Source organism: Indicator indicator, chromosome 27 (genome assembly GCF_027791375.1).
Source record: "Indicator indicator isolate 239-I01 chromosome 27, UM_Iind_1.1, whole genome shotgun sequence".
In the NCBI taxonomy this organism is placed as follows: Eukaryota; Metazoa; Chordata; class Aves; order Piciformes; family Indicatoridae; genus Indicator; species Indicator indicator.
Genome location: NC_072036.1, coordinates 14,103,622 through 14,245,750, shown reverse-complemented (window position 1 = coordinate 14,245,750; position 142,129 = coordinate 14,103,622). Strand labels below are relative to the sequence as shown.

General features: G+C 46.5%; 3 protein-coding genes across 9 annotated transcripts; 1 reads left to right on the top strand and 2 right to left on the bottom strand.

Annotated features, from left to right (window-relative positions):
- Positions 1 to 5,820: 5,820 nt before the first annotated feature.
- Positions 5,821 to 7,554, bottom strand: NDUFAF4 (NADH:ubiquinone oxidoreductase complex assembly factor 4). Its single transcript, XM_054393153.1, has 3 exons — positions 7,428 to 7,554; positions 6,786 to 6,883; positions 5,821 to 6,118 (listed from the first exon to the last, which is right to left on the bottom strand). The coding sequence occupies exons 1-3, from the start codon at positions 7,552 to 7,554 to the stop codon at positions 5,822 to 5,824; spliced, it is 522 nt and encodes a 173-aa protein (XP_054249128.1). The 3' UTR covers position 5,821.
- A 14,548-nt stretch (positions 7,555 to 22,102) lies between these two features.
- On the top strand, positions 22,103 to 76,192 carry KLHL32 (kelch like family member 32). 7 transcript variants are annotated; one of them, XM_054393059.1, is made up of 10 exons: positions 22,103 to 22,125; positions 23,114 to 23,294; positions 41,681 to 41,788; positions 46,729 to 46,827; positions 56,365 to 56,580; positions 65,237 to 65,963; positions 71,118 to 71,176; positions 74,077 to 74,269; positions 74,990 to 75,084; positions 76,031 to 76,192. In XM_054393059.1, exons 1-10 carry the CDS (start codon positions 22,103 to 22,105, stop codon positions 76,190 to 76,192), a joined length of 1,863 nt encoding a protein of 620 aa, XP_054249034.1. The 7 variants fall into 7 exon arrangements, with proteins under 7 accessions (XP_054249034.1, XP_054249036.1, XP_054249035.1 ...); XM_054393061.1 differs by lacking the exon at positions 41,681 to 41,788; XM_054393060.1 differs by lacking the exon at positions 46,729 to 46,827.
- A 6,839-nt stretch (positions 76,193 to 83,031) lies between these two features.
- On the bottom strand, positions 83,032 to 123,798 carry MMS22L (MMS22 like, DNA repair protein). Its single transcript, XM_054393040.1, has 24 exons — positions 123,620 to 123,798; positions 122,534 to 122,659; positions 120,682 to 120,734; positions 119,922 to 120,009; positions 119,658 to 119,835; positions 119,264 to 119,357; positions 117,798 to 117,928; positions 115,669 to 115,782; positions 114,846 to 115,025; positions 112,301 to 112,363; positions 109,918 to 110,037; positions 109,318 to 109,541; positions 106,846 to 107,355; positions 93,250 to 93,404; positions 91,538 to 91,688; positions 90,420 to 90,562; positions 89,538 to 89,680; positions 89,220 to 89,379; positions 88,675 to 88,844; positions 86,246 to 86,457; positions 85,389 to 85,555; positions 84,855 to 84,951; positions 83,683 to 83,850; positions 83,032 to 83,113 (listed from the first exon to the last, which is right to left on the bottom strand). Exons 1-24 carry the CDS (start codon positions 123,796 to 123,798, stop codon positions 83,032 to 83,034), a joined length of 3,708 nt encoding a protein of 1,235 aa, XP_054249015.1.
- Between the last annotated feature and the right edge of the window lie 18,331 nt (positions 123,799 to 142,129).

Sequence of the window (142,129 nt, the reverse complement as noted above, 5' to 3'; positions counted from 1 at the left end):
GAACATTTCTAATCATTAGAAGAATCAAGCTTTTCAGCAGAAGTCAGAATGGGATGAACTCTTTCCAGGGTAAAAGTGACATCTGTGATTTCCATCTCTGCCAATGTAATCAGAAGGCTGTAAGACAGCCTGGAGTCTTTTTCCCTTGTGCAGAACAACAACAACAACAAAACCCAACAAAACCCAACCCAAACCAAACCAACAACCAAACAAAAAAACCCCCAATCCTGAATTCTACAGCCTAAGTATCCTACTGTCTGTGTAGGGACATAGCCACACCTCTGCCTTGGGGATCAAAAGGAGAAACCACACATTGTGCACTGCTATACCTGGCCTGTGCAGGAAGAGAGCTCTTGCTGAGCTGTGGAGTTGCATTAAGTAACTTGTGTCAACGCATCTGTGGAGGTTTTAGACATGGCTGCTTTTCTGCTGGAGGGCACTGTCACCAGAGCTGAGCTGGCAAAAGGGCTCCACAACTGCTTCTTTGCTTCAGCAAAGGGCAGTCAAGATCAACTCAACATGAAGCAGCTGGTGAACCAATGCCAGCTGTCTTTGTGTGGAAGGAGGTTAGGAGCCGCTCCACAAGCCGAACTCCACCAGCACAGGAGCTTCAATGCCACCAGTTCTTTCTGTTGCAGCCTCTGCACAGTGAGGACCTCTGAAATGTTAAGCCTGCAACATTTCTGGGCCCTTAGGGTGAAAGCCCTTTGATTCCAAAGGTTTGCATTCTCAGAGAATTTCCTGGGGCACTCTGGGCAGTGCCTGATGGATGCACTGGCAAAACTTGATGCAGGGCCGCTGCGTCACAGAGCTCAGCCCGACCACTCCAGGTCTCAACGCCCACCTTAGCTTTTTGATACAACTTCTAATCCTCTAAGTGACTGATTTGTGTACCTTTCTACCTGAAGCTGGCCTTCCATACTGCATGTGCATGTAACCCCTGTCCCAGACACTTGGAGACCAGAGCACAGGCTGATGCCAGCAGCTCCATAGCTATTTGTTAGCTGTGGGCAGCATATGGATGCCCAGTGACCCACTTTTGGAGGTCTGTTCAAAGCTGCTGTGCCCCATCCACACTGACGATGTAAATGTCATTGTTCGGAATGCTCTAACTGCTTTATTCTCCCATTTTAAGGTTTTTTGGATACTCAACACTGATTTTCAGTGTAACTTTGTGGTGTTTGTGCACTGCAGAAGGTTTTTCTTTCTAAGTACATGTTCTGCTACAGTAATTATCCTCCTGCACTCTAATTTAAGCTTGAAAGTTGATTTATTCTCCATGTGTTCTTTGTAGCATTAAATGTGTTGCTGTTGTAACTGACTTATTTCTGACAAAACTGATCTAAACAGTTGCAGAAATGTCTCATTGCCTTCACACTTATGAGCCCAATTAAATTGTCACCATTTTCCAGCAGTTATTTACTACAGATTTACTGCAGCTCTAATCAGATGGGGGAAAGGACAGTTAGGGTAGGGAGTGGCTTTCCCTGCAGTTTCTGAGTGAACTGAAGCCTCGTTTCACAGGTATTTTAGACTCTGTAGGAGGTCAGAAATGGCAGTGGGTTTATTTCCAAACCTCTCTGGGAGTACAGGAGATGCTCTCAGGCCCTGGACAGTCAGCACCTGTTCAAGAACCAAACCAGGATGCTCTGTTCATAGATCACCTGAGCTGCAGTTCTAGTTTTAAGGAATATGTGTAATGAATCTAAACCTAAATTTATTTTCTGAGATGGCACTGTGGCTGAATGGAAACCATGGTAACTAGGATGGCATATGCTGGTACCTTGTTCCTCAGTGATAAAAATGCACAGAGTAGGCTTTGTGCTTAGCAACAAAACCTAATCAAGCAAGTTTTTCAGCTAGCCCTCCCTCCAGCCCTCCATTACAGCTGCCATCCTTGTCCAATGCAGTCTGCCTGCCCAGTCTTTGTACTAATCCCCCCTTCAGCCATGCAAAAAACAGCACAGAATGCATTTCACACAAAAGAAATAATTTATTCTTGTTGGCCATTGCTTTAGAAGAAAACCCAACTGAGATCTCCTTCCATGTAGAGCTGTTATGAAGCATGACTCATCCTTGGCCAACATGTTGGATGTTCACTTTAATTAGAATATGTGCACCTAAAGCTTGTTGTAAACACTTGCTGTTAATAGCAAATTGCTCCCTGGTATACAATGGGAAGTAGAAGCAATTTTAATACATTAAACTGTACGTTTTAAGTCATGTTAGGGCAGCACACTGACAAAAATTAATTAAGGAAATTTGCTAATTAGCATACATTGGCTGTCATACAAATCATATTGGCATGGAAAATGGGAATAATGCAAATTGTACTGCACAGTGATGATTAAACATTTTCTAAACACTAAAAATTGTAATACGAATCTTTGCTATCTACCCTGTATGGCAAATCAGGATGCACAGTGTCAGAGATAAGGTACCATGATGCTGTATCACTGTGTTGGAAGGAAATCTCTAGGGTGTTAAATTAATTGACTTTATGAAGATCATCCACACTGTAAGAGTGTTCTCACATGGTCAGATCAATAGTACTTTATTAGAGCACTTTCACCACTCAGAACTCTTCACAGGGTGCCACTTCACACTTTCACAGAGAGAATATTTCAGGGCTTCTCATCTCTCGGGAAAAAAAGTGCACAACAAAATCTTAACTGAAGGAGCCTTCTTTCGGAGAAAGTGGCAGATGCCTCAGAGCTGATGTCAGGACCTAATTGTGCACAGTTTTGATCACAGGCATCTTTCTCTTGGTGGAGCCCTGGACTTTTTCACCTATCTAAGATGCAGGATCAGACTTGAGCATCTGTCCCATCCCACTCCCTTGACAAGGACAGTGGTGGCCCTGCCTTGCCACAGGCTGAAGTTTGCCAGTTCTTCTGCAGTCCTCATGTGACAGGTCAGAGTTTTTCAGCTTTCCTCACTGCCCTGAACCTCAGATGAATACCTATGAGAAAGACAGACCTGTGTGTTGCATGAGCCACCAGAGAGGCTTCCTGGCATGATGTAAGAGACATAATTGGTGTGTGCTGCTAAGGCAACAGTCAGAAAACCAGAGATGTCAGTCACTGCACCCAGACCTGAGGCATCACGAAACTGCAGTTTTCTGTGTGGTATCTTTGTGACAATGTGGGAGACTTGAAAGTGAAATGTGGGAGACTTGAAAGTGAGAGGTCAATTCTCCCATGCCTGTGTATCGGTGCCAGAGATGCTGCTAATGATCTGCAATGTTCTCAGTAACATCAACAAGTGGCATAGAAATATTGTTACATGGCAGAAAAAGTGACAATCAGCTTCTCACACCCACGCATTTTTCACTCCTGCTGTCCTGCTAGCAGACCTCAGGCTTCAACCAGATAATCTTGCTCCTAGTGGAAGAAAGGCATCACAGAACATGGAGGAATACTTTGTGAGGACTTCTCCAAGTCCTGAAGTGAAATGTCCTTGCAGAACATGGCCAAACAGTGTTCTTGCTTTCATAGTTTACATTTAGGTGCATGCTGGTAAGTCACCTGCCCAGATGATGCAATCAGGTCCCCTGCATAAATCTCCTGATATTCTTGTGTATCTCTGGGAGCAGTTAAAAGCTTTGCTACCTAACAACATCAAGCAAAACAATAAACTAAATAGGCCACCTGCAGCATGTGTGGACTTGGCAGGACTTTTGGGAGAACTTTTCCTGAGGGAAAGGGTTTGAAGGGTTATCTGCAAAGATTCAGCAGCAAATCCATCTGCCTGTGGCTCCTCCACAGCCTGGAACTCCATCTTTGGGTGCTCTGTCTAGGAAGGGATGCAGCAGATCTGGTTTTCCTATCCTTAAGCCATTTTTTTTCAGCTGAATCTTTAGGCAATGCTCTGCAACCATGGAAACAGTTTGACCAATTGGAATGCACACTGGATTTCTACGTCTCAAGTAATCAGTTTTCCTTAGCATAGAAATAACTTGGAAGCAGCAGCAAGAGGAATTACTTCAGTTTCAAGCTGTCATCCACTTGAAGCTAATGTGCTTTGATCAGGACAGCACAAGGGCAAGGTGCTGTGCCTGGTGGGAAGAACAGAGCATCTGAGAATCCTTGGTTGAAGGATCAGCACTAAACTACAGCCCCAAGTGCCAGGTCCACATGCTGCATAAATGGTGACTCCAGCACTGCCCCAGGCAGACCATTCCCATGTTTGAGAGCCCTGTCAGTGAAATATTTCCTAATATCGAGCCCAAAACCTCCCCCGGTGTAGCTTGGAACAATTTTCTCTGTCATCAAGGAGAAGAGCCTGGCCCCTCCTTGCTCCAAAAATGGTTTTTATTTCAAGTGCATAAAATAGTAAATTTCTCTGAAAGGGATTAAGAAACCGTGATTAAATGTGACCTCATTGAGTCACAAGAGAAATAGTTTCATTTCTCAAATTGCTGCATTAATGAGAGCTTTACAGCACAGCAAAGTGTGACATTGGAGTATTGCATGTGCAGAGGTGAGCTGCTGGAAGTCATCTCTGAGTGATGACAGCTGTGGATTCTTTGCCACACAGGAAATCCTGAACCAGTGACAGCTGACTGTGAGGGGCAGAGCACAGGCTGGAATTTATTCCCACTTTGGAATCGAGGAGCTAAGCCCACAGAGTGGCATTATTTCTTCCTAATGACATCTTCAGCAGCCTGCTTGGCTTTGATTCATTGCCATTTCGTGCACTTACTTGGTGTTTATTCCAGTTTCACTGTAGCTTTAGGCAGGCAGTAAATCAGCCTCGCTCACTGCACACAGTTAATAGCTCATCTGTGGAGCAGGACCAGAAACCTGGCAGATGATGCTCATCAACAAAGTAGTGGGGGAAGCGGGAGGACTGGATTGTGGTAAGAGTGAGAGTGGTAGTAACTAGGATGGGATGAAGTTTTGTTTAACAAGTCTTTGCATTTATTTTTGAGATTCATCAATGGGGGAGAAAAAAATCTGGCAAAGCAAGAGAGATCTTTGGTCCTTGGTGGCTGAACAAAGTATTTTGCATTCAGCTTGAACTAGAAATAACTGGATAATTGAGATAGCTAAAGGTACAGATTTCATACCATCTGCACTGCCTTCACAATGCTGGTGACATAGCCCAGCACGTGGGGCAGGTGACCAGCAGAAGAAACTGTGTGCCCACAGCAAACTGCATGTCACAGATACCCAGTAACTGTAACATCAACAATCGTTTCCCATGCTACAGCTGCCAGATCATCAGTCCTTACAAACCCACTGATGGATCGTACCTGGGGCTGTAGATATTTCAGCCAAATCAGAACAGAGTGCAGGAGGAGCCACACATCAGCCAGTACTGTTCCAGCACCAGAAAGAGGCCTTTTGCTTTTCACCTCTGCTTTAATTTTACATTTGACACAACTGAATTTCTGGAATGACCTTGTGACTGACCATCTTTACAAAGCATGAACACTATCCCATCTAACACACAGGAATGCAGCACCTTGTACGCACACCTTGACAGACTGTACATGGAATTACACACACAGGGCACTGGGCCAGCTAAAGTCTCTGCTAAGGTCAAGGTGTCACTAGACCTTGTGTGTTTTAACTGAACTCGTGACATCAGTACCATGTGACAGGCTCTGATGCAACTTAGTTACATTCTGGTTTGCAAACTGTACCTGTATATGCTGCACGTAACTGAAGCCATCCCATATGAAATGGAATTGCTTGAATGCAGCTTACTGGTGTGAGGAAGCAGCCGTTTGGGATATGTCACCAACTCTTTTCAGACACTGAATACACTGAAGAGTAAAATTAAGACACACGTGAGATATGAGTGGTAATTATTTTTATGTTGGCTTTATAGCTTTTTTTGTTTCTTTAGGAAATTCTTGCACAGTAAAAGGAATGAAGTATTCCAGAAGAGAGTGGACATCCTTCAGTTCCAGACTGTATTCCACTGCTATTTTCTCTGCAGTCCATGTTTGAGGATGAAGTTTATGATTGTTCAGAAGCGTCAGAGCCTCCACAATGGAAATTCTGCCTTTGGAAACCTTCTTAACATCCAGATCTCCCAGGTGGCCTAGTTTTGTAAGTCTCTTTTCCTCCAGTTTAGATGGAAGATGTTCACCACCTCCATCTTTTACCTAATTGTGGGAAGGAAAACAGAAGAGAGGTTAACCTATCACCAGTTGTCTTCATTAGGTACACTGCAGCAGCCAAGGCTGGTTTCCTAAGTATAGCATTTCATGTTAGCTTTCCACGTTTTCACAGCGTTAAAAAACGTACAGAGGCTCAACCAGCTTTGCTTCTCGGCATCAGGAGAACTGTCAATTCTTCCACAACCATCCTACACACAATGTCAAACCCCAGTTCTGAGGAGCAAGCAGCTGCTGAGCTCTGTGTGCTGTGAACTCAAGAGCCCTTCATGTGTGGCCAGCTGCACATTTTGTGGCCAACCCTACATGCAGATAACCCATTGCTGGTGCTGACTCATGGGGGGAGAGAGAAGCATACTGAGTTGGTATGCTGCTTCTGAAACCACCGAGAGCTGCTTCACACAGCCTTTCTCCCCTTCTGTGCACTTTCAGGCTTTATGTTTGCAACTAAAGGCTGTCCCTTCTCTGGCTTTGTCTGGACAACAAACTCTGTCGGTGTATAAAAGAGTGATAACCACATCACTTGGATCTGTGAAAAGGTAGCTTTTGGGCACTAACGGAGCATTCTTCTTTACAGAGAATTTGTGCGGAGCTTCATACCCCCAGGGCTGCCGGTGCTGCACCTCCTGCAGCGCCGGCCCCATGGGGGACTCACCCGCGCAGGGGGGTCCCTGGACTCCACATAAACGTCTTTCAGCAAGCTCAGCAGCCTGGCGTCCTTCCTGCGGACTTCTGCTTCTATTTCGGGGTGCGCTGGGGGCAGCGCGTGGAGGAGGGAAAAAGAAAAAGGCCAGATGTGAGTCAGAGCGATTCGTTTCCATCACTACTGCGGCTCCACCGCTTCCCCGGGGCCGGTTCGGCTCCACCGCACGGTGCTCCTCAGAAAGGTCTCCTTCACCCAGCCTCTACAGCGGCAGCAGCGCTGCTCCGCGGGGCCCGTCAAAGCGGCACGGTGCAAACTGCCCGCCGAGCACAGGGGCACGGGCACCGCTGCCGCCGCCGTGCCCACCGCGGGCCCCCGGAACTGCCACCGCGGGAACCTGGCCCCAGCCCCGGCCGCGGCCTCCCAGCAACGGCGCCGCCGCTCCCGGCGTGCCCCTCGCGCCCCGCTCTCAATGTCACCGGCCCCACGCCAGCCCGGAGGATGCTGAGGCCCCGCAACACCCCGTGGCCCGGCCCCGGCCCCACGCAGTCCGCCCCCGGCACCCCTTTTCCTCCCTCCCGTGGCTTGGCCCCGCGCCGGGCCCAAGCACACCACCCCGCTCTGGGCCCGCGGCCCGTCCGGGCCGGCACCCACCCGGCAGCTCGTTGCTACGGGACGTGGGGTGTCGCGGCGCAGGCGTGAGCTTCTCCTTGCTGATCTCGCGGCGGGCCCGGCTCTCCACGTTGAAGGTCCGGAACACGCGTGTCACCCGCCCGCCCATCGCCGCCCCTGCGCGCACCCTGCGCCTGCGCCAAGGCCTGGCTGCGGCCGGAAACTTGACAGCAAAAGCGGCAGCAGCCGGGAGCGGCGGAACGGGCGGGTCCGCTGCCGCCTCCCTGCTGCTAGCCTGCTGCACTAGCACTCGTGGGTGAGGGGAGCCCCGCGGAGGCTTCACCGCGCCGGCAGGAGCCGTGGCAGGGGCGGGCAGTCCTGTCGGGAAACACTCTCGAGGCCGGAACTAACCCTCGGTCTCGCAGCTGCCGTCGACTGTGCTCGTCAGCCGGGCTGCGGCCGGGAGCACGGGGGAGCAGAGCCCGGGAGCAGGGTCCGGGAGCAGGGTCCGGGCCCAGGCGGGTGCCCACCACCAGCGACGCGGGCCGGGCTCTGACCTCCCGGGGCCGTGGTAGGACCCGCGAGGTTCTCGCTGAATTATGAGTTAGGCGAAGTGACTGAGCGGCAGCTTTGTGAAGAGATTGGGGAAAGGTGGACGTTTAGATCGCTGTGCCCTTGCAGTGACTTCTGGCTGTGCTGTTACCTCATTCCGTTTGCTTTGCTGGCTCTAGCTGAGCTGTCTCTTACTGGCTCCTAAGGTATCTACAAATACATGGGAGGCCTTTGCTCAGTTGCAGGCTGTGAGCAGTGTTCCTGAACACTTGCATCCTTCCGGGGCTAGGTGGCTGCAGTGCTTTGTTTAAAATCCTTGGAGGGCTGAAGTTCATGAAGAATGCAGCAAGCTCACATTTACAGGCTCACACACCAACCTAGGCAGAGACCTTTTCTTTCCAGGGTGGCAAAAAATGGATGCAAATGGCAGTCTTTGCTTTCTACGGTCTCTACTTGCATTCTGCTTTGGCAAATAAAAGTGCATATTCTGATGGATGAAGTGCAGCATGAATGACAGCACTCTTTGAGTGTAGCTTGGGAAGGTGCACTCTTGGTCTGATTTGTTTGAAGCATGCTGACAGCGTTGCTTAAATTGTATCTCTCCAATATCTTTTATCACAAAAGGAATGAATGATCCCGAAGTCTGATGTAGACACCATGTGTATTGAAAGCACACAAAGGGAAAGAGCAGCTTTTATTTTTAACCTGTGATTATCCCAGGAAACTGGACAAACTACAGACCAAAGCAGGCAGTGAAATAATTTAGTTGTTTGACTTGGATCTGACCAAATCTTGCTGATTTAACCCCAAACTTAGATTTGTGATTGCCTTAATTTCTCCCCCCATACTTTAAAGAGTAACTTTAGGGGCTGACCTTAAAGCATATAAAACACGTAAAGTCCCATTGTCTTCGGTAATATTTATACAGAACAGGATAAATAGGGATGAAAATAATAAGAAAGAATCCAAGGCTTTAGAGAAAAATTTGTGTTTGAACTGGATCAAAAATTCTCAGGCTTGGGATGTGATCATGTGAGGGTCAGGAAGGAGATTCCTGAGGGAAGATTTTCATAACTGCTGTTACTTCCTGCATGGGGTTGATTGGTTTGCTCCACATCTTACTCGGATATCTCTTGTGGAAGCCATTATTAGAGACACTTGCAGACAACACATATTCCTACTGTTGGTATGGGGGTGATAGGTTTATTCTCTGCTTGCTCCACTTACTGTGAGTGGTGATGTTTTGATTTAGGAATAAATTGGTATGGATTATTGTAGCATATTGCAGGAAATGCACATGTAACAGGAGATGTTCATTGCAGGGAGCTTGGTCGACACTTAATGCAGCTATTAATGATGTAAAGAACATCCAGGGTTCAGAGAATACATCTGGGAGCAGTGATGCTGTACTGCTTGAGTTAACTTTGCACTGTTCCCAGCTAGCACACTTTGTGTGCGGTGGTACAGAAAATAAGCTGCGCTCCTCACATGGGGTTCTAAGGCTTTTCATCTGTGTGCGTTATCAGCCTTTGCCTGAGAGCTCGCACAAATTGCGTGGGCAGAGAATGCATCAGAGAAACGAAGGTTTCAGTGATACCAGCACATGATGACCACTGTTAGAGTTCAACTGGAAGTCATTACTGAAATTACAGCGCCCTCTTGGGTGCCTCTTCTTTCCACAGCATCAAACATCTGGGGTCAGCAAGTGGAACACAGATGGGGTTGAACAGTCATGTTTACTAATTATATATAGAGAGAAACAGTGTCTAAAGAGATAAGTGGAGGTTGCTCTGGAGGGCTACTGACATAGACCATTAAAGAGGTCCCAAAATAGTTAAAGAAGTAATATCTCTGTGTAGTAAAAGTTCATTTTAGATTGTATAATAAGGACACAATTAAGCTTCAAAGCCCCAGCGTTACAACACAGATTTTGAAGGCAAAGAAGGTAAAGTGAAGGACACCTTTGGGATCAAGATGAAGCTGCCACATTTACCTCACGTTTACCACACAATACCATGTGGTGTCCAGTGACAGGACAAGGGCCAATGGACACAAACTGTAACACAGGAAGTTCCATGTAAACACAAGGAAAAAATTCTTCACTTTTGAGGATGGCTGAAGCCTGGAAGAGGCTGCCTAGAGAGGTTGTGGAGTTTCCTTCTCTGGAGACTTTCCAAACCCACCTGGACATTGGGATCCTGGGCAACCTGCTCTAGGTGATCCCACTCTAGCAGGGAGGTTGGAGTGGATGATTGTCAGAGGTCACTTCCAACTCTTGCCATGCTGGGATTCTGTGATTCCTTTTGTCTGGTCATAGGAACTTCTCATGCATTGAAGCTCCAGCCCCTCTTGCAGCAGCCATATGCTAAATGGAGCAACTATGTTTCCAGAGTACTGGCAGTAAAATGTACTTGCTTGACGTCAGGAATACACCTCCTGCTTCACAGAAAGAAAAGCTGTGGCATGTCACAGCTAACGTGTCAGACTGCTTTGATTTTTAACAGTTCAGATGTGGAGAATGATTTAGTTTAAAGCAGCCTCAGGCTGAGCCATGCTCCACTTCTTTGGGAGTAGGGGGATCTAGAAAAGGAGATGGAGGAATGAAAAAATTGTTGCCTTCCAGTGGCCAGCAATTTACCTGCCAACAGGGCTACTGATTAGAGAACTGCTTTGGTAGTTTCTCACCTAATGTCCCCTTTCTTTCCTCCTTTCTGTAAAGAGCTGTATTTAGAATGCCTGCAGAGTAGAGGAAGCACTGCAAGGTTCAAAACAGGATCTCACATACCCCTCAGGAAGCTTCCTCCTCTCCTAGGCAATGTCACCTCATCTCACTCAACCTGTTCCAAACAAAGGATCCAGGTCAAAGCAGTAACCTAGACAGTTCCAACATCACAGCTGACACCACTATTTATATATCTGTTTCTGAGAAGGGAGTAGTTACTTCCTCACCCATTTTAATTTTCTTTTACCCACTGGGCTTCTTTTAACCAGGTGTTGCCATGCAGTTGGTGCTTGTAAGCTCCACCAATAAGCAGAAAACCCGAGGCACCTGTGGGCTTTCACCTAGCTCCAGCTGCAATGCTAGAGAATGGGATTGCAGATATAATTTTTTCTTCCTTTTTAAAATGTTTGACCTTTATTCTGTGTGGTTTGGATGCTCGTGGTTCTGCCCTGTAACTTGGGAAATGCTCATTTGAGCAAACTGCCCAGAGCTTAGTGTAGTATTTGAAATAGTTATGGTTTTAATCAAAATAGTGATGCTTGGTGTACTTTCAAATGTAAATAGGATTTCGCTGTGCTTATCTTGGGAATTTCCAGGCTGTTAAGATAACATGCAGCAGTACAGCAGGTCTGCATTCAACTTTGCAAACCGGGAAGAGACTGGAAGAGGAACCAAGGCTCCCACCACTTCCTAGTGTGACTGGATACTCTAGGTACTGTAGTGTTCAGAGAAGTTCCAGTGACAGGAGTTTTCAATTCACTCTATGGTGTCAGGAGGAGTAACATAAAATTCTGTGTGTGCAAACAGTCTCAGTTTTCCGCTCAGCCCAGCCGAAGCCTGAGGCTGAAACATGGCCATGTTTTGGCAGCAGGAAGACTGCCATATGTTGCAGTGATAAAGAAATTACATTGATGTCAATCTCTAAAGTCAGACACAAAAAATAGCTAAGGGAGTATATTTGAAGCATTATGTGCTTTTATATAGAGTAAAAGAGCCTGACAAGTCTCCATTTAAGGATGATTTTTCTGTCTCTGTAGCAGTCAGCTGTGTAAAACATGTTGTTCTTGAGAGAAGCAGCATGTAATACAGAAATCCATTGCATTTCCCTGCGACACAGTAGCTGTCTAGCTCCCGGCTTCTGACAGCCAGAGGACCACTCCATTCTTTAAGTTCTTACTGACTGTCTCGCAGTGAGCACATACTGGAAATCAATCAGAAGGCAGTCATTCTCATTCATAAATGAGAGCACAGATGTGGAGACCTCGACCGTGGTTGGCAGCACTATGACACACTCTTGTTAGGGTCAGCGTAGCTGCTGGTTTCTGGTGCAGGTGTTGGCACAGCCACATCGGAATCTGTAACAGGGCACTGCCGCGCCGATGCTCGGCTGCCCCTGACCGCAGCGGGGCTGCCTTCTGCAGCTCTCCCTTCCCAGCCCCGTTTCGTGTCCTGCAGCCCTGTCCCACCGCCCGCTCGGCTGCTCTGTCTGCTAGCTCAGGGCCGCTCGGCCGAGCCCTCTGCCCTCCTGCAGCCGGTGCCGCTCCAGGCGCTACCGTCTCCCGGGGGCTCGCGGACGGCGACTGCCCTGCAGCACTCCGGGAGCGGCTAGGGCGCGGCTCACCCGGCGGCAGGTGAGGCCTCTCCGGGCCGGGCAGCAGCTGCGCGCTGGGCGGGGCGGGGAAGCTCCTCCTGCTCGGGCCGCGGAGTCGCGCAGCCAGGGTGTGGGGCTGCGGCGTCTGGGTCGGTGCTTGGCCGTCGCTGCCGTCGGAGCGGGGCAGAGGAGCGGCTCCGGCACTCTGCCGCGAGGTGAGTGAACGGCCGGGCCTGGGCTGCTGCTTCCCGTTACCGAACTGGGACCGGTGGGGTGGGGGCGACCGCCTCCGTTGCTGCGAGACGGTCGAGGGGGAGACTGTCCTGGTTGCCATGGGAACAGCGCAAGCGGAGGCTTTGCCGCTGGGACGTCCCTGGGTACCGGCCGGCGCAGCCCCAGCGGTCCATCGGTCCCCCGTTCGGTGCAGCTCCGGCTTAGGAGACGGTGGGAGTGGGAGGGATGGAGCGGAGCCCCGGGGATGAGTCGGAGACGCGGCGAGCTCAGCTCGTGCTCAGCAGGTGCTCGGCAGTGTCCTGTAGGATGGCTCTGCCGCCTCGAAAGGGGCTGAGAGCGGCTCCTGCCGTGCTCCGAGCCGTTCTCCCCGTGCGGCAGGCGGAATGCCGCTCGCTGGGGTGACGGAGCCGAGCCTGGCTCCTACAGCGCCTAACTATGCGGAAGGTGGCAGCAGGGTAGCAGCGAGGCACCTCTCTGGCCGCAGGCTTGGATCTACAGCCCCAGGAATTCAAATAGTACTGCTCTAGGGGGCTGATTGCCTGCCTCGGGGTGGGGAGATGGTCGGTTCTCGGCACTCAATTTCCTATAAACCTGGAGCAGTTCTGCCCAAACATTTTGGATCCGTGCGATCCTCAGGTGCAGGTTGCTGTGAAGCTCGCAGGACAGCAGCCCGCAGAGCTTGTCCGGATCTGGCTGGCAGGTGATGGATGGAACCGTCACGGAACCGTCACACACAAGTAGCGTTTGCCACTGTGCACCGCAGAGTGTGAGGACACGGTTTTAAAAAGCTTGTTATAAATTTGCCCAGTTTGGTAGGGGTAGGAGAGTATCTTGGAAATGTTTCAAAGTCAGGCTGGGGTTGTTCTTCAGGTGCTGAGGAGATCGGTAGTTCCCGAGGTAATAAAGTGTGTCAGTGTGAGCTGAAATTCCCCCTCCCACCGACAATAACCAGGCTAGTCCAGTCTGGAAGCAAATGAAAGCTGTATTTACAAAGCAGAATCTACAATCTACGATGAAATGCAATGAATATATACAAATATACAAAATTCACAACATTTACAAATATATATATACAATCAACAGAAAATCACAACCAATCTCCCTTTGCTTCCCCCCAAAGAGGACCCTTCCCAAAGGGGCCTCCCTCTCCCAGGAGCTTCCCCCCCAGACCCCCCTCGGACAGAAGGCAGAGTTAGTTAGAGCAGAAAGTTGTTAACTTAGCTGCCGAGGTCAGTGTGTGTTATCTTCAGCCATAAGAGAAGAAGAAGAAAACAGCAGCCAGACAGCCCAGCAACTGCCCTGACTGCAGAACGCAGAATGTGCAGTGCCCCACTTTGTTTTGGGTAATAGTTCTTAAACATTTCTATCTATCCAATAGAAGTGTTTAGAACAATCAGTATTTTGCTTTCTTATACCCAGTAGTGACTTATTTACACTCTTTCACTTTCTCTGTTCTGAACTTTGCAAGGAAAAATTAAAAAGACAGTTTCAAACCATCACACGAGGCACAGCCCTGCTGATTGCAGTGGGCAGTGAAAGGTACTGCTGTAGCCTTGCCAGGGTCTGTGATTCTGGGATCTACCTGTCTGAAGCAGTTGGCAGGTCCGTGGCCTCTGAGGGATGCTCAACAATTGTATAGAGTTTTCATCACATAACCAAGTTGAACTAGCTCCTGCAGAAATCAGTGCTGTGCTGAACAGAGGTAGAGCTACCACAGATGCTTAATGATGTACCAATGTACAGCTCCTCAGCCCCAACTCTTTGTTTTGTTCCAGTTTAGAAGTGATTAGAGAGAATTTTTTACTTAACTTTGAAAGTATTCCTGAGAAACTCCTTTCATTTTTTGGTCTGCCTTTCAGATTGTGAATAATTTGACAGTGAAGCACTTTGCAGTCATTCTGGGTGGAACACTAAGCTAGGTGTGTGTGCTCTGAGAGGCTGCTAGGCAGTAATGAGCTCCTGCAGTTAGTGTGGCACTAAAAATAATGCAGCCACAGCAATTAGCGCCTCTTAAATACCTGCTCTTTTTTGGGTGCTCACCGTGTTTGTAACAGATACTGCTGTGGTTTGTTGTGCATGCCAGCGGCAGAAATGTCTGCTCCGTCCTGCACAGGCACACACGGGAGAGTGCGTTTGGGCACCTGGTGGGCTGGCAGCTGTGGGGAAACCACTGCTTCCGCTATGGAAAGGGGGCCTCAGGCTCTGCGGATATGTCCAGCTGGATGCCAGATACCTCTGGCGCTGGGTGCCGAGCGGAGCAAGTGCGACAGAATTTAAGGTGGAAATTGACACGTGGTGTGTTTAACACTTGCCGGTGTTGTGTGAACCGGGCAGGTGAGGCTGAGCATTATCTTTACCCTTGAAAACCATCTTGCATTCTAGCAGCAGAGATGACTCTGCAGACAGGAATTTTATAGAGATGTTGTTTTTGAAAGAAAGCCTGGAAGTGGCCCTGAACAGATAGTGTTGCCTTGGACCACGAACACAAGATTGCCTGGGATCTTCTAGCTGAGCTGTAGTCTTGTTTGGATCTCTCTTCCCTGCAGGAAGGACAGAAGAGTGTGGCTAAATGCAAGGCGAATTTGGTTCAGGATTCCAATTTCAACACACAAATTCCAGTAATTTCAGGAAGGTGGTTTTAGTTTGGATTTGTTTCCTCTCTGATCATTCTCTTTGTATTAAGGGGAGCAATAAATTTGTAGTTTACAGTGAGGATGAGTATTGGTAGCAGATGGAAGTTCAGGCTGATGTGGGCCTTTGCTCCAGTGGGTGCTTGCAAAGGAAAGTGAGTGTGATTTGACCAGAGAAAATGCAGTGTTCGTTAAAAAAAAATGTTTTTTATTATCTCCATTTCTGGAGCAGATTGTATTGCTTTGGCTGGAAAACTGACAATTGATACCATGTGGCTTCTGACACTGCTGATCAGTTTCTCCAATGTGGAAAAAAAGGAATCTTTTGAAAATGAAACTCATGGCACTGCTGTGGTGTTTTCCAGTGCTCTGCTGACTGGAACATGATTGACTTAATGGCCAAGAATTACAGTAATTTAATGCCACGCTGGGGTGGGGAAGTGACGATTATAAATTGGACTGGAAATGGAAATTGGATTAAGTGAAAAATGAAATTAATTTAAACTCCCAGGTGAGAACAGTTGACAGCATTATCAGGAGCAGCTAGCCACACATAAATATCCTCCTCCACTCTAATTATGCTCACCTACAGTAACTACATAGTTGTTTCATTTAAATTATTTTTAGCTTAAAGAAATTATCCTTCATATTTGTCATCTATCTAGGATTTTGCATGGCACTTGCTGGTGTGTTCTGTGCTCTGAGGACTTTGAGTACTTGGGAGCTGACTGTGGAGTGAGGTGGAGGAAATCTCTTGAATTTTTGTATCTCAGCTCTTTGGAAATAGAGGAACAGTTCCAGAAGGCTGAAAGTTACAGAGGGTTTCTTAACAGAGTATTCCAGTTTTAGAAACCTGCTTTGAATTGTTTAATGTATGCTCTACAAAAACTTGTGGTAGTTTGCCCCAGCTCCCTGAATTACCTGGCAGTTATACTTAGTAATGAAAGAAATAAGATCTTCCATATATCGATTTCTAAATCTTCATTTAATTGTGTTCTTGGATGGCATTTTGACCACTGATGAGAGATGGGGTCTGATGTTCTGCTACTCCATATGTTCACCCATCTTCAAGAGCTTGTGCTTGGAGATGGGATGCTTTCATTTTCAGAGGAATTGCTGAACTCTTGCTATCAAATTCTGGTTACTGGAAATGAGTAAAGAGCAGATGTTTGGGGTTTTTTAAAATGTTGTCTCACAGGTGGGCTTTGCCTCTTATGGTGGTTTGGGCTTTAAGCAGTTAGAACCTTCAATTTGAGATGAAACATACTCATGTCTGAAGAAATTCTGAGGACTGGATACAGTTCTGGGAAGTAGCTTCAAGAGAAGAAAATGAATCAACGGTGTATGAGTTTGGTAATTTAAAGTGAGAGACCAGGAGAGCCTTGAAACTTCTGCTTCTGAGTGTTCCCACCTGGACCAACCACCCTGATTCTGAACCTGCCTGCCACTTCCAGAGAAGGGCAGAAAGGAGCTGTGGCATTTTCTAGGCAGGTGCTGGTCTGTGTCCTAGGCCACAGTCTCTGTGCTTTCCAGCATGCCTGCAGGAGCTTTGCACTGTTGGCTGTTTGGTAATGTCTCCGGGAGTGGGGCTGCAGAAGTATTCTGTCAGGATTTTATCAGGCTGGTATTTCACTTGCACCATTAGCTATGGAAAATCTTGGATGTAGCTAGGGTTTGTCACTCTACTCCCTTACCAGACTTTCTGTGGACCAGCAGCATTTGGCTTCCTTTCTTGAGAAGAAGTTTTGCACCCATGAGGTGGCCGAGATGGAATCCTTCTTGTGCTCCATGCTGTCAGTGGACAGCCAAATCAATGGGAGCTCCTTTCTGGTACCTGGGGTAGTGCTGATGAGTCTTCACACATCTGCACGCACTGCTGCCTCTTCAGAGTACATCTCTCTGGTGGCTTGAGGAGCAGGAGATGCCATTTCTTGTTCTGACACTCCAGCAGTGGATGCTGTGCAGTTCCTGATGTCAGCTGTTGGAGATTTCTCTCTGGTAAGAAAGCAGCAAAATATGTTAACAGCTGTGAGGAGAGGCAGCAGGAGGCTCCAGAACATCTACTCCTTGGGAGTCTGGAGCTGCTTTGCAGGGTGGCTGCTCTCAACAATAATGTAAATTGAGAATGTCTTCTGCCAAAATTTCTGGAGCAATATGCTGCAGCAATTGAGAAGAACTTTAATTGTAGAGAAAGAGCTTTAAGGGGGGGATAAATATTGTAAATATTTTGATTCAGCGGTATTTAAAGGTTGTGGTGGTTCTGAAGAGTCTTTTTTGCAGCCCATCTGTCTTTATTTCCCATGACAGCCATGGTGGGCTTTGCAGTATCAAAGTTGTGGTGTTCCAGCCCAGCTTACTGTGGTACGTTCCTGAATGCTGTGATTACTTAGGAAGTGTCTTTAAAATCTGTGTGTGGATTTTTACCCTGTAACAGCCTCCAGCTTTTAACCCCTTGTGCTCCCAGCATAGCCTTTCATTCAACTCTGCAGTAAGAATATGCTTGGAAAAAAATTCTCAGTACCACTAGTTTCGGTAAGAGGGGGCTTTGGTTCTGAAGGTGTCATGCTGCAGAGGGATCAAGGTCTACTTCTGCAATGTTGATAAGGCTTGATTACTGTCCTGTGTGGTTTTGGGTGGTTTGCGGTGGTGTTTGGTTTGGGGTTTGTTTTATTGTTTAAAATGATGGCTTGAGTGAAAACAGCATTGCTTAGATTAGTAATAGATTTTTAAGTGGACACGAGCAAGCTTATGGCCTTATATCTGAAACATTTTCCATGAGGTTTCATTTCAGGTTAAATAAAGTAAAAGGGCTTCTGTCCTTCATGAGCTGAACTGGGACCCAGCTTATCAAGACAGAATAGATAAACCTGGGACTGAAGAAATGTCACCAGGATACGTGGAATGTGTCCTTTCCAGGTTTATTTTTGAAATTTACTACAGTTGCTGTGAATGTTTTTTCCCAACAGCTACATGTGAAAGAAGAGTTTTCCTCTGCTAATTTTAACATCTGTGTTATTATAACATAATTTTATGTTATAATAACATATTTTATGTTTATGTTATTATAACATAATTTTATGTTATAATAGATCATCAAAAGGTTTTCCCTTTGAGGGGCTTCATCTGTTGTTTTTTTTATCTTTTCTGTGTTTCAGTTCTGAAAGCTTCCATTCAGTCCCTGAGCTTTATTTTAGTTGCATAAACCAGAAAAATAGTTGAGGTGATGTTTTCAGAACTTAACTGGGACTCTGACTTCAGTGAACTGTGGAGATCAAAACAGAGACATCAAAAGCTAGAAGTTGAAGTGTAGAACATCTGTAGTATGAGTAACAGCCTGTGTTTTATGGGTTTGGTGTGTTCCTTTGCTGAACTTCCTTTTTATTCCCTCTTTTTCTCCCCCTTAAAATTAGTTTTTCTCCTTTTGTGGGAAACTAAACCAAAAGTCTGTTCTCAGTTAAGATGATTTTCCATCTGTTTATCTTCATGATGCACATTTTCAAAAGCTTTGGGAAGAGACAGACTTTATCAGAACCTTCATCCTAATGGATTTGTGATCCCTTAAGCACCTTGTCTGGGTGGATGGATGACAACTGAGCAGAAGCTGTGCATCAGTCTTCCCTTGCCCTGCTCTCAGGGTTTGACGTGAGATGTTCTGCAGCAGTACTGGCCTGAGGTGCTCAGCACCCCTCTGCCCTCCCAGCTGCAACTTGTTGCTCTTGTGTTTTGCTTGCACCACTCCTTGTGGAAGTGGTGCTGTGGGCTGCATCACCAGCTTTCCTCTTAAAGCTTTAAGAAAAAAACCCTCCAAAATACAATGAAACCTCCAAAAAGTTAAAAATCCCCTCCACAGAAATCTCTGCACTCTCAGGCCAGGTCACTGCTGCTGCACTCTATCTTCAAAGCAGAGCAGCCCCTTGCTTTTCCTGGTAGTGAGCCTTAGTGTGTGCAGGCTAGGGAAAGACACAGACTCGAAGTGCTTAATTTTCTTTCCTATACTAGAGGGTAAAAGGTGTTCTTTTGATGTACCAGATTCTTGCACTGATTTGAAGTAAGCAAATGTTTGTAACTGCAGCTTGCCATGAATGAACAGAAGGGCTTGGAAATCCTGACCATCTTTTGTGTAGGAGATAGCAATCACAACAAACTGCTTCTGTGAGAAACTGCAAACAAATAAAAGATGAGCTGCTATTCGTGCCTCACAAAAGCAGGGGAGATTATGCACCAAAGAAACAAGGGATTTCCAAATGCTGGGAACCCTTGTTTACAAACCTGGGGCAAACTGCAGTAACATTTCACATTCTCCTGCTTTCAGCCTTTAGATCTCTGGAAACCAAAGGCAATGAGTTTAACCAACTCCAGCCTTCCAGAAGGATGAAATTCTTCTCCAGCTGCTGCACCCCATACTGCTGAAGTCTTTTGAATCTTCCCCAAGGTGTTTCCAAGAACACTTCCTACCTGCTGGAGTGTTGCAATGTTGCAGCCCTTTAGGGTCCTGCAGTAAGCTGAGTCCTTTTCCCTAACAGAACTTTTTGTAGAAGGAGAGCTGCTCTTTCAGTCCTTCGTGAGGTTGTTACCCACTACACTGAAGCTGCTTTCAGTATTTTGAGTTCCTGGTGTTTTCAGTCTGACAGTACTGTACAAAGGGATGGGTAGGCGACACAGATGAGCAGAGTAGCTCTCAGTTCTAGTTTGTAGTTGGTGTTCTTTCTCTCCTGGAAATGAGTGGGAGGGGCCTTTTTTGGTTACCTCAGAATCTGTATAAATACAGAGCTAAAAGCTTACATTCGTTTTAAAAATATAACTGAGAGTTGCATGTGAGCATGCTGCAGAGCTCCTGGTGGTGCTGCAGCTCCTGCGTGCTCACCGATGGCAGTGCTGTCAGAGCTAAGAGCCCAAGTGCTCAAGCAGAGAGCTTCCCAACCTACTTCTGCATTATTTAGTGGAGAGCAGATGTAGAGCTCCCCATGGTATTGAATCTGGCCAAAGCTAAGTCAGCCCTTTGGTCACGGTGACTCAGGTCATCTGGATGCAGGCCTGCACTTTTTGGCTGGACTCAGTGTGTTGGTGTCCAAGGATGGAGGAGAAGCAGAGACTGGGCTCATTTTGAAATGAAAGCTGCATCTGTAGTTTGATTTCAAGAGATACATTTGATGACAGAGAAGGAAACCACTGTGCCTGCTCTGTTTTGGCTTTTCTTTAGCTTAAAAAGCATTGATTTTCTGATCATTGCTTACTTTGATTGCCACAAAATATTTCTCTAGTGGTAGAGTTGGTGTTTTCCTTCCTGAATCAGCCTGGCCAGGTTTTGATTTAGAAGGTCAGTTGCTTTAAGGTTGATGCTGACCTATTGATTCTCCTAGAGGTGTGCTGGCACTGATCTGTTTAAACTTCATCATGTGCTGTGGACCAGATGTAGAGGCAGCATCATTAGCTTCCATGTGGGTTAGAGGCTGGGAATCTAAACTAATGGAAAAAGTAACTGGAGTAAAAGAAAACCTTCACTTGTTGTGATACAGTGTAGAAGTCAGGATAATATGGTGAAATGCAGTCGTTCAGATTTCTCCCAAGCAAGTTAACTTTATTAAAGCTTCTGAAGTACCTCACACAAAGTGATATTCTGTTGTTGAGCATGTGCAGTTTGATTTGGTCATCACTCCTTTGAAAGTGGATTGTCCCTGTCAGCAAACGTTGATTTGCTTGTTTAAAACCTCATAGCAGCTGGAATCAAAAGCTTTACACTTAAACCAAAATTATTATTAAGAAGGTAATCTCTGATCATGCTGCTACCAGCAATATTTAATGTATGTTAAATAATTAAAAGTACTAATGTGAGACCTTGAAGTGCATGGTGAATGCAATTAGCTGCATTAGGTCTAGTTAGAGGAGTCCTTTGATGTCTACCAAAAAACCCCAGCAAACCAGCTAGGATTTAAATGAGAACCCCTCTGTGTAATGCAGTGATTTTGCTTCTCCTGTCCAGCTACAGCTCTGTACAGCCCAACTGGGTGTTGGTTTTGGCTACAAGGGGCACAAACAGCGGCCCCCCTCCCTACCCCCCCCCATTTTTCCACACTGCTTTCCCCATTCCAGACCAGGCTTGTCTCTGCTCTTGTCCCACTTAGCTGGTTAAGGTGACACAGGTGGCAGTGGCTCTGTGAATGTGTCACAGGGAGCAAATGTAAGAAATAAAGTGGTCTGCAGTAATAAAATGGAGCACCTAACACCTAATGGAAATGCTGATTTTTCTTCACAGTAGATGGTTTTCTGGTCTGCAGAAGGCAAGATGAAGGGCTGGAAGAAGTTATCCGTTGTGGGATAGCAATTGAGGGGTTATGGCTAGGGAAACCAGTGTCCCTCCAGAATGACACAGGCTTGTTCCTTGGCTTCAGTTGTGTAACAAATGCCTGGCTGGTATAGAGGTGCAATGGTGCTGGATATTAGTTCTGTGTTGGTGGTTGTGGCAGAGGGCTTGGGCTGTGTTACAATTTTTGTGTCTGCCAGTCAAGCTGACTGTTGAGTCTCTCCTCTTGGTATTGCAGAATACAATGTTTGGCCTTGGAAGCCTGCTACAGCCACTAGTAGGATGCAGAGGTGATGGGGAGGTATGCAGCATGCCCTGATCAGGGAACCTGTGCACCACTAACTCATCAAGCTCTGTTCTCCTGCAGGAGGAGACGTGGCTTCAAGGCAGGGCATGCAGAAAGCTCAGGTGGGAGGGTGAGAATTGCTAGAAAAGACTGGAGGAAAGGCCACTTGCAGGCCACACTCAATGCAGTACATAAAACGCCACATTCACTTAGCTGCATGGTATGCCTTTCTGCAGCAGAGTTGAAGAATGTTGCTTTTGAGTTGCACATCCTGAAAGTATCGATCTTCAAGGCTGGAGCTGTGCACGCTCTGAATGTCAATGTCTCTCTTTCCAGCTGCAATGCATGCTGCTTTCTCTCCAGGACTGTGAGCTTTGATACTCAGAAGAGAAAACAGAAAGATGCCATCTGAGAGGTGCCTGAGGTACAGTACTTGAGAGCATGTGTGTGAAGTCATTCACGCTTAGGATGATGTTTGCTAAAACATCAGTCAACAGATACTAGAAAAGTGAAATTAGTATCTTTGTTCATCAGTAATTGACATTATTTAATGTACACTCACGTTATAGTCTGCAAAATATTGCTCTCTTGTTGTCACTTAGCTCTAGCAAAGTGAAGCATGCCCAGGATTGATGTAGGTCCCACAATCTCTTCTGTTCTCTTCTTTATACCTTTGTTTACACTTGGAAGTTGTGATTGTGGAAGCCTTCTCTAGAGACTTAGATTCTCATCAGTATAAATTGGAGTAGTTTCACAGATTCCAAAGTGGTGTTTTGTTCCAGAGGATTTGCAGACTTCATTTGTTTCTGTTTGCTTGAACAGTTTTGTTGTCTCTCCCTTCTGCGCTAGAAAAGGGAGCTGTAAACATCCTGCCCCTCACAACAAACAAAAACCCTGCAGCACTTCATAGATGTGGATGACCTGAAATGGTCTGAAAGCATTTGGTAACACAGTGTGAGACTGAAACAGGCTGCCTAAGACCATGCTCTTTGTTCTTGTAGTAGGACTAGTTCCATCCATCTATGCTCCTTTCCACTAACACATTAGTCTGAGCTGCTAAAAAGTATTCTGCTGCCCCATTAACCTAGGCCCTTTGTTCTTCTGGCTTCACTCTGAAATTACCCTGATTTAATCCTGTGGGTTCAGCTGGCTTCCAGTGCAGCAAATGAAAATCAGAGCAACTGAGGGTTTCAAAGCCAGGTATGCAATCAGGTTTCATAACTTTGTCCTGCTGAGGATTCCTTGTGATGTCTATACCAGAGAAAGGTTTCTGCCTGACAGGGCTTGTGACTACTTTTTGCTTGTCAAGAACTATCGAATAATCTCGTTTTAGACATAGCTGTTGTGTGTTTCTGGCAATCTGCTTTTCTCCTTCATTTTGTGGATGAAATCTTTCCCCTATCTCCTCTCAGTGTTCATGAAATGCTGACAGGTCAGAGGCTGTGTCAATCCAGCTCCCACAACGATGCTGTCCTGGCTGCCCTGAACCAGCAGAGGAGCGATGGCACTCTGTGTGATGTCACCCTGATTGCTGAGGAGCAGAAGTTCCATGCTCACAAGGCAGTCCTGGCAGCCTGCAGTGACTACTTCCGAGTAAGCACAAAGGTTTTACTTTCTCTTTTCTTATTATAAAGATTCAAAATGACCCTATGTGGAGGGGACAGGTATGTCTATAGCTATCATACTGAACAAGCTGCACATGGGAGCCTGTAGAATACTCAGGATTATTGCCCAGGCAGTGAACAGAAATGGGTGTTTCCAGAGGGTGATGAAGGAGGAGAGAAGATTTATGTAGAATGAGATGAACGACCATCTAGAGGTGCCAGATCTTTCTCTGCTGGTCATAAAGACTACACCCACATGCTTCAAAGGTAGCTGTTAATAGTATGTAGGTTTATTTCTGACCTTAGTTTTCCCTGGATTTTCTTGGGAGGAATTGTTGGATGAACCTTGCAAATTTTCTAATCCCGAAGTCTTTGTCATAGGAAACAAACTTCTCAGTAGTTTGTGTGGGATGTAAGCACAGGACTGCAGTCAGGGGACTCTGGGAACATCAGATGTTGGAGTTGCCTAAAACTGAGATGACAACACTGAACATCAGTGTGACACAAAGAACTTACCTACTGCAGCTTCTGGTTTCTATGACTCAGATGTGATTAATGCACCCATCTGCCTTCAGCTCTGTCTGGAGGTCTGTGAAGCAGTTCTTGTGATCTCCTAGACTACTCCAGAAACATGGTGTTCTGCGCAGGCTCTGTCAGGAGCAGCCAGCTTTGTTTGCTCTCTCTCTTTTGTCACTGAAAAGCAGCTTGTAAAGGCACTGAATATTTGCTTTCTGCAGAGACCTTTCATGGTTTTCTCTGTGTTCTGTGTCTACTTTAATTTAGATGGAGCTACTTCTAACATTGTTATGTTTGCTTGATTAGATCAGTTGGGCAGCATTCTTATTTTTTTCCAAAATGACTGTTCTTTCTTTCTCTTCCTGCAAAGGGAAGTTTGCTCAAGCTTTAGAAGGGTAACTGACTGTGTCTGGGCCATTATACGTGGAAGACTTAACAAGGTCAGACAGAAGCTGTCTTACCAGGTTTTGAGGTTATAGTCTGGAGTAAAATCTTAATTTGCTTTTCCAAGACAAGCTAGACATCTGAGCTGCAGCAAGATCTGAAGGGCCAGCATGCTGGGCTGCCTGCCTTTCCTTTTCCTAGTGGATATAGGTAGTCTTGCAACTCCAGTTGTGCCCAAACCTTGGAATTAAATCCTGAACGTGACACCTGATTTAGGAGTTTGCTGTACCTGTACACCAGCACGTGGTGGTGTTTTCTTTAAGAACAAAATCCCTTAGGGAATTGTACAGAATAACTGGATTTTTAATGCAGTCTAACTGCAAGATTAGACTCTTGAAAAGTAGAGGGTTTTGGTTTGCTTTGTGTTCAGGATCTCCTGAAGGACCTCTTCTTCCCAAAAAAGCTAAGGAATTCAGTAGTTTGCTCTGTACTCCAGAAGACTCATGTAAAGAGCAGTAACCACAGATATTTTTATGACCTCTATTTTAAACCACAAGCAGCTTTTCAGACAAGCTTCTCCATGTGGCATGCTGGGCTTGGTGTTGGTGTGGGTCTGATGCAGTGAGAGCAGGCAGCTGGGCTGGTGAGTTTGTGCAGTGTGGCAGTTCTGGCAAGCTCAGTCATTTTCAGTTAGAAGATTCTTTCTCTTTTTTCTTTTTTCCCTCTGGGAGCAAGATGAAATGTTACTGCATGACTTCATTAGGAGGCATTTACAGTGCTGGCAGGTGATTACGTAACCCCAAGATTTCCTGGTACAAAATGCACTGGTTTTCCATCTCCTTTCTTCTGCCTTATTTTTCCTTTGAGTGGGTTCATAGTCATAGGACTTTGCTCTTCCTCAAACAGATGCAGATTCTCCTTGCGATCTGGATGAACAAAATAGTATCAACTAACTAGAATCAGTTTTAGAATGTCAGTCACATTCTAATTTATTTCCACAATGAGCATGTTCAGTTCTTAGAAGACCCTTTCTTCTCTGAAAGGAGCCAGACAGCTACTTACTCTGCATACAGACTTTGTACTTAACACTGTCCCAATTGATTCTTGCACAGTTCCTTCTCAGGATGTTTGTGTGCTGCCTTTCCTCCTTGTCAGCAGAGCTGTTTTCCATGCACACAGCATTGCAGAGTGCTTGCTTGTTTCAGCCTTTTGAGCAGCTTGTGTTGTCAGAGCAAATGTCTTTCTGTTGCAGTTCTTATCATGTGTAAAGGAATTGGTTGCAATTCTGCCACTGCTGGATGAGGGACAATGCAGTGTCTTGTTCTGAGTTATCCCCTTGAGTAGGTTTAATTGCTTTTGTAGGCTCTATCAGCAAAAGGATGTGGAAAACCAAAATAAAATGGTCAATGAACTGGTTTTATTCTTTGGCCTTTGTGTAACTAATGCCTATGAACAGTTTGTGCAGAGTGATGGATACATCAATAAAGGTTGTTGTGGCACTTCAGGGCACTTCTGCAGTCAAACTAGGCTGTAAGCTTACTGGAGAGCAGGATTTACAGTCGTGGTGGGAGATAGGGGTGGTTTAAAAGAAGAGGAGGGTGTCTGGTTCCAGCCCTCATAAAATGGGCCAGATATGCCATGTATCCAGTGCAGAGCTTCATAAAATGGGCTGCTTCCAGGGTCAGCATTAGGCTGCTGATGTAACAAGGGTGGTTTGGCAGTTATTCTGCAGAACAGAAGAAAGTTGTTGTAGTTTACTATTGGTTGGGATATTTGGCTGCCACTGCCTAATGGCATTTACATTATATAGGGCTTTTTAAGAAGCTAATTATCACGTCTAAGGTTGTTACTCCAGTTCTGTTTGGAGCCTTGCTGTAAAACTGGTCATCTGTGTGTGTGCGCTGAGATGGGGAACTTGTCCTCATGGCCCTCTAGGAAGCTACTTTGAAAAAATCCGCCCCTTAGAGGTGTCAACATTTTGATTGTGGTTCTTTCTGCAAAAAGAAATCACAAGAAGCTATGCCTCCCTGAAAGAAACATGTGGTAGTTAAAGTGCTAGTTCAGGAGCTGGCTGACATTTATGCCAGTTTTATTTTGGGCTTGCTTTTGATATCATTTGCTAAAATCATCGAAGGCTATGAACAATGGGCTGATGCCTTCACTGGGAAGCATTAAACCAATTTAAGCCAAAATTTGCAAGTGTGACTCCTACTGTTCTGTGCTTGACTGGAGGTGCTGGAAAAAAATACAACTTTAGTTCTGGTGCTTGCTTTGTACTTGGAAAGGCAGGGTGAACTCGGGGTGCCTGTTGTGAGCAGGGGCGTCCGGCAGGCTTTGCATGCTGCTGGCCTGACAGGGCACAGGGAAACAATCATTTGGGTGTGCAGGACCACCTGTGGTGACTCAGTCATTTTGAAATATTGAAACTAATGAGGTTACTGTAGCTGTAGCATTCACTGTTAATTTATTTTATTCTGGTGTAGGCTTGCACATGAAAATTGTGAATGATGTTTGTCTACAGTGCAGCTTAGCCTGCTTTTGACTTGTGATGGTTTGAAACTGTCTTTTTAATTTTTCCTTGCAAAGTTCAGTACAGAGAAAGTGAAAGAATGTAAATAAGTCACTATTGGGTGTAAGAAAGCAAAATAACGATTGTTCTAAACACTTCCATTGGATAGATAGAAATGTTTAAGAACTATTACCCAAAACAAAGTAGGCACTCTGCACATTCTGCGTTCGGCAGTGGGGGCAGTTGCTGGGCTGTCTGGCTGCTGTTTCTTCTTCTCTTCTGGCTGAAGATAACACACTGACCTTGGCAGCTAAGTTAACAACTTTCTGCTTAACTAACTCTGCTTCTCTGTCCAGGGGGGTCTGGGGGGGAAGCTCCTGGGAGAGGGAGGCCCCTTTGGGAGGGTCCCCTTGGGGGGAAGCAAAGGGAGATCGATTGTGCTTTTTCTGTTGATTATATATATTTATGAATGTTGTGAATTTTGTATATTTGTACATATTCATTGCATTTCATTGTAGATTTTAGACTTTGCTTGTAAATACAGCTTTTCGTTTGCTTCCAGACTGGGCTAGCCTGGTTATTGTTGGTGGGGGGGGAATTTCGGCTCACACCGACACACTTTTTATTTTTGGCGCTCCAACTCGGGGCTCGATTGCTTGTGATTTATTTCTGCTCAGATTAGGAAGCAAAATGAAGCTGTTTTGGATTTTGAGTAATTTTATTTCCTCTGTTATCAGTGTGATTGTTTACAGATGGGCTGTTTCCTGCATGATAGACAAGATTGTGAGATATGTGGCATATAAGTCGTTTCTTTGGGTTAAGAATAAGTTACTGAATGTTGGTGAATTCTGTTATGGTCTTATTGGGCTAAGAAGCTATGATAACTCAACTATGGATCTGCTAGCAGACACATATGAGTTTGTTACTCCTCTTACAACTACAGAGGGTCTTTGGAAACAGTGGTACCTTAGATATCTTGTACTAGCCTTAATCTTAATTTTGTTGCTTCTTGGAATAATCATATGGCTACTGATAGCACTGTATCAAGAAAGACATAAGGCTACTTGCTCTTCCAACTCTGCTGTGAATGTGAAAACCAAGCCAGTAAATTTGGTTGCCACTATCACCAGAAAGCGCAAAGGAGCTGCAGGAGGAGATGCAGATGCTGCAGGAGATGGTGCAGATGGAGATGAGGGTCCTTCTACTCAGGGTCCCTCTCTTAAGAAAGATCCTTCTGATGAGGAAGAGAGGGTTAGCCTTAAAACTCTGGTAGACCTCTTGAGACCCCACATGGATGATGGAGATGTAGGTCAGGATGTAGACCCTAGTAGATTAGCAACTGCTGGTAGTGCCTCTGAACTCAAAGAAATTCAACGGAGGATTAAAATAGGATTATGGGGACAGCGACCTCAGGATGATGATGATGATGATGATGATGAGGATGACATACAGTCAGCTAATGCACCCAGACAGGAAATTAGACATGTGAGGAAGGATTACATCAGAGGAGATAATGAGCCAGTCCTGTCTTGGCTAGCCAGGTGTTTTGATATGGGAGCCCCAGCATTGGTGGTAGGTGACAAGTCGGCCTCTCAGTTGGGGATGCTCTCAAAGGATACAGGCATAGACAGGCACCTAGGCAAGTGCATTGGTAAAGTTTCTCTGTGGGCACGCCTCCTACTGGCAGTCTCGCTGAGGTACCCCAGCAGAGATGATTTACCATGGAACCCTAAGCCTTGGACCACAATAGCTGAGGGAATCAAGCGTCTGAGAGAGTTTGCTGTGAGAGAAGTAATGTATGGAGATCATAAGACTCTGAATCCTGATGAAATTCCTGTTGGAACAGGCCTTGCCAAAAAGCTCATTAAGCTTGCTCCTCCTAATTATGCTACTATTCTGGCAAGCAGGATTGTGGCAAGAAATTATGGTGGAGTGCCTCCTACTGTTGGCCATTTCACTGACCAAATGAGGCAGTTGGAGGATAGTCTTGCACGTACTTCTTTGGTTTCAGCCATTGAAACTTTGTCTGGAGAAATGAAGAATTGCATGAAAGAGCTGAAGGAGGAACTTAAAACCTCCATATCCAACTTGATGAAGGGGGATGATTCTAATTCCTCTTCCTCCAGATGGATACAAGTTTCAGCTGTTAGGAACAGACGTGCTCCAAGGAGGCCATTCCAAAATAGGTCAAACCAAAACAGACAGCAGAGGCAATCACGTGGCAGTATCTGGATAACTCTGCGTGATCAGTTTGGTGAGAACATGAACAGATGGGATGGTCAACCAACTTCTGATCTTTTCAAGAGGTTACGGGAGCTGCAGAGGGGCAGATCCCGAGGTAGCAATACCAGGAGGGTAGCTGTCACTTCCTCAGTTTCCCAGAACAACTCTGATAGCTCCAACAGTGATCCTAATTCTGGTGCTGGACGTTGTGCCAGCTGTACATGTGGATGTAATCCCCACCATTAGGGGTGCCCTGCCTTCCGCCAGGGGGAGGTAAGGGATAATGGAGATAACAGAATCTATTGGGATGTATACATCCAGTGGCCTGGCACTTCAAAATTTCAGAAGTACAGGGCCTTGGTTGACACAGGAGCTCAGTATACCATCAAATTATCAAGGGGGAGAATCTATAACTATTCAGGGAGTCACTGGTGCATCTCAAGAGTTTTTTAAGATAGAGGTTGATATAAGTTTAACTGGGAAGCAGTGGAAGAAACATACTATTGTAACAGGTCCTAATGCACCTTGTATTTTGGGAATTGACTTTCTGAGAGAAGGGCGTTTTAAAGACCCTAAGGGTTACAAATGGGCTTTTGGAATAGCGACTGTAGAAATTGATGGAGGAAAATTGAAGTTGTCCATTAGACCTGAGCTTTCAGATGAATCTGCAGTTGTGGGACAACATGAGATAGAGGATGTAAAGCTGCCGGTTGCTTCTCAAACTGTGCATCACAGACAATACAGAACCAACCGTGACTCTTTGGTGCCCATTCAAAACTTGATTCGTCAGTTGGAGAGTCAGAAAGTCATCAGCAAAACTCATTCACCTTTCAACAGTCCAATCTGGCCTGTGAGAAAGCAGAATGGAGAGTGGCGTCTGACAGTTGATTTCCGTGCCTTGAATGAAGTAACTCCACCCATGAGTGCAGCTGTACCAGACATGATGGAACTCCAATATGAGCTGGAATCCAAGCAGGCCAAATGGTATGCTACCATAGACATTGCTAATGCTTTCTTCTCTATTCCCATAGCAGAGGAATGCAGGCCTCAGTTTGCTTTCACCTGGAGAGGCATTCAGTACACATTCAATCGTTTGCCCCAGGGGTGGATTCACAGTTCAACCATCTGCTATGCAGTGATCCATGATGCTTTGGAGAAAGGTGGAGCTCCAGAACACATTCAGTTCATCGATGACATCATCGTCTGGGGTGAGACTGCTGAAGAAGTCTTCGAGAAAGGTAACAAAATCCTTGACATTCTCTTGCAAGCTGGTTTCGCTATCAAGCGAGACAAGGTGAAAGGACCTGCCAGAGAAATCCAGTTTCTGGGAGTGCGGTGGCAAGATGGTCGCCGTCACATCCCAATGGATGTGATAAACAGAGTCTCCACCATGGCAAATCCCATCAACAAGAAAGAAACTCTGCGTTTCTTAGGCATAGTGGGATTTTGGAGACTGCACATTCCTGGATACAGTCAGATTGTGAAACCTCTATATGATGTGACTCGAAAGAGAAACAGTTTCCAATGGGGTCCTGAGCAACAAGCAGCCTTTGACCAGATCAAGCGAGAAGTAGTCCAAGCGATGGGTCTGGGACCTGTCCGAACTGGTCCAGACATTAAGAACATTCTGTACACGGCCGCGAGTGACAATGGTCCAACCTGGTGCTTATGGCAAAGAGCTCCAGGGGAGACACGAGGACGTCCTCTTGGTTTCTGGGGTCGTGGCTACAGAGGCTCAGAGGCAAACTACACTCCAACAGAGAAAGAGATTTTAGCTGCTTATGAAGGAGTGAAAGCTGCTTCTGAAGTGATCGGAACTGAGTCACAACTTCTTCTAGCTCCTAGATTGCCAGTTCTGAGTTGGATGTTCAAAGGCAAAGGTTCTTCACCACATCATGCAACAGATGCTACCTGGTCTAAGTGGATGGCTCTGATAACACAGCGAGCTCGAATGGGAAATCTCGAAAGGCCTGGTTTGGTGGAGGTGATCACAAACTGGCCAGAAGGCACAAGCTGTGCTAAACCTCCAGAGGAGAGAGTAACTCGTGCTGAGGAAGCTCCTCCTTACAGTGATCTGTCTGATGATGAAAAGAGATATGCTTTGTTCACAGACGGTTCCTGTCGTCTTGTTGGGAACAAGCGGAGATGGAAATCTGCAGTGTGGAGTCCAACGCGCAGAGTTGCAGAAGCGAGAGATGGAGAAGGAGAATCCAGTCAATTTGCAGAGGTAAAAGCTGTCCAGCTAGCTCTTAACATAGCTGAACGTGAGAGATGGCCAAAGCTTTATCTCTACACCGACTCGTGGATGGTAGCCAATGCCTTGTGGGGTTGGCTGAAAGACTGGAAGAAGAATGGCTGGCAGAGGAAAGGAAAGCCAATCTGGGCTGCAGATCTGTGGCAAGACATTGCTGCTCGCATTGAGAGAATCCCAGTGAAAGTGAGACACATCGATGCTCACATTCCTAAGAGCAAAGCTACTGAGGAACAACAACACAACCATCAGGCAGATCTAGCTGCAAGAGTTTCCCAGGTGGACACAAACTCTGATCCTGATCCTGATCTTGACTGGAAACACCGAGGTGAGCTGTTCTTAGCTCGGTGGGCCCATGACTCGTCAGGACATCAAGGCAGAGATGCAACCTACCGATGGGCTCGTGACAGATCCATTGACATTTCCATGGATGCTATCACACAAGTCATCCATGACTGTGACATTTGTGCTGCTATTAAGCAGGCAAAGCGGATCAAGCCCTTATGGTATGGTGACCGATGGTCCAAGTACAAGTATGGTGAAGCCTGGCAGATTGACTACATCACTCTACCTCGTTCTCGATCTGGTAAGCAGTATGTGCTGACTATGGTAGAGGCAAGCACTGGATGGCTGGAAACTTATCCAGTTCCTCATGCAACTGCACGTAACACCATTCTTGGACTGGAGAGACAAATCCTGTGGAGACACGGAACTCCAGAGAGGATTGAGTCAGACAATGGAACTCATTTCAAGAACAATCTTGTAAAAAACTGGGCCAAAGAGCACGGCATCGAGTGGATATTCCACATTCCCTACTATGCACCAGCTGCAGGGAAGATCGAACGCTACAATGGTTTGCTGAAAACCACTCTCAAAGCCATGGGGGGTGGATCTTTGAAAAACTGGGAGAAACATTTAGCACAAGCAACCTGGTTGGTGAATAGTAGAGGTTCAGTGAATCGAGGTGGACCTGCCCAATCAGATTTGCTGCGAAAGGAAGAAGGTGATAGAGTTCCTGTTATCAGAGAAAAGAATCTGTTAGGCAAAACTGTTTGGGTATTTTCTCCTTCAGGAGAGGCCAAACCTGTCCGAGGGGTGGTTTCTGCTGAAGGTCCTGGTCACACCTATTGGGTGATGCAAGAAAATGGTGAAATTCAGTGTATTCCACAAAGAAATCTAACTTTGGCTGAGAGAGGTTAAATTCAGAGTGTTGCGCAGATACAGCATCGCGCCCAAGAGGAGAGTTCATGAGATCTACGGTGCACGAACCCTGAGAGCCCTGAGTCACCTGAGAGTCCCTGTTCCTTCCTTCGCTCCATCTGCGAGGAAACAAGCTGTTTGCTGTTTTTCCTGTGATTTGACTCTTTTGAATCATCTACATCTGAAATAGCCGGAATGGACTATGGTCTTTATTCACCTATTGTTGTAGATATTATTTTAGATTAGATAAATGATAGTAGCAGCCAATGGAATTGTTTAGAAGGGGTGGACTGTGATGGTTTGAAACTGTCTTTTTAATTTTTCCTTGCAAAGTTCAGAACAGAGAAAGTGAAAGAATGTAAATAAGTCACTATTGGGTGTAAGAAAGCAAAATAACGATTGTTCTAAACACTTCCATTGGATAGATAGAAATGTTTAAGAACTATTACCCAAAACAAAGTAGGCACTCTGCACATTCTGCGTTCGGCAGTGGGGGCAGTTGCTGGGCTGTCTGGCTGCTGTTTCTTCTTCTCTTCTGGCTGAAGATAACACACTGACCTTGGCAGCTAAGTTAACAACTTTCTGCTTAACTAACTCTGCTTCTCTGTCCAGGGGGGTCTGGGGGGGAAGCTCCTGGGAGAGGGAGGCCCCTTTGGGAGGGTCCCCTTGGGGGGAAGCAAAGGGAGATCGATTGTGCTTTTTCTGTTGATTGTATATATTTATGAATGTTGTGAATTTTGTATATTTGTACATATTCATTGCATTTCATTGTAGATTTTAGACTCTGCTTGTAAATACAGCTTTTCATTTGCTTCCAGACTGGGCTAGCCTGGTTATTGTTGGTGGGGGGGAATTTCGGCTCACACCGACACACTTTTTATTTTTGGCGCTCCAACTCGGGGCTCGATTGCTTGTGATTTATTTCTGCTCAGATTAGGAAGCAAAATGAAGCTGTTTTGGATTTTGAGTAATTTTATTTCCTCTGTTATCAGTGTGATTGTTTACAGATGGGCTGTTTCCTGCATGATAGACAAGATTGTGAGATATGTGGCATATAAGTCGTTTCTTTGGGTTAAGAATAAGTTACTGAATGTTGGTGAATTCTGTTATGGTCTTATTGGGCTAAGAAGCTATGATAACTCAACTATGGATCTGCTAGCAGACACATATGAGTTTGTTACTCCTCTTACAACTACAGAGGGTCTTTGGAAACAGTGGTACCTTAGATATCTTGTACTAGCCTTAATCTTAATTTTGTTGCTTCTTGGAATAATCATATGGCTACTGATAGCACTGTATCAAGAAAGACATAAGGCTACTTGCTCTTCCAACTCTGCTGTGAATGTGAAAACCAAGCCAGTAAATTTGGTTGCCACTATCACCAGAAAGCGCAAAGGAGCTGCAGGAGGAGATGCAGATGCTGCAGGAGATGGTGCAGATGGAGATGAGGGTCCTTCTACTCAGGGTCCCTCTCTTAAGAAAGATCCTTCTGATGAGGAAGAGAGGGTTAGCCTTAAAACTCTGGTAGACCTCTTGAGACCCCACATGGATGATGGAGATGTAGGTCAGGATGTAGACCCTAGTAGATTAGCAACTGCTGGTAGTGCCTCTGAACTCAAAGAAATTCAACGGAGGATTAAAATAGGATTATGGGGACAGCGACCTCAGGATGATGATGATGATGATGATGATGAGGATGACATACAGTCAGCTAATGCACCCAGACAGGAAATTAGACATGTGAGGAAGGATTACATCAGAGGAGATAATGAGCCAGTCCTGTCTTGGCTAGCCAGGTGTTTTGATATGGGAGCCCCAGCATTGGTGGTAGGTGACAAGTCGGCCTCTCAGTTGGGGATGCTCTCAAAGGATACAGGCATAGACAGGCACCTAGGCAAGTGCATTGGTAAAGTTTCTCTGTGGGCACGCCTCCTACTGGCAGTCTCGCTGAGGTACCCCAGCAGAGATGATTTACCATGGAACCCTAAGCCTTGGACCACAATAGCTGAGGGAATCAAGCGTCTGAGAGAGTTTGCTGTGAGAGAAGTAATGTATGGAGATCATAAGACTCTGAATCCTGATGAAATTCCTGTTGGAACAGGCCTTGCCAAAAAGCTCATTAAGCTTGCTCCTCCTAATTATGCTACTATTCTGGCAAGCAGGATTGTGGCAAGAAATTATGGTGGAGTGCCTCCTACTGTTGGCCATTTCACTGACCAAATGAGGCAGTTGGAGGATAGTCTTGCACGTACTTCTTTGGTTTCAGCCATTGAAACTTTGTCTGGAGAAATGAAGAATTGCATGAAAGAGCTGAAGGAGGAACTTAAAACCTCCATATCCAACTTGATGAAGGGGGATGATTCTAATTCCTCTTCCTCCAGATGGATACAAGTTTCAGCTGTTAGGAACAGACGTGCTCCAAGGAGGCCATTCCAAAATAGGTCAAACCAAAACAGACAGCAGAGGCAATCACGTGGCAGTATCTGGATAACTCTGCGTGATCAGTTTGGTGAGAACATGAACAGATGGGATGGTCAACCAACTTCTGATCTTTTCAAGAGGTTACGGGAGCTGCAGAGGGGCAGATCCCGAGGTAGCAATACCAGGAGGGCAGCTGTCACTTCCTCAGTTTCCCAGAACAACTCTGATAGCTCCAACAGTGATCCTAATTCTGGTGCTGGACGTTGTGCCAGCTGTACATGTGGATGTAATCCCCACCATTAGGGGTGCCCTGCCTTCCGCCAGGGGGAGGTAAGGGATAATGGAGATAACAGAATCTATTGGGATGTATACATCCAGTGGCCTGGCACTTCAAAATTTCAGAAGTACAGGGCCTTGGTTGACACAGGAGCTCAGTATACCATCAAATTATCAAGGGGGAGAATCTATAACTATTCAGGGAGTCACTGGTGCATCTCAAGAGTTTTTTAAGATAGAGGTTGATATAAGTTTAACTGGGAAGCAGTGGAAGAAACATACTATTGTAACAGGTCCTAATGCACCTTGTATTTTGGGAATTGACTTTCTGAGAGAAGGGCGTTTTAAAGACCCTAAGGGTTACAAATGGGCTTTTGGAATAGCGACTGTAGAAATTGATGGAGGAAAATTGAAGTTGTCCATTAGACCTGAGCTTTCAGATGAATCTGCAGTTGTGGGACAACATGAGATAGAGGATGTAAAGCTGCCGGTTGCTTCTCAAACTGTGCATCACAGACAATACAGAACCAACCGTGACTCTTTGGTGCCCATTCAAAACTTGATTCGTCAGTTGGAGAGTCAGAAAGTCATCAGCAAAACTCATTCACCTTTCAACAGTCCAATCTGGCCTGTGAGAAAGCAGAATGGAGAGTGGCGTCTGACAGTTGATTTCCGTGCCTTGAATGAAGTAACTCCACCCATGAGTGCAGCTGTACCAGACATGATGGAACTCCAATATGAGCTGGAATCCAAGCAGGCCAAATGGTATGCTACCATAGACATTGCTAATGCTTTCTTCTCTATTCCCATAGCAGAGGAATGCAGGCCTCAGTTTGCTTTCACCTGGAGAGGCATTCAGTACACATTCAATCGTTTGCCCCAGGGGTGGATTCACAGTTCAACCATCTGCCATGCAGTGATCCATGATGCTTTGGAGAAAGGTGGAGCTCCAGAACACATTCAGTTCATCGATGACATCATCGTCTGGGGTGAGACTGCTGAAGAAGTCTTCGAGAAAGGTAACAAAATCCTTGACATTCTCTTGCAAGCTGGTTTCGCTATCAAGCGAGACAAGGTGAAAGGACCTGCCAGAGAAATCCAGTTTCTGGGAGTGCGGTGGCAAGATGGTCGCCGTCACATCCCAATGGATGTGATAAACAGAGTCTCCACCATGGCAAATCCCATCAACAAGAAAGAAACTCTGCGTTTCTTAGGCATAGTGGGATTTTGGAGACTGCACATTCCTGGATACAGTCAGATTGTGAAACCTCTATATGATGTGACTCGAAAGAGAAACAGTTTCCAATGGGGTCCTGAGCAACAAGCAGCCTTTGACCAGATCAAGCGAGAGGTAGTCCAAGCGATGGGTCTGGGACCTGTCCGAACTGGTCCAGACATTAAGAACATTCTGTACACGGCCGCGAGTGACAATGGTCCAACCTGGTGCTTATGGCAAAGAGCTCCAGGGGAGACACGAGGACGTCCTCTTGGTTTCTGGGGTCGTGGCTACAGAGGCTCAGAGGCAAACTACACTCCAACAGAGAAAGAGATTTTAGCTGCTTATGAAGGAGTGAAAGCTGCTTCTGAAGTGATCGGAACTGAGTCACAACTTCTTCTAGCTCCTAGATTGCCAGTTCTGAATTGGATGTTCAAAGGCAAAGGTTCTTCACCACATCATGCAACAGATGCTACCTGGTCTAAGTGGATGGCTCTGATAACACAGCGAGCTCGAATGGGAAATCTCGAAAGGCCTGGTTTGGTGGAGGTGATCACAAACTGGCCAGAAGGCACAAGCTGTGCTAAACCTCCAGAGGAGAGAGTAACTCGTGCTGAGGAAGCTCCTCCTTACAGTGATCTGTCTGATGATGAAAAGAGATATGCTTTGTTCACAGACGGTTCCTGTCGTCTTGTTGGGAACAAGCGGAGATGGAAATCTGCAGTGTGGAGTCCAACGCGCAGAGTTGCAGAAGCGAGAGATGGAGAAGGAGAATCCAGTCAATTTGCAGAGGTAAAAGCTGTCCAGCTAGCTCTTAACATAGCTGAACGTGAGAGATGGCCAAAGCTTTATCTCTACACCGACTCGTGGATGGTAGCCAATGCCTTGTGGGGTTGGCTGAAAGACTGGAAGAAGAATGGCTGGCAGAGGAAAGGAAAGCCAATCTGGGCTGCAGATCTGTGGCAAGACATTGCTGCTCGCATTGAGAGAATCCCAGTGAAAGTGAGACACATCGATGCTCACATTCCTAAGAGCAAAGCTACTGAGGAACAACAACACAACCATCAGGCAGATCTAGCTGCAAGAGTTTCCCAGGTGGACACAAACTCTGATCCTGATCCTGATCTTGACTGGAAACACCGAGGTGAGCTGTTCTTAGCTCGGTGGGCCCATGACTCGTCAGGACATCAAGGCAGAGATGCAACCTACCGATGGGCTCGTGACAGATCCATTGACATTTCCATGGATGCTATCACACAAGTCATCCATGACTGTGACATTTGTGCTGCTATTAAGCAGGCAAAGCGGATCAAGCCCTTGTGGTACGGTGACCGATGGTCCAAGTACAAGTATGGTGAAGCCTGGCAGATTGACTACATCACTCTACCTCGTTCTCGATCTGGTAAGCAGTATGTGCTGACTATGGTAGAGGCAAGCACTGGATGGCTGGAAACTTATCCAGTTCCTCATGCAACTGCACGTAACACCATTCTTGGACTGGAGAGACAAATCCTGTGGAGACACGGAACTCCAGAGAGGATTGAGTCAGACAATGGAACTCATTTCAAGAACAATCTTGTAAAAAACTGGGCCAAAGAGCACGGCATCGAGTGGATATTCCACATTCCCTACTATGCACCAGCTGCAGGGAAGATCGAACGCTACAATGGTTTGCTGAAAACCACTCTCAAAGCCATGGGGGGTGGATCTTTGAAAAACTGGGAGAAACATTTAGCACAAGCAACCTGGTTGGTGAATAGTAGAGGTTCAGTGAATCGAGCTGGACCTGCCCAATCAGATTTGTTGCGAAAGGAAGAAGGTGATAGAGTTCCTGTTATCAGAGAAAAGAATCTGTTAGGCAAAACTGTTTGGGTATTTTCTCCTTCAGGAGAGGCCAAACCTGTCCGAGGGGTGGTTTCTGCTGAAGGTCCTGGTCACACCTATTGGGTGATGCAAGAAAATGGTGAAATTCAGTGTATTCCACAAAGAAATCTAACTTTGGCTGAGAGAGGTTAAATTCAGAGTGTTGCGCAGATACAGCATCGCGCCCAAGAGGAGAGTTCATGAGATCTACGGTGCACGAACCCTGAGAGCCCTGAGTCACCTGAGAGTCCCTGTTCCTTCCTTCGCTCCATCTGCGAGGAAACAAGCTGTTTGCTGTTTTTCCTGTGATTTGACTCTTTTGAATCATCTACATCTGAAATAGCCGGAATGGACTATGGTCTTTATTCACCTATTGTTGTAGATATTATTTTAGATTAGATAAATGATAGTAGCAGCCAATGGAATTGTTTAGAAGGGGTGGACTGTGATGGTTTGAAACTGTCTTTTTAATTTTTCCTTGCAAAGTTCAGTACAGAGAAAGTGAAAGAATGTAAATAAGTCACTATTGGGTGTAAGAAAGCAAAATAACGATTGTTCTAAACACTTCCATTGGATAGATAGAAATGTTTAAGAACTATTACCCAAAACAAAGTAGGCACTCTGCACATTCTGCGTTCGGCAGTGGGGGCAGTTGCTGGGCTGTCTGGCTGCTGTTTCTTCTTCTCTTCTGGCTGAAGATAACACACTGACCTTGGCAGCTAAGTTAACAACTTTCTGCTTAACTAACTCTGCTTCTCTGTCCAGGGGGGTCTGGGGGGGAAGCTCCTGGGAGAGGGAGGCCCCTTTGGGAGGGTCCCCTTGGGGGGAAGCAAAGGGAGATCGATTGTGCTTTTTCTGTTGATTGTATATATTTATGAATGTTGTGAATTTTGTATATTTGTACATATTCATTGCATTTCATTGTAGATTTTAGACTCTGCTTGTAAATACAGCTTTTCATTTGCTTCCAGACTGGGCTAGCCTGGTTATTGTTGGTGGGGGGGAATTTCGGCTCACACCGACACATGACTGTAGTGGTGATGCAGCAATTCATTGGGAGCAGTATGCTATCTTCTGTCCTTTTCCGTCTTATATTGTGTTTGTGAATCTAAGCAGAAATTTGGGAAGACACATCACACTGACTATCAAATTCTAACTATCAAAAAATGAATTAGGTTTGATGCAGGTTCAGCCAGGAATTTCAGTTGTTAGCAACAAATGCTTTTATTGTTTGTAATTTTGTCTGGGACTGAAGATCCTGGATCTTGTCACAACCAAGAAAATTGCTTTGATCTTGCCAAGTTACTCACAAAAAAACGTGGAGCATACAAACAGGAAAAAATATCACAACCTTAGCTCTTCTAAACAGCAGGGTAGCTCTTCAATTTTAATTGCTCAATTCTAAAGATGCAGGGAAGTGAAATCTTCTTGTATTGGCAGTGCAAGGCAACAAGTGCCTTACATCTCTCACTGGTGTGGAAGCTCCAGGGGCTGTGTCATCGTGTCTGACGCTGATGCATGAAAGGAAACACCAGTGGAATTTGCTCTGCTAACAACAATATGTGAGCCTGTTCTGCTCCTCAGTTTTTCCTTCCTTTCTTCTCATTTCTTTAATTATATATTTCCTTCATCTATGAATTATCATTCCTAGGTGCCTTTCATGACTTTTGCATTTTACAGGATTCATTTTAGCTCTGTGGAAAATGCTTAAACCCCAATATTGAGGCAGATTTCATTGAGCAGATGCATTGCTGCAGGCTGATATTCTCTGGGTATTAAGAACTTTTTCAGAAGAATCAGCTAATGAGCCTCTTAATCACATCTGGTGCAGCTGGTATGGAGGGGCTCAAAGCTGAAGGAATGCAGAACTGACCTGTTCCACACCAGTAAGATTTCTCACGGGCTTCAGTTTACTGCCTTCATAGCTTTCCTGGTTGGGAAGGTGAGCTGTATGATCACTTCCCTGTAAAGAGAGAGTTGTGGAACAGATGAGTGCAGAAGTCAGAGCATACACTGTGGAAGTGAGCTTGAGCGGCACACAGCAGTTAGTAAAGGGACCTGCTTTCTTCAGACATATTTCTGAACTGGATGGAAAAAAGTTAGTTAAATAGTTGGTGTGACTCCCAGACAGGGTGGTTGGTGCATTTGAGTTGATTTCCTCTGGAGCTTGGCCCCAGTCATAAGGGGCTGGGCAGGATGGCATCAGTGGGATTTAATTCATGCTTAGACTGGTGAGGATTTTTTGTCCAGAGTGCTTACAACATGATTGATAATTACAATAATAGAGTTGATAATTACAATATAATTGCTAATTAGTAGGAAAAGTAGGAGTGAGTTTTTAACACACAGCTCTTTGCTGACTTGGAGATGAGAAGTCTTGTGTGCATAAAGCTTAATTTGGTCTTAGCTCATCTGGACGCCCTGGTGTTCATCCTTTCAAGGGTGTGCAATGAGAGGAGCTACAAGAATGACCCTTCACTCCCTGCCCCACAAGAGCAGCTGAAGGTTAAGGCAGGCTCTAGAGAAGCAGCTGCAAAAGCTGCAGTTACTCCAGGATGAGAGGGGCCAGGGTAAGCTGAGTGGGAGGTGGACTAAGAGATGTGTATTATGCTGCGCAGAACAAGCTTGGCCTTGCTGCAACCCCATGAATGTCAATGCAGTGTTCAATGGAGGTAGTTCTAAAGCACCCCAGAACTCCATCATTGTGCTTGCTGCCTGCTGCTAGGTCTTAAACATCCCTGAGATCAGCTGGAATTCCAGAAACGTGAATTTGTGACAGAATGTTGCAACAGGAATTTTGGAGCAGTTGCCACAGAAGAGCAAGTGAATTGTGTTTCCTTTTCTGGAGGAATGACTAAAGCAGCAGGGTTGAAACAGGCTGTGGGCTCAGTGACCAACCTGATGGCAGAACAGGACCTGGACATTTAAAGGCACCAAAAGAACAGAGAGGTGTCCTCACCACTGACTGTTCTTTGTTATAGAAGGGGCAATAACTCGAGTGCTGTATTGCTCACACTCCAATCTGAGATGCTGATTTGGGAAGGATTGCTGACAAAAGACGCTGTGTGACCTGACCCTTCTCACTCATGTGGCTTATAGGCCCTCATTTCTGAGGGTGCTCTACATGAGTATTGTGTCTAGTGGTGCTTGTGTAGATTTGCTTTTCCAGAGTTCAGTTCTTTTATCTTGGTTATTAAGACATCATTGTGTGACTGATCCCATTGGTTCCACCTGAATTAATACTTAGTTCAGAAGTGTTTGTGTGGATCAAAGAGCTGTGTTTCAATTTTTCCAGAATAAGTTTTTCTGCTTCCTTATTGGCAGAAGGACTCAGCTGCAAGGTTGGTTGCTGTGGTGGTAGCATTGAAAGCTTGCTCTAGATCTCATCATAACTCAAGTTTGCTGCTATTCTTGTCCAAGGGAAAATGAAGTTAGTGGTGATGGACAACCCAATCCTTTTCTTCCTGGATTTCACCAGCCATTATTTTTAATGGTGAATAATATTTCTTTCCATAGGCAATGTTCAGTCTCTGCATGGTTGAAAGTGAAGCTGATGAAGTGAATTTGCATGGTGTCACAAGCCTTGGTTTAAAACAAGCCCTGGACTTCGCCTATACTGGACAGGTATTGTACAGATCTTCAAATTAAGTGACCCAAGTGAAAGCAAACTGCAATAAAAACTGAAGAGGGCTTTTGCAGAGGTGCTAGAAATTATTTTTCTTGTGCGCTGCCTAGTAGGTGGCCTTCTGATGTAACAGATCTTACTTTTCATACATTGTTGTGGTTTGGATTTTGGTTGTCGTTGTTCATGGGTTTGGTTTGGGTTTTTCTTTAGAGGAATTGTCTATTAAAAGTACTGTTCATGTGCCTTGTTGCCAGGTAGTGTCCCCTTTTCTGGTGGTCTGGTTGTTGATGCAAGCTCAGTGGCAGCTCATCCTGCATGCTAAATGAATACCTGTGTCATGTTGGTAATGTGAAGCTGTCAGTCACTCTGAAGAGAGAACTAGATGGAAGGATCTTTGGAGAAGATGAGTTGTAACAGATTTCTGTCTGATCCATCCTGTCTGCTGTGAACAGAGGGTCACTCTCCTATATTTCAATCTATAATGCTGTGTAAAATATGTTGAGAACCTGGAAGAGATGGATTTGGCTTCTGTGTAAGCCAAAAATACTCCACATGTTGATTCCAGGATAGTATTCTCCGCTCCCTGGTAAATAATGCGTCCTCTGCCCTGGATCTTACAGACTCTGGAGTCTCTCATTTTTCAGAGATAATCTACTTTGAACAGATGAGTTTGGCCTCTTATGTTAAATGTGGTGCATGGGTGTGCAGTTGCTCACATACAGAGGTGACTGCAAGGCAAAGTTTGCTCTGTGTGTGTCAGGTACATCAAGTACTGCTTTGAAGCCCCGAGACATGAGAAGGGTTCTGTAGCAGTTTTTCAGAAGAGCGTAACCCAGTGGTATGTGGATCTGAGAATGAGCAGTGTCACGTTTTCCTTGCGCCCTTGAAATTCTTCCCTGGCACTGGTTTTGTCTGTTCTGAGCATGGCTTGTGCTGGCTGTGGCTGGCAGGACCTGGGTGAGGGTTTCAAGGAGTGAGGGGGAGAAATCCCCAGTGGCTTGGTGCCTGCTATCACCAAAGCGCTGAGAGCAGAACTGGCCCTAGCCTGGGCCTGCAAAATCTTTCTGAGCTTAAAAACCAACTGCACAAACCATTGCAAAAGTCACTCATTCCGGTTACAACCTTAGATTTCTTTAAAGATGCAGGAGTCTAGACATAATCTGGTGTCCTTAAAAGTGAAAGCCACAAGCTGCAAACTGGTGTGAGCATTTTCTTTCTTTTTTTTTTTTTTAAACTCATTGGTCTGAAATGTTAGCCCAAACAATTGCTGTTTCTTTAGATAACAACATGGAACTGACAGCAGTTTAGGGACAGTCCTAAGACATCCATATCTAAAGACATAAATATTTATTTCCAGCCTTCCTCTCTTTACTGTTTAGCCCAGCTTGCGCTCAATTTGGAGTGAGTGCAGAGGTAAGTTTCTGTCCAGCAATACCTTGGAGACATCTGGTGGAACTCCTGCACACTGCATGGTGGCAGCGCCGCATGCCTGCAGCTTTTGAGAGTTAGCAACATTTAACTTTTAGCACACCAGTACAGTCTGAGACGAACCTTCATCATTCTTGCCTCTTTTCTTTCATTTGCAATATGCCTGTGGACATCAAATACAAACTTCACCTTCCTGCCTCCTTGGGCAGGCAGTGCCTTACTGTAACTCTGGTCGCAGTGCTGTGTGTGCTGCGAGATGCTTCACTGACTTGGATCTCCTTTGTAATGAGCTTCTATCATATCCCTCTGGTCTGTGGTGATAGAATTATTTTGCATTTAGATAGAATTTTATTAGAGGACTTAAACACATTGCAAAAGCAAGCAATTACTGTCCATCCTGTGCTGCATCACAGACAGGGAATTGTTTTGGGACATAATACCTTTACAAAGACTCCACAGCAAACTGGCAGCTGGCTCAGGGCTTGGCACCAAGTTCTCCTCACCAAGTCTCTCTCTTCTTTTTCTAAAGCATAGTATTTTGTTTCTGTGCTAATAGAAATTAAGTTGTTCAGTGATCCTTACAGGTGCTTTCCAGCCTGAGTTTCACACAGATTTTCCTTGTGTTCTCTGGACAATTTTACTACATGCATCAGAGAAATGCTGGTCAGGATTCCCTCTGGCTAATGAGACAACTGATAGAACTTGGTACAAAATCCAGGCTTGGTATGCCAAGGCATGGGGTCATTGCCTGCAGGGAATGGGAAGGTTCTTCCCTGCTCACAGGGTTTTGGAGCAGCACAGAGCTCAGGAGTAAGCAGGGAGACAGCAGAAGTGGTGACTGGCTGAGAGTGAAATGCAGCCTAAGTGGCTCTAAAAGAAAAGTTACGGGGGTTGATTGCTCTGAAGCACGCAGCATGGTCTCCAGAGGGGAAAACCAACTGGTACCTTCATTACAGCCTGTCTCATTTGAAATGCTGATCACTGTAAGTGGCATCTAGAAGGAATTTTCTTTTCCATCAGACTGGCAGAAATCTCAGGATTTTTTTTTCTTCTATATTTTTGTGTTAAATTCTCAATACTTCACTTTCTAGGATTTTCTGAAGTGGCATTACACGTTTCCTTGCTGTTACAGCATAATGTGAATGGTGCCACCACTTAATGCATGGCCCTACAAACAGCTGGGTGGAAATTAGAAGGAAATATAGGGGATATAAATGAGTAGCTGGTGTGAAGGTGGCAGAATTGTCCTCAATCTCTCCATCTTTGTCAGGGCATAAAATAGCTTTAGTTTAGTGTCTTTATATTTCACCCAGGCACTTTTAATAGCCTGCAATATTCAGGGAATAAATGAAATGATCAAAGTTTTCTTTCCAGATACAAACCTCTTGAGACTACACAGAGGTGATAGTTAATTTAGACCTTACCTTCGCTCCCAGGCTGTAAATTTCCGTTTTTGGAAGGACAGTTAAAGGAGTTTCTTCCTCCCTGTCTTTTGTCCATTGCTTCTCTCTTTGCTATGGTGTTGGTTGCAGTGGGGTAGGAGGCATTGAAAGAGTGGGAGGATGCTCTCAATTTGGGAAACACAAAGGTGAGTATGTTCCCTCAGCAGAAGAAATCTTGCATGGAAAGCCGTAAGAAATGGAAAAAACCTGTAAGAAGTCTGTCTGCCACCTCAAAATGAGCTTCTGTTGGTGACTGTGCAGATTGCCCCTACGTAGTAGCTAGCCAGCCTCCCTGCCCTGCCAGCCTCCCTTGCCCCCTGCCCTGTTTCTCATTTCCATGCTGCTGGCACACTCTGTCAGCGGATTGCTGGAGCTTTAAAATACAGCAATATTAGCACAGTTAAATATAGTTTGTGCCTACAAGGTAGTAATCTGCTTAGGGTTCTGGGTCTCGTTGACAATGCTAAGCTAGTGGCTGACACTTAGTGAGTAACATTACAACAGATGACAACTTGCTCGCTGTAACTGGAGTCTGATTAACAAACAGTGCAAGGTCTGAACCAGCTTAGTTTTGCCAGCCTGACCTTGAGCTCTCACTTGAAAATATTCAACAGTGCTGCTCATTTTTTTTTTTTAAGAGAATATACCTCCTGGAAATACTTCTGTGACTGAAAACCTCTCCAGCTTTCCATCTGAAGCAGCTCTTGTCATGCACAGCAGCCTCGTTAGCACCAGCCAAGCCCCTGGATTGTACTGGGCCTGAGTCTGATTTGCATTGAGGTGCTCCCTGTTGTCCTGGCTTTGTAAAGAGCTTGCTCCTGTGTGTAAATCTCACATGTGTTCACTCAAAGCCTGCTACGAGTGCCCGTGGTGGTTTGCACGAGCTTCAAGCACGTCGTACACTGACAGAACTCAAGGAAAATTAGCTCTTGCCTGTACCAAGAACTCATCCCCTCTCCCCTGTTCCTAATGACTCCCTTCTGTTGGCTGTGATGATGTGTTGAAGAAATGCATCCATGTCTTTTTCATTCCCCTCAAACCCAGTTTAACTGCAAGGGGTCCACATGGGTCGTTCCCTCTGTTTGCCATCCTCTTTCTTCTACTGCATTTGAGACATATAAATGATGCTGTGAGATAAAACTAAATTGTGTGGGCAGAAGAAAAAAGATGAGAAAAAAAGCTTTACTTCCCTGTGGAGCAGTGAGAGACTGACCTCATGTGGTGTGAAACCAAAGCTGCCAGGGGAAATACAACAAGGATGAGACTGAACAAGCTGAGTGGCTTTGAAAAATGCATGTTTATCCTGCATTTCTGAGTCCTTGTTGGATGCTGCACCATTTACGTTTCATAATATTCATTTGGATTGATTGGAATGTGATTGCTGATAAGAAGCTGACCAGTGTCTGTCTTCCCAAAGACCTTTTTGTGTCCTGAAAGGGATGTTCTAACAAGCTGACCCCAAGACAGCAGGGCAGGAGCTGAGGCCCAATTATCCTGGCTGCTGCCTGTGCATGATTATAATTGAAGTGAGGAGGAGTTTTGTGTGAGCAAGTGACAGGATAATCAGTCCTGGTTTCTAAGCCCTTTCTGGCACTTCCCCAGCAGCATGCTTGCTCTGTGCCTTCACAGCTTTGCTCTGTAAAATGGAGAAAGCAATTAGAGAAATTCTGAAGCAGTGACATGCAGGATGGGAAAGGTGTTCCTTGCCTGTGTGTTGCTCACAAGCCTGAGGAATAGCAACCCTGGACATTCGAAGCAGCCAGGCTTAGAGATGACATTCTGTTGTTTGGAGAACCCTCCCTTCAAAACAAACAACTTGCATTTTGTTTTAAAGTATTTAGAGGGTCATGCTCATGGGCTCTCACAGGAAAAGCTACTTGAAAATCCCTTGGGCAGTTCAGGTGGACCTTAAAAACTCTGTCCCCATGCTGCCAAAGACTTTTTTGTATGCTTAATTGTACTTCATTGGTTTTGACCTCAACTTAAATATCTGAAATAACAAAGACCCAAAGCATTTGCTACAGGAACTCTGAATCTGCATGACAAACTTTCCCTTTTCTTCTTTACAGATCCTCTTGGAACCAGGGGTGATACAGGATGTCCTGGCAGCTGGGAGCCATTTGCAGCTGCTGGAGCTTCTTAGCTTATGTTCTCACTATCTGATTCAGGTGAGGCTCCTCTGCCTGCTTATCAGCCATTCCTGTTGGCTAAAATCTTGTTTCAAGACTGATTTCAGTAGGAGGGGATCAGCACAACACCTACTGTGATCTAACTGGATTTCAAGAGATGTGAATTTGAGTCTGTTTTGGGTGTCTGTTTGTTATAGGTGCTTTTTCCTCCCATCCATTGTTTTGAGGAATAAGAAATGTGAAATGCCAGATAAACCACAGACTGACTCTCAGTTTTGGGCTGAGTTTCTTCAAAGGAGGCTAACGCAGAAATCTGCAGCCAACAGGTAGACTTTGAACTACAGGGGATGGGTTAGCTGAATGTCTTGTTTTCCTTTTAAAAGTTTCAGCCTTTAGTGTTCTACTGGACCATAACTGTCCTGCTATTGACATTGGAGAAGGCAAGGAAAAGGTAGTTGAAGGTGCTGAATATGATAGAGATTTGAGAATGGACTTCTTGTATGGAATTGTAGAGAATGTGGTGCTAAGTGCCTGGTTTGAACTTCAAAGCTTATAAATGTTTTTTTTTCTGAAGAGTACATGATTACTTTATCCTTATGCAAGAGAATAAACCTTTAAAAAGATTTATTGAGCAGATAGAAATGTTTGTTTCATATGTCTGAGTTATGTAACTGACTGCAGATATTAGTTCTGTCTCTTTCCTGGCCATTTGTCTATCCAGTACCAGAGAGAGATCCACAAGCTGCAGATTGTTTTAACAATCAAAGAGCCTTAATAAGCAGGGACTGCTACTGAGAGTATGGGTTTTACGGAATTTCCTCCTCCTGATCAACATCAATGCAGTATTGCATGGGTATAGCTTTAGCACTTAGTTTTCAAATCAGTGGTTGAGTTCCATTGGCATTCAGGGACCTGGGCTGTAAGACTGTCCAGCTCTGAAATCTTATAGTTGAGTGATTTTTCTGTGTTTCCTAAAGCCCAGTGTTATTTCCACCTTGAGTGTAGCTCAGGAGCTAATGTGATGATGGCTGTGAGTGAGGGCCTTGGAAGCTGCAGAATTGTTCAAAGCACCTTTAATGCCTAGAACTCTGCCACAGCAGTGTCTGCCACTTGCTGCTTGTGTTGGTCAGACTGTCTCTGCAGAGGCCTAATTTAACCTGAAAAGATCATTTTAGGTAAGTGTTTTAAAATGAGCCTGGAAAAATGCAGTACTGTACAGCAGCAGTCAGTTGGAATCTTCTTGGAGCTGCCTTTGTGCTGTCTGCTCTGGATTCTTGTATGCAAAAGCAAGCAGTGAGCAGCACCAGGCATGGTGAAATTAGATGAATGTACTCACAAATGCTAAAAAAAGACCTCCTGGAATAATTCTTGGTAATAACTGAAGCAGGCAAATTGTCTTGGGGAGGGCCTTTTTATTTTCAACCTTCTTACTATAATGGTCACTTTAGGCTTGCAAGCCAACATTCTCTCATGGTGCATGAACACCTAACCATCTGCATCTTTTCCTCATCTTTTAAAATATGTTTATAGATGGAACACATTTAAAGAGGAGGAAGCTACAAATGAGCCTGCCAGTGCAATCAAAGGCAGCGTGCATGGTTTACATCCGTGGTGGGGCCAGAGCTTCAAACCTGTTTTCTTAAACCCAGCTTCTCCATTTGGAATGCTGCCCACAATACAATCCTAACTTTCACCAAGATACACTCCTCCAGAAATGAATTAATTTTTACAGTAGAGATTGAGAGCATCACCTTTGTATTACTAGAAAACCCACCACAGTCAGGATTTTAGTGCCTGGGTTTTTCATACAGAGCAAATTAAACTGCTGGGAAAAAAAAAAAATCTAAAGGTCATCCAGCAGCCAGGACTTGCCTTTTTGAAACTGCTTGTAATATAGGAACAGACATACACTCTCCCCACACCCCCTGGAGTGATGTTTTGCAAAGCCACCACCATCAAACTTGAGTGTATCAACTCTATTCCATGATGGACAGTGACCTTCCCATTCCAGGAATGCAAAGCAGACAGAAATGATGTCCCCATTTCACTGAAAATCTGTGCTCTGCAGCCAGCAGTTGCTGTGCTGGATGGCTCCTTTCTGAAGGAGTATGTTGTGTCAGCTGCTGAGTCACCTAGCTGTTGACAATCTTTAGGAAGGTTCTTGCACAAAGCTCAACAGCAACTGCTGGAATGCTTCATCTCTGTCACAGATACGTCACAGGGATACAGATCTGTATGTGTGAGATATGAATGCACTGGAGAGGATTCCAACTTAGGTACTTGGGAAGAAAATTATGGTGGTTTTCTCTGTTCTTCAGCTGGTGCCAGTGAGGAAAGTGGCAATGGCATAGCCAGTGGCTCTGAGTCCCATTCTTGCTGTAGTCCCCTTGCTGCTGCTGAGCTGTGATATGATGGTAGATGTGCTGTGATTCTGTACAGCTGGGTGCTGGTGCTCTCTGTCAGTTGCAGGAGAGATCACAAGCTGGGAAGAGGCAGATGCTGCTGTGTCTTCCTGCTCTGCAGTTTCTGTCGGGAAAGAAGAGCAGCTTTGGTATATGTCTGCAATAGGAAGGGAGAAGCTGTGCTGCTTCATCATGCCCTCCCTGCCCTTCTCATGCTGTCTTTGCAGCCAGTGTGGGTTCCATGCCTGGGCTAGCCTTCCTGACCTCTGCCCAGAGAAATTCCTGCTCCTGCAATCCCTCTGACACTTGTATAAAGCTGCAAACAGAGGCTGATGAATCGCGAAGTGCTCAGTGTACAAAATTCTCCTTTGGTTTTATTACCATGTGGTCAATACCTCTGCTCTCTGTCCCCACATGGCTCCTACCCCCATGTCTGCAACTTTTGCCTGTCTTTGGGAAGGAGGCGGCTCAGGTGTCAGAGCCCCAGCTGGCAGGGCGGCAACTGCCCTGCTCTGCTGGTGTGTGCCCAGCTGGCAGCCTGGCAGGGCAGTGCCTGACTGCGAGAGGGCATCCCAGAGGCCGCTCTGGAGCCTGCCTGGCCGGGCGTGGGCAGCAGGTGGCGCTGTGAGCACGTCAGGCCGGCCGCGGACACCTCCCGGCCGCCCGCGCACGGCACTGGCAGAAAAATTATTTATTTTCCCTCCGTATTCGTTTTCTGACCTAATCAGTAAAAAAGTCATTATTCACACAACACTGGGCAATGTGCATTGTAATTTTTAACAAATAATAGGAAAGTGTTGATATTTTTGCAGGAAATACAGCTCTGTCTGGGGCAGCAGTGGTCATTTATCACTGCACTTTGTGAAATCACTCATTTGTTCTAATTTGAATGTAAATGACTCTAAGGTTTTACAAATAAGGTGACAGGCTCACATAAATGTAATTGCAGGGTTCATCTCTCTCTTTTTATATATCACTCATTAAGTTATGAATTAAATACATCATATTAAACCGGGGCATGTCCAATGATGATATTGTAATGGCAAATTAGTCTGTGCTATTAGAGGTGTATTTTTTATTCATGGACATTAATTTGTCATTAAGCAGCATTAGTTTAGCACTTTTATGTGAAAGACGTGACCTGAAAGAGGAGTCTTGCAGCTCTGGTGGGAAGGAACAGGAGCACAGGCACCAGGCAGACACAGCTTTGCTTTTGCCTCCCATGCAGAAGCTGAGAGACATTTTATTTACATTTGCTTTGGTCTAAAGCAGTCTGAGGAGTGCACCAAAGATATTTCTGGGATGTGGAAATGCCTTGGCTGTGAAGTATTTACCAACATGGGAAAAGCCAGAATGCTAAGTGCGAAACAGTGACTATAAATCACGTGTAACCTATGAACCTGTAGAGAACACTGGGCCTGGAGTGAGTCACAATCTGATTTTTGTCGCAGAAGTATCCCTGTGGCAGAGAGTTAATTATCCTTTTCTTTGCTCTCTGCTGGCTTAGCCAAAGTAGAACTGACTTTTCCCTTCTTCATTATGAATTAAGTCTATGTATGCCTCTTCTACACTTTAAAACATGTTATTGTTGTTACTTTCACAGGGATTCATTTCAGGTTTGAAATGTTAAGCAGGAACAGAATCTTTTTTAAGAGAACTAATGAAAAAAATGTGTTATTTGACGGCATTTGAGAGGTGACTTGGCACCTGAAACTGAGGAAAACAGTGAATGCCTCAGCCTGCTCCATCTGTAACAGACATGAAAAAGACCTTGTAAAGCTGATTTTCATTTTGCAATGTGGTGCTGGTGAGGAAGCAGGACCTGTAAGGCCACAGTGTACATAAATAGTGACAGAAAGGAGAGTACCCAGACTGTTTCCTAGTCGTCACCACTCTTAAATAGTACTTCAGTAGCTGGTAGAGAAGCATTTGTTGCTGAAGTGTTTGGTTTGCAGGGAAGCACAAAGGAGGAAGCAGGTTCTGTGTAAGGCTGTTGATGTCTTCCAGTCGACTTCAGCACCAGGAGCTGAGAAATCACTTCCTGGCATTTGTAGTGCTTTGTTTGCATGACTGCATCAGAGAAGGCTTTGCCAGGGAACCAGAGCCTGGCTTCAGGATTGTGATGTGGACTAATTCTGTTTAAAACTAAAACTCCTTTTCTGCCCAGAGTGTTGGCTAGGCCTTGAACCCAGAGCGAAAATCAGCATATAGCTGCAGTCCTGCTGAATCCTCAGCCAATGTGATCAGAGCTTGGAAAGTTACAAACCAACCTCATCCATCTCACTAGTTGTAGAAATTAAAAAGGCAAACCTAAACATTAGTGCTCTCTTTATTAACCATCAGTGATATCCTGCAAGTGTCTTGTTCCAAACTGAAAAATGTTTGCAGTTTTATTCCTGACTTTCCTGTGTCATCTCTTCTAAACATCTGTTTATTAATTTGGAAGAAGTTGCTGCTAAACTTCCTGTCTTTCAGGAGAGTCTTAGAGAATCTGTGATTTCTATCTGCATAGGTGGTATTGGATCTTGAATGACTTGAAGCAGGACTTGTGTTTGGTTCAGAGGGAGCTGAGCTGGCAGCAGGTGGAATTGTCTCTACAGGAAGTTTTATGGCAGCTGTGTTTCTTCGTTAGATAGCTGTGATTGCTGCAGTTACCTTGCCAGCAACACCTGGCAGCTTATGAAGCCAGGTGAGGCCAGCAGCTTTTCAAAAACCAATACATTTTAAAAAATGAAATTTCCAGAGCAGCCTCTGCTCAGCAAGGGAAAGCAGCTACTGGAAACTGAGAGCTTGCCTGTGGCTGTTGCCATGAGCTTCCAGCTGCAGCCTCACTGTGTCTCTATTTCTGTGGTGCACAGAGTCACACCTGCAGCACAGAGCTGTGTGCAGGCAGGGTCACTTGAAATATTGACCCGGGCTGCCATTTGGGAAGATTTACACTACTGAGTAACTTAGACTGAGATTCTAGGAAGCGTTTGCATTTTCATTTTCACTTCTGAGTGTCTGTGTGGGGCAGGTTTCCCTTTCTGAAGACCGCATCACACGAGAGCCTCACATCTCTGCTCTGTGCACCCCAGTGCTGGCCAGCAGAGTTGAGCCTGCAAACTAAGCAGGTGCAAGGGAAAGTGAAGTGAGAGGCAAATGCATTCTCATGGCTGAAATATTTTGATATTGTTTCTTGTGAGCTTAGCCCTACACCTACTTAGAAATAGCAGCAAGGATGAAAATAACTTCTCGTGCTTAAAAGGGGAAGCAGAAGCAAGAATTACAGAAAGTGATGAGAAAACAGTGATCTATCAGAAGTAAAGTAATAGAACAAGTCACTAAAGTCATCATTAGCTGCAGCCTGCACTGGCCTCGTGAATGTAAGCACAGTTGTGTACATGGCGAAGCCCTGCCCTAGCTGTTCCTCTGCCACCAGGCTTCAGCAAGGTGCCTCTGCTGGTTCAGCTGCGTGACTGCAGGGTTTAGTGGAGGCAAACTTCAAGTAAGATCTGCAGTCTAGTTTCTGAAGGCTCGTGTTATTGCTGTGTCCTTAGGTGTATGAGCCGATAGCTCTCAGGGCAGTGGGGGAGGGTTTTTTTCTCTTGGACACAGGAAGGAAGGGCTGGAACCGACAGCACGGGATTTCTTTTCTCTGAAGTTGTGCTGATATCTTTTGCTGTCAGCTAAGTTGGTTTTGTCACTAGGCCTTTTCACTTTGGTGCTCTCCAGTATCTAGACTCCGATGCTGCTGTGATGGATAGTGAGGCTCTCCTCTGGATGGTGCAGCTGGTGCTTGGTGTTCCGCATACCAGAGAACCTGGAGGACACAGGGCCATGACCTGTGCTTAAGGTGTCTAAGGATTTTTGGATAGGCACATCCCTGCCCAAGACCTCATGCTTCCTTTTTTGTTTTAGAGATGCTGAAGCCCTGTTTAGGACATGGGGAAATGGTACTGGTGTGCAACTCCTCTGCCAGAGCAGCAAGGCCAGGCCCTTCGTGCTGTGATTTACAGCACCTGTAATCCAAACAGGAAGCAGGTGGAGTTACAACTGGGTAGGATGCTTTGGATATTAATGGCTTGGTTTGGCAGTGGCATTTGAAAGCTGTATATACTTTTTCTGTCTTAATTATGCATTCATTAAAAGCTTTTATACCCAACAGAATAAGGTAAATATTGTTTGATCTCTGTAGTGTGCTCCCAGACTGTAGATTTGCACAGCAGGGTCTTGATAATCTGAATAAATTGTATTTCCCCAAGGAGTTTATCTTTCAAATAAGGTCATAAAGAAATGCATTCTTTTCCCTGAGTTCTCCTTGTGCTTTTCCTGCTATTTATAACAGGGACCTGAGGAGTAGAGGTATATTGTGGTCTGCTGTGTACTTGGTTATGATTAACTCTAATTTATCAATCTGTTACTTACATCCTTTGCTGTGGATTGCGCAAGGCAATTATTCTTTAAAGTACAAACGAATAGAGATGGATTTGGAAGTAATTTAAATACAATATTTATATCTATTCTTCTTGTTTGACAATTTATCATATCTCTATATTAAAACACACCTTAGTATTAAAGCACGGACACTGTCACATCATTTATTGTGAATATTTAATGTTGTCATCTTTCAGATTGTATTTGTTCAGAGAACTGATTTTCTTTTATGAGGGTTTTAAGTGTCAGCTCATTGTTAAATTGGTTTGGCATCTAAAGGTTGCTGCTGCTGAATCAGAAGGCCAGTGGCACAGAACAATAGATCTCTGCCTTTGGAGAGAGGGGAAGCAGTAGTGCGCAGAGTGAGCTGAGTGCATCGCATCAGACCCAGTGTCTTGTTCCAGAGTAGACACTGGTAGATAATTTGGCCAAATTATGAAATTATTTTGAGTTTATGGATGGATTTTAGAACAATTTCAGCTGTTGGTTGGCAGGTCTGTAGATGCTCATATGCAGCTTCTTAGCCTCACTGTTTCAGCAGGGTAGTGCACAGATGAGGAGAGACAGGATTACTATCTTGCCTTAATTTTCCTCAGCTCTTCGTGACACTGCTTGTGTTCTTGTTTCATCCCTCAGTTCAAAAAAGATAAACTTTTAAATATATGCCAATTAAAAAAAAAAGTTTTACTACTTTCTATAAGCCTGCTTTATGTTGCCTGTTTGTAAAGAGCAGCTGCTGTGATACAGCACTGGGAGAAAGCTGCACACAGCTTCCAATCTTGCACGTGCTCTTTCAGTGCAATATAATCAAACCTGAGACTGCCACAAGTCCTATTTATGACCATTTAGCTGGAGCCCACCTGGCTCCAGTCTCCTCTCAGGGATCTGTAGAGAGCAATGAGGTTTCCCCTCAGCCTCCTCTTCTCTATACTAAACACCCCCAGGTCCCTCAGCTGTTCCTCACCAGCCCTGTTCTCCAGACTCTGCCCCAGTTTCATCACCCTTTTCTGGACTTGCTCCAGATCCTAAATGTCCTTGGAGTAAGGCCCCAAAACTCACTAGTGCTGAGTACAGGAGCATGATCCCCTCCCTGTTCCTGCTTGCCACACTGTTCCTGATCCAGACCAGGCTGATGGTGGCCTTCTTGGCCACCTGGGCACATGCTGGCTGAAATAATGGTGTGAGGTACCATCTGTGATCTGCAGGTATTAAATCACTGAACAACTGCACAGGCCAAATACTTCTCATGTAAAATTCATCCCTTTATCTTTCTTTCTGCAACTGGGGAGGATTTATCCTTACCTCCTGTGTGCTCGTGTGAAGAGGAACTGACACTGGAATGTCTGTGGCTTTCGGGGATGATGGCTGTTCTTTACCTTGTCAGAACAAGCACTAACTTTTCTTTGTTCCTCCAAGAAAATGACGTGAAGCTCCTCTGCAGCAGTTTAAGTAGGTAATGAATAGGATTTATCTGTGAGGTACAGCTCTGTCAGGGAAGGTGTGCTGTTCAGACTGGAAGATTACGGATCAAGCAGCAGCCTCCCCAGGAACTTGATTCAGTTTCCTCCAGCACTGAGTCCTCTAAGCAGGAGGAAAAAATCCTTCCTCCAGCCTCCATTGCATATGCATCAACAGCTCCACAGCCAACCAGTTCCCACCTTCACACTGGAGTCCATAAGCCCCCCCCTGTTCGCACTTCCCCAGCTCCCTGAGCTCTGCTCTGCCAGCTGAGAGCTGGTTTGACATTTACAGGATTTCTGTCAGTTCCTTTTGGTGATGCTGTTCCACCCAGTAGAGCAGCCACAGCCAAGCCCACTGCAGGTAGTTTGCCTCTCCTCCTGCTCCAGTCCCGCATGAGCAAGGCCAGGCTGGCAGGACTCTGTGCCACAGTCATGCCTGGAGCTGGCCAGGGAGCAGCAGCTGATAGGGAGCAGTGTGGGAAATGGGAAGAGCTGCGTGGTGTGGAGCAGCAGCAGTTGGCTGTCTGGGCACTAATGCCCAAGCTGGAAACATTACCCAGAGGTACAGGTTAGCTGTTACCATGATGGGAAAACTTCCTACCCTGGGTCACTGCAGCTTTTGTCTCTGCAGGTTCTCTGCTGCTGTAGGGAACAGGAGGCCACATCCATGACAATTTGATATCATGGGGACATCATGGCTGGGGAAAAAGGGCTGTGTGCTCACCAAAGATAAATTTGGGTGTAACAAAATGTAACTCAGACTCTCCTATTTTGCCCTGTTTTGTGAACTGAAAGTTGTGCTGCAGCAGTGCTCTAGCTGGATGAAAGCAGTGAACAGTGAGCCCACCCTTGTTCGCAACAAGCCGTTCTAGTTAGCAAGTGCAGTTTTTTTTGCAAACCACTTCCTAACTCCTGCCAGCTCTTGCCGTGCAGGGTAAATCATGCTGCTTTATTGTGTGCTGTACTAATCCAGGTTTCTTGCGGATACTTCGTACATATTTAACCTGAGCAGCTGCACTGTAAATCAGCACCATCCTGTGTATTTACATCTGCACTGGGCACATTTACACATTTGGAACCAGGCTGTGTTAATTAATTTTGACTTGCCTGCCTTCTCCACAGCTCCAAAAGAATAATCTTGTTCATTATCTGAGACCTGTGGGGTGCTTGTTCTCTACTTTGGATTAGGTCTTGTGTGGGTGGGTGGTTGTTTTGGGGGGGGGGGGGGGGTTGGTTGGTTGGTTGGTTGGTTTTTTTGTTTTCTCCTGAGGCATATTTTGTTTGCTTTACCCTTTTAGGAATTAAATAGCTTTAATTACTTGGACCTGTATAAGCTTGCGGATCTCTTCAATCTCACTTTGTTGGAGAATGCAGTGGTTGACTTCTTAGTGAAACACCTCTCTGAGCTCCTGAAGAGTCATCCTGAGAAAGTTCTGTCACTCCCATATTGTGTTCTCCGAGAGGTTTTCAAGAGTGACAGACTCACTTCCCTCAGTGAGGAGCAGATCTGGCAGGTAAGGAGCTGGCGAGCAGCAGGACATGGGACACTGTGAGCCAGAGCAGTGGGCAGCTCTGAAACCCTGGAGCAGAATCCAGCAGCACTTCAGCACAAACTGAGAGTGACAACTGTGGGAAATTTTAAAGTAACAATGAAAAAATACTGTCTTGTGTTAATGCAGTTAGCTTGTCTGAAAGGAAACTTGGTGCTTCCCTTGTGTTACTCAGACACAGCCAGAAGTCTTCCTGAGGATCCAGCTCTGCTGAAGAGATGGCTGCAACTTGGTGACCTTTGCCTCTGGTGGGGCTGCTGGCAACCCCCTCCACTTCAGCCAAACTCAGGGTGTAACTACAATTGTGATTTAGGCTGCTGTGCTCCAGGCTGAGCAGAGGCTTCGGTGGAAGGTTTGCAGCAAGAAGCTGGAGATGGCAGTCATTGCCCTGACAAAAGCTGGATGTGGAAAGGAGCCAGGTTGCTAGCACAGAGTATTAGCAGGATAAAAGCATTATGTTGTGAACTTTAATATCTGTGTGGGAAATCTAATATGAAAAAAATCATATAGCCTGTACAGGGAAACATGAAACTAACCCCAGATCTGTCCTTGGAAGCATTCCCATAGTTTGAAAATTGCAGCTCACAGTATAGTGAGAGGAAATTTCTGTGATGTTGTCTGGCCAAACACTCTTTCTTGCTGTCATTTTTTTATCCAGGAAAGTACTGCAGGAGCTTTCAAAGAAACCTTTGCTTTCCTTTTAGCAAGAGGGTTATATTGGTCCACCAGAGCAGGGTGAGTCAGGAACATGATTTGTCTTTCAGTCCCTCTTATTTATCTCTTTATCTTTTGTATTATTGTAAGCAATGATTTCATTTCTGTGCCATCATTTTCTCCAAGTGTAAAATGTGTGCTCACCTGTGGGGCACTTCATGTTCTGTGGATGAATCATGTCATGCAGGAACAAAATACTTCTTCAAACACAGAAACATCTTGCTAACTCTTCAAGCCACAGAGGAATTGTGCTGGTGGAACTTAACCTTTCAGCCTGGGAACCAGCGTGTTTGCTGTCAAAACTTGGAGGCTTTAGATGATGGAGTATTTTACAAAGGTGAGATTATCTGCAAATACTGAGAGCAAATTAGACTCTGTCCTGTCCTGGTCCCTGGAGGATGTCATTTACCTGCAGCACACTGCCCATGATGGTGGCCTTGGTTTGGGTTTTCTAGGTGCAGTGCTCCAGAGTTCTATCCCTGTTCCCTTTATCAGAAAAGGTTTTGATGTGTAAGCTCCCCTGTGTGGCCTGGCTGATTGGCCAGCTGGATTTGATCCCAGTTTCTCTGCAGGGTCAGTGAAATCTAGCTGCATGGTTTGCTAGCCTTTTGCTGGAGAAGCTGTTGCAGAAAGCCATATAAGTATAACTTAATGCCAGGTCATAAAGGGCAGCAGACCTTCTGCAACCTGCTGGAGCAAAGTGTGGAAAGTGGACATTTTCAGACCTTGTTTCATTGTCCTGTCCTGCAGGAAGAGCATTTTCTGAATGGTGTCAGTCAGGAACGCTTCCTGAGACAAGGGTGACAAACGTTCTGTTGCAATGTTGTGCTGGGGAGAGGTAATGTGCTGCTTTGGCAGTGCCAGCAGACCCTATGCTGTCCGTGTGAGTGCTCTCATAATTGCCTCTCCAAAGGTTACTAATGCTGTGCTGGACAGTTGTTTAAACTAACTTCCTGCTGCAGGCAACACCTGTGTTTGTGTCCTTTTAATTCAGCCAGTACAGCCAGCAATAAATATGTATTTAGAAATAGTCCATGTCCCCAGAATGAATTAAAAGGCACGCATAAATATTTACCAATTTAGGCATTCAGAAGGCAGTGAGAAACTGGTTTTTTGCTTTCTCTTAGTAAATAAGTAATTCCCTCATAGTCAACTCAATAGAAGAAAATCAAATCAGACCAGCTATATTGCCTCAAGTGTAGTTAAGTTCATCATTTTTGCTAAGGTTATAGTGGTAATGCAATATACCGTGGAAGAATCTAATATTCAGCCCAGGGTGAAGATTGGGTATGCCAGAGGATTACTGTCAGGGTGCTTTATAGAAGTGAAACTTGATGGACAGGTTGGAGACAGATCTACAGAATCTCATTAAATTGCTGAATTGTTCATTACTGAGCACTCTCACTGTAATAAAGTGCTCATTGACTTTGACAAATCCCCATCCTATGTCTTAAGGAAGAACAGCAAAGCAAGAGGTGCTAGGGAAGCTGGCGGAAATTGGCACAAAGTGGGGCAGATAATGGAAAAGCTGATGTGGGGATGCTGGTGTCTGAGTTCCCTCTTACCTGTGGCTGCGTGGCTCCCGTGGCAGCAGGAGTTTGCGTGTCCTGGGTGCGCTGCTCTAGCAGGGCTGCCACAGAGCCTGAGTATGAATTAAAGCTTCCCTCCTGGAACCTCTGGAGAGAGGCAGAGCACAAGAATTGTCACTAGCTTGAAGTCCCAAGGCCCCCTCAGCAGTGTGCTCCCAGCACACCAAGGCAGTTACTTGAATGCACCCAAACTGGGCGCAGAGTGATGCTGGGATGTGATTTGCACTGAGGTGGCAAAATCACATCTGGCACCTCTGGGAGTTCTTGTGAGGCTACCAGTTCACAGTTGCCCAATTTCAGGGAATATGGGGAATCAACCCTGGAAAAATCAAGGCTAAGAATGTTAAGCAGTAACATTAAGGTCAGCCTGCTAGGAAGGTGATTCATGTACCTGCAGTGATTCCTGCTGATTCTTTCAGAAACAGAAACGTGACTTCCAAAGCAGGGTGTAGGGGATAAAGCAAGTAAACTCCTTTCTCTCCCTCTTAAAGTCTTTGAAACGTTTTGGCTTGGTGTAGGTGGAGACAATAGACAAGGAATAGAATGATGTGTTGCTATAAAACAAATAATCAACCAAGATAGCCCACCAGGAAACCACCAGGGGCTGAGACTGGGGCCATTTACTCCACCATTGGGATATGTTTTTAGCCAGGCTAAGCCAGTGACAGCCATTGTTGCTGTATCCAGGATGTATTCTCATATTGTCTTTTTCGCTTAGCACAGGAGATGATGAAATACTGCTCTGTACAGATGAGATGTATTATTTGTCAGCTGCATTAAAATGTGAGTAAACTTTGAACAGTGACAAGGGTGAAAGGATTAAATAAACAAAACTTCAAGATTATACCTTAGAATTCTTTTTAAGAGTTGGAGGCGCAAAAAGCAAATTGTTTGGTATTTTTCCTCCTGGCTGTGTGTGTGCAGCATGCTTGTTCCACAGGGAGCAGTCATGATGAGGATGTGTCGAGTTTATCACGAGGTGAAAAGTGAACCTTGTCCATCACTAAAAGGCTTACTGGCTGCACTTTCAGGAAGCAGGTGAATTCCTTCCCTTGAAACTGAAATGCACTGTTTTATTGCCTTTATGGAGATGTGCTTCTCAGCTGCAAAACTATCTCAAATACTTTTGTCAGACGTTTTTAGGGATCTTTTTTTTTGTTCTTAGTTTCAGCTCCCTGCATCTTGCCAGGCTTTGTTCTGTGGTATGGGGCATAAAAATCTCCACAGGGTTTTGGTAGTGGAGTAAGGTGACTCATTTGTGGACAGCTTGAGGGGACAGAAGATTTGGATTATGTGCCAGCTATGCCAGTGCTGTCTTATGCTACATCACTTAATTTTTCTCTCTTAGTTCCCATGTTGGGAGAATAGTTAAGAAGTACACTGCTCTGGGAAGCTTGACTTTGACTGCTTATAAATTGCTATGGGATACTTGGAAGGCAAGTGCTATATGATTTTGAAGTTCAGATTCCCCAGAAAACGTAAAATGGCAAACTTCCATGAGCTGTGACAATTTACAACAGCTGAGAGTTTACCTTCTGTCCCTACTTCCTTCAGTTTGAGCTTGAGGAGATGAAAAGCTTTGTTCTTCCACTACAACCACTCTCTGCTTTAATGTAATATGATTCATTACCATGCATAATGTAATATGTTGCTGTAGATCAGCTGGCCACCTGTAAAGTTGAGTTTTGATCATAGTTGTTTTATTTCAAGCCTAAAAAGATGAAATATTTTTATTGGGGCTAGTCAGTGTCTCTGTGGTGGGCAGCTGTCTAGTCTCATTTCCAGTAAATACAAGAAATAGTAAAGAAGATGCAGTGGATAAAGTGTGCACAGGAAGTGAACACCAGTTTGAAAAGTGTACCTTCTGTTCTGACCTGGTAGGAACAAGGCTTTTTTTCTTTTTGTTTCATAGGAAAAGCTTGGATAGGAAATGAAACTAACACCGTCTCTCTCACAACCTTTTTGATGGAAAAACATCCCTTTTGGCAGGCCATGGTCATCATGGAGCAGTGTGGCTGGCTGATTGTTTTGACTGTTCTTTGTTTTGGTCTGTTTGTTTGGGTTTGTTTTTTGGGTTTCAGGTTTTTGTTTGTTTGTTTTCTGTTAATTTGTGAGGCACTCTGTGCCAGTGAGTAAGGTAAGAAACCCCTAGTGGGGCTGATCAATTTCTCACCCCTTAGAAAGTGGGAATGAACAACCCAGCCCACCAGGAGACTAACCATTGATGCTGTCAGTGGTGTGATATTTGGTCTCTGCTTTCATCACCAAACAATGCCTTGCTTGGATTCCGTTATTCATTCTAAGAGGAAAAGGGTTATTAATGTGGTGCTCTTCAATATTTTTGTGTTTTGTGAGGGAGAACAGGAGAGCAATAACACAACAATGCACTGGCTAAGGGAAAACATTTGCAAGAGATCCTTGCCCATTTCTTTTTAATCTCTTATTGGGAAGAATGTGAACCATGACAAATGGTTCTGCTAATCAAACAGCACTGAAAGGTTAGGTCATCGGAAGTCTTTAGTCATTTTGTGCTTTTTCAAGAGTGGATTTGTTAAAATTATGCTGAATGCCCACTTAAAGCCTGGGCTGAAAACCCTACCTGTGTTTTATAACTCTGCGCTGTCAGAACTCATAATAAGTCAAACATTCTTTCAGAGGTACTCATAAGGGAGAAAACCCCCTTGTAAATTTAAGAGTAATTTCAGATTGTAAATGAAAAGGAGAGGCACGACTGTTCATTTGCACCAATCATGCCTTCCTTTCATCTGCTCTGATTAGGCCTGGTGTGGTTTCATCAAACTACTCCATCACCGAGCTGTCACTCCAGTCGTCTGTTGATTGAAAACAATCAGGGCTCTGATGGCACAATTATTCTGACCCTTTAACTAGAGGCTGCTGTGATAATGAAAGGTTGATTATGATAGTTTGTGCCTCTTTCAGTTTGCAAAGAAGGTTAATTTGGGCATCAGACGGATGTTTAATGGGCGCTTGCTGGCTACACCGAGGTAAATGAGAACGTGCAGTCTTGGATATTGCACGGATATAGTTTGGCTGTCAATCATTGTCATTTTGAGTTTGTGCCTCACACTCTGGAAATCACATTTTATTTTTTTCCTTGGGATTTAATTTATTCTGTGCCCTGAGGAAGTTCTTTCACTCTGTGACCTTCACAGCAGCTTTCTGTCTTTTTTCCCTCCCCTCAAATGGAGCCCAAAGGCACAATACATCTAGAGGAACGGTTTACTTTCATTTTGCACATTTAAAAAAAAAAAAAAGAAGAAGAAGAAGAATTAAAAAAATCTCTGTTTATCAACTTGCCCTGAACGTAGCAAATGTTTTCACTGTGGTGATAAGACCAGGCTGTGCCACTGGCAGCATGCCTGCTGCTCTGGCAGCGGCGCAGGCAGCTTGGTGATGCTTACACCCAGGGAGCTGTGCGACAGGCAGGGGCGGGGGGGCATAGCTGCATTTCCAGGGCTGCAGCTTCCCTGCCCTGTCAGTGTGGTCGCAGTCACTGTACTACAGCTTCCTGAGCTGGAAAGTTTCTCTTCAGGGTTCAGGGGTAAAAGGCATTTCATTGCTGATTCAGAGATTATTAATATTTACTGTGTTCAGATGGAGAGAATCCTGTGCATAATTTTGTAGTTGTTTGGCTCAAGGTGCAAAAGAAATGCAAATCCCTCCTAATGTTGATTGTTCTCCATGCAGTTCATTACAGTCTTATTTTTGTGCACATTATTAATTCAAAATAAAAAGAAGAAAAAGATTTCCATGTTTAAAGCTCTCCTGCATCCAGGTTTGAGCATGTTGCCCACAAGTGCCTGATGCAGTTGCAAACCTCAGTCTGGAGGCTGAGCTGCATGGGTGCTTACTGACTTGTGAAAATATTCACCTGTTGGCTCAGGGCTTCAAAAATTATATGTTTGGGTGTTTTTCCCAGCAACAATTCTTCACACATATGTTTTTATTCTTAAACAGATGTTACAGACAAATTTAGTTTAGCTTACCTGAACAGAATGCTTAAATGAAAACCCTAAACCTCCTGAGGTTTGTCCTTTGTAGAAAGAGAGGAATGGAGACCCTTTAGAGAGCCAAATTCCATTCCCTTTGGAAATCCTCCTTCGTTTTTAAAAAGGTGGAAGTTCCTCCATGGCCCTAGTGGTCTTTGTGCCAGAGCTTTAGTAAATGCTCCGGTTTACCCCTAGCTTCTGTTCCTGAACTCAGGTTTCGAAGAGCCAGGGTTTTTGCCCACCAGAGAGTGGTTTTGAAGCAACACCTGATGCTTGCTGAATTAGATAAAATCCAAAGGAAAGCTAAATCCTGTGCAAGTTTAGAATAAAAACATAGAACCCTCTTGCTTTCCCCACTACCATTGCTGTTGGGGTTCATGTCTTTGACCAGAGACCTTAGATGGCATAAAGCAGCACAATTCCTTTGCAGTCCAAGGGCTGCAGCAGGAACACATCAGCTGCAGAGCAGACCAAGGTAGAGTTCCCATGGACTGCACCCCTCCTGGCCAGGCTCAGAGCAGCATTTTCTGTCTTGGAGCGCTCTGGACATAAATATTCCCTGACACTATGACTTGAGGCACTTTCCGAGTGATCCTGGGTCTAATGAGTGTCAAGGGTTTTGCACACACAGAGCAGCTTGGTTTTTCTGGTTGGGAAACTTGCCGTGATGTCAGGTGAAGGTCTGGCACCATTCCCAGCAGAGTGGCAGGGGGAGGGTGGCAGAGGGATGCCAGGCCTCTCTGGCTTCTTCCTGGGCAGCTACTTGTTGCAGGGTTCTGTTCACCAGGAGGTAAGCTCTGAGCTGAGCCTCACCTTCCCTACTGCTGTGCTGCTGCCACCCGTGTGCCTGCACCAGCAGGGAGGGCAGGGTATGCTCTGGGCTCTGCCAGTAGGGGCTATGGAAGCAGAAGCAACTGTTGAAGATGCAATGAACTCACATCCCAAGATGCAGGTGTGCTTGAATATGTGCTTCAACTGCCATATGTTATTTTTCCATCTGCTTTTGCTGGTTTGAGCGTGTGCTCCATTGCTAAGTCAAGTAATGTAACCTCTGGCTTCAAAATAAGAGAATTAATCTGGTTTGAAAATCCTGTCCTTCTGAGGGTCTGCTTTTGTCATTTACTTAGTTTGGAAGATGAATATGGCAAAATATATTATTTATTAAAGTTGATATAGGCACTGGTCTGCAGCTTTCTTTTCTCATGCTCAAGCATTAAAATTAATAGAGAAGAAGCTTCTAGCAGTTTAAACAGAAGGTGCCTGCATGGCAGCCAGAGCAGGAGGTGTGCCTTATTTTTGTAAATTATTTATCAGCAAGACAAATATTTTAAACCTCAAAATTGTGGGTAGTCTTTTTTTTTTTTCCCCTTTTGCTTTCTTGTTTGTGTTTTAAACACACTTGCAATACCAAGTGGTATCTCTGTGGAGAGGCCTGCATGTTGTCCCTTGCAGTGTCACCAGTGGGAGTTTCTTTCGCCAGTGCTGGTTGGCATCGCTGACGACTGCTGCCAGAGAGGCTCAGCACAGGCTCTGTAATTAGTGACAGGTGAGGTGAATTTTGGAGGCTCTGTGGAGGCAATGGGTTTCTGAGTCTGGATTAAACAAGCACTGAGTCAAGGTGGTAGAATTTGCATTGGTAAGTAGATGTTTGCTGATTTCCCCAAGCATGGAAGTTTGTGTTTCTGCCATACGTTCATGACATTTGCTCCCTTTGTACTGGAGGAGAGGAGAGCTGCATCACAGCCCACCAGTGGCTGTCCCTTCTACAAGCAAAAGATATGTTTGGGAATGTCACTGTCTGTCTGCTGAGCTTCTCCAGCCTTCCAGTAGCTGCCAGAGCACCTGTGACTGGAGCAGCATTTCAGTCACACAGATAGCTGGATTTTATTCCCTGCCTCCATAGCGTGGGACACCGTGTTGTGTCAGGGAGCACTGTAACCATACAAATGGTTGTCTGCTGCAGAGCAGACGAAGTCTGAGGCTCCCTGAAACCGCAGGACCTCTTTCATAGCCTCATGTCACGGCTTTAGGAGATGGTCCTGTAGCCTGTGAGTGTGCATACAAATATCTGCCCTGGAAGCTAAGTTTCTAGCAGCTGTTTTGAAGCAGTGTTCCTCCCTTCAGGGAAGCAGAGCTTGAGCAGGCTCCTTTTACACTGCCTCACCTTGTGATGCTCTCTGTCCCGGTGGGTGTCAACACTGGGGTGAGCAGCTGCTCTTGGATGCAAGGTGTTTGCCCAAGGTCAGTTTGAGCAGCATTGACACAAATAACTGGTGTCTTGTTTTCCCTTCCTTCCCCCCACTCCAGCTGGCTGTGAGGTGGCTGGAGCACAACTGCTGCTACCAGTACCTGGAGGAGCTGCTCCAGGACATCCGCTTTGGCCTCATGGATGCCGACACGCTGCATGCTGTGGCTCTCACTCACCCTCTTGTCCAAGCCAGCGAGGCTGCCATGGCACTCGTCAGAGAGGCCCTGGCCTACCACCAGAGCACCTTCGCGCAGCCGCTCTGGCAGAGCAGGAGGACGAGGCTGCGCTCCCAGTCGGACACTCTGTACATCGTCGGTGGAAAGAAGCAGGAGGTCTGCAAGGTGAGGGAGCTGCGCTACTTTAACCCTGCGGACCAGGAAAACGCACATGTGGCCGGCGTTGCCAACTGGAGCGAGATGGCACCCATGCCTGTGGCCAGGAGCCACCACTGCGTGGCCATCATGGGGCACTTCCTCTTTGTGGCAGGCGGCGAGGCAGAGCAGTGCAGCAGGCGCAGCTGCGCTGTGCGCACTGCCTGCCGCTACGACCCCCGGCACAACCGATGGGCAGATATCGCGCCCATGAAGAACTGCCGTGAGCACTTTGTGCTGGGCGCCCTGGGTGACTTCCTCTACGCAGTGGGGGGCAGGAATGAGCTGCGCCAGGTGCTGCCCACCGTGGAGCGCTACTGCCCCAGGAAGAACAAGTGGAGCTTTGTGCAGCCCTTCGACCGCTCGCTCTCGTGCCACGCGGGATACGTGCTGGATGGGCTTCTCTGGGTGTCAGGTAGCAAACCTTCCACCAAGCACTGCCTCTAGTGAAAGCCATGAATCTTCTTGGCCTGGAGCCCCAGCTGGGGTACAGAGAGGGGCTTCTCCTCTGGGGGGCTGGCCAGGTGTGCCCAGAGCTGCTCGCTGCATGCCCTCTTCCATCAGTGCAGGGCTGGGTGCCTGTGACCCTGCCAGTCACACGCATGGCTGCTGCTGCTGTGTCCTGACTTTTTACTTGACTTCCCTTGTGGTTTACCTTTTCAGTATTTATGAAACCTGGGGCATTCTAGGAAGCCATGTGAGATATGTTTGTATAAAATCATTTAACAAACACTAGAAGCACCCAGCAGAGTCTGGCCCTTGCTCTAGTACCTGGGGAAAAAAATCCATTTACATTTTTTTTCTCCTTAATTTATTTTTTTTTTCCTGTTAAATAACCCCAACCCCAAGGAGTATTTGATAGAGATTTTTTAAGTCAATGCAGGACTAGTTAAAAATTACTTTCAGTCTTTCCAGATAGGCTGAGAAAGGGCAGATGATGTTGAGGATTAATTAGGGTGCCTGGTTACAGAAGTGAGCTGCCTGCCTATGTGCTTAGACACTGCATTGCTGTCTGGTGCAGTGTGATGGCAAGTCCAGGTTGTGCTCTGGCACAGCTAGAGAGGCAGGGCAGGGGGCAAGTGGAAGCCTCTTGGATGGACACTAAATCTGGGCAAAACAGCAGCAATTATTTCATGAGTATTTTTCCATTTGTGTTTGAAAATGCTGCCAACGTGACTTCTGTTGTGAAGCCATAGCAAGGGGCAAGGTTTTGGCAGCAGAATAAGCCAGAGAGGACTCCTTGGTTGTTTTGTGTGTGGGTTTTGAGCACAGGCTTAGCGGTTTTGAGTTGCTGGATTCTGACAGGTCACTGCAGAGTCTAAGTGCAGCACAGTGTGCAGTACTTCAGCAGAGCACTGATCTGAATTGTGTGCTGAGATTGAAACTGGTTTCTGTGTGTTGAAGAGTTATTTAAAAAATAGAAGTAAATGGAGATGTAATCACTGCAGCTTTCTATTACTAATTAATGGCTTAGGGCTAGGCTGTAGCTGGATGGCTGTGTCTGTTCAGGGGCAGGGGAATAGTACAGCGAGATGTTTTATTGTTCCAAAAATAACAGCAGTCACTGCTGAAAACCCTACTGCTCATCACCAAAGGCAAGCTGTTAGCATGGGAGTCATCAGGAATGCAGGAGAGAACCTGTTTTGATGTGGCCTAAAGCGATAATGAATTGAGTCTGAGGTAGAGATGCGTCCCTGCTGCTTGTTCTGGCCATAGGGCTGACCAGCAGGAGCTCTCAGTCAGTGTTCCACTCTCAGACAATGTGCCCAGCCTGCAGTGAGGGATGATGTGTTTGTGGAGAGAGCCTGCACACAGACCAGTGCCTTGTGCTGTAGCCAAGGCATCAGTGCGTCTGCTGCAGCCTCCTGCCTTCTGAAGGCTTTGCTTATCAAAAGCTGACTCAAGGGATTTTTGTTGTTATTGGGATTAATTTTCAGTTTTATTTTGCTGCCCTTTGGGACAAGTAGGAGAAGGAATCAAAAATCACAGAATATCAAGTCATGGCAAGGAAGTGTGCTAAACAAAACAGTGAGTTAAGCCCACATTGGTGGCAGGAGATGGGTGGTTGGTGTTTCAAGTGACAGAGGGATTTCCAGACTTCTACTACCCCTTTGGGGTTTTTGACCTCCCAGGAGGCTTGGAGTGGAGGCTTCTGCACTCGGGAACTAATCAGACCTCCTGGTCAAAACGGGTGGGTTCAACTCTCAAGTTTTCTGAGCTCCTTGAACTGTGGAACATGTTTCTATGTGTCATCATTTATTTATTTTACAGCCTACATTTTATTTTACGATTTTAAAAAGTAGAGGAGAATTCATTAGAGTAAGTTTTGTGTCTTGACAGTACAGCATCAGGCAGATGGTTTTGAAATTTTATAGGAAGATGAATCTCTGAGCCCCAGTTAACATCTGACACCACGACCCATTTCACAAATTGCATGCACGTGCTCAAAAAGTGAAGTCTTTGAAAGAGAAACAAAATGCACCAAACCCTTTGGAGTTCAGCACTGGCAACAATTATTCCCTTTAAAACCAGGGAAATATTTTCCATGAGGGAGGACTTGACCTGTGCCCATTTCCAGCATCCTGGGTGGTGCAGATGCAGGTCTGGAGCCCTGCTTTCCCCTCCCCATTGCCCTCCTCTCCCTGTGGGTGCAGTGTCCCTGGGGACAGAAGGGAGCAGGGAGAGCCTCTGCCAGGCAGTTCAGCTCTGGGCTGTTCCTGAGCCTGCAGCTGGGGATGAGGAGGCTCCCCCTCCACCTCTCATGGAAATCTCTGAAGCAAAGTGTTTGCTGTTGTGTGCTCCAGGCTGCCTGACCTTAAGCCTGCTGGCTGAAACCACATCTGAACGTGCAGGTGGGAACTCAGCTTGGGGGTGGGGGGAAGCCAGCCAGCCCCACACACTTGCTTCATGCTTAGCAGCTTGTTCTTCAAAATTTAAGACTTTTAAAAATTGTTCTTACTTGTGCCCTCATGGTAGAGCTTTTGACCAAGGAAAGATGGAGGTGGCAAATCTTGGAGAATTATTCTGAGCTGCAAGAGGTTTGGGGTTAAAAGTATTTCCTTGTTATCAGAATGGTGTTTGCTCTGAGGGTTAGACGTTTTTTCCTCGCTATCTTTTATGATAACTAGATCTGGAATAAACTGGAATGTACAGTGTGTGAGTGAAGCAAGCTGCACAGTGCCACTGCTATCACTTGGAGCTTCACACACAAGTGTGTGAAAGTTGCCTCAGTCTCCCACTCCTAGTTTGTGTGTGGAGCAGGGTTTCTTTCTCTCTGATGATGATATGGAGGCAACCCCACAACTCCCCAGAAAACTCAAACCAAACCAAGCAGTGCTTGTGCCCCTCTTGTCTGCAGGGACACTGTTGAGTGAGCTTGAAACCCAGGCTGCACATCCTGCAGTGGCTTTTCCTGCCTGCAAGAGCAAAGGAGACAGGACTGGAAATGAGGTTGCTCCTTGGCTCCCACAAACTGCAGTCCCCAAAGCAAGCTGCTGGCACCAGAGCAGGCAGCCCACTGCTCACAACCCCCCTGTGCCCTGTCACCCAGCCAGACCTGCTTGTCTCTGGCTTTAGCTGATGGGCTGCCACCACATCAGCTGCTACTGCTTGATATCAAATTCAGAGCATGCTTTGTGTTGTTTAAATGCTTCTCTCCAAGGGTCAGTGCCTCCCTGCCTTTTCTCTCCCTTCCTTACAGAAATCACTGCAGAGGAGTTGAAGAAATTAGCTCAGAATTGCCTCATTCTTTTTTTTTCTGAGCCAGTATGTAGTATTTTTAGTACCATTTCAACTTTTCATTTCCTATTTTGTAAGAGATATGTTGCTCTTCTCTTGCCCCTTCCCAGCTGCCTACAGTATTTTTGTTGAAAAAAAACACCACCACCAACAGTTCAAGAGGACATTGCAGCCTTGTTACATTTGAATCTTGGCAGACATTTTTAAACTTTTGCTATAACACTTCAAAGTTAGGAGGAACTTGAGTTAGAAAATTGATGCAGATATAAGATGGCATATTTAATAACAGATGTATCTATAGAACCTGTTAAGATGCAGATTATCCCCCTGGGGAAGGGAGATCAAAACTGCCAATCTATAAAATATACTTGTTAGGGTAAGGCATGGAGTCTGTCTCTGAGAGCACTTTGATTGCAGGGGACAGTGTAGCAGCATGTGGCATTATAACCTAAGAGCAGACAAATCAGCTTGATGACTTTCAAAGCCAAGAATACTGCTGGAGGCAAGGGTACTCCAGTCTAGAAGAAATTAAAACATATAGAGACTGTTATTAATTCCAGATCTATTTTTGTGTAGTCAAATCTGTATGCAAATCCTTAGCATCTCATTTTGGCAGATTAATCTAAAAGTGAAGAGGGGAATGTGAAGGAAATGTAATGATAGCACACCACAGATGAACAGTGTTGCAGGGGAAAGGATGTAAGCTGTGTACTTGGTATGAGAGGCTCTTTGTGGAGAGAGGCAAATGGTTCTGCTTGCTTGATGACTTCATTATTTTATGAGGAAGCGACCCCTTTCTGTCTCCTCTTCCTCCACATCTTTCCCCCCCGAGGTGGCTTTTCTGAATGGAAATATGTGACCCAGCGTTGTGTTTCTGATGCATCACTTGTAGGTTGCCATTCTGGAGGTAATCACCCAAAGAAGTATGATTTTTAGTTTTCAATATCCCAATCGGACATCTCACTCTTAAGCATTGTGCTAGGAGTGAAAACAATGATGTAGAGGGAAATCAAATTCCAGAACAGACACTAGGAAAGATTTTGTGCATGTGACTGAAGGCCACTGGCACTGTGAAGGCTGCAGGAGAGTGAGGAGATAAATAACAGAGCGTGGTGTTAGCCATGGGACAGTCACGGCATTCCGGTGCCTGTTCTTGAGTGAGTACTTCTGGGTGCTGTGATGGGCAGTATGCCATGGTGTGATGGAAACTGCTTGGAAATGCCACAGCAGCGTTTCTGAGCTGCTCTGTGAATAGGGACCTCAGGACAGGGCTCCCTATGGAGGAACTCCCAGCTGAAGCCTGCAGCTAAGCCAGATGTTCTCTAATGCAGGTTTCCTATGTAGGTGAGCACAGCTGTCCATGTTTTCACTCTGCTTTCCATCTGGCAGCAGTGTCCCACACCACACTCCTGCTTAGCACAACTCCTCTGCATCCTCTTCCTTCCCCCTGCTGCCAGCACATTTCCTGCTCCTTCAAACCCTATCCCACTGCACACTGCATGGGCAGAGATGGGCTTTATCTTCATGCTGCTGGCTGAGTGCACAGGCATTCCCAGGCAGATGCATTTCCATCTCCCCTAGACCACAGAACTGGCTTTGCAAAAGAAGTGTGTATGGGGTGTTGCTATGCTGTGTTTCTATGTTTGACAAGTGTGCTGCTTATTACCTTGCAACCAGATGAAGAAGTGCAGTGGAATGGAGGCACAAGTGGTGGTTTGCAAAGTAATTATTGTCAGCAAATGAACCCTAGAATTGGTTATTTTGCTGTACCTGAACTTGGTCCTGGGTTTGCTTATATGAACAAATGTAACCTGTATGAACTCTTTCGCAGGAGGAGTCACAAATACTGCACAGTATCAAAACAGGCTCATGGTCTATGATCCTAAGCAGGTGAGTGTCTGTGTTGGATGTTGCTTTTTCATGTTCTGCTTCAAAGAGGTCTCAGCAAGTACGTAGGAAGACTTTCTAAGGCTGAAAATGCTGACCAGTGGAATGGGTTGTGTTTTAACTTCCTTTGCACCCATGTGTGGATTTCCACCTTGTCTCTTTATGATGTTTTTTAAGCCCATAGGTGTTAGAGACATCTTAGATTAAACACAGAAATGTGCCTCAGATCCCCTTACCAGTATTTGTTTTGCTTGCTCATTTGTTTTTAATCCAGCAGCCCTGGGCAAGGTATGCTCAGAGTCAGTGTCACAAAGCTGCTCCTCGTCACTGGCATTCCTGCTTTGAATTGCATATGGGAGCATTTTGCTTCCTGCTTGCTTTCAGAACCATGCTACCTGGCTGTGACTTCTGCTGCTGACTGCAAGGGTGCCTATCGTTTCATTACCCAAGCACCTAAAATACCTTTTAGGGATTATTTCATGCATTATGTATGTGTTTTGATTAGGTTAGCATGGTTTGGTCACCATTTCAGAAGGTTAGGGCATGGGTATGCCCTCTTGCTTGTATAAGGAATTAAAGTCCTAAGCCTGTAATCAGAGTTGCATAGTCTGATTTACAGCCATGTGGCAGGATATTGACTGCTCTGATTGTAGGATAGGGACGTTGATTGCTGTGTTTGAAATCAGATTGTGCTGGGAGCTGCTTCTGTAGCTCTCACTGACTTGTTAAAACACAGCCTGTGTGTGTCCTGGAGCAGGCAGCCAGCAGTTACACGCCTGCCTCTTCCTTTGAGGTGCACTGTTGTGCACTGCTGCTGCAGGTGCTGATCCTGTCCCAAATCCAAGCACTAATTACAGGCATCATCCTTACTTTGCTTGTGAGGGGCTGTCTCAATCTGCCTTTGTGGAAGGGATGGTGTTTTTATGGATCCCCCGAATGGAACCAAGAAGGAAGCCAGTAGTTGGTTTGGGAAAAGCACCTGGGAAAGGTTAGAAATACAGAAAAGAAGGAAGAAATATGCAAGGCATAGCAAAGCAAAAGATAATTACCACTGTGGATCCAGGTGATGTCTTGCTGATCCTGAAGGTCTTGATGGGTGGGGAAGCTTCAACCTCTTCCTGCTGCCTGTGAAGCTTTATACCTTTTCCAGTCCCATAGGCAGTCACACTGTCCACTCAGCTGAGCAGCTTGGCTGATGTCAGCACCGCTCCCACGGGCGGGTACCTGGGCCAGCTTTGCTCTCACAGTAACACTCCTGAGAGCAGGACTTGTGGCCTTGTCTGGTTGTCAGCTGCTGTTAGCACGCAGCTTGTGGTAATGTTGTGAAAACACCTTGGGAAACTGCTGTGTCAGTCATCTTTTGAGAGTCCTGTCCAGGAGAAGGTCTATGAAACCTTGTCATAGTGAGTCCCAGCATCACAGAGTTTGTGGTCTTGTAAATAAGCAGGGAACCCTTCAGAGACAGTGATGTGAAGGCAGACATGAGGATGTGCTGTTTTGGCTGAGTCCTGTTCACAGTGAGGAGGCACAGTGAGCCTCAGCATCAGCACCCAGTTGAGGCAGGGATCTCTCCAGGACAGTGGTGTGAAACACTTTGGGAAGGCAAGTAGAGGAAGACAAACTTAACTCCTTACGGGGGGATGTGCTTGGAGGCTGTCTCCTGTGTAGCTGTGCTGGGAGCTGTGCTGGGCTCCCAAAGGGGCTGTGCCGCTGTTTGTACACACAGGCTGCACTTAGCAATTCCGCTGGCAGATTGTTTGGGGGTGCTGGGAAGCAGCACATCTGCTCGGCTCTCGCTCGGAATCTCAATGGCTCCATCACTCGCTGCCTGCACAGGGCCCCTGCGGCAGGCCGGTAATGGCTGCCATCTGCCAGCCTGCACACGACTGCCTGCAGCGGGCACAGGGTGGCCTGGAGCCCCCTGCTCATCAGCATGCACCCCCTGAGCTTAGAGCTGACCCCTGCCCACCTGCCCTGCTCTGTGCTCACCTGGCAGTGCCACCTGCAGCAGGCTGGGGAGGGGAGTGCTGTAGGGCTTCAGGCAGGGGAGGGACTGCAGATGGTGTCTGTGGCTGTGAGGACAGTGCACTGCTCATGGCAGTGTTGGTGCCTGGTGCTCAGCCAGCACACCCTGGGGGCCATGGCTGTGCCATGGCAGGCTGACAGGCAGTGCTGGAGTGCACTGGAGTGAGTGCAACACACAGCACTGCCCTGCAGGTTCCTCCACTCAAATGTGCATCTCCTCTGGTGACAGGTTGTTTGACCTGGTGACCTTGGCAGGAGCAGTTGCTTTCCAGGTTTAAATGGTGTGCTTTAACCCCTCCTCTTCGGGGTCCTCTTGCCGGTCCCTGCACAGGAAGCATTCTTGAATAATGCTATCCAGGGAGGAAAACATGCACAAGGGAGTTCCTGTGCCCAAAAATAAAGGGCTAGCATCAAACCAGACACACCAGTCATGTGAGAAGGTTTTTTAGGAAATTGTTTCTCCCTGTTGCTTCATTCCCCAAGGATAAAATTAAATAAGCTTCTGATTAATGAAAGGTAGAAGAGTCTCTTCTCTCCTAACAGAGCTAGTTGGTACCCACACTTTTAGCAGTGTATGCAAAGGAGACATCTGATAGTCCTGCTTAAGGAGGATTTGCTGCTGGATTGTAATGAAGCAAAAAACTTTGAGACCCGATGAGCTAAACAGAAAAAATACAAAGCAAAGAATGCTACTAAATGAATGAATTTAAAGGTGAAGCCATGTGTCTGGGCTAGGCAGTGCTGTACCCCAGGGGCACGCTGAACAGCTGGACACCACCAGTGTGCATTACTGTGGTTTCTGGCCCAGGGCAGGAGAGCACACTGCTGGCCTCAGTATGCCTTTGAGCAGCACTGAGACAAGTCCTCTCCCTGCCCAGAACAAGTGGCTAAGCCGCAGCCCCATGCTGCAGAGGAGAGTTTACCACTCCATGGCTGCTGTGCAGAGGAAGCTCTATGTGCTGGGTGGGAACGACCTGGACTACAACAATGACCGGGTCCTGGTCCGGCACATCGATGCCTACAGCATTGACACTGACCAGTGGACACGCTGCAGATTCAGCATTCTGACAGGTGAGTGCTGCACACCACGGGGACACTCCTGCAGGAGCACTGACCCTGCAGGCTTCCTGGCTCTGGAGCTGACCCTGCACCGTGTGTGGGACAGCAGCCTCTGCTCAGGTACAGCCTACTGGGCTGTTGCCACAACCTGCACCTTACAAAGCCTCCCAAGTCTTTCTTTGTGGCAGATGTGCCTGTTGCACTCTGTGCTGCAGGCTTTTCAAGGCTGTGTTTACCCTTCAAAAGTTCTGAACTTGTCCAGGAGGCCATTACTATGGGGATGATCTTGCATAGTAGCTTCTGCAATTTTTACCTTCGTTGTACCTGGAGGAACAGGGAGGTGAGCAGCTGTGGGAAGAATGTGAGGGGCATTCAGCCTTCTTGGCTCACATGTCCTTCTGGATACATGTGTGATCCCCCTCCACTGGGGAGCTTGCCTATCACCTCTGAGGGAGAGGTGTACAAAAGCCTGTGCCATTGGGGAGACAGCAGATGGGCCCCTCACAGCCTCAGCTGATTGCTCACCTGGGGCATCTCTGTCCCACAACACACAGGGCTCCTGCTGAGAGTGAAAAGCAGCCCTTGTGCTTCAGCTTGGCTCAGGCAGGTGTCAGTCCTGAAACAGTCCAGTTGCTGCCAGGTGCATTTGCATCCTACAACAGAGCCCCAGCACCCAGTATTAGGAGGGTTAATTGTACCCCCACATCAGTTTCTGTTCCCTCTCTGCTCCAGGTCAGAACGAGTCTGGTGTTGCTGTCCACAACAGCAGGATATATTTAGTTGGGGGCTATTCCATTTGGACCAATGAACCTCTGGCCTGCATCCAGGTGAGTGATGAGGGCTCTCTCAGTCCTTCCCAACGGTGTTTCCTGTCTTGCAGAGAGGCTGCTCTAACAGGAAAATGCATGTGAAGTGGAAAGATGAAGGGTGTTTCCTGTGCAGCCACTGAACTTGCACAGACACAGAGGGGAAGTGCTGTGGATGTTAAAAACATTCCCAGAGAAGCCACATCCCCAGCCTTCCTGGCAGCCTTCCTGAGACGGTCCCTGCATTAAAGGGATGAGAAGGGTAATGAGTGCCTTGGCAGAGCTGAGTGTGCTGTCCCTTCCCAGCTGCTGGCAGTGTGCCTGGCTGTAACCAGCAAAACAAGCCCTTTTAGCTCCAAATTCAGCAAACCAAAGCATGCTCTCTCCTTTTGGAAGGAAAAAAATCCCCTTTTGACATCTATCTTCATTTTCAAGGCATTCATTGCTTTGGCCTTTCCAGCTTCCAGAGCTCCCCTGCTCACTCTGTACCACCAGGCTGGCAAACCACAGACTCATATAGGTAGGAAAGCCCTTTCAGAGCATCCAGTCCAACCATTCTCTACCTCTGCCAAGGCTGGGGCTAAGCCATGGCCCTCAGCATCACATCTCTGCCTCTTGGAAACACCTCCAGGGATGGGGATTCAGCCACCTCCCTGGGCAACCTGTCACAGCCTCTGAGAGTCCTTTGATTCACTCTTGCTCACAGCAGCACTTCTGTGCCCCATCCCCTGCCTGCACTGCTGTACCTTCTGCTGCCAGGAAGCAGGACCCCATGGCACAGAGTGTGTTACCGAGAGCCTGAGCTAGCCCAAGATTTTGTTGGTGAGGACAGCAGTAGATCACAAGACACAGGGATGTAATCTACAAAGGGTCTGAAGCTGTCTGTCTCTTGGGATCAGGAGCATGTGTGGTGTGTTCCAGCTTGCTGCTGTGCCCCCTGAAACGCTTGGTATGCTCTGCTCTGCAGGTGCTGGATGTTAGCAAGGAGGGGAAGGAAGAGGTCTTCTATGGTCCCGCACTCCCCTTCGCCTCCAACGGCATCGCTGCCTGCTTCCTCCCAGCCCCTCACTTCAGCTGCCCCGACCTGCAGACCCTGCAAGTGCCTCACCACCGGCTGGGGGCGCTGTGAGCCAGGGAGTGTGCCCCACGGCAGCACCGACAGGGGCAATTCAGGCTCTGTCCAGAAGGGATTCTGTGGATCAGGGGGAAGAATCAGGCCACATCAGGCCACAGCTGTTTTAAGGTTGGATCACAACAGACAGGAGGGAAGCTACAAAAGCTGTCTGCAGTTCCTCCCCTCTGCCTCAGATGCAGACACATGAGAGCATTGTGGCACTTCTGCTGGGGACCACTTACTACCTGCCTCTACTCCATGTCCTTATGCAGCTTCCCAAGACATTGTGAACACTCTCAGCCTCTCCTGGACTGCTGCTCTCTGGAGCCTGCACGCTGGGTTTCACCAAGGCACTTTCAGAGCTGGCAGAAAGCTCTGCTGACAGAAATGAGTCAATGCTGTGGTAATTATACAACTTACTCCATACCAGTGGCACAAAGAATAACAAATGTGCTGACTTCTGCTTCCAACCTCCGTTGTTTACAGTTTCTCAGTTAATAATGCTTCATACACTCCAAATTCTCCAAAGAGGATGAAAACAAAATTAAACCCAAGCAAGCCCTGTAGTGTCCAAGGAACAGAGAGAAGGATGAAGACACTGAAGCCGCATGGTTAAACCGAAGCCCAGACTGAATGTGTTTGATCATCTCCAGACCATTGCTTGTTATGTCATTTAGCAAGGACCACTATCAAAAGTTACCTTCATCACATGATCGATTCCTCCTGCCAGCTGCAGTCACTTACTGGTGGAGAGGACCATAATTAAAGTATGTCATTTGCTTAATACTTTTAATGCCTACTCTGCAAGGGGTCACAGTTCTCAGTGAACAATCTCATTCTGTCCTACATACGGTCCCAGAACTCTCGGGTCTCCAGAGGCTAACCAGGTGTGGAACAGTGTCAATATTTATTTCTTTACCCTCAGCTCATTCAGGGTCTCCATGCCCTGCTCCAGGCATGCTCCCTGGCACAAACTCCCCTACCTGGTCTCTTTTGGCCTTGCTCAGCTGCTGCCACCCCTGCCTCACCTCTGTGCTGTGTCTCCATGTGTACTATGTTTGTATATACGAACCAAACATGTCATTAAATGTTTATTTATGGCTTGTGGGTGCCATGCACTTCTCTGCCTTCCCTCCTGACCTGCTCCCTGCTGCTGAGCCAAGCAGACTTGTTGACACCCCGATGGTGCTGCCGCAGCCATGGGACGGGACCAGGCCTGGCTGTCCAGTGAGCAGCGGTCCCGGGCTGAAGATTCCTTCTAGCTCCCAGGGTCTGGGGGTCAGTGGCACAGGGAGGTGGGCTCTGTTCCAGGCTCCAACTGGCCACTGCACTCACAGAGCATCACCTTCCTCTGCCAGTGACTCTCAGGCCAGCAGGGCTCTGGGTATTTGCTGAGCTGTCGCTGCATGCTGCAGAGCTGCAGCTGGCAGCCAGCCTGGGTACTACCAGCAGCTCACCTCTGCTCCCACTGCCAGCCTACATCCAGGCAGTTCTTTGCTCTAACTGCACAGAGTCTGTAGGCTGTACTTCAGGGTTTATTTGTTGTTTTAATTGCTTTACTCTCCTGGAGGTTGGCATGCAAGGGCCAGCTCTCCTTGCAGGCTGGCTACACCCTAACCATCTGCCTGTGGTCCTGGCTGGCTGACCTCTGTGAGTGTTCCAGCTCTGCTCACCTGTGACCTGCAGGGACGCCAGTGTCTCAGGTCTCCTTTTCCAGAGCAGGGTGGCTGAAGTAACCAGATGCTGCGAGCTCTGAGCTTCACCCTGACTGTCAGCAGGTGAGTGAGCTGTGCTTTGTGGGTGGAGCAGGGACCCTTCTGCAGGGGAAGGCAAGATCCAGCTCTCAGCCTGGGTAAGCTCAAGGGGTGTCAGGACCAGGGTGCCAGGTACAGTTTGTACATCTCAGCATAGTTTGGAGGCTTTTCTTCCTGGCCCTCACAGCTTACCCTAGCTGCAGCTGAGATGATTTCTGAATGGCTCCTTCTGGGAGGGATGAAGGGATCTGAATGTGGAATGGCAGCAGGAGCTGTGCCAGAGGCCTGGCCTGCAGAGGTGGATGGGGCAGGTTCCTTATGCAGGGCAGCAAGTTCCCAGTGGCTGCAGGGCTGAAGGTCTTTGATGGTGTTTGTGCTGCTTTTCAGAGGTTCTGGTTGGTACCACCCATTGTCTGCACTGGGGAGCAGCAGTTCAAACATCTGTGCCACTGCATCACTTAGCTAAGGGTGCCACATTAGGATTCTGCTCTGGCTCTTCCTCAGCAGGCTCCACTAATTACAAAAAAGTCTTTCATGATGAACTCTTAGCCCCCAGGTTTCTGTGCCACACTTTCCGAGTCTTCTTGTTTTCATTGCAGGACCCTACAGGACAGATGGGGGTGGCTTTGCACACCTGAAGTCAAACATGCCACACCATCCTGGCCAGGTGAGCAACCCCCAGTTATTTATTGCCAGAGAACTCCCTAGTGCTGCTGGGACAGAGTTGTCCTTTCTAGTGAGGGATACAGCAGCAGTTCCTGTCACTTTGGAAGCCTGTGCAGTTCTGTGCCTTAAATTCTGTGGATTTACAGATTAAAGCTACTGACTGAGGTCTGCAACCAGGTTTTTGGGCCATGAGGTCCTGAGAACTGTGTGGCAGAACTGTCCTGTGGTCTCCTTTCTTTGGCCATTCGCATAGGGAATAGCTCATTCTTTATGGAGCTCCTTTGAGTCCTAAGGTCTGTATGAGTTCTTACTATAAAGAACCAGTAGCAGCCAGCAGCTGCTCTGTGCTTTTGATCCAGAAAGGACAGAATTCCCAGAAGCTGTTGCACCAACAACCCCTTTGGTCTCTACTGAGCACTTCACACCCTAGAGACATTCAGGCCCTAGCAGGGTCCAAGTCAGGCCCTGTGCACTGGTATCTAATCCCAGTGCTTCTGCACCTGGACTGGGCAGCTCTCAGGGAACGCAGCTGGCTCCCAGGGGTGCACCAACTTCTCTGATTCCTTCCTGTGAAGTTCTCAGTTACCCTCCCCTAGATGTGCACAGACATTGAGTACCTCATTTGCAGAGTGGCGGAGAAATTGGTGATTGAATACTCCCAGCAGCGGACACAGCAGAGGCAGAATGTGGAACAGCATGAGGAGAGGCTGCATCAGTTCATTGAGCACCAGAAGGGAGAATTCATTCAGAGGGCAAGGTTAAAGCACTGCCTCTGCAGCCAGGAGTTTGTAGGAGAGGAAGACTTACAAGTAGTTTAGCACCCATGACCAGAGGAAGGGCTTACAGCATTTTGGGTTTGCAAAGCAGGCTTCCCCTCAAGGACACCATTTAAAGGGAAGCAGGCAAAGCAGGGTCATGAGTGGCTGTGCTGGGCAGTGCCAGCTCTGAAACCTGAGAACTTCACTCTTCCTGCCAGGCACCTGAGGCCACCTTGCAGAGCTTCCCACAGAAAAAGTGCTTTCAGCAGTCCCCTCGACTCATGCTGGTGAGTGCTGTGCTGATTTCTTCCCCGGTGCCCACACAGGTCAGACTGCCCCACTCTAAAATGAACAATGAATTCAGCAGCCTGGCAGTTTTAACATGTCTGTTTGGGTGGTGTTCCACAGGGAGCAGCAGAGCCAGGTTGAGGGACTGAAAACTGCAGTGAATGTGGTTGTGATGTGGAATTGCTCTGCTGGGCACTCCCAGGGCTGGCAAAGACAGAGGAAACACCACATGTGAGTACAGCAGCTGACACTTTGCTCTGTGCCTACCTTTACAGTTCATATTACCTCTGCAGAAGGTTTGCCAGCGGAAAGCTGCTGGAGGAAACAAAAGACATCTCCCAGTCATTCATCATAAAAACAAGCTTCATAGTGCTGGGACATATTGACACTGCAGCTTTTAATCTCCAGCCTCATTTTATAACCATAGCTAACAGATGGGCTGATGACACTGAACTGAGCTTTAAGTAATAGCTAAAAATGGTGAAATATGATTGAACTGAAAATACCCAGGGGTACAGAATTGTCAAGCCCTGATGCAAGAAAACCAGAGCACAGTGAAAGGGCTTTTCTGGTTCCTGAGGGAAACAGGTGGCATTTAGATGGACAGTTATCAAAGTTGTGTTAATGACTAAGTAGTGGCTGCTAGTGGCAGCTCCTCTGTGAAATTCCAACAGCTCTGCAGCACCTTACTTTTCCCATAGCTTTGCTGCTCTGTTCCAACATAAAAGGCATAAATTTTTCTATTCTAGAAGCTCCTTTATTGAAACAAGTGCCTTCCCCCCTCAAGTTTTTGTCACTGCAAATGAAAGCAAGGAGTAATTTAAATTACTATGTTCCTGCTTTTAGTAACAAATGGGATAGCTTTGTGGGACTGATGGAACTTGCATGTGAATTCTGAGCAGGAGATGTCTTTTTCTCCAATTATCATTGCAGGGTTACTGAAGGCAAGAGAAGCCAGGCTTCTCCCTCCTGCCATTGTTCATCATGCTGTGCTGGACATCTGTTTCATATCACAGGGATGACAATGGGTCAGAGGTGATTGGAGTCCTGAGTGCTGGAATAGGGAAAATACAACAATGAAGCATTTTCTATTCAGCTCCCGCTTCTATCTGCTGCAGAAAGCAAAGGGCAGGGGTTTGTTAAGCACACTGAAGAGGCAGCCTCTGCCTCTGTGTGCAGCTGAACTGCTCCTGGCTGTGGCAGCACCTAGCATCTCCTGCCCTTTAGCTTAAGCAGCTCCTTGTAAGGCAGCTACACCCCAGTGCTGTTCTAAACCAAGCTGCTCACATGTAAAGTGACCCAGAAAGGTTTAACTTCAGTGACAGGCAGTGGTCTGGGCAGCCTTTCTGCAGGCAGCAGCTAATAAGACACAACACCGTTTCTTCTACTTCATGGTGGGTTTCAGTCTATTTCTGTATTGACTCAGACACTTTCTTTTTTCCTCCTGTCTGGTTTGGGGCTGTTACTTTGGTGTATACTTGGTAAGCCAGGCTGGACTAGCTCTCTGCAAGCCTCCATCTCATCAGTGTTATCAGGAATGTCAGTCACACCTACAACAATCCACACCAAATACTTAAACCAAAGCACAGGGGTGAACACATGCAAAATGCTTTATTTCAGTTTGCATTAACTGTCTGACAGAGAAGAATGACAAATTCCAAACTGTTTAAATTAGTTTCCCATGCACCAGGAGCTGAGTTAAAGCCCTGCTGCTTTTTCAGAAGCTCCCAACCACCGCAGGCAGTATTAAATGTATCAGATAAAACAACCTGCTAAACACAGCACTGAATGCTTTGGTAGAGCTGTTCTGGCCTTCAGCAGGCAGAGGTTTCACTCTCAGGAGGTGGTTCTGCAGTCAGGTGTGTGTTCTGGCTCTGCTGCGGTAGCAGTCAAAGCTATTCTTGTTCATCTCCCTTGCAGAGGATTTTATTTTCATGTTTTAGAAAAGCTCTTCAGGCACACAATTCTCCTCTGATGAATAAAACTCCTCCCAGCTACAGAATCTTTCAGGAGGCTACAGTGCAAGCTCAACAAGTCATGATAAGAGGAACCTCTCCAGGTTCTGTGCTAGTAAGCAGCCTAAAGAGGCTTTTGGTTCCTTCATGAGCTGCGGCAACAGGGTTGCCAGATTATCAAGTTGGACTTGGTAAGAGTTACTGTGACAAAGGAGCAGCTGCTCTGAACACTGCTGCAGTGCTATTAGGCACAGAAGCAATCATCTTCCCTCACCACTCCTACCACAGAGCTGCAGTCTGAGCAAGGAGAAGCCAGAAGCTTGCTCACCAGTGTTGCCATCAGGGCAAACTTACCACTCCCAAAGCCCAGCAAGTAGCTGCAGAAACACAGGGTACGGAGGGAAGTGAAAAACGTGAAAAGCAAAGGCATTAATGAAAGGTTCCTGAAAAAGCTTCCTGTTTTTTTAGGAAAAAACCACCTAGAAAAATTACAGAGCTAGACCTGTCCTGGAAGGACCCAAAAGGCAGTCCATGACATAGCAAAACAGCTGAAAGGTCCAGCCCCAGGGGCAAACAGGAATAGCGGCAGAGCCTGTGCTCAGATGGGATCAATCCCTCCCAAAGCATTTCTTTAGCAGTCTGTCCTCATCTTCTCTCTCACACCATTTACCTGAGCCCGAGTTCCCTAGGTAAGTGACAGCCCCTGGTGCCCGGGCTCCCCACCTAAGTGACAGTGGCACAAGGAACAGAAATGGGATTCCTGGGAGTTACAGGTTAACTTTAAGAACATAGTTTTGAAGAGGAAGAGAAAAAGAAATCTGACCCTACCTTTTCTTACCCACAATGAAAACAGAACAGGTTTCACAGTGGCATCTGAAAGGCTTTAATGTTTGAGTAGAGGGGAAAGATAAGGCAGCCACAGACATTTTGTGCAGCACAGACACAAGCCCCCTCTTAAACAACTCTGCCCACTGCCACAGCTCCTGCTGAAGCCATGGCATTCAGCCAGCTCTCACCTGGAGAGCATAGGTCTGCCTCCTTCTAAAATAGTAAATTAGGAATTACAAAGATTTTTAGAAGTTCAGTGCCAAGAGGGTCGGCTCTCACTCCACGTGAAGCTAATTTAATTCTCTCTACTCCTGCCATGTGTGCTGCAGTGCAGCCCTGCTCACAGGCATTCCAACATGTAATGAAGCTGCTGCACCTCTCAACTGCCATTCAACAGGATGTGGAGAGTTACTCTTCAGATGCACCACAATGTTCAAACACCACAGAAAGCACTAAAATCAATCCACACGTTGAGGGGAACCCCCCAAAACTGATCATGTATTGCCTCTGCAGAGGAAAGGCTCTTGGCTGGTGAGTTGCAGAGTGTGGTGTGGTATGGACAGAGCAGGAGGTGCCAGAGGGCAGCAGCCATCACCAGCCCCCTGCTAACCTGTCTCAGCTTCCAGCTTCTGTATCTCATTTTGGCCAGCCTCTGCCAGGTGAGATAAGAGCCTCTTGTAGGCTTCTCTGTGGAGAAAACAAATGACTGTAACCTTACTACAGTTTCAAGAGCAGGAGAAGCCCCTTGTTCCCAAATCCACTCTTTCCATACTGGGATGGTAAAACACAGCCATTCCCTGCTCTCCTCCCCACCCATTCATGTATTTCAGGGAGTTTCACTGAACTGCTTTTTTTTTTTTTCTTACTCCGTAGGTAATGGACTGAATTCTGCCTCATTACCAATATGAAACACATGGAAATTGGTTATGTGAAACATCACCAGGAGATCAAAAGCAAATGGTGCACAAGATGGCCCTTCTGCTGGACCCTGGCTGAGCTCCTTTGGACAGAAGCAGATATATTGGTTGGTGGAAGATGACAGCAAGGGAATGATAGCAGTGAGTGGAGTCCCTTTGTCCCTGATCACAGTGACCCACCCATGACTGCCTCCAGCACAGCCTTGGCTGGCTCGACAGCTCTGACGGAGCACATTGGAATCCCATTCCTGTTGGCTCTGGGTGCTGCTGTCTGGCACTGCTTTCTTCCCAAAGCCTTTGCTGCTCAGCCCCAGCCCCCAAGATGAAAGCAAAGCAAACCTGTATGCAGTGTTCTTGCCCAGCCCCTGCTTGTGCTCCGTGTCCTTCAGAGCCTGCGTGGCCGTGGGGATCAGGCCCGCCACCAGTGGCTGGTCCAGCGCCGCCACTGCCTCCAGCACGCCGAACACCCGTGGGGCAGACAGGGCTATATGCTCCTGGATGAGCTGCCTGGGGGCACATAGGCATGGGCCAGGTCAGGGCCAGCTGCGGAGAGCTCACCAAAGACAGCTGAGGGGTCCCATCAGAACAGCCTGGCTGTAAGGTGTACCGAGGGGCTCTGCATGGACACCTCTGAATGCAGGAAGCCAGGCCAGTGCTAAGGGCCCCACACCTTTACACTGAGCCAAGTGTCAGGTCCTCCTGCCTCACCCCAGTGCTTCCAGGGCACACTGCAATGCAGCTGGTTGCACAACATGAGCCTGCTGATTAAATTCTAACCAGCCCGCAAAAGTTGTTGGCATTTCCTATAAAGCTCCACTGGACCCTAAGCAAGGCACCCAACTGTCTTCCTGAGGGTTTGAGTCCTTTAAAGATCACAACTCGGAATCAAAGTAACACCCCAGGGATGAAACATCCCAGAAAAGGGATGTACCATGTGCAGAGGGCCTGGCATGCCCACCAAGAACCCATCTGAGTCTCTCATCTTAGAGCTTTCATCTGGACATGACCCAGGACAGCACCAGTGCTTAGCTGTGCACAATGTCTGCAGGTCTCAGGCCGTGCAGCTCTTCTACTGCATCCTTGTGAGGAACAGGATTGACTTAGCAAGGTATGGAATTGACATTCTACCAATGGTACTGATTTGTCACAATGTCAGACTGGGGGGCAAACAAAAGCTAAGGTTGTTGCCTGAGGATCTGATCTCCAGACACTTCCAGCTGGGCACACACCTCTCAGCACCTCACGCCAACCAGCTCCACTCAGCTTTGCCCACACCTCCATTACACACCTGTCAAACCAGCACCCAGTCCAGCACAAACTGGGATCTTAATCTCTGCCCTGGCCTTCTGGCCCAGCTGTGTCTCAAAATCAGTGCCAAAGGCAGCGTTTTCCAGACCCCATAACCAAGTGGCACTGCAGCACACTGGGGATAGTTGCTTATGTTCAAACCCATGTTTGCTGCCACTTGGCTTGCAGCTGCTTCCCTGCCAGCTGGCAGGCTTCCTGCTTACCTAAACACAGAAGTCAGCTGGGTGGTACATTCTCCTCTTGACCCTGCTTGGCAGCCTTCAACCATGCACTGTATGATGTCCGTAGATATTTTTTTAACTGTAAAAGAGAAATCCCAAGATTCACACAGAGCTCTTGAACTGACCATCTGGAGAATGTCTTTCATGGAGACTACAGTTTTCAAATGAGAAAAAACTTGTTTCTCTTGCTGTGATGTAAGAGCAGTGGCTGTCAGAGCAGTTAGACTGGCCGTACAGCCCAGAGTGAGTGCCAGATTGCTGCAGAAGGCTTTTTCATCCCCATCAGCCTTTAAACGCAGAGCTTTACGTACATTATGGTCTCTTGAAGTCAACAAGAGTGAAGTGAGGCAGAACTCTGCCTCATGGAGACAGCAGTCCCTGACCAGTCAATGAAGAAGGAGAGCTTGATCAAAGTGTCTCTGTCACCTCACTCAAGAGTCCTGCATGGTGCAAGATGCTCAGCAGTGCAAACCCCTCGCAGGTGTGCGGAGGTACTGAAGCAGACAAGCAGCTCACCTTGTGGCTCATTAACCAGCATCAGGCTCCTCAGCACAGCTGGCAGCACCAGCTCCACGTCACACAGCTCAGGGCTCTGCGTCCTCTGCAGCACTTCCAGCAGGAACACCAGGACCAAGGCCAAGCGAGGGGGCGGAGCAGCGCCTCTGAACTGCAGGTAGTGGTCACTGGGAAGGTAAAGCACAGCTAGGATCTGCTGTTTTCCATTCAGTGCAAGCACCACACACCTCAAAATAACTCTGTGATATCTCAGCAGGAGGCCCATTACATAGGTTTCCATCTTTATCTAGGCTCAGCTAATAGCTTCTATTTGTCTTAGTCTTAGAACAGGACCCAATTTGTCAGAGGATGCCTTTGCTAAGGGAGGTGAGAAACAGCAGCTCTCACAGCAGCAGAGAAAGAGCCAAGAGTGACTATAAGTGTTAAAATGCAAGGCAGCTTCATAAAGTAACTGAAAGAGCTGAGGAACCAAGATTCCAAGACCCAACATGCAAACAAATGTTGCTGTTACTTCAGCTGTGTGCTTTTGTCACCTCAGCCCCAGCGTTTCAGCAGCTCTGCTCTCACACTGCTGCTGCATTTGGACAAGGTAGTGGGGGGGCCATGTCTGCTTTGGCACAACTGACAGGAGCATGTCCGGTATGAAAAGAGTCACGAAGGCAAAAGGTGACCTGCTCATCCACAACAGGACCTCCATCCTGCCTCTAGTCTCCAGTGCTCTGCTCCACTGCTCCCTGCCCGGAACTCACCCGCTCTTCCCACTGCTAAGCCAGGGGTTACTGAGGGGAGCAGCAGCATTCCCTTTTCCTAAGCTGTCTGACCAGCTGAGGCAGTGGTGATGCTTCCCTGGTCCTTACTTTATGACTTGCAGAGTGGTCCTGCGCAGGCGCAGCAGCTGTGGGGCTGTGAGGGAGCTGCACAGGGCACTCAGCACAGGGTGCGGCCCCACGTCCGCTGCCAGTGGAGAGGAAGGCAGGAAGCGGCCAAAGTATTGCTGGATGATGCTCCCCAGCAGCTGGTTCAGATAGGCACCCTGTGCCTGGCACTGGGTGCATATAAAGGACAGGCCCTGCGGAGGAAAACACCAACAAATCAGAAACTGAATCAGGTTGTAGCAGTATCTGTGAATGAATCTGGGACAAGGCCTGCAGGCTGTGACCTGCTGCCCACCCACCTGCAGCACCAACAGACAGCATCTGCTGCAGACAGGGTGGGCTGCAAGTCAGGAGACCCAAAACACAGCTGACAAAGGAGAAAAAACTATTATAGGCTAATTAATACTTTGGAAGATAAGTTTCAGGACACCCTTCAAATCTGAAATAAATCCCTGCCATTCCAGCCCTGAGAAGTCTTTTTTTGCCCAAGGGATCCTCATTTCTTTGTTAGGCCCTGTACAGAGCTGACACCTGTTTGGAAAGCACTGTCTGAGATTCTGTACCAGCAACTGCAGAAAAATGGGCACCTAGAATTGTGGTCTGAGAAGAAAAATTCTGCTTATAATGTGAACAGATTTGGGGCCACTGTGTATAGGGGATTTAGAGTTCTTTAAATATCACTTTTAGACAAGGCTACACCTGCTGTGGGTTATCCAGTGCAGGCTGCACTGACCCAGAGAAAAGGCTGTGCTGAAAATGATGGTCCAGAAAGTGCCTGTCTGAATGCTCCCCACAGCACTCTGCAAAAAGAGAATTCTTCTCGCTGGTAGAAGCTGCTGTCAGAGAATTTTTAAGCTTCCTTCCCCCTCCTTTGATTACTGAAAGCAAGAAAAACAAATCACTAAGAAAGAAAATAAAAAAGTCCAGTGATCTCCTATCCTGGGGTCACAGCCAGTGGCACAAACAGAAGCCTCTTGAGAAGTCACAGTTTTCACAAGGGTTTTGTCCACCAGGAACAATGGCATAAAAGAAGTTCAAGCAAAGTTCCCTAGACAGCAGTTTCAACAGCACTTCAAACTTCCACTAGCACTGCAATCCAGACCCCATCTGCCTGAATATAGATGGTTGCTGAGGTGAGCTAATGCCCCCAACACAGGAATGAAAAGTTCAAGACAAGCTGCTTTTGTTCCCCAGAGTATTTCTGCTGCTTTGTGATACCAGCCCCTCCACACAAAGATTTTCCTGTCTTTGTGCCTTGTGCCTTCAGAAAAGAAAAAAAAAAATTAAGTTGAGACTTAGCTAAGGGTCTTCGAGGCACTTCCTTGACACGGAGAGTTCCCACTTTTGGTTCCACAGTAAACACACAGAGGAAACACAAGACTTCAACAAATGAGGTGCTTCAGAGCCTTCCTGGAACCTGCTGCAGGTCACACTCTGGAACCCAATCAATCACAGCAGCTCCCAGCCAATCCCTATGGAGCAGGTGGGCGTTAAGGGGTTGATAAAGCTGCTCCCTCTTTCTGAGCTGTGTGCTTCAGCCATCTTCTGATGTTAGCAAACCACCAGGACATCCAACAAATACACGCCGAGGTGAGCAGCTGCTCCTCTGAGCAGAAACCCAACTGACTCCTGTGCATATTCACTGCAGAACTGTCTGTGGCTGGAGCTGCCCTCCTGGTTCATCCCTGGTTCTGTACACACCTGCCTTCCAGTGTCAGACCTGCTGCTGGAATCCATCTGCTGCTCACCAATTAATGCTCTACAATCCCTACTAAACACATCCTTTTACCTCACAAAACCCATTGATAAGCTTGCTCAAATACTGGACCACAGACGTGACTCATGGGAGGGCTTTTAAGGTCTGATCTCTGGCAAGCGCTGAGCCCCATTACAGCCACTGGAAAATGCATGTGCCAGGCTCGGCTCAGAGCTAAGCCCTTTTACCACTCCCCTCTGTTTAGACAGGAATCAGCCAGCTCCTGTGTCTGGGCAGGATTAATGCTGATAAATCAAGCAGGGTATCTCTCTTCCATCGGGATCTCTATCACACCTGCTCCTTGCTCTTTCACTGCACCCTGCAAGACAGGTTTGACCCAGCACTGCTTGCAGAGAAGTGTCTAGAACCCATTCAGCCTCCAAAGAGCTCAGAAGAGATTTTTTTTTTTAAACTAATAGTGAAATATTTTCATTTTGAGATGCTTCTACATCACAATTTTTCCACTCTCCTAACTAAAGGGCAGGGAAATATTGTGGAATGAAAGGAACCTTTTGAAGCCCTTGAAATGCTGGAATTTTGCAAATACAACCAAAGAATTAAAACTAAAGATGCTTTCCAGAAAGATGACATCCTTTGCAGTGTGGTCGTTCTCCTGAAGAGAGGTTTGTTGCTGATCCCAGAGTGCAGATATTACCTGGAGATAGAGGGGAAGGCTTTCCTGGATGGCAGCCAGCAGGGCCACAGGCAGCTCCTTGTCCTTCTGCAGCACCGAGTGTGGCAGCAGCAAGCAGTCCACAATGCGGAACAGCAGCTGCTGCGCTTTGGAGGTAGCCAGGATGGGTGCCCAGAACTTCACCAGACATCCTGTTGAGAAATAACCAAGAACTCCCAAAGCTCTTCAGTCAGGAGAAAGGATTAAAACCCAAAGAGAGCCAGCCAAGTGGCAATTACGTCCAACTAGGTAATCCAAGAGTAGCAACAGCAGCTGAATGCCTCCGAAGCTGGAAAAGCCCAGTGAGGGCAGCTCCAGGCCCACTCACAGCCCAGCACCTTGGAGGCTCTAAATGAACTCACTACAGCTACAGATTTGTAGGCAAGGGGCAGTGTAAGACCTCAGTGACTTTGCTTTTGAAACCACTGAGAGCACAGTGGGGGGAGGGTGGAGGGAGTATTAAAAGTCACATTTTGCTGATTCTTCAGAAGTATTTTCTGAAAGAAAAGAGTCTGCAGAATAATTACCAATGATCCAGTATGTGAGCTGCAAACCTTCTGGAGGTCCTTTTGCCTTCAGATAAGGTTTTACATACTTTAACACATCACCCAAATACTCCAGAGACTTGGCTACCATGGCAGATTTCTCAGGGAGTGTCTGAAGGCCACTGTAAGTTCTGCCAACAGCCTGAGGAAACACAAACATTGAAATAAATCAAAATATGCTGACAGAGTCTCTTTCCAGGTTCCTGCAGGCAGTTTCTCTTTGCACACCAAACAAGACCTGGTACATCACTCCTTTCTCCTCACACTGTCCTATGACGCCAACAGAGAGATGTGCAGTACCTTAATGAAGTGGACAAGAGCACTTTTGGGGTCTTGCTTGACAGCTGGCTCCTCAGCTTGAGCCTTTGAAAGGATGCTTTCCACTTCTGAGAGCTTGGAGACCAACCTTGTCATCTCAGTCAGCTGCTCCATGTAGGCCTTCCCTGTTACAAGAGAGCACACCACTGAGGACAGCACATTAGGATTTGACTTCAGCAGCAAGATCAAGTGGAAGATGACTTCAAAATGTCTACAACAGAAGGACTCTTCAGCTGGCTGCATCTCTCTAGGCAAAGAGGATCTGCCTCCACTTACATTTGTAAGGCAGCTGTAGGAAGATGCAGAGCACTGGGGACATCCAAGCACAAGGTCTTCATTTTACTGATGGCTTTTTCAAAATCTACAAAATGTGTCTGAAAAATAGTTGCTAGAGGATGTGTTCCAAAAATAATGAGACCCACAGTGTTGTATAGAAGAACTTAGGAAGCACTGCTGTAAGAAAGCAAAATGCAGTGTAGACAAGAGGTATTCTTTGCAACTGGATTTGTTTTCTTTTTTTGCTTCCTTTTGGGGTATTCACAGCATGATTTCTGACTATTCAGGTTTTCGCTTTCTCCAGAGCAGTTTCTCCATGGGGAGAAAACCAGCTTGTCTCCTTAGGAGCAAGTTTGTGCTGTGTGCTTCCAAGGAAGTAAGCTCTTTTATCTCTGTCTGTGACGAACCTGCTGTATGCAGAGCAGGCAAACTCCCAGCGAACAGCAAAGCAGCGTAAAGAAACACATCTTGTAATTAGGTGAGAGCAAGGGAACGCAAACAGGAAAGCATTCTGTAATTAGCTGGAAATATTGGCCAGGTTTGCAGTATGGAATTGTAGCTGCAAACACCAGGCAGTGTGGTACTCACCAGCTCTTGGCTCAGCACCTGCCTTGACCAGCACCCTGCTGGGCTGATCCAGAAACATCTGCAAAACGCAACGGAACCAGGAGCGTATGGTCAGGACCTCAAAGGATGGGTAGCCCATGCTGGAGAAGGCCTCACTCAGGGCACTGCTTGGGTAGGAGAGGAAGAGAGAAGTCAGCAGATCTAACAGGAGCATGCAGAAACATGGCGGTGTTTCCTCTGGCTGCAGACAGCACACAGAGACAGCTGGAAGGCAGCAGGCACTCCTTTGGTGCACTCGGCAGGCTTGGCTCAGGAGATCCTGGTGCCAGGAGAACTGCATCAGCCTGGCAGTGCCACTTGGCAGCACAAAAGCAGGCACACAGCTACAGAATGTGGGGAGAAGTCCATACGATGGGAGATGCCTCACTCCTCACCTTGAAGGACAGCCTCCCAATCAAACACTGGCTGCTGCTCCCTCAGCCAGGTGTCCTGCCAGAGCCAACAGCACCAACATGCTGTTCCCCACCAGCACTCCCAGTGTGCCAGCAGCTGCCTCTCTTCCCAAGCCCATCAGCCCCCCACCATTAATTCTACAGAAACCCCTCACTAAGCACCTCAGGACTGCTCTGCACCCTGCTCACAACCCCTAAGAGCTGAGCTCCATGGGTGCTTCAGGCCAGGGCAATCTGAACACAGTTCCACCTCTCTATATGAGAGATTTCCTCCCTGCTCAGTCCTTGGTGCTTAGACTTTCATGGGCAACGTTTGTGCTCTTTGCTTGACGTATGTACATCTAAATCTGCTGATTTTCTGCTGAATTTTTAGTCATGCTTACAACAAGTCCAAAAGAAAACCAGACTGGATTCTGTCTCTCACTAAGCAACATCAATAAAGGTTTTTACCCCATTTTGTTTAGTTAAAACCAATGGCAACTGTGCCTTGTCTGCACATCCCCACTGACAAAATAAACAAGACCACATGCAAGTAACCTCCTGTGGGGTGTGGCAGCTGATTTCACAGAGCCTGAGCAGATGTAGAAAACTTGGAGCACCTCAATGAGACATCCCTGTCTGGAGCAACACTTGACACAGGTCTAAAGAACGGGTGTGTGCTGAAGCAGCAGCAGTGGCAATTGTCACCTGTTTGGGATGAGGTGACTCAGGTATCTTGCCACCAGCTGAGGCCACACCATGTCATCCCACCCGAACAGCTGCATCACTGACAGGACAGGCTGGGGCTGCAGATCCGACAGGGCCTTGCTGGGCATGTCCAGAGCTAAGAGAGTAAAACCTGGGATTAAAGAGAGAAAACACAGTACCTCATCAGTGGTTCCTCTGGACAACTACTGAGGGAATGAGAGAATCAGTCAACAAACCCTGACTCTGGAGGGCAGTGAAATAAAGGGGCTCACAGTGCCCAGATTCTGCAGCACTGATTACAAGGATGGCTTCTGAACCTGCCTGCACTGAGAAGCTGCCCTTGCCAGTAGCCAGCAAAGACTGCTTGCAGAAGCCAGGCAGAAGCTGGGTGCAGGGCCAGACCCCTTAAGCTTTAAAGGAGTCACCTTTCCTTGTCTGCCCTGGAACAGAACAGGAAGTCACAGAGGCCCCACGCTGCCTTAGGTGAGGAAGCACCTTGTGCAGGACTCCTTCCACATGGACTCCTTCTCCAACATCAGCTGTGGCATGAGTGGAGCAGAGATGGGGGTGCGGCAAAGCAGAGCATGGCAGTGGCATTGGGAGAACTGTGGCTGCTGTTCTGCCTTGGCTGCAGCTCTGAGGAGCTCCTGCAGCTTGGGCAGGAGCTGCCTTCCTCTGCAGTGCTGCCTCATGGCTCTGTGCAGCAGGGCACAGCTGCACCTCCCTGCTCTGAGCAGAGCTGGGCTTTTCCTTTGCTACTTCCCTGTAACTAAAATAAAGACATCTGACACGACAGGAAGGGAATGGAATCTCTGCCATGGACAACTTCCCCCTTTGAAGTGGGCTGCTGCTCCCACACCTGCTGGCAGTGAGCCCACCACTGATGCACGCTGCCTCCTTCATTAGTGCTGCCTGCTAACTACTGCTGAGATGCCTCAGACCAGAGCTGATTTAACTTCTGTTACCGACCCTGTGCTTCTGAGCTTGGAACCTTATCTAATTCATATCATGATGAGAAAAAAAAACTCTTTACTTTTCACTTCTTAGTTACATGGATCCAAGCTTTTACTGTGGCTACAGAACATAATGCTGGCTACTGATGGTAAAGCTCAAGCTGGGATTTCTGTCTATCCACTGACATGCTGACTTTTTGCACATGGAGTTCCCATACATATGGAACATGGTCCTTCAAGATTAGAACCCTCCAGTGTAAAAGAAAGATAATAATTCAAATGATTAAATAGTTCTGTGACCATGAGCATAAGGGTTCAGCAAAAAAACCCCATAGTCATATAGTCAGCCTTTTAAATTTCCCTCCAAATGTCAAACAGTATTTAAAGAAACTTAGCTTGAATTGCAGCTATGATGAACAGTTCAACACCAAATTATAATAAAATTCTACAAGATGTAAATTGCAGATAAAGAAATTACTCTCATTTTATGTCCCATTTGCAATGTTGATCACAGTCTGTGTGTCACAGGAGCCAGGCTTATGCAGCTTCAGACCCCTCTGAAGCTCTCAGCCTGTCTGCATTCCAGCAGGTGATTCACTTCTTGCCCAGACCTCTAGCACAGAGCCCACCTTTCTGCATTCACTCCTGTTTCAGTTTTCCCCCCCACCAGAAGCAGGAACAGCCCCTGGTGTATAGCCCTTCTAGGTCTGTGGTGGTGCAGCCAGCAGCAGCAGGGGCAGCAGCAGGCTGGGTGCTCACCTGCAGCCGTGTCAGCGAGCTGTGGGCAAGGGGGCAGCTGGGCCATCCTCTGGCTCTTCAGGTAGGGGAAGAAGTTCCTCCAGAGAGCAGCAGCCACAGCAAGGTGGTGCTCTCTAGCTGTGGCTGGGACATGGCTGGCACAGCTGTGCACACTCCTGGGGACACAAACACAAGGAGAACACTGACCTGAGATAGGCACTGGGGGGCTGCGATCTGCAGTCAGAACCCTGCTGCTGAGGGGTGAGTGATGGATGCTGAGCACACAGAGCTCATGCTAATTACTAATGTCAGCCATTAACTGTATGCCTTTAAGTGCAGCAGATCAAAATGAGAAGTAGGCAGCATTGAAATGAGTACCTGCACGCTGCAGTGCCAGCACCACAGGAGGGTCTGCTTAGCACCCACAGCCGGGTGCTGCTCCACATCTGTGCTGGGGAAGTTGCAGGAAGTCCTGGCCAATGACTCTGACCAGCTGCAAAGCTTCCCTCAGGACTCCTTCTTGTTTGCAAAATCTCACCAGGTCCCAGTTCATCTGGGAGCAAAGACTGGTTTGGATGGGGTCTGCTAGCAGTGCCCACAGCTCTGTGAGCATAGCCAGGACAGGAGCTGCACTGCTCACAGCAATTCAGTAGCACACTCAGTTCCCCTTGATTTCTCTACCACCATTCCTGCTTCTGGGCCCCAATTCTGCCCTGCTTACATCCAGTCTAGGCAGTGAAGCTGCACAAGGACCTTCTCTCCTCTAAGTGGCCTCTCCAAAGAAGAGTGCCTGGCATCTCCTTCAGCCATCTATGCAAAGCAGCAGGCTGCACAGCCTCCCCAAATGAGGCAATACATCTGTGTCAGTGGAAGGGCAGCAGTGATGTTTATTCAGTCACCCACACAATGCCTGCAACAGGTAAGTGCCCAGGATTGATGGGACTCCTCGGTGTGCTGCACTGAGGGAGCAGCCTCTCTTAGTTCGTCTGTGAATCCCACACACCACAGATGAATGCAGCTGTGCCCTGTATCCAGGCTCCCACATTTCGGGACAAGCTGCAGACATCTCCATTTCTGAAACCATACAGCTCTGGTTTGCCATGGTGTGAAGAGCTCTGGAACCAGCACTTGCCTTACTGCAGTGGTAACAACCTGGTGTAGTTTCATTTGTTTTAAATGAGGATTTCAAGGTGTTTGCCATCAGATTATCCAGATAAAGTCTGGGTCTGTGCTGCCTGAGTGAGGGCTGTGCTGGGGGTACAGCAGTAACATGTGGGATTGTTCACTGCAGCCTTTTATCTGGATGCAGGGACTGTAACCATAAGTCCTGCTTTGGCACTCCTAAGCCAGGCCTTTGCAAGCCTGGCTTACTGCGATGGGGTGAGGCTTTAGGTCAAACTGAAGAAGTCAAACACAAACTGCAGAAACTGCTACGAGACCATAACCTGTACCAGCTACAGACTATCATCCAGACTTCACACAGTGTCATTTAACTTCACCTACATGGGTTCAGAACTCCACAAAGGAGAGAAGCCCTCTCCTCCTAGCAGCACTGCAAAGCACATATGGTACCAGCCTCAGGGGCTGCCAGTCTGAAACACAGGCACTGTTTCCCCCACGGATGGGACTCCCACTTCCCAGGCCACACCAGACCAGCCACAGCATCCACAGAACTCAGGTGCCCAGCACAGACAAGACTAAGCTCAGAAGTCTTTCCAAAGGACCTGAATGACCTTTGGATGCTGAAACAAACAGAATTAAACCCCACCACCTGCAGAATCAACACCCTTGGCTAAATCTGGGGAGACTGGCTAGAGATGTATGAGTATTTCTAAAATGATAAATGGCTTCCATGCTTAGAATTTCAACTACTAACAGCAGCTCCTTCCAGGAGAGCTCCAGCAAAGTGAAATCAAACAAAAGCATCTTCACACTCAAAGTCAGGCAACAGGGACACCAAACTCCCCTCCCCGCCTCATGGCAGAACTGATTTCATTACTCCTGATAATATGTACAGTATACAAATCCTGGTGCCTAACAGACTCCTACAGGATTTCAGCAGTGCAGTCAGTGCCTTGCTGTGCTTCTCTGCAGTGCACACGTCCCGCTCCTGCTCTGCAAAGCTTCCCGCAGCTTCAGCTGCTCTTTCTCCATACTACACCCCAGCTGGTTTATCACTACCTGCCTGCAGTGCCTCCCAGCCAAGCCCCACCTGAGGCAGGACACAGGCTCAGCAGAATGTTGTACCTGGCATTCCATGGCACTTTGTTAGAACAAAAAGGGATGTTGTTGGAAACCCTGCAGCATAATTCAAAGGCCCTGCTTCAATGGGCCTGCTCAGCCCACTTGGAGTTCCTCTAAGGTAACTCACCTAGCTTTGGGAGTTTGTTTTGGTTTGGTTTTCTTGAGAAAATTAAAGGCATTTTATGATGTCTTTACAGAAAAACCTCTACAGTGAAAGCTTAGCAACAGCCCTGGGCCACCCACCGGCTCCTACTGCTCTGCCTGCATTCAATACATCCTGCCCTTGCTCCACGCTATCCCATCACAGAGAGAGGACATTGCTGCTGCTGCCAGAAAGAGCTGTTCAAAGTTTTCTGCGCAGCCACTGAAAGAACGCAGAGGCCTCATCACAATACAGAGTTAAATGTTTCAGCTCTTTTTCCTGTTTTGCTCTTCTAAACCTTAAAGTAGAAGACCCCTGGAGTGCAGAGCCAGAGGAAGGCTCCAATGCCTTTCAGGGTTAAAGGATGCTTTTGTAAGCCGTGGAGGTTAGATTAACCTTTTGCTCACAGTAGGGCTGGCTATTGGTTGTGTTTTTTGCTGTCTTTAACACAGGTATAAAATCGATACGAAGCGAGGCAAAGGGCTCTGGGGGCCCTGGCTGCACCGGCTCGGGGTTTGGCTGAGGCACAATCCTGCAGCACGCCAAGGCTGGGGGGGATTAGCCTGCTTGTGTTGAGTAAACCCATGATACTCAATAAACAGTTGCTGTTGTAAACCCCTTAGGACGTGCAAAGCCACATGAGTTGGCATTAGACCAGATAAGCTGCCGAACCAGCTGTAATCTCATTTAGACCTGAGCTGATCCTCCTGTCCTTTCATTCCGCAGGATCAAAGCAAACCACTGAGGAGGCAGCTGCCTTACAGCAGCCGCGCTCGCTGGATGCGGCAAACAGCTCAGAAATTCCTCTCCTTGAAGCCAGCCTGCTCATAATCTGCCCAGAGCCTGCTCAATCAATGGGGTGCTACATTCATCAGCCTGATCAGCACAGCACAACTGTGTGCTCCGTGGGGCGGGGGAGCTGCTGCAAGCCAACTCTGCTGCCCAGCTCTCGTGCTGACCCTTCCTTTCTGGCAAGCAGCCTTTGTGTTTCGGTTGTGTCACCCCAGGATGACTTCAGCCACTTCAGTTTGTGCAGACCAGCAACAGAACCACTTCACCAGCACCTGGGTGGGAGGCCCTGACAGACAGTGAATTCTCCCAGGAACAATTACTGTCTTCCTGCTCCCAGGCCTGCATGCATCAGTCACAATGAGCAATGTTTTCTGAACTCAGTGACAGTGAAAGCAGAGAAAACAGTGAAAGCAGTGCAGCAGCATAAATGCAGCCTGAAGTTACAGATCTGGAAGCAGGCATCCCAAGAAAAAGACTTCCATTCCCCTTTTACTGTGTTCTCCAGAATTAGCAAGAACTATTTTTGTTGTTACAGAAATAGATAGCAATTGAGCAAAAATGAATCCAAGACATTGGATCAAACGAGACTTGATGATGCAGGCTTCCATTTTGGAGTTTCTGTGCATAATTACACCTAAGAAATGTTACATTGTAAGTTAAGAGCCTTAGAAAAACAGAGAGTGCAACACAGATGTGTGAGCTGCTCCATTGCCCAGCACTGAACCGTGCCCCAGAACAAATATTCACAGGTAAAGTTAGGCTTGGAACTTCAATTGGAATAGGAAAAGACAAGGACAATTAAAAAGTATTTTCCAGTCCTTTGACTTGCCAATAGTATTGACTGTTCAAAACCTAAGTCTTCTGGTGCAGCTGCACTGGCAAAAAGATAAGAAAACACAGCAGTGATTTCTGGGTCACATACAAGTGATTCCTGGATCACTCCTTGGAGGGTGAAGTGACCACAGAACTAACCTTGGCCATGGAACAGGAGAGGCCAGGTACCCCTCACAGCTAAGGTGAACACAGCAGTATCTGCCTGACTTCTGCAGCCAGTGTGACTTTACAGCACACCCAAGCACACAAACTGAATGTGGAGGATTCCTCAGAGAGCTGCCCCAAGTTCCCAGGGCACAGAGCTCTGCATCATCTTTGCAGGCACCTCCTGCCCTCCACTGCACACATCTGCTGGACCTGCTATCTGGCTGCTGTGTTTAACAGTGACACAAGGAGATGTCTCCTTGCTTCAGTAGGAGCACAAACCAAACCTCTCCCTGTAATAAAAAGCTCCCATTAGGTATAATGAAGTCAGATGTTTAACACATGCAAATGATTTTCAACAGATTCCAGAGATGAGATGTTTAGTGTGGAACTTTCTTTAAGCACCAAAGCACAGATGTGCCACAGCATGTCACAAGCAGCTGGCAGAGAGGAACAAAAGGTATTTGCACCTATCCTCTAAAGATGTGCAACAACCACACCACACATCTCTTCTTCAATCACTTAGAAACCATCTGATGAGTTACTTAATGATTCCCCTCTCTCCACTTCATTCTTCAGACATAAAGGGGTCCCATTTAACATAATCACTTAATAACAGCAAAGTGATGGGTATCGGAACCCTAATTCTTCTAATATTTGCAAAATCCAGCTCTTTGTAATAATAATAACACCATGATAGCAAACTGTAAAACTGTGTAATTATACTTTAATTGTATTGTGAGGCATGCATTAATCACAAAGTTTAAGTACCAAGGATGGAATTATAATAATTCTGTAAAACAAATTTAAGCCAGCTAAGTAGGTCAGAAACACTAGTATGCAACAGGAGACCTCTGGGAATTTATCAGTTAATGGCTATTTATGTGCAAATGAGTGTCCTCCAACCCTCCCAAATCCTGCTAGCTGAAGGGTATTTCTGTTAACCAGGAGCATGCTTAACTGCTGAGGCATAAATTAAATCATTTATTGGAATGTTTTTAACTCTTCTCTCCCCCCACCCACTCTTACTGCTCCCTCCACCCTCACTAGAGCACAATTTACAGTATTAATTTACATGGAGATGGGGTTGCTGAGGAGTTTTCAGAAATGACTGTTTGAAGGAAAGGGGGAGGGGGAGAGAGAGAGAAAAGCAGAGAGCAGGAGCAGAACTCTGAGTAAGAGGCAGCAGCAGTGCCACACTGGATGCTGACAGCTTCCAGAAACAGGCTGCTAGAAGCTGCAGAGCTCCAGCAGTACAGCAAAGCCTTTCACAAGGAACTCTGAGAAAAGGAAACTGCTTTCTGCCCTCATGTTCTAAACCAGGAGAAGGCAATGAAGCTTGGGGGGGGAAGGGCCTGCATCAGCTGTGTTTTCTGTCACAATGCTCAGGCTTCTCCTAGCAGAAGTTGCCTTCCAGAATGAAAAGAGCAAAAATGTCTTGGCTGGAGGGAAACTCCTTCCATTTTGGACACTGACTTGGAGGGGGGGGCGGAAATCGGAATTTTGGATGTGTTAGGGAAACAGATACCTCTACAAAATCCTGAGAATCAGGAGGTGCCGACTGCTCAGTGTGATGTACCAAGGGGGTGATTACAGACACTGACAATGGCTTCTCAACACTTCTATTCAGAGCAGTAATTCAGTACAGCAAGGTAACACAAGCAGAACCTCAAGCTTCGCTTTTCAGCTTGTATTTTCCTGTGCTTGGGGTTTCTTTTCTCTCAGCACGTGAACACATTTGCTTGCAAAGCCTAGGGTACTGGAATAATAAAACAGCAGAAGTTTGATTATCCTAACATCAATTAACCACAGCTCCCTGTTACCCCTAACCAGGGTCACGTCTCTCCAATGTCTAATAATTACACTGCAAAGTCCCTTGATTGCATGAATAGATTCACTCTCTGTGGCATCTGGATAATCATGGCTGTGCTGCAGTTAATTAATCTTTAAGAGATGCTCATGGTGCTTTACCTTCTGATGTCATCCTTGCACCTAACACACAACTCCACATGACTGTAACATGCTGAACAGAGCACCGCCTGCCGGATCAAGCCATTGCAGAACACCCTTTGTTACCACAGAGGTGGTGCAGAGGGATTCCCTGCAAGCCTCCAGCAGCTTGGCAGCACCCTGGGCAGGTATCACAGAAACATTCAGGTTGGAAAAGACCCTTAGGATCACCAAGTCCAACCGGAGCCCCTACTGCAGTACTGCCAAATGGGTAACCAACAGACTCCTGTCCATGAACACAAAGGCTGCCAACCAAGACAGTTGCTTTTACTCTCATCATTGACTCTTTGCAAGGCAGACAAGGCTGCAGAGGCAACAAAAGCCAAGTCCCTGGTCCTGGCAGGCACTCCTGCATTTGGTGCACCCTGCTCACCCAAGCCCAGTGTGTGGTGGCAGCCTAGGCTCCTGCACCATGCACAGAGCCAGAGGGATCCTGCTGCTCAGCAGGGCCCTGTGAGCACACCCTGAGCCAGAGGGCTTCATGGCACTCTCTGGTACCAGCCAGGAACGAACAAATGAACAGAATCAGCTTACACAAAAGCTCACTTGTGTGTTCCCAGGAAGATGCACAAACCCAGGGTTACTTCTCCACTCCCTGCAGCCCTGATCATGTCGGTACCTTCAGTCGCTGGCATGGGCTCTGCACCACCCTGAGGCTTCAATTAACCCAAATTAGAGACAAACAGGGCATTCTGATTGTGCAAAAGAGGAGAGAAGAGACAGAGCACTCAGCTGACAGTTGCATGTGCTGTTTCTTTACCTTCTGATCTCACTAAGGTAGCACAGAATGCTGTTTAAGAAGCAGCCTCACTGAGCAGTCACCACCACATGCAGCACTCCCTAACATCCAATATAGAACCCTCAGTGAAGAGCTGGGCAGCATCTCCAGAGTCATTTAGGGAGCTCATCTCAGCAGCCTGGCAAGCTCACAAGGCCTCCCCTCTGGCAAACCTTTGTCTCATGCATTGTCTCAAAAGAATTAAAGCCCACTCCACAACTCCCTCCTGCAGCCTGCCAGTGCTGACATTTGCAGCCTGCTCTGAACCACCCCAAACTTCTGCCCCAAACTAAGCCAATTCCATCTTCACTCCCACAGAGACCTGGTACCTTCTTTGCAAGGTCCTTCTACATACTGGGTAACTGCCAGCATGTCTCCCCTCAGCCTTTCCAGCTAAAATCACTTCCATCACACTTGTACAAACATCCTGTTCTCAACAGTCCCTTCTGTGACCCCAGCTTTCAGTTTATTCATCAGTACAACAGTCAGCCCCCCACCTCCCTTTTAAGATACAGAAGAATGCCTTCGAAGTGCCAGTCACAAACCATTGGGGTTTTCCTCCCTAGGCAGTGATCTGAAGTGATACCATAAACCACCAATAATGCACAGCTAATAAAAGCACCTCTGGAGCCTCACAACAATGATGCTCTTTATGGAAGCCTTCTCTTTCCCCTGGACTCACACCACTTTATACGTGGTGTAAAATGCTCTTGTAAAGCTGCTCTTTTCTTTTCCTCTGTTGTTATGCTGTTCAGAAATAAGTAAACTGGAAGTTGTTTCATTTCCCAGCAGAAATTCCATCATGAGTCAAAGCGTCCCAGGGAAAGAATAACCAAACAGTCTATCCCCAGCACACACAATGTATTTGGATTGATCCCTGCTCTCCATTTAGTCACTGGCTTCAGGAGAGCACCAAATTGCTCCTGCTGATCAGGCAGCCCCAGGAGTGAGCAGCAAGAGAAACCAACACTGGCAGGTGACAGCTGTCAGGCATAGGACCTGCACCAAGGGGGGACAGATGAAGAGTGTCTGTGTATCAGTAAAGTGTTTCCAAAGTGCCGTGATGGGGAACAAACCCCAAAAGTTTGTTCCACTGCACTGGATCATCCAGAACTACACAAACCACTGAAAGCTGTGCTGTGTCCAGCACCTTGCAGGGCCTTTGCTGGCTCTTCACTTTCTTCCACATACTCAGCCTTTTTGTCTCCTCTTCAAAGGTCAGCTTTACTTTAAACTCCACAGACAAGTGAAGTCTCCTCTCCCATGGTCTGGCAGTGGATGAGAGGACAAAGGGAGCTGTTCTGTGAAGACTGACTCACATGGCTTGTCTGCCTGTTCTGAGGGTGGCAGTGGCTGGCTCCTGTCCCCAGATGCACACATTGCTGTTTCACCAGCCAGGTCTGCAGTCCTTTCCCAAGAGAGTAGAAGCCTGTGGGAAGGGACATGCAGAGGGGCACTCTGTGTGCTGGTGCCCATCACCCCAGCCAGCTCTCCAGGCTCCTCTCCATCCCCCTGCACAGCCCAGCAGCAGGAGGCAGCATTGGCTCTGGCAGCAGCAGCTCTGCAGCAGAGTAGTGGGAACCAGCCTCATTCTTCTGTCATTATACAAGCAAGATGACACTGCTCTCTAATCCAGCCAAAGCTGATAAGTACCATCAACCTGTCACTTCCTACATTTCAAATGCTAACGCTGCAGCATCAAAGAGTTTTTACATTTCGATTTCTTTGGCTGGCAGCGGTCGGCAGCCTCTCATTCTCCCACGGTGCTCTAATGCAGCATTTGCACACCGGGGTTACTCCCAGCCTGAATAGCAGGTCAGCCCCTGCTCACTGAGCTCATCTGCAGCCCCTGTGCTAGGCAATTTAGATCCAATCAGCCCTTATTTAGCTCAAGAGTAATGAGCAGCATAGTGACACAGACTTAAGCCTGACCCTCAGGACACTGCTCATCAAGCAGTAAAACTGTGACAAAATCATTCATCTTCCACCCGCTGGCAAGAAATAATACTGGCACTCACTGTATTACTTTTGCAAGATACAGGGGGAAAAAAGTCCTGAATTTTCATGATGTGAGACATTAATTTGCAGAAAGCTGAATTCCCCTAAAACCCCCTGTTGCTATGAGCTCACCAGGGGGAAAGAGGCCTTAGGAGACTGAAATGGAATAAAGAAAATTGCTTCAGCTTTCTGTTGATTTTAAATAAGCCTTAAATCTGACAAGAGATATCCTAAAGAGAGAAGAAATATATATCTTGTAAGGTAAGGAAGAAACAATCAAAATTAAGAGATTAGAAGGCTACTTGCATACAATGGCTTCAGTGGTGAAAGTATTTCTTTAACACCCACAGCCACCACAAACCCCACAGAAAGCCATTCTCACATCTCAGATGGAGAATAAAGGAAGGAAAATCAAGAGGGAAGTTCACTTGGGGAAAGCAGTTTGCATAGTGAGACACATCCATCAGAAAACAGATGTGTTCTCCGTGTCCTTGGCAGCGCACACACTCCTCTCAACAACTGCTTGGCCCCAAGCAGCAGCTCCTCGCTTCCCCTGGGCATAGCTTTACCCTCCTTGCTTGCTCGCCTGAGCCTTTCACAACAGAGCATCCTGACTGCTGGCAGCCAGGCTGCAGAGAGCCCAAAGGGATTGGTTTCAGGCACACACCAGGGATGGAATAGAAAACTGCTTCAGTCTCTAACACAGGGGACAGAGCTGTGATCTTTTGTGCCTGAGGCTCTTTGGGTGGCTCCCAAGACTGGCTTTGGGCATCAATAACCAGAAGGCCCTTTGACAGCTTTCGTTCTCTCGTTTGTTCCTAGCATGGTTCTAGAACAGAGAATAATGTTTCAGCTGTGAGGGACCTCAGTGACCATCTAGTCCAACTGCCTGCCCACTTCAGGGCTGACCAAATTAAAGCATCCTACCAAGGGCATTGTCCAACTGCCTCTTAACAAACTAGGGGCACCCACCACCCTTCCAGGAAGCCTGTGTCACAGCCTGCCCAGCCTCCTGGTGCTTGTTCCCCAAGCACAAGATCTGTGTTGTCTTCCCTCCTTCTCAGCTTCACAAGACCCACACTCTCTGGATACAGTTTTCAGAAGTTCAGCATCAGAGAATCCATTTTATAAAAACTAACGCTAAAACCCCTGGCGGGGAAAGAAGAGAAAGAGGAGAACCTTTCTATTCTCCCAACTTACATGGTGGCAGAGAGAGGGAGAGAGGCTTCCACTGGCCTCCAAAGGCTTTCCACAGGCTGTTTTGATGGCAAGTCCAGCACAACTAAATGACAAAGGGTTGCCCATTTCCATAGCAAAGGCAAGCTGCAGTCTCCAGTCCTGCTGCTCTTTCCCTCATGAGCTCAAGGATGGAGACACCAACTAGCAGCCAGCTCTGCCGCATGGCCCAGTTAGTGATCTCACTTTGAACTGGAGACAGGTTTGCCAGCTGCTCAGTACTGTGGAGCTTGGGAAATGCACACACTGCCACTGCCAATGTCCCTCCACCCTGGCACCACAGCACAAATGGCCCTAAACCCCTAGAACCATTTGTTATGTTTCCAGGTGTGTGGCCCTTGTCCTTCTGCCCTGGGTGCCAGCAGCAAGTCCGCTGAAAGAGGCAGAGCTATTTGGAGTGCAGCATCTCTGCACCAGGGCAGTGCTTGCCTGTGCCAATCCTGTACCCCAGTGCCAGCACCACACCCCCCAGTGTCAGCAGGATGATAAGGAGAGGAGGCTGGTGGCAGTGACAGATACTTTCACATGCTCTGCATTAAGGGTAGCACCCTGTAATGCCAGGGCCTGCTGCCAGGCACTCAGCAGCTGGCTGAGCTTGTGTCCATTCCTATGGGGAGCTCTGTCAAGCCCATTACACCCCTGGGGTTTTATCAGCCCATGGTTTCCTTCCATGTCAGCAGGCACCCAGATTGTGGGTGGCACTCAAGATCTGGAGCAGCTGACAGCACACACAGGCAAGCATCCTGCATTTACCTTCCATTAAAGAAGGAAAACAAAACCAGGGCTCGAAACACTGCTTAAAAAGACCCAAAAACTAACTGACCATTTTCTGTTTGAGCTGGAAGTGGAATGCTCCAAGCAAATACTGGAAGTACTTCGCATTGTCATTTTTGGGGGAGTTTCCTGTTTACTTTGCATATGTTTTTAAAAAGAAGACTGTACTTAAATTTTAATTTTACACTTCATACTGAGTCGCACTATGAAGATCAAATACTTGGAAGTACTAGCAAGTAGCATCTTGTTTCCAATTATCCAATACCATCACATATCAAAAACTGATAAAAATGAGTTCTCCTGCCAAGTCATAAGTTCTGTTTAGATATATGGACACCAAAATCATCAGCATGATAAAAATGAATTTTAGAAGTGGTACAAAAATGGTTATTTAAAATGATCTAAGCATAGGTAAACACAATGATCAAAAATTATTGGCACTTTTCTAGCAAACAAGGAAAATTCAAGAAAAACCTTGAAAAGGTTATTTTAAAGCCCAGTAGTGTAAAAATGTGAAGTTGGAGTCTCTTTTCAGATTCCTTTTAAGAAAAAAGAAGAAAGCAAGAACAATTTCTAAAGCCTGTACCCAGGCTTTAGCCCAGAGACAGCTTTTGCTGCTCTGTTACAAACACTTGAAAATAAAGGTTTGTAATGGAAATGCTGACAGCCCCTTAAGCACAGCAGCATGAATAGCTGTAATTAAAGAAGAGCTCTTGGCTATACCTCACTCTGCAAAGGGAAGAGGACCATTTTTAGAGTGTCCTCAAAACAAGAGCAACTGAGAAACCTGGGATGTGATTCAGCCATGCAGCAAAGCACCTTAAAGGGGGCTGCTAGAGCCGTTTGACAAAGCAAGCACTACAAGTGAGGCATTTGGTTAAGGCAACCAGGCAGTGTCTTCCTGAGGGTACCTAATCAGCACTGAGGAATGCTCCTGTGAGCCAGCACCTGGGCTGAGCAGAGTGCACACCAATTGTTACTTCCTAACAGCCTGGAGGGAGCTGCTTCTCTTTAATCAGGGCTCTCACTTCCTTCCTACCTGTAAATTCCTTGTCTTACAGTTAGGAAATTATGGAAGTGCAAAGGACAGAAAAATGCCATTTCTGAGAGGGCTGCTTCAGTCTGCCTGGATTCACAAACAGGAGGGAGAGGGGCATGGAAGCACTGTAGCCTTGTCCAGGGCTGCAGACAGATCAGGCCTGATCAGCCTGGTTAAGCCAAGAATAGTTGAACACCTGCTTGGCACAAAGTCATCCCAATCTCCTGAAGGAAGAAAGTGCTCTGCTGCTGTTCTCTGTACAGCAGAGCACTCCTGTCAGTGAGTCTGTCAGAGGGAGCCGGTAATAGCCCCTGGCCCACACAGCCTGAAGGGCAAAGTGGTTTACAGTGAAGGGATGGAGCTGCTGGGTCCCTGGCATAAGCAGGCAGGTAACAGGAACTGAACTGAAATAAAGAACTGCTAAAACCCAGCTCTCCCAAGCTCTCTCACAGCAGTCAGTGTGTTTGTAACTCAGGTACCAGCAGAGTTGCTGTTTGTGCAGAGGTCTGAACACTGCTCTGTGCCTTGTTCTGCAATGAACCTCCAGAACATGCCCTGTGTTACACACGCAGGGGACCCACTTCGCCAAAGCTTCAAAACAATGACAAGTTATTAAACAGACAACTTTGTCACTGGTCTCAAATTCCTCCTCATTTCATCTTTAAAAACAACACAACAAATGCTGTGTATTAGCTACTGGAGAAAAACAGTTTTGAAGTCTCCAGTTTACTCCAGTAAATACATTTGGTTGAACTGAAATAATAAATAATAAATCAACTAAACTTAGTTTTGTGCTTCATCTTTTTTCAAAAGACTGCCTGAAAAACAGTTGTCTTTGGATGTACAAGCTATTGACAGCTGCAGTCAAACTACTAGACAATAACAAAGAAGCTAGTTAAAGAGAGTTCTTGCATACGGCCCTCATCATTCCTATTATGCATCCTTCCTTCTGCAGCTCTTTCCTCCCAGTTCAGTCTTGCACATCTGAAGTAACGGCAGATCAATAGCTGTCTCAATATCCTACAAATAAACCCAGCAGTTTGGGCTTCAAACTGGAGGACTACTTCTCAAAGGCATCAGTAGACAAAAATCTGCTTATTGAAGGACGCTGTGGATGTTGGAAACTGAACTACTACATCAAAGCGAACCTGCTTGAAGTGGTGAAATCTGATTTCCTTTACTATCAAACCCCAGACAAGTACTGAAATGTCTGTAACTGTTGTATTTGATTGCAACCTTGGTGAAGGAAATAAAACAGAATGAAGAGTCTGAAAAATAGAATATGCACTGGAAAAAACCCAAACCCTAACCAAAAATTGAAGCAACAAAGCCCAAAACTTAGTGTAGTACAGATAACAATTTGGAAGCTTGCCAGAAGCAAGATGGCACTGCCTGAAAGAGTGGCTACAAAGCCACTACATCATAATAAAACATCAGGGATGCCAAATGTGATGTCCTGAAATAGTAAGGAAACATTTCTAGGACTAAATGCAGTGAAGTACTGGTGGAATTGGAAGTTTAACACATCATTCCCAGTCCTACAGAGCTTTCCCTTTAAGCAGGAAATGAACTGCAGCATAACACAAGTGTGCCAGCCTGCATCCACAGCCTCACTGCAGGACTTACCGGAGCCTGGCCAGCACAACCTGAAGGAAGCTCAGGACCATACTCAGCTCAGCTCCTCCACAAGCAGGCAGCAGCATGGTAAAGCCATCATTCAGCAGCTTCTCCTCAGAAAGGCTCAAGTAGCAGCTGGTCTCAAACACCTCTTGGACACCATCGATGTAGGTCGAAAGTAGAGCCCAGAGATTTTGTCTCTGTGTGTAGTCATTTTTGGTTACTAGGAACTCCTTTGCCTTCTCATGGAAAGCATGAGAGAGTTTCTCAGCCAGGACACTGATGTCCATGTTCTTCTCAACATAGATCAGAAGGAAAGCAAAATGCCCTCTCCAGATGAGAGCTCTCCGAGACAGAGTGATGGAGGCTGGGGTCAGGAAGTCCAAGAGGTCCAGCACTCGGCTCGCTATATCTTCTGTCTCTGCAACAAGTGCCAGCACGAGGAACAGGTTAAAGAAGTTCTGCAGCCCCACTTCTGTCAGCTCCTGCATTCTTCTGCGATGGAACTTGGAGTAAATTCTGCATTGAAAAATAGAACCAAAAACAACAGCAAAGAGAAAGTCTCTTAAAGTCTGCAATTTCCTAACTTGCCTGACAGATTGTGTTTTGCTGCTTCACATTTAGTCACCCTGGCATTTTCAGTGCCCTCCCAAACACATTCTTTCATGTTATGTTCCTAACACAAGGCACACATTAGCAGCTTGCGGTTCCAGGTACAACCTAACCCTTCCCCCTTATCCAATCTCCGGTACAAAGCTGAGCAGACTCTGCTCTGATGGGTGAGCTCCATGCCATGCCTTCATCACAATCAAATCCAGCCCATGAAGGCTGCTAGGAAAGGATGTTGCCAAGTGGCATCCTTCTGCAACAGCGAACAATCCCTGAACTCAAACTTCTTCCCTATTTCCATGCAGCACAGAGAAAATTTTCCCCTTCTCAACAACAACCAAACAAGAAGCTGAAAGTTTTACACGGGTCTTTTCTGTGATCTCTGCTTGGATCTGGACTTCAATGTCATCATTCCTACAACAAAAGAATGGGATGAAAAGGGCTGCCTTAACATTCTGGTTTGTGAGTTTCAAACCTTGGCTACATTCTTCACATCAATTGAAAGCAAACTCCACATGCACTAAGTCAAGCACCCAGAAATGCTGCTTCCCTGTTTTGTCACCTGGAAAAAGAGTTGGAGGTTATCAAACCTATCTACCAAAATCAGAGCAAACTCAATTAATGTTATTTAGTAGTAAATCACTGCTGACAGGCATTTACATTCTTCATGCATCAATTAATGCTTGGTTAGCTGCTGAAAAACAGAGTTCATCCCAAAATCACAGCTGTAGGCTGACATGTTTTGCTACTTGTGTAATTGCTTTACTCAAGGTAGAAACCACCAACACTGCGTGAGCAGACCGATAGTCTGCTGTGTCGCATTGTTCCCCCTCTTAACTTAGGGGAAGCAACAAGCTACAGCAGCAGAAAAATCTCAGTATCATTTCTTTGCAGTAAAACCAGAGCAGGCTAATTAAAATTACTACAGCAGGACACGGATTCAGCATCCAACAACAGATTTGTTTCTGTGTAGCTGCAGCAATTTTTAACCCCAGCCCTTAGTCTACAGAGGCACTGGAGATACTTTCCCTTTCTGCCAGCCAAGACAGCCCTGGATTCTTGGCAGAAACACACCACAATTGTGGACAGTCTGCACACATGTACCTTTTTAATAGCAAGGATTAATTACTTGCATACAGAAAAGTTTTTACTAATACTTAAGAAAATTCCTATTACTTAATCAAATATGTTTAAATAAATAAATCCAAAAAACCCAAACCAGTTTCAAGTTTTTTTACATGCAATGAAAAAAAGATAATAAAGCACTTTTGCTGATGGGTACAATCTCACTGCTATAACAAAAGCTTTAAATTTCAGCAAGCACACCAAGACTTCAGGTTTGGATTTTTGATGTTTGATGAGGCTGAGGTCATGACTGGCCATACTTCCTCATCAGTATGCTCCAAAACTGAATGAAGAGTTAGAATCCTAGGAAACGTATGATGGGCGAGACTTTGGAAGCCATGAGAAAACCTGGAACTCAGTGCAATTGCAGGCCTAGCAAGAGCCAAGCTGTGCTCTTGGCCAGCACAGGGCTCACAGGCAGCTCAGACAATTCCTATGGTTTAATGCCACTGCCAGCCAGGCAGCCGGGCTGTGCCACTGCACAGGCTGCCCATGCACCTGGTGCCCAGCCTGGGGGATGAAGCAAGCAGGCATAGGCTATGGATGTCAGGCTGATCCTGGAGCCAGCTCATGGAGCCTGTCACAGCCTCACCAACTGCTTTCCTCACACGAGGGTGCACCCTGGACCCCTCAGCCCTCCACCAGGAGCTCCGCACACCTCTGTGCCATGCCCTGTGGCTGGAGGAGCCACGCAGCCTGGCGGAGCAGCCCCCTCTCAACAGGTGCCCAGCTGGGAGGTGGCCATACCGTCCTTTGAGTTGTTTCCAAGGATGGACACCACTGTGCTCTGCTGCCTTCATCATCTGAGCCACAATGCTGAGGAAAATGAAGTAGCTGTTCCTGGACTTGTAGAGGGCAGGGATCTGCTGTTCACTGCAGCAGCTCTTCACCAGCTCCAGCATCGACAAGGAGGTTCTGCTGATATTCGCCAGATCCTTCAGACCCAGCCAGGGAACAGTGAAGCAACTGTTCTGGAAGAGCAAGTGAAGAGAGGGAAGGTAAGGACCAAAAGTGCCAACGCTGCAAAGGCAGCAAGGTGCAAACCTCACGTTCCTACCACAACTCACAACATACAAATGCATTGGAAGTGTGTGCAAAGGGTTTTTACAAGGCCGTCGAAGCAGCAGTCTTGATGAAGAATAAGATTAAAACTACAGCAGAATCGACTCAACTGTGACACAAGGTAAAGGAGCACAGCATACATTCCAACAAGATTTCTTAAACACAGCAAATGTAGGCCTACTGCCACTGACTGGGCAGTTTTACGACAGAGGAGAGTCAGAATTAGTTGCTAAAAGCTGAGGACTGTCCACGTGCAATTCCATGTTTCTATAGCCACCTACTTACCAGGTTCTTGCTGTAGTAATCCCAGAGTATGGTGGCAACAGATAGGTTCAGGTCCCAGGAGCTGCACAAAGTCAGACAGCACTGCAGATGCATTCTCAAGTGTTCCTCTAACACAACAGCCTTGAAGAGGAGGAAAGGAGTTCAGCGTAGGAGGGGAGCAGCCCCTTGGCTACACACAGAACCAGTACTGCCACCCTGTGTGAACACAGTGAAGCACTTAGGGTGCAGTTAGGGGATAGCAAGAGTGGGGTTCATCTTGTCCACCTTCCAGTGTCTGCAAAACTAGACTGCATCAGATCCAATGCAGTAGTGACTGCTTGGGTTCAGTCAATTCAACAACAAACATGTCCTGGTGAGCAGCTTCCACACTGACCATTTTGTAATCTCTGGAACAGTTTACAACACCAAGATAGTACTGAGTGCTTTATCTCAATCTCAGATGAGATTTCTCCAGCCTTCTAATACCCCAGGGAGGAATGGGTTCTCTCACTGCTCCTTTGCTTACAGGTCTCCTGCACTGCTGGCACTGCCATCAGAACTCTGGTGGCAGCAAGCTCTCAATTCACAGCAGAAGGGAGGCACACCAGCTGCTATCCCCATGACAGCACCACCTAAACACAACAGTTTTGCCATGGGGCCTCCCACTGCAGTCACAAAATTGGCTTCCTAGAACTCCCAACAAGTAGACCTCTGCATCTCTTTCAGAGCAGAATTAGACACCAAACACAGAGCAGGTGTAACAAACTGGAGGGCAAAAGGAAAGGAGAGGCAGCATTTGTTTTCTGAAATGAGCAAAGGCTACCAGGCAGACTGCTATTAGCTCTCACAAACAAAAGAGCTTTTGATTCTCACTGACAATAAAAATTTGTAAACACAAATTCATTTTATACTGACAATCCATAAATTTAGTCAGTTTGATGTTGCAGAGTACACAAATGCATCTATGTTAATATTCCTGATACAACAGTGTTCATCTCAGAGTACAAATAGAATTGTAAACCAGTTCTGCTTTTGTCGTTAGCCCAGCCAAAAGGATCCAAATTACAAGGGCAGTAGGGAGTACTTCAGGTAACTGGTTTCTCCCTTTTTTGTCATACAGGTGGAAGAGCTTTCACATGAGCAACTCTCTTCACCTCTGTCTATCAAGAATGACAAAAGCAGAGCAGTTTCTACCTGAGAAACTCCCCAGTCTGCCAGAAATTTTGAGGCCAGAAGGACCTATGCAGGTCAACAGTACTCTGCACTTGCCCAGGTACCTGTTATTGCTCCTCTCTTTATCCACAGTTCACAAACTCAGGGTTTTTGCTTCCCATCTTATTGGTCCCTAACCTGAAGAAGGCCTTCACCTGGTTATACACTGTGAAACCTCTGCAAAAGGTGCACTCTTGATCAGTCAGAGCACATCAACAAATTACTATAGAGTTTATGTGTGGCATGACTGTAGAGCCTGCTAATACCCTCTGTATTGTTCCAATGAGAGATTCTGTTTCTGCAGACCCTGTAGCACAAGTTCTGTGCTGCAGCTTCAGCCTCAGCCGCTGCAGGAGCACAGCAGTGACAAGGAAACAATAACCGATTCCTCTTTCAACAACAGAAATGCACAGGGTTCTCTTAATATCCTCTGAGACCAAATGAAAACCCAAACATGTTTATTCTGCTCTTAAGCATACACGAGATGAAGTGATCTCTGTGGGTGTGGCTGATCCAGAATTTGCACTTTTGACAAGAGGCCTGCAGAAGAGCCGTGCAGGGCTGCGACGTGAGCTGCTCTGAGCCCTGATGAGCAGCATATTTAACGGATTTTTAAAAGGAGGTCAATTCTGACCTCTGGGCCATGAAGCACTGCATTAACAGTTCTGCAGAAAGAGAAATGATAAGGTATGAAATGAGTACTCAGAAACTAGAGCCTTATCAGTAAGAGTTTGATTCAAGCCTGTAAGACAAATTGCTCAGCAAGGCAAGTCACCTTCCCGCTGTGCTGGGGATATAGCTGAATTTCCAATGCAGCTGCCTATCTCCCTCATCATGTCTCCTCAACTTGATATCCTCACATTCAGGATCTGCTTTACATTTCCTAAGCATCCAGTTCTTATTCTGAATATCTCTTGTCTGAGTAGCCATACAGCTACCCTCCCAGGATAATTATCTTCTCTCTTATCTGACAATGTAGCATCAAGCACACCCACTCTAAAGCGACTGGAACAGCAAACAAGGAGGGAGCTGTGCCCTGCTGTCATCTGTGCCAGAGAGATTCATTTACCCAGGACAAAAACACTTCAACTCCAAGGATACCCTGGTTAGCTGGACTGTGCTTCATGCACTGTCCTCCCCTGAAAATATCCCTGACACTCTCCTTGTATCATTTCTTACTTTGCACACTTACCTGAGCATCAGTGGATTTTTTGAGGAGTTCTTCCACAAATTGCCAATTGGACTCCTTCTGTTTCTGAAAAGAAACAATTATCAGTGTGACACAGCAATTGTATTCCTGACAGCAATCAGTGTGGAGTAACAGGAAAATAAGCAGGGAAGGATCTGCAGAAATAGTTCATTTCACAACAGCACACTGCAAACAGCTTTTTTTGGCTCACGAACACATCTGACATCTGAAAGCCAGGCCTCTAAGCAACATAACTGAAAATAATGAGCACACAATTTAAACTGCTTTGAGTGACTGATTTGCAAGCCAAACCTGCACTCTTAGTGAAGCAGCAGCACATGCAGGCCTGTGCCATGGGCACAAGCAGTGTGCCTTGCCATGTCTTTAACAGTCTGCAAAAAGGAGGATGCAAGGAGTAAGGAGGAAAAGGAACGGCCTCACCTTTGCAATGAAAAGTGACTGCTAAGTCACTTTTCTCAAGCCAAGCAGTAAGGACTATTCTGGCCACTTTGGTAAGGACCTGGCCAGATATGAATGGCCTCTACAGGCAGAAAAAGAAACACAGGGTAGGTGCAGTAGGGCCCAGAGCTCACATTCTGTATCATGGAGAGACAGACGATTACCTCTTTGAACCCACTGGGCCATGTTAGGGAAGTAAAAGAGTTGCAGGGCAAAGGATATTAAAAGGGAAGATACTAAACCCACAGATTTGAGCTGAGACCCTCTGGGTTTGCAGGAAGAAATCTCTGCAAGGAGTAACAGTTGGCTATCTGAAGAGCCACACGAGGCCTCTCGGCTGGAAGCCCACGTTTGCTTATCTTGCCATGCAGTCATTTCAGATTATTCTCCTCAAAGGGCAGACTTTTAGCCCCAAGTAATCCTGCCTCTATTTCTCTAGCCCACAGCATGCTGAAATGGACCCCTGCAACATTCAGAGGGAGCAAATCTTCCCACCACGTCCCATTTGGTTTTTAAATGTACACCTCCTGATCTCAGAAGGGTAAAGTGGGACCTGGGTGGGGGCTTACGGAAAGAGGCAGGTCCTGCACATCCCTCAGCACAGAGGCTCTAAGAAACCTGGCCAAAAAGCTCTAGTGGTAAAAAATGTTTTCATGTGTATGAAATGTAAGTTCCATATATATGAATCACTGCACACTGAGTTATCTTACAGAAGCTAAGGGAAAAATAAAAAGAAGCAAGTCTGAAACCTAGTTAGAATTTTAAAAGCTTCCATAATAACCTCAAGGCCATGCATACCACATTAAAAATCTGAAAATCCTCCACAGCTGACATAGGCTTGGAGGCAGCTCTTGCTTCTGAGCACATGAATAACCATCATGGTGACACATCACCCTCCCACCTCTCAGCAGCGCTAATTAAAAGCGAGCACGTGTCAGACGTTTAACCACCAAAGCAGGGCTCCTCTGCACCCTGATGCAGTTCCACTCACTTCACATTTGTGCCACAGGCTGTTCTCTCTTGCAGTGTTCAAAAAACATTAGAGGCTATGAACTGGAGGTGGAGGGAACCTAAAGAAGTAGCTACCCTCAGCCATCTAGGAAAGCACAATCCTGGGGTGGGTGAGCAGGCTCCTGTTGCTGCAGGGCTTTTGTAAGCACTCAGAGAAAGGTGAGGCACAGCTGGCAGACTTAACCTGAAGACCACAGAAATAAGGAGGAGTGTGCACAGGATGGTCTCATGATTCACAAATCAAGACTTGGAAATTCTTTTCTCCCAGGTGGGCTCTAAGGAAAAAGTCTTATTAAATCTCGGGCAAGTCACTTTCTGCCACTGCATCTCATATTCCTCTTTTAAAGTAAGAGCAGCAGACATTCCGCTCTACATCTGCTTGGCTTATTTAAATAACACAGTGCCTGGAGCAAAAAACAATCTCTCATGAGGCTAAATGCATAGTAAGGATCAGTATGAGAGGCAGTGATCAAAATAAACAGCATCACTGCATTCTGATTGGGGCACAAAGCATACCAAACCCAGCATAAAGGCTGCTTCACACTGGTGGCTGTGTGCAGCCTAGGAGGAAGCTTTTCTCTCCAAGTTCCTCTACTAAGCAGGGTGTGGAGCAATTCTATCTTCTCAGTGTCCCTCTGAAATACATTATGGGCTGTGGTCCTGCCCCAGCCATCCAGTGCAGCCCTCAGGTACAGTCTGCAGGCTGCTTCCTTCTGCCGTGGTACTGTCAGAAACAATACTGAGCAGCCTGCCACAGGACCCTAAAGGATCTGCAGAAGCATAAGCATCCTACACCCACCACACTCTCCAGCCACCAGAAATGGCCATGAGCTTTCCAACTAAGCATTCAAGCACCGAGTTACCCTAACCCCTCCTCTCTTTTGGTGACAAATCAGGAACTTTGCAAGGTCAGACCCAATTAATTCTTACTTTTATCAGAAAGTCCCATTTTACTTAGGATTAGAAGCAGTTCCTGTATAACACCACCAAGTGTTCTGCCAGCAAAGAGAGCCAGGCAAAGAAAGAGATGTAAACAAATGAGAGCGCCTTGGGGGTTCCTGGAGAAAAGCAAACTCACCTTAGCATCGGGATTCCCACTGCGGTCAAACTGGTAAAGCGATGCCAGGTGAGTCACAATCCACCAGCTGAAGCTCAGTGGGTCCTTACACTGAGCTGCTTCACAAGCAGACAACCTCTCAGAGCCACTCTGCCTTCCAAAGACATTCTTTAGAGTTTTGTTCACAATACTCCAGAAGCCCTGCAAGAGAAGCAGAACTAACTCTAACTGTGCTGAAGAATGAAGCCCATGGTGCCATGTCTCTCTCCAGTGCTGTCCTCTGGACTCATTTGCTTCTACAGAGAACAAGCAAGATCAAAACCAAAGCGTTCAGGGTTTAGTGCCAAGCTGACCTACAGCCTGAAGCGCAGCAAATGATGTGCAGATTCTCTGGCTTGTTCCAAGTCTGTTCCAGCTCTGATAAACTCTTTTGCTCAGACCCCTCTGTACCACCAAGTGACCTCTCACAGCCTGTGCCTATCTTCCCTAATCAGGCAGAAAGTCCCTGGGACTTCTTTGCACTTGTACTTCACCCACCTTAGCTGGCTCCTGACTTAACTTATGCTCAAAGTGCAAACACTTGGCACTCAACAAGTTTCACCTGTGTTGCCCAGCCTCACACCTGCTGTCAGTAAGGACTAAATAGCTCTCAGTACAAATACTCCTTATCAGCACCCTAGGTCACAACCAAACAGGACACTGCCAACCTAGACTCAGGACTTGATGCACACCCAAGACAGCCAGTCTGCAGTCCTCCTACAGCATCAACTGTGTGCCCTGGTGCACTCATGGCACTCTGGAACCTTTGGTGACCACTGCACATGTGACAGCCCTCCTGCAGTACCTCAGGGGCAGATCCTTTGCTTCTGTGATCCAGCAGCTTAATCAGAAGAACCCATAACTCTTTAATGCAGGTGCAGGGATAATGGTGACCAGTAAGAGCCTCAGAAGGTCTCACCTGAAAGAGAACATGCAAAACAATTATTCAGAAGTTGGGGTTGGTGGCTTGGGGCTTTTGTAGTTTAACAGCATAGCTACACCTGCACATTGCAAAGTGCATTATTGCCTCAACACCCAAAATCTCTGTCACCTAATGGAAACTCTTTCCCAGTCTTACCTAAGTTACAGGTTGCGCTATTTCTTACTTTCCTCTGAGCCACCTGCAAACATTTTTTGCTCACATGAAAATGGGATTCTGAGGCCTAAGTGAAAAGGAATTACAACAAACAGATTGCTTGTGTGGTGGGCAGGGAAGAAGAAAATGACTGATTAGACTTTATTGATGGGAAGACAATAAAAATATTTCAGATGATTTAACAGCTATTATTGCTGTTATTAATTGCAAACCCCTTAATGAGGAGGCACAATCCTAGCAGCACAGGCTCCTGTGGCAGGAGGGTGTTGATGCTCCCACAACACCACAGAACCTGCTCTGCTGAGTCTCCTGTGAGGCATTCCCCTGCCACACAGCAAACAGCACAGCTCCAGCCATGCAAGGTATTTACTGCCCCATGTTTAACTAAACTCACTCAGACTGATGCATTTCAAATGCAAAGCAGCCTTCTTGGGATTCACCTTTCAGTTACACATTCCCTGAACTGTGGAACAAAATAAGCAAAGCAGCAAGAGGAAGTGTTAAACACAAAGATCCTCTGCAGGCTTTCGTGTTTTGAAGCCCCACCAGCAGCATATCTGAAACAATCACAACATAGACAAAACTGTACTGCTGCTGTCTTAGGACCCAGGAATCCACTGACCTTCATTCAGAGGTGGGAAAATAGTGAGAAAAGCTTTGCTTAAACAGCATAATTCAGCAGATTTTACATTCAGCAAGGACACAATGGCAGAAATGTAGAAAGAAAGAGGGAAGACAAAGCAGCTCATACTGGGTTTGTCTTTAAACAAGGAACAGTCCAAGTCTCACTGACCAATCTGCAGCTCTCCAGAGCAAACACAGGGGACTGGACACCTAGAGACACTGATCCATCTCTCACTACAGGACAAAGAACCATTGCTATCCTTCCCCAACAATGAAACACCAGGGGTGACACGAATCCAGCCAACACCTGCGACCCGGTGAGATGAATCCATGCCCTTCCTGATCCAACTGATACCTCAAATAATTCCTGAATGTGGAAACCGACTGGTGTAAATGACAAAATCACATCATCACCAACTGAAGAGACAGGATCCAGCTCAAGTGCAAGCTCCACTTCAGAAAGGCATCTCAAAGAGAACTAGTTGCAGCTGTGCAGCCCTAGCCTAGGGAGAGCTGAGGAAAAAGCTGTGGCAAAGCAAGCTTCTGTCTTTGCAAGGTGGATCTGTGCAAGGCGAACAGCTGACTTGTCAAAGCCTGCCATCAAGCACCAAGGTCAAGAGATATTATTCAAACCTTCCATTCTCATCTACTTACCCTTGGACAGGGAAAGAGGTTGCAGTACTTTCTGATAATGTACCAGACAGAAGTGATTTGGAAGGTAACAATTCTCTGCAGGGACCCCCTACAAGGACAGTCACTCCATGCTGCCACAGCCATGCCCCTCTCTCCCACAAAGAGGGAGCAGTGCAACCATAACCTGTAAGGTGCTGTTCTGCAAGTGTCCAGCTAGCTTACTGCCAGGCTTGCAGTGACTCTTGTTCCTGCTGGGGGTTTGAAAAGCTGCTTTTTGCATCTACAGCTCTCAACCTCTCAGCCTGTGCCATGTTTGGCACTGAAACTTGGAGGACTGAGATCAGGCAATGTGGCACTCACTCCTGCTCTGCACACAGTGCATTTCAATAGTGCTCTCTCACTCAGCTGCCAGATGGTCATGAATAAATAACACAACTTGGGCTCCTAACAAATAACACACTTTAAAACATGGAGACAGAAATCCATACATGACATTTAAAACTTAACAGCAAGAAGTCCTCTGTGCAACACCCAGATCATACAGCTCCCAACAGCTGACTGCCTACGTCCTGGACAGTTACCTTCATGTACTTGCTGATGGACAAGTTTATTAAGTCTGCTATGAGATTTGCACAGTGTGATTCAAACAAACTGGTGCTGGTTAGGTTCTCTCCAGTCAGATTTATGAAGTGGTTGGCATACACCACTTGTCCTGGAACACAGAAGAGAAGGAGCCCCAATTAGTCCTGGGTTTGGCTGCAAGAACACAAGACAGGAGTCTGTTTCTATTCAGTGTATTTTAGAACTGGTTTGTTGATCTGCCTGTAATTCTAATGTACAAACTCACATGGGGAAGTCCGTGCATTCTAAGTCCAACCAGTCCACAATCACACTGAAGCCTGGTGTTATCCTGACTGACAGTAAAACAGTTTGGCACTTTGCAGCCTTGCTCTGGCACAGTCTTTGTGGTGGAATAAAGATTATCTGCAGTCCCTCTTCAGCACATGCCTGTGTGCATGCTCTGAAATCCTGACATGTTTTGCAGATATGCAAGTTGATGACAAACAGTCCTGGAGAGGTCTAACACTTTCTTTTCAATGTGTTGGTGTAAAAAGCTGGCATGATCCTACTCCAACTTGAGCAGAGATAAAATGGCAAAGTGAAGTGTCTGCAAGATCTCATCTCACAAGCTTCCCAACAGTACAACTGCCCTGGTATCAGTGGAACAGAAGAGATGCAGGACAAGCCTGTATTCTATTCTTGGAAACATAGGGTGCAGCCTGGAACCCACCACCCTGCCCCTGGTCTCAGCAGTGGGAAGTTTTGTCTCAGCACACTTCAGAGAACGAGCCAAGACCCCGAGAACTTCTCCAAGGCATAGAGCAGAAAGAGCAGACAACCTGCTAGAGATCCTGCTCCCTAAAAACACGAGCCTTCTCTTCAGGCCATGGAATGCTGCTTTATTGCTCAGAAGGTAGCTAGAAATAAATATGGAACTCCAGACAATGAGCTGCCTCCAACAGCTCCCCTCCTTCCTCCAAAAGTAAAAACCTAAGGTACTGCTTTGCCCTTTCCTTGCTGCACTCTCACAAGCCCCTCTGTCTGAGACCCCTTCCTCTGCCCAGCATCTCCTTAGTACCACACATGGTTAACACCACAAATTTTCTGTTCCAAGACTTTTTTCACTCTGCTCTGTTCTTGGACGTTTGTCCTACACTGTTCTCATCAAATTGCTGCTCACCACTCTGCATTGGTGATCTCTGCAGATGGACTTTGATCTGCCCTGTCCAAAGGTGTATGTCATTAAATACCTGTGTAAATGTAAGCACCAGTTGAGAACAAACCTTTTATCTTGGTCAGTTTTGACAGAACAAGTGCCCAGCACTTCCACTTGAGCTACATGGTACACAAAGAGCCTTCCCTCCCCCCGTGTGAGTTCAGCCCATCAAATACCAGCAGCAGCAAATGTTGCTGGGCAGATGAGGATCAGAAGTCTGGGCAAGTCCTAGGTACAAGAGTAAGGTCAAGGAAAATCCTGCATACTTACTCATCATCTTTTCACCTAGTACACAAAGAATTTCCAGCACCAGCCAGTTCACATCCAGGTGGAGGTGCAGCAAATGCCACGATGGGGGAAAGACCTGTGAGAAACATACCCAGGGATTTATTCCTAGCATTGCTTTAGCAAGTTCTGGATGCTCTGCTGCTAAAGATGGGCAGACACCTGGCCTGCAGTGAGCACTGTGGATATCCCTGACCAAACACACTGTAACAGACAACCTGTTCTTCAGCTAAAGGAAAGGAAAACCAATCGGAAACCTTCGTGGCCATGAATCTTGTCTGTAGAGCATTTTAGTCTGGAGAAAGAATAATTCTTACTTAGCCCAAGTTCAATATGTACTGTGACACCCAAAAAATTGGCAAGTATAAAAGACATCAACCTTTGCCTGATGTTGAATAGTAAATGCTGCCAGGACATTGCTAGGGAGCTCACAGAGATGACCCATGTGCATGGTCAAAGCATGAAGCTCTTCCACCACCATCGACGGCAGCTGTGCTTCTAGTTCTTCATATGGATGCAGCACCCCTTCATTTTCCACTCTAGAGGGTTCCAGATACCTGGGCACACAGACACACAGTCAGAGCAGGGGTCAGAGGCAGCCACAGCAGCTCAGTACAGGAGGTGCAGTGTGTGCAGCTCTCACCTGAAGATGAAAACCTTCACATAGTGCAGGAACTCGGTGCACTGCCGCCTGATGCCCTCTGCTTCAGAGTGCAAGCTGGCAGCTTGCCCTGCAGGAGAGAGACCAGCAGCTACAGCAGCTCTGCCCCACTGGGACTCACAGAACATCTGCATCCTCCACAGCAGCCTCAGCAGGTTCCTTTCTGAGGACAGCTGGTAGCAAACACCCCTCTAAATGCCCTGCTTGAGCTGGGGTTCTACAGTGCGGCACCAGGGCCTTTATCTAGGGCATGAACATCTCACATCACACTGCCTGCTCCTGCTAACAGCAGCATCATGGACACCTCTGCCACCAGCCTGCTGCGTCCAGACACACCAGTGGCTGGCCTGCTATGAAGAACAGCCACCTGGGTATTTCACTGGCTTGTTTGACAAGGTGGGAAGCAGAGATCCAAGCAAATGCTGAAGTTCAAGAGAAAAGCAACCACAGAACAGTTCCTCAGTGTCTTTAAATAGCAAAGAACACCAAACAACAGCAAAGAACAACCACCACCCACCACCACAACAGGCAGGTCTGTTTCCAAACTGACTCCCAGCTGACATCCCTTGGTTGCCTACATTTGCACCCTCCTGCAGGTCTGTGCTGGTTATAAACTTCTGTGCAGAAGACTCCACCAGCCCTTGCTCAGCACTCAAAGCAGCAGAGATCCGTGAGCACTCATTGCTCTAATGAAAGAGCTCAGATACCCCTCCCAATGTAAAATTCAATGTGGCCAACTTACCAAAATCAGATGAACTCATTTGTACCAGGTCTTCCAGTCTGTGTATCTGCTGCCTAATTAAAGGAACACAAAGATTTAAGGTATTTATGTAGCTAAAAGTTTTTTAACTGCATTTTATTAAGGTCTGGGTAGATCAGAGAGAGAGAAGAGGTGCTGAGCTGTTCCTGCTCAGATTGCTCTGCTGCTTCACTTGAGCACAAAAGAGAAACAGCAACAATTAGAGTAAAAAGATAAATTGTCTCTAGAAAAGTTAAAACTCAGCTCAGTTCTGGAGAGCAGAGGGAGTCTTTTTCAAGAAGCTGCTAACTGCCACTGTGATTAAAAATAAAAAAAGCCCTAAGACAGGTAATTGCTCAGCCACATTCTACAGGATCTGTTGTTTTCAAGTGGTCTTCAAGTAGTCTCCAGAGATAGCATGGCACTGAACTGAATACATGAAAGGCACAACTGTGTAAGACTTTCAAAAGAAAATGCTGAATAAATTAAGAAAGCTCTCTGCCTCATTTCTTATACAGTCAAAGCAGCCATTACTGAAGGATTAGAAACCAAGATACTCAGACCAAACCCAGATCAAGTCTTTCCATGAAAAAAAACCTGGAAACTGGGAAGTGCCCATAAGGCTCCAAACCTCCATACTGTAAGCTGCGTGTAAGGGGCAGGCACGCAGGCCAATCCTCTCCCTTACTTCTCCCTTGCTTGGACAAATTCACTTCAGCTACCCCAAATTACCTGCAGCCACCTAGGTTGTGGGAGTTTGTGTTTGTTGTGGAACTAAAGCCAAATTTCTGCATGAATTTTTCAGTTATTTCAACCTTGTAGAAAGGAAGGAAGGAAGGTTAAAACAGGGCTTCATGAAAGAAGGTTGTTGGGGCTGAAGGTTGGAGTCTTGTGTCCATTCAGTGGAGAAAATGCAGCAGGCAGATGAAAGGTTTCTTTTAACTAAGTCATCCTCCCACCTCTTTCATTACAAAAAAAGTAATTAAAAATCTGATAATCACAGTGAAGTCAAAGCTTGCATCTAACAAGCAAAGCCAACTCACCCTGCCTTGAATGTGCTTCCTGCCATCTACGCCATGGTGCCTCACTAACCCAGGCCCTGTTCATGATGTTTCACATCACGCCCTAGGTCATACCCCAAAGGGATGGAAGAATCCCCTTCAATCAAAGCAGTGTTGGAATATATCACAGATATTTGTGGAATCACACAAAAGCTGCTCTCCTATCCTCTCTCTGGATGTGCTGTACATCCTGAGGATTATCAGCAGCAAAGAGGATTATTGGTGATCTGTGTATTTACACTGACCAGATTAAACATCTACATTGAATTAGTCAAACACTGAGCAACTGTATCTGAAGAGATTGCTGAAGCTATCCTAGTCCAAACAATTGAGGAAAATGCTGCACCCAGCACTGACAGTATTTGATTTTTAACCTCCGCTTTTCTTTATGCACAAAAAAGGGGCTTAAAAAAATCTGCAAAAGACAACTTGAATTACATGCATAGCACAATCTCATTGAAGGAACTCTTACAGAGTTTATTCATACATTCTGCAGCTGCAGTCTTTGGAACTAATCCCCCACTCTGCTGTAATAACTACACTTCCCAGTTTTCATCTGGTATTGGCTCAGATATGCACCGCACTGCTTAGAAACTTATTGTGAACTCGCAGAGCATTAAAAATCTGTGACAATTTACTTCTTCCTGTAATTTGGTCCACGTCTGCACCATCACCTACTGGAGTGTGAGACAAAGCAGCACCTTTTTGGCTGCATTGCACAGCCCACAGCCTTTTCAGTCTGCCACCTCCTTAAGGCAGGTGTACAGCTGTGAAATACACTGACATTGGCATACCTGAGCAATCCAAAGAGAAATCCACAAGATTCAACCAAAGCCATTTCAGTCACCCACTGAAAGCCAAACATTCCCACTATGTCTTCTTCGTAGTCATTTGGAGCAGGATCCAGTCTAAGCAAAACCCTGTGAAGCAGAGCCCACAATGTTCATGTGCTCCCCAGGAATGAGCCTAGAGAATACAACCGCTGCAGATGCTATGTGCCACTGAGAGCTGTTCACTGCAGAGAGGAAGGAGCAGTGCTCTCCACAGTTATACCTTTTATAGCAATATAATATAGAGTACATAAAGTATGTCATAAACTATGACAACTCTACCCTGAAGAACACAAAACCATGACATAGTCACAGTATATTTTAAAAACAAATAAAAATTTACCAGCTACCACCTAGAAGCATTCTCATCACTACAAAAGGGCTGAGACAGATCATGCAGACTACCTTTAGCAGAGGAGTTTGCTGCCTTAGAGAATATCTCCACTTCCAAAAGGTGTGTCTGGAATCCATCTCAGTGTGCATTAGACGCCTAATAACTAATGCTAGAGCATACATCAGCTCTTCTGTATGCATTTAATGGCACTTCTATAGAGCACACTGATAAAAACAGTGATCTGATGAGTCACAAAATGTGACTTCATCATTGTGCCTTAAACTGACACTAGGCCATGACTGCTCTTTGCTCTGACTTAGTTAAAGCCAAATAGAATCACCTGAAGAAAACCAGGGATCTGCACAGGCTGTTAAAACATTGCTAATTGCACAAATACAAACTCCCAGCAGGCTATAGAACAACAAAGGCATCAAAGGTAATTATTGTAGCACTTTCCAAATCTGGATGTTCTAACATTGCAAACCTGTTACAGCATCTTAAAGCTCATAAAGCTAGGAACTAGACCTGGAGCATGTTCAAAGCAATGCATCAACACAAGGACCCTTCCCTCTTAGTGGGCGACCAAGCCAATCTCAGGCTCATGAGAGCTGAAGAAAAAAAGGATTTGGAAACCCTGCCAGGATTTAGGGGAACCAAAGGTCAGTAGAAAGAGCATCTTATAAGGGTAATATATTTGTAACTGAAAAAACCCATACCTCTTGAGAGACCCACTTGCTAGGTAAGACTCTGCAGAAAAGCTTCTCCCTCCACTTTGGTTGTCAAAAGCACACGAGAAACAGGGAGGCTTCGAGTTCTTGTTCTCCACTTCCATTGCCAACTCCAAGCTGTCAGTAAGAAACGAGGGTGTGGAGGAAGCCATGAAGTCATCGTCCATTGTCCCACCTGACCCAGAAGATAAAGCACGTGAATTAAAAACCTTGGTGTTCCTTCAGATAAATCCCATGGTTACAACTCTCCACAACCTCCAGCTCAAGAGAACACTGATCTGACTGCACAAACTGAGGTACCACCAAGAAAGGCAACCACGGCCTCATGCCCTGCCACACAACTCTGCTGCTTGGAGCAGCTTCATCTTCCTCCTCCTCCTTCACAACCTGCTCAGGGAGTCACAGCAGTGAAAAGCTGCTGCTGAACACAACTGACTAGTCAGGAGGGTAGACTTGGCTAGGGTGAAACGAGAGGCAGAAATGCATTGCAGAGGGGAGCTACTTTCAGCAACACCTCATTCAGAGCCTAGAGGAGTTGTGCTATGAAAACACACCATGCATTCTAGGCCTCCAGCCTCCCATGACTTCAAGGCAACATTTCAGCTCATAATTCTTCTAAGCAGCTGCAGAAACACCCCCTGTGATAATTCTGGAACACTGAACTGTCAGGTTTTACAGCTCAGAAAATGACTGTGTGGCTGATTTTAACACAGCTGAAGTTGAAAGCTTCTGTTAGAAAAGTTTGGCTTCCCAGGAGCCTAAAGAAAGAGGAACAAAAGCAAAGGAGAACAAGATCATGTTCCAAAGAAGTGCCCTGCATGTTTAGAATTAGTGAGTTAATATTTTATACAACACACTGAAAGTTGCAGAACTAGGAAACTGGCACCACAGAGGTCTACAACAATACGCAAACATAATTTAAACTCTAAATTAAGCTTTCCCCTTCCCCTGGTTGGGAAAAATGGTTACAAAAATGGTTACATTTTGACTGTCTGGTCAGAAACTGCTCTTGCAGAAGCCGCTTTACGCCATGGCTGGAGGATGGCAGGAAAAGAGGCCTGGCTGCAAAATGAGCTCAAAGCGAGAAGTTCCTGCCCTGCTCTCCCCGCTCTCTCCCGTGGCTGCAGGCTGCGCAGCAGCAGCTCGTCAGCCGCAGCACGGCTCCGGTGCCGCAGGTCAGCGCCGCTCACCGCGCTGCTGTCACGGCACAGACAGCAGCCAGAGGGGGTGTCCCACTGCACAAGTTCATATGGCAAGCCCGTTCCGCTCCGGGCAGCAAACCCCGCCACGCCGCAGGGAACACCAGGGAAAAGCACAGGACTCGGGCGGGCCTACCGCACCATCGACCCAGCGTTGCAGAACTCCCGGGGCGGCCGCGGCCGGCGGGAGCCAACGGGCAGCACGGCCGCGGGGGCCTGCCCCGCACAGGATCCGCACCCGGAACGCCTGCGGCCCAGCGCCGCTTCCCCCTTCCCGAAGCCGCTTATCCTGAGTTAGGCGAGGCTGGGCCGGACAATTGATCAGCCCCCTAGACCACGGTGAGAGCCGGGGTGCGGGCAGGAGGAACGGCGGTACCTGCGGAGCGTTCCACCCTTTCCGCGCCCGGGCTCTGCTCCGCGCGTCCCGCGCCCGCCGCCAGCCCCGCATTGCGCAGGCGCCGCGGAGCCTATTGGCCGCCGCCAGTTCCTCCTCCCCCGCCAGCTGCGTCTCTCCGCCCCGGGGCCGCGCGTTTTCCCCTCCTCCCCTCCGCTCTTTTTTTCCCCTCCTCCCCTCCGCTCTTTCTTTTTTTCCCCACCCATCCAGGCCGGGTCGGAGCGCCGCTCGGGGCGTGGTTCGCGGGCGGGCTCGGTTGCATAGCTGCTGTGAGGCAGTTACTGGCCTTATCCTGCCGGTGCATGACCGTGCGCCGGGAGTGGGCTCTTGTAGGGCTCCCGCCGCGCTGCCCGCCCCGTGAGCTGTCTCCGTGCTGCTCGTCGGGGGATGCTGCCTCTCGCATCCCGGTCTCCTGCCTCCTCCCGCCCGCCGCTGTTGCGGCAGTGCTCGGTCCGGCAGTGACGCTTATGGCCCCGTGTGTGGAATTTCGGTGGGGCTTCCTGGCAGCCGTGTGCCGCCAGCCTCCCCTCTCAGCACTCGCAGCTCGCCCCGGTGTCCCCCTTGGTGCCCTCCTCGGTGCCCTTTGCTCTGGCTGCTGCGCCGGGCTCCCCTGGGTGCCCAGCTACCACGCGTGGCCTCTGCCACCTCTCGCCCTAACGCTATCACCTTGCCAGGGCTAGTAAGTACCCCAGGTCGCACTGCTGCTATTTTGTCCTCTTCAGATGCCCGCCACCTTCTTTCTGTTCCTTCCCATCCGGCCTGCACCTGAGCCTCATCTTTTCCTCGTCTCCACAGTTCACTCATCCCCATGTCCCCCCAATGGCATGGGGCAGGAGGTCCTCATCTTTGCTGGTGCTCCACAGGCCCTGACCCAACCTGCCCGTGCCTGCCAGGTTCAGCTCCGTCTCCAGAAACAACCCATTCCCACAAAGCATGGAGCTGGTGTGCAGTGCTTGGGGATCCTTCCAAAGAACTCTCACTGAGCGTGACAGTCACCAGAGAACAGGGGAGAGGGGGAAGGTCCTAATCCTGTACTGGCATAAGACAGCTTTAAAATGCATGTCCTGTACCCAGCAGTTTCTAGGTCATCTGAAAAATGAGTGTGTCATTTTGGCTTGCCTTGGTCTGATTTAATTTCAGAACAAATACTTTCACAATTCTGCCTGGATTTGGGGTGTAAATTAGTGGCAGTGCATGAAACTTTCGTTTCCAACCAGAAAGTTGCTATAAAAAGTTTTGCTGTCGCTGCCACAGCTTGCTCTGAAAATTCTCCTGTGATTACAAATGCTTCGTTTGCTCCTTTGTCTGTACGAATCCCTCATTTGCTTCCCTAAATTCCTGTCTAATTAAAAACCTCAGTACATCATGGTTAAATAAAACTGCACCCAGGATAACCCTGATTTCCATATGCAGATTTATCTGCACTGACAGCCCCTTCTCCTTCTCCTAGCCCGTTTCCTCTCTCCCTCCCTCTCTCCCCCTTTCTGTTCCCTTCTCTCTTCCTCTCTGTCTTTTTGTCTCTCTTATGTCTGTTGCATTATGCCTGAATAATTTTCAGCCTCTTTTTTTTTCCCTCCTCTCCTCTCCTCTCACACACACATGCTAAAATAACGAGACAAAGATAGAAGGTGGTTGCTGCAGTCCCTGTCTGTAGGACAAAACCAAGAGAGCTCGTGATGGCAATGCCACCTTGCCTTTTTTCCCCCCTTTTTTCTCTCTTCCCCCCCCCCCCCCCCCATGCTCGATGATTAAACTTCCCCAGGATGGGGAGGGAAAAGGAGCTGGAAATGAAATAGCGCTGAGGAAAAATCCCGTTGCAGCAGCTGCAGCCAGTGGTATCTGCTGCCAGATGTGCTGAAACTCCTGGGGTCCTTGACACTAAAATGCAGTACTAAAATATTTGAAGACAAAAGCTGCATCCTCAGTGATCCTCTCTTTATTTAACATGGCAGCAGGCGCCTTCTGGGAGAGAATCAGCAGGCTGGATGGTGAATTGGACTTTTCTCCTTCCTGGGATGAAAGGATCTTATCTATCCCGTGCCAAGAGGGAGCTGAGGTAAGAGAGCTTTTTCTTAGTCTATTTCCTAAGCATCTTTTCTGGAACAACCCTCTGTATTTATTGGCATGTTGCTGTGTTTGTGTGTTTGCTTTCAGGGCAGTAAGTGGTAATGTTTTGGTTTCTTTCTCTACTCACATCAGCCTAGAGAAAGTTAATTCACAATAGATGTTCAGGACTGGTTGGGAAGGGTCCTTTTGTGGCTGGTGTGGGGTTTTTAATAGGTTTTTGTTTCCAGAGCAGACTTCAGCAGTGACATCAGCTTCCACTGCTGGTATTAAAGCCAATTTACAAAGTCTTACCAAAAAAAAAAAATTACTCCAGTAACTTTGTGATAAGAAATCATGGTGGGGATTCACAGGTTGTGTTTGTCGGCTGCACTCGACAGCCTGGAAGCCTTACTCAAGCGATAGGGAGATTTTCTTATTATTAATATTTCTAGCACAGAAGCCATGAATGCTGCATAATTAAGTACAGTATTTAATTTGGCTGTTGTGAGGCAAAAGAATAAGGTAATAATTTTTATTGTACTAATCAGACTCAAGATGTTCTCTGTGTTAATTGGGTTAAAAAAATTGCAGTACTTATTAGAAATTCTAATTTCACAATGCAGCACTGACAATAAGCTCAGCCAGTGAATTATTCAGATCTTTAATTTGCTCTCTTAATGACAGTGTTCTGTAATCAGAGTGCAGAGACTGCTTCCTATGCATTATGTATGATGTTCAGGAGTTAAATGCAGGACATTATGAAGCCTCTCAGTGGCTCAGTAATTAGTTTTCCACAAGACAAGGCACAGATATTCACAGATAAAAGTCTACAGTTGAGATACTGCTAAGGTGGTGACTCATGCTGACAAAAGCAGGGAAGTTCAAATGCACAGCTGAGCCAGCTCTCCATTCTCTGCACAGGTGCAGGAGGAGGGAGGAAACTCTTCCCAACTGGCTGCCATGGTGAGTAGCTGTCGCTGGCCCAAGGGGGAAACCCTGGGGGCACTGCAATCAGGAACCCTCTTGGTGGCAACTTTACTGGTCAGAGGGTGGGGGGCAGGGAGCTGCAGAAAGGGCAATAATGAGATGCCGTCAGAGAACAGTTGCCTGCAGGGGAGTTAAACACCTGGTAAAGAGTTGGGTCTGCAAGTGCAGGCATCTGTGACCCTGCCAAAGTGCAGGGGTCTGAGTGGGAGCTGCCGAGTGTGTGCAGGAGCTTGGAGAACACCTGATGCTGGCTGTGTTGCTGCTGTACCTGCTTCAGCTGCCCTCTCTTCACTCTGCCCATGTTTTAGCAAATGTTTCCTCCCAGCTCAGTTCTCCCCATCCAAAAGGTGACTTGGAGTGCAGGTTTGTTCTCTTTACCTGTGATTGTTTACCTGGTGCTACCTCAAGTGATTTAAATGCAGCCCAGTTATGTAACTTCCCTGCTGCTACTAGGATAATGAATCAAGATGGGAAATGGCAATTTTTCTTGGAAGCTGTACATTCGTCCTGCATTCTCACATTAGGACAATCACAAATTATTACTGGATACAAAATATCTGACTGGAGAGGGTTTTTTATTCATTTTCCATGAACTCTAAAGACTGCTCTGAAGTTCTTGTGTGCTTTCTACAGGATTATGATTTTAATTATTAAAGATGATCTACCAATAAAAGTTTTAGGCTCAAGCTTAAGAAAAAACCACTAAAGATCCCAACTGAGTAGTCAAGTACAGATAAAAGATTAAGAACTTTGAGTACATCTAGTTTTTTGAAACAAGATATTTGAAAGGTAATTCCTTAAAAGAATAGTCCCCAGAGACTGCCTCTGGGATCCACTGTCAGCAGCTGTTGCTAGTGGTTTGCAGACTTCAGGACATGGATGAGTCCCAGCATTCCAGGGTGTTAGGGATTGGAAGGAACCTCTGGAGATTTTCAAGTCCAACCCCCCTGCTAGAGCAGGAGCATAGAATCTAGGACAGGTCGCATAGGAACACATCCAGACAGGGCTGGAAAGTCTCCAGACAAGGAGACTCCACTTCTATTGTTTTCTTCAGACAAACCTTAACAAGGTGACATTGTGGGTGCAGTGGTGTCTGTTAATCTAGGATAGAGTCTACTCAGATATGAAGAGCTGCAACATATATTTGAACAGGTTTGTAACTCAAAGGTTTGTGCTCAGTGCAGGAGGCTTCCTGGGCATGGTGTTTAGTAGCCTAAACTACCTGTGACTGACCTGACCAGTGATGTGTGGATGTCTGAAATGTCCAGTGTTCAGAGGATTGTTTCAAGCTGTAGAAGCACAACTGGAGAGTCAAAATGTTAGCCTGTAGGCAGAAGAGGTTAAAATCTGAACTTTTCCACATCAGCTCAGCCAGTCTGGACAGTCCCAGCTTGCACTACAGCAGTCAGTAGTGCAGAGACAACTTCATAATGCAAGTGTCAAGGCTGTCAGTGGCAGCTAGGAAGTGCACTGTGCATCAAAGATGAACAGAATGGTTTAGGCTAAGAGAAGTAAAGATGAGGAAGTTGGCACATCCTAACTAGCCTGGCAGATTGATTCTACAGCTGAGCTATGTCTGGGAAAGAGCCAATTGTTGTTTGCCCAGACTGTTAAAGGGGAGGTCAGGCCACTTCTTGCTCTGGGGAAGGGAGGGCCCAATATCATTCCTAGGTCAGAGGAAGACTCACCTTATCTTAGAGTTGTCATTGTGTATGAGGAGAGCACTTTCCAAAGCCAAAATGGAAGAGTTGTGTCTGACGCTTTAAACACTTGCTGTGTTTCCAGGGTTTAATATAATCTGATCATGGAGACAGAGTGGCTGCCTGAGAGAACTGGAAGGACCTTTATGTGACTGAGCAGGCATCTAGTTCACATATTTAGAATGATCTTTTTCCTGCCCTCCTCCTGGCTTGGGACTTCCCATGTTACAAAACTACTGCAAGTTTTTGGGAGTGGTCCAATCTATATTTCTATACTTGTTTTACATCAAAAGGCCAGGGCAATTGTTAGTGATATCTCTAATTAAGAGAAATCCATCCACAGTACATTGCCAGGAGTTGTATTATGGCTTTATTTGTATTGCTCTGGGCTCAAGTGCCCTTATGAATAGGAGGTTATGATGAGTTAAGTATTTACAAATGTTTTCTCTTAATTCAGGCTAATAATGCAGTCCTTCTATATGCATAATGCCCATGAAAACCAGGGGCAGTACTGCATTGGAGAAGGAAAAATGGATGCACATGCCAAGGTGTCTCTCTTTTGAGTCATTGGTTAAACTTGATTGAGAAAGAGTAAGGTTAACCAAAAGAAAGAAATGCTCAGAGTTATTGATAATATTCTGAATCCCAAATTTATCTCCTTTTCCACTGAAAGGCCTCTGCCAATGACATGGCAGCCATCAGAATATCTGTTAGAAATCTCAAATGAATTTGCATTTGCTAATGCTTTCCAGGCGGTATTTCACAAGTAGAACATATTCATTCCAGTCAGTAAAATTCCATATAATTGATGCTAGATGAAGAATTCCAACCTATATATAAAGCCCTGTATACATTATTATTATAGAAAGCAGAATAGTGATAAATATTCATCTATAAACTCAGTCAGACTGGAAATAGCATAATGTACTGTTTGACTTCACATCTTCTGTGAAATGCAAATCCATAAAACTTTGCAGTTCCTGTCTGCATCCATAGCAGGCCAGAGACTACTGGTGATAATGCTCAGAGCATCTCCCTGCTTCCACCTGGCTGTTCTTTAGTCTCCTCCTCTGCAGGTACCTTCTGCAACAGCTCTTGTTCTAGGAGCTCCTTCACATCCTCACCAACCTCCAGCTTTCATTGCTTACTTGCTATTTCTCAACCATTCTTTGTAAACTTTCCCCCACGCTTTGTTTGGAGCTCAGGAGGTTTTTACTGCTCCCCAAGCCGCCCTCCTTAAAACTCTGCTGTTATGCTGGATGCATCATTGTTCCCTGTGGGTTTGTGTCTGTGAGCTGGTATTTTAACTGAGCAGTACTCAGGCTGCAGGGCAAACAGCCCGTGTGAGACAGCAGAGAGAGGCTATGGCTGAAAGCAGCATCTGCATGGCTAGGCAGAAGTTGTGTTCAGTTATCTCTCTTCAGCCAGCAGACACTCTGTCCAGCTGCCTCTTTTCACAAAGTTTGCAGGAATGTTGAGTCTCTGAGACCTCTTCCTATGTGTTGGACTTAGATGGAATTAGTTACTGGAAGTGATCGAGAGGTGAGCAAGACAGCAGCACTCCTTTTGCAGGAAGCCCTGAGAAAAGGAGCAACAGTCTTTGGTCCCAGGAGCTTTTTGTTCTCTTGGCCTATGAAAAATGCTGCTGAGCTGGTGTCCTAGTAAAGAGCTGTTGTTTCTTTCCTTTAAACTTATTTAAATATACTCCTTATTTCTTTTTCATAGAAATCTGATCCATACCCTAAGGGATCAGGTCAGGTGCCAGGTGCTGGGCTTTTAGGGATATCAGCTTCTGATGGAGAGCCATTACTGCTGCTTCTCTTTTGCTCTCACCCCAGAAAGCTGCGCTGCACACTCTGCATTCCTGTGTCACTACTCTGCTCTTCATATCTGATGTTTGTGGTTTATAGTTGTCACTGTTTTATTCTTTTCTCAATTGTTTGACAATGAATGATTCCCTTTCCTAGCTCCCAATAATCACAGAATCACAGAATCAATAAGGTTGGAAAAAGACCTCAAGGGTCATCAAAGTCCAACCTGTCACTCAAAATCAGTTCCTTTCCCTCAAGTGAGATCATGGCATGCTTCGAGTACAGCGTTAGACAGACTGGAACAGCTAAAAGAGGAAAAAAAAGGACAAAAAACTACCTTGTTGGTAATATGGTCCTGCATGTAAAGAGGAAAAGACAGTACAGAACTGATGTCACTACTATTTTAATTTATTTCTTCTATTTTGACATCTTTGTTGGTGAGCTAGGGCATCAATACAGACTAATGTCATTGGCAAGGCTTAGGGAGTGCAGAAGAAGGAGCACTCAGGATGTGCATAGCTGCTTTCAAGGACACTTTCAGTAAAATGTATTTATTATGAAAGGAACTGAATGGCTCTTTCTAATTGCTCATATATCAAGCATAAATTCTTTAGGATACTCAGTGTACAGAGCAAGGTTTGTGATACTAGTTGTACTCAAAGTCTTTTGTCTGTTTCAGTTCCTCTCACACTCTCCTGATCCATATCCTGAGGGACACCTGGCCTCTGTGGTGTCACCACATGCTTGAGAAGTGTTAGTTGTGTTGTTTATTTGTGATGTCACCACATGACTGAGTTAAATTCAGTGTTACTTCTGCAGCACTTCAAATTTTCTTCAGAGTCATCTAACATTTTAATTTGATAAAAGGAAGATGTTTTGGGAGCCCAACATTTTGTATTGTGTTCTGTGACCCCCCCCCCCACGCCCCCATCCTCTTTGCACAGGGAGCTATCCAGCTGGACATGGTCAAAGCACACGACAAATTAATGTTTTATCAGCATGAGTACTTCCTTCATTGCTGACTGCTTTGTTGGTGGACAGCTGGCACACAAGACATGAGAGCACCAAGCTGTTGCTAGTGATGAGTTACAAAGTGTGACCTCTGTGCCCAGCTGCAGAGGAATCTGTAAATGCAGAGCATTTGGAGACACAGGATCTGCTCTGGTAGTCTAAGGTGTGTAGTGAAAAATGCTGTAAGAGTGAGTGAGCAGCCAAGGATGGAGTTCTAGCCCCCTTCCTGTGTCTAACAGATTAGGAGGGAGACTAGAGAGGACCTTAAGCCCTCCTGCAGCACTGCCAGTGCAATGCAAACTCCTGCATCACAGGGCTACATCAAACCCCTGGGGCTGCAGAGCTTTCCTTTCCTCCCATTCCAACAACGCCATGGGCTATGTGTGGCTGGGGTGGTTGTGCTCTGGGCTTCCAAAGAGCAGTGGCAAGGGCTGCTGGCACTCAGCTGGCCCCTCACAGTCAGGGGCACAGTGTGGAGCTGGGACAAACACCTTTGGTGTGCCACTCATGTCCTGCTGTGTTGTGCAGCTGACAGCTGGGTGCTCCTTCAGCAGGTGGCTTTGGTTTGGTGTACATGGAGGAGCCTGGGAGCTGAGGGTGCCAGCTGATTCTGCCAGGGTGTCCACAGTGGCTTTGCTTTCCTTGGTCATAGGCACAAAACTGAGCTGGGATCAGCTGGCAATGGATTTTGTTAGCTTGCCCATTTGCCTTGATGAGAAGTGCTTTGTCCTCTAGCATAAGATAGAACTGACCTTGAGTTGTCTGGAAGAATGACTGACAAACAGCAATTATGGAGAAACATGTGGTTGGTGCTATTCTCATGCTCTCATCAGGTACAGCTACACATCTGAGGTCAGGCTGTGAGAGGTAACATTGTGGATGAAACAATGACAGAGCAATAGCATTATTTCCAGGCTCTTTATTCTTGACTGCAGAGATGATTTGCCCTTTCTATCACAGTGACCTCTGCAGACGTGGTGATGGAATTATTAACAAAAGGATAACAAGGGGTGGCTGGTATGGGAAGTTATTCACAAACACTGAGCTAAAAACAGACAAAGAATTGCAGGAGCCCTTGCTGGCATCACAGGAAGTATAAAGTCAGATCTGGTTTTCAAATTTACTTGTGTAAGGACTCCCTACTGGAAGCATGTACCAGATGCAGGCTGTTCTCAAGGTTAGATGTGATTAGAGCACACACACACATACAAATTGCAGGCAGAGATTAAATCACAGAATAATGAGATCTTTTCAAAAGGCAGGGTACTACTCTACCTGGCAGAGATGCCTGCGTTTTGAGTCCTTGTACACTGTCTTTAGCTGCTGGAAAGCTGATATTATGTCGCTGAACCTGAAGGTCTGTCCATTTAATTGAGTTACCTGCAGGAAAATGAATTTCATGTAAAGAATCTGTATTTTTGCATGTGTGTCAGCAGACAGAATTCTCTTCAATTTTTATTTTGTGTTATTTTTGTTTGACTGCCTCCTTATGCATCTGAAATGAGATAACAAAAGTCACAAGAAGGTGTTAATGAAATGTGAACTGCTGTAAACCAATGAAATAAATATGAATAAGTAACATTCTGTGCTCCATACTGAAAACAGGTTAGTTTGAATTGGTGGGTGTTAAAATCAGTCATTTCAGAACTTGAAAATCCCATAGTGAGGTTGATTTGTAGAAAATATTTTTAACTTTCTAACGTTGTGGTGTGCTGATGTAACATTGGTTAGGCTGCCAGAGCCAGAGGGGTTCTGCAGGGTCCCCACTGGGCTCTGCTGGTGATTTGCGTTGGTGCAATGAGAAGTATTCTGTGTGAAGTTCCCAGTGGTATCTGTTCGCCTTGTGCTGGCTCAGGCTTCCAAGTAGTTTGATGTGCAAAATAAAATTCCTTTTGAGGACACAGAGTTAGAAATCCTGATCCAAACGTGTTCCAGCGCTAACAGTTTACACCACACTCCCTTTTCTGTTGTGATCTAAGAGGGGCAACATAAATAAGTTAAAGTTAGGTTACGCCATGCCAGGGTCAAATTCATGAAATGCTGATGGGGCTGAGTGCATGAAGCAGTTCAGGATGATGCTGCAAAGAGTTAACTTTCAAATGCCTGTGATAAACAAAGCAGATTCAGATGTATGCTGTGCTGGGTCCCAGCTCTGGAAGGCCTGAATGCTTTCACCATTCAGGGTCACACCATATTGTGCCAACCAGAAGTTTGTCACAGGCCTCCTCCAAAACAGTGCTATGCCTGCGAGGCATAGCTGGAGCTCGCTGCAAAGCTGCTCCTTTGCAAACTGCTCATTGAAAGATGCAGCTTTATTGAAATGGAAATGTCCTCAGCTTTGTGGATTAGCAAACCGGGAGGGAGCACTGTGATCATCCAGCCTGGCACGCTTTACAGCAGAGACCTGATGACTGGCTGGGTTTTTCCCATCTGAGCTAGGTCATGTCCTGCTGAAGGTAACCCCCCCTCTGCCCTGCTTTTTGACAAGTGTACCTCCAGGGTGGGAGCTTCTGCCCCAGTTTCCAATGAGGTGCTCCTCAGTGTTAATTATGCTGTTAATTGTAAATTTGTCTTCAGTTTCTAGCCCCTGGGTCTTGCTATGCTCCTATCTGAGGCTAAACTGGACTCTCCCTCTGTGTGTATTTATAGACTGCAGGCTACTTACCAATGCTATTTTTTGGCTGTATTCTCTGAGTGCTGAAGGAGCTGGTGCTGAGCACTGTCTGCTCCTGAGATCCCACTGCTTACACAACCAGGTTCACCTTCTCCTTTGAGGTAAAGAAGTCTTGGAGCTCCCTAGATGATCTAGAACTGTGAGGGTGCTGGAGCCCTGGAGCAGCCTGCCCAGGGGGAGCTGCCCAGGGGGGTTGTGGAGTCTCCCTCTCTGGAGATATTCAACACTTACCTGGATGTGTTCCTGTGTGACCTGTCCTAGGTGATCCTGCTCTGGCAGGGGGGTTGGTGTGTCAGTATGAGCTGAAATTCCCCCCAGACCAACAATAACCAGGCTAGCTCAGTCTGGAAGCAAATGAGGGCTGTATTTGCAAGCAGATCTACAATCTACGATGAAATGCAATGAATATGTACAAATATACAAAATTCACAATATTTACAAGTATATACAATCAACAGAAAAGCACAACCAACCTCCCTTTGCTTCCCCCTCCAAAGGGGACCTTTCCCAAGGGGCCTCTCTCCCAGGGTCCTCCTCCCCCCAGACCCCCCTGGCAGAAAGCAGAGTTAGCTAAAAGCAAAGAGGCTGTTAACTTAGCTCGCCAAGGTCAGTGTGTTATCCTCAGCCGGAAGAAAAGAAACAGCAGCCAGACAGCCCAACAAGCAAGCGAACTCCCCACTCCAACTGCAGACTGCCCCAACTTTGTTTTGAGTAGTGGTTCTTAAACATTTCTATCTATCCAATGGAAGTTTTTAGAACAATCATTATTTTGCTTTCTTACACCCAATAGTGACTTATTTACACTCTTTCGCTTTCTCTGCTTGAACTTTGCAAAGAAAAATTAAAAAGACAGTTTCAAACCATCACAGTTGGACTGGATGATCTTTTGAGGTCCCTTCCAGCCCCTAACATTCTCTGATTATTGTGAACTTTCTCACAGTGACGTTCAAATGCATCCACATTTCTAGACAGCAGGCAATAAACATAGCATGACAGGGCCAAACCAGGCATTTGCACTCTGGAGGACTCTCTTCATCATCTTACAATGTCTTTAAAGTTAGTCCCATGCCAGGTCTGAGCTCCTTGACAGGTAGCCATTGTCAAGACATTTATGAATGTAATCAGTGTAATTCTCAGTGGTTCTGTTTCTTAGAGCCAACCTGCTGACTTTGTGTTCTTGTCAAGATAATTTACACATCCCCACCATATGTTCTGTGAAACTCCTTTGCCCAAGTGAACATTTAATCTTCCTTTCTCCTTAAAGGAATTATCCACATCTCTGAAATCAGAGGAGCCTCCACTTGTCCCTTCTATCAGACCTTCCAGCCCTAAGCCCTACAGTCATGACAATGTCTCTTCAGCGCAGGGCAGCTTGTGGTGTTCTCAGAGCCCACCAGCTCCAGTGTTTCACTGGCTGTGCAGATCTCTGCCCAGATGGAGGTGATGCTGAAGCACTGCCAGCTCGTCTTGTATCTCAGGCAAGATTCGAAGTTTGGTGTCCTTTGTGACCATATAGAACCTTGCTCAGGCAATGCTCTGTGCTGATGTACAGTAACAGAATGTTGGCTTTCCTCCTTTCACACAGCACCAATGCTTCTCTGCTTGGGATTTCCTTACTAGTGAGACAGCAACATTTGTAAAAAGTTCACTTTGCTCCAATGAATTGAAGAGATGCTGAAAGTTAAGATGGATTCTGGAAGTCCTTTAGAACAAGCTCAGGAGTTCATTGAAGTTATGCCGAAGAACAGGTCTCCTCTGGATGTTTTGCTGGGTTTTTCTCTCCCTTTTATCAGAACAGAGAGAAGCAAGTGCTTAATACCAGCTGTAAGGTTTCCTGTCACCATGGCAGTTAAAGAGTTTTCAGCTATCATTTAAGACTGATTTGAGGTTATTTCACACTGGTTTAGCAGTTTGCAACAGCCTAAACAGGGAGTCTGCATTCGTTTTGTTTCTGGGAGTGAACACTTGGCAATTATAGAGAACCTAACTTGGCCCCAGGAACCTTACTGGGTTTGAGCTGCAGCGTGTGGCTGTGTTATATCTGCTTCAATCCAGCAGCCACTTCAGCTCTCACCTCTCAGCCCTGCTGCTCAAGGGAAACATACAAAATACCTACAAAAGATAATTCTGGAACTAAAATTCATAACTGTGCCAGGCACTAAAACCCATGGACTCAACAGAGACATTGGTTTTATGGCACATTATATTTTTGCCAGCCCAGAATAACTTTTCCATGCTGCACAGACAGTAAATTACTCGTGTCTCTCTTGCTCTCATCCTGTCCCGTAGGAGCAAACAAAGGCATTGTCTCTCCCTTTCTAGTGTTTCTCCACCCCACATTTATGATTTGTCTTATCATGTAGCAAATTTGATTAGGTTAAAATCAGAGCAATGGTTCCCAAGTTTTGTTTAGCTTGGACGATTGCTAATTTTGCTGCAGCCTCCAGGGAAGCCTTGCATGCCTGAAAACTTCTCGTTTTGCCCTCCAATATTTCATGTAGCCTGACAGAAGATGGTAACAGGTCTTACAAAGGGTACATATCTGTACTCCTGGAACACGTGGCTAGAGCAGTGCCATTTAATTCACACTAAGGTACTGATTATATTCCTCCCTTTCCGTTCCAGAAGTTTCACAGTAGTTCAGTCTTTTCATAAGCAGTTTGGCCAGTCCAAGCTCACAGGCAGCTGTGGGTTTGTATTTTTAGTATCTTCTGTGTATTATTCTTGCATTTTTGTCCATGTCGTTTGTATCATGAGATTGATCCAGCTGAGGAGTGGTGTAGTTGTCCTGGGTTGTCTTTGCCAGCAAAAGTGATATTAAGTGAAGGAACCAAGTGGACCTGGCTGTAAGTGTCCCTGCTTTCAAATTCAAATACTACCTGCAAGATTTGCTATTTCTGAAGTTCCTTGGTGCTCAGGGATGGCCTCTCGAGGTGTGGTGCACTGCCAGCTGTACCAGTCACTGACTATTCAGTCTCTAGAACAGTCAGTAGTGCTCTGATGAAGCTGGAAAGTGATGAGATGCTGTTTCTGAGACAGCCCTTTAAAAAGCAGTGGCCAGTCCTAGTGCATTTTAAAACCAAAAGAGTATGGCTCAAAAAAGCTGCAATAAAGTGCTGTGTGCATTATGTCCTCTTCACTCAGGGAAAAGCCAAAAGCAGCAGCACAGGCAGACTGTGCAGGCCCCAGACAGGAGGTGCTGCTGAGTACCCCCTAATGGTTTGGTGCTTATCCTGAGCTGGGAGAAACGACGCAGTAAATCCGGAGCTGGCCTTCTGTGTCTGGGGTTGTAAAACTTCAGCAGAATAAACGAAAGGAAACAAAGGAGGCAGAGTCCTGGTCTGGTGGCTGTGACAGACCATCTGAGTAGACAACATAGCCTGTGGCAGAGATCAGCCTCAGCTGTGATGCTGTCACATTCCATGAGCCAGAGCAGAGCTGGTGCTGGCCAGTGTGTGGCATGGAGCCTGCAGGAGCTGCTGGCCACCCCAAGCCATGCTCCCGGGTGCTCCTCAGGACCTAGGCAGAGCAGAGCAGTGCTTCCCGGTGGAAGATAACAGAAGCAGACAGTCCTTGCATTAAAACTCCTACCCTCAGTAGTGCTTTTCTTGCTCTTTTTTCTTCTTTTTGTTTTTTCCTAGGTGCATTTTGTTGCTCTTACAAAGCAACAGACACTTCTGGTCTTGGTTGCATCATCCTTGGTTGAAGCCAAACCTATTCTCATCTCGCATATGCGTGGCTTAGGATACTTTCAGGTTTTCATTTATTTTATGAAACCTCAGTTTCAGGATACTACCGAATGTGTTGCACCAAGAGGAAATACTTGAGACTGTCCTTTCCCCACCCCCAGCAGAATTTAATAAAATTACGAATCTTCTTTCTTGATGGGAGAGGTAAAACTCTGTGTTCTGAAATGAAATTGCTTTGCAGTGTACATAAGTAAAGTTTAATCTTTACTGCTGAAACCAAAGCATTTTCTTCAGCACTCATCGCTGAAGAAGCAGCATCTCAGGGCAGGTTAAAGCACTGACCTGTGTGGAATCCTTCGCCTCACACAGCATTCGTCATGGATGTCAGCAGTTACCAGCCCTCAAGAGCCCACTTGAAGATATTTCCTATTTACTGTGAAGATTGAATAAAGGCAGGTTCTGAAGAAGATGTGCTGCGTGCAATCAACCATACGCCAGTTTATTATCATAAGTTGTGAATCTTGGCTACTTTCAGGCCTTTAACTGCCCTTCTCCCTAGCCTCCAGAACTGCCTTTCACCCTCTGTTCATAATTGACACCAACAGCCTCAGCTTGGGATTTTGTAATATTTAATTTAGTGACATTTTATTAAGGTATTGTGATGTGCGCATGATTAATTCCTGCTTGGGCTGCCCTTAGCAGGGAGAGTAGAGTAGAAATACCATCCTTCGGCAGCTTGCTGATGTCCTCATGAGGCCATCCATGGGGCTGTGATCCTTCCACCCACAACAGAGAATGCTGCTGTTTGAAGAAGCCCACTCAGGCTCTTTGAAGTGCTCAGCTTGAGCTGTCCCTGGGGCTCAGCAGCTGGAATCCAGGCACTTGGTTCCTTTGTGTTTCTAGTTTCAGATGAACAGCAAGATTTGGGAGTTAGGATTTGGTTCCAGGCTGGTCTGAGGGGTTTAGTCTCCTTGTTTGTTCTTTACAGCCTGGTTAATTTTCCTTCTTCCTTGCTTTCTCCTTCTTTCCTCCTTCAGAGCCAATATCCTTGCCTCAGATCTCTGCCCAGAGGATCTTGCTGTATGCAGGTGGTTCCTTGTTGTCTTTGTTTCTCCACAATCAGCTGTTCCTCAGCATTTGATCTTTTCTAGTTCTCCCCTTCTCTGATTTCTTCCTAAGTCACTCACATCTCTTCATTTAATGTGGGACCTTCCCAGGCTCATTCTCATTCCTGACTATGCTTTCTAACTCATTGTACTTCAAATCATTCAAACCTACCAACTTCATGTGAGCAGAGGTTCAGTGACTCCAGGTATGCAAACAGTGGATTGGTTTCTGTCTCACTGTAGTTCGCAGGTGTGCGTGAGTGTGTTCACCAGCTCTGCTTTCCAGGAGGAGTTGGTAATTTCTTGGAGAGCAAGAATCCAGTCAATTGGTAGTTTTGTGGACAGGAGAATTATTAAATGTCTAACTGCTCTGTGAAGAGATCCATTTGCAGGTTTGCCATCTGCCTTCAGAACATGGCAATTTTACTGACTGTGAAGGTTTTTTCCTACAGTTTGTCAAATCAAGTGTTCTCTAAATATCATCTTGATGTCACATATGGCTAATTTTATATTGATGGGTGAAGTTTTCTAATGCTACATATGAATGGCAAAGGCTTAAAGTGTTTATTGCTTTTATAGTGTTTCTCATTTGGTCTCCCAGCATTTTGTTTTCCAGTTCTCGTAACAGCATAAGCCACTGGTATCTAAGAAATGCCTCTCAGACATGTTTTCACTGTGCTGTCTGCAGAAGCTTTTTCTGTATTTGATTTCCCTTTTTTTTCCCCCAGAAAATTGATTGATAGTAAAAAAAAAAAAAATAATCTGCAGAGTGTCTCAGCTCAGGTCAAATTTGCCGAACCTATCAGCTTGGGAAAATGAGTAAGTTCTGCAGCTCTCTGCTTCAGCACTGGCACCCACTGAAGTGTAAGGGGATGTGGTGTCAGAGCAGTGTCTGCAAACCACTGTTGCAGTGCTGCAGTGGCGCCAGTTCCTTCTGAGCCCTTGTAACTCTCTGCAGAGGGATCAGCCTGCACTTTCCTTTCCTACAAGCATGCTCTGTGATCTGGGGCATTCTAGGTAGTCTGGTTTTGATCTTCTCTTCTGGAAATGTTTTATTCTGCATGCATTATACAGGGTGGCTCTGTGTTATCAGTCTGGGGATTCAGTCACTGGCTGCTTTGGGTTCATTCTTGGGCTTCCAGGAAGGATGCAGTGTCTTAGGAAAGGCAGATGTGTGTCTTCAAAGGCTGGACTGATACAGTGGCTGATTTCTACACATCTGTATAGTCCCACTGATAATGTGCAAGGAACTGCTGGTGTAAGAGACTATTTGAATAATAATTGCTGCAAACTTTGTAAGCATGTAGATGAATATGGCCACCTCAAGCATGCAGACCTGCATTGTCCCATCTATTTCAAAACCAGTTTTTAACTCTGTTATTGTACAGTTCTTAGCAGGCACATGAAAGAGTGGGAATGTAGACAGAAAAGTTAGCTGCATTCCTACCACTGTTTGCACCTCATAGAGAATGCCCTGGGGTGCCACTCAGGGTGGTTTTGTTGTTTGCTGCTGTCCTACTGGAACATCCTGGACCTAGAGCCTAGGAGTTGGCATCTACAGAAAAATGTCTCAGCCAGATACGAATGCTGGCTAATTAAGGATCCTGTGGTGCTTCTTCTGTGTGTAAGCTGGGGTTTGTTGTCCTTCTGCTGCGTTTTTTGAGGCCATATGTGATTAGATCATAAGGCTCTCTTTTAAACTGATATTTAATAAAACATGTTAGAGAGCAACTTCGATAAGCAGGTATTTGGAGTAGTGTGTCGCTAAGATGCCCACATTCAAATGGCAGCGTGCCATTTCTGTGGGAAGCACTGGAATTTTTCAGAGGATGCCATTTGACCCTCAGGTCCAGGACCCTCTGAAAAAAAAAAAGTAAAACT

Excerpts from the sequence above, each read along its gene's own strand:
- NDUFAF4 (XM_054393153.1), bottom strand. The coding sequence starts at position 7,554 with ATGGGCGGGCGGGTGACACGCGTGTTCCGGACCTTCAACGTGGAGAGC. Across the intron at positions 6,884-7,427 it reads CCGTAGCAACGAGCTGCCGG|CGCACCCCGAAATAGAAGCA; the intron begins GTGGGTGCCGGC and ends CGCTGCCCCCAG. Across the intron at positions 6,119-6,785 it reads CCAGGGACCCCCCTGCGCGG|GTAAAAGATGGAGGTGGTGA; the intron begins GTGAGTCCCCCA and ends TCCCACAATTAG.
- KLHL32 (XM_054393059.1), top strand. The coding sequence starts at position 22,103 with ATGCCATCTGAGAGGTGCCTGAG. Across the intron at positions 22,126-23,113 it reads CCATCTGAGAGGTGCCTGAG|TGTTCATGAAATGCTGACAG; the intron begins GTACAGTACTTG and ends ATCTCCTCTCAG. Across the intron at positions 71,177-74,076 it reads TGGTCTATGATCCTAAGCAG|AACAAGTGGCTAAGCCGCAG; the intron begins GTGAGTGTCTGT and ends CTCCCTGCCCAG.
- MMS22L (XM_054393040.1), bottom strand. The coding sequence starts at position 123,798 with ATGGACGATGACTTCATGGCTTCCTCCACACCCTCGTTTCTTACTGAC. Across the intron at positions 119,358-119,657 it reads CTATTCAACATCAGGCAAAG|GTCTTTCCCCCATCGTGGCA; the intron begins GTTGATGTCTTT and ends TGTTTCTCACAG. Across the intron at positions 85,556-86,245 it reads ACCACTCTGCAAGTCATAAA|TGACCACTACCTGCAGTTCA; the intron begins GTAAGGACCAGG and ends TTACCTTCCCAG.